The sequence below is a fragment of the Zonotrichia leucophrys genome, chromosome 9 (genome assembly GCF_028769735.1).
Source record: "Zonotrichia leucophrys gambelii isolate GWCS_2022_RI chromosome 9, RI_Zleu_2.0, whole genome shotgun sequence".
Taxonomy (NCBI): Eukaryota; Metazoa; Chordata; class Aves; order Passeriformes; family Passerellidae; genus Zonotrichia; species Zonotrichia leucophrys.
Genome location: NC_088179.1, coordinates 7,943,506 through 8,087,392, shown reverse-complemented (window position 1 = coordinate 8,087,392; position 143,887 = coordinate 7,943,506). Strand labels below are relative to the sequence as shown.

General features: G+C 43.4%; 1 protein-coding gene across 1 annotated transcript; it reads left to right on the top strand.

Moving 5' to 3' along the window:
• Positions 1–33,632: 33,632 nt before the first annotated feature.
• On the top strand, positions 33,633–138,259 carry EPHA4 (EPH receptor A4). Its single transcript, XM_064721609.1, has 18 exons — positions 33,633–33,763; positions 34,689–34,756; positions 39,066–39,729; positions 74,511–74,666; positions 89,751–90,089; positions 110,061–110,185; positions 111,345–111,504; positions 113,411–113,522; positions 118,705–118,763; positions 119,523–119,636; positions 119,818–120,003; positions 123,874–123,935; positions 124,458–124,667; positions 127,171–127,320; positions 129,680–129,873; positions 132,441–132,596; positions 132,881–133,755; positions 135,956–138,259. Exons 1-17 carry the CDS (start codon positions 33,673–33,675, stop codon positions 132,993–132,995), a joined length of 2,961 nt encoding a protein of 986 aa, XP_064577679.1. The 5' UTR covers positions 33,633–33,672; the 3' UTR covers positions 132,996–133,755; positions 135,956–138,259.
• Positions 138,260–143,887: the final 5,628 nt, after the last annotated feature.

The window sequence follows — 143,887 nt, the reverse complement described above, 5'->3', positions numbered from 1 at the left end:
ACTGACCAGAGCCCTGACACAGCTGGACTGGGATTGGTTATTAAGTTGAAACAATTTACCTGGAACCAATCAAAGACGCACCTGTTGGTAGGCAAATTGTAGATCACATTCTAAGCAATCAGATAATTATTGTTTACATTTTTTTCTGAGGCTTCTGAGCTTCTCAGGAGAAAAATCCTGGTGAAAGGATTTTTCAAAAAATATCATGGTGACACCTGTACTCCTGCCACAAGGTGCAGGTTTCCCCAGAACAAGCTCTCGGTGTGGATGTTTGTATCACCAGAGACCCCTTAAATCAGTGTCAGAATACAACAGGAAGAGATTGGTGACATGGTGATCACAGAAAAATACTGAAAGCCTTGGAGCAGAGCTGGAGTGCTCTGGACCAGTCCTTCAGCACCACCAAGAGATTTGTAATAGATGTCCAGAAGAATCCTTGGGATCATCTGAGCCACAGCACTCCATCCTTCATAGCTTTCCTCAAGGCATAGTAACCAGTATATTTTTTTCATGGAAAAGTAGAAACAATGTGACTTTGACTCAGATGTCTGCTGTTTGTTCTTCAGCACTAAAAAAAAGTATGTTTCAGAAATGTGCAGCATTTTCTGCAGGAAGGTGAGTCCCAATTAAAATAACAGTATTTTTAAAGAAAAGGTAATGAGAGTGCTCTCACAGTATAACATTTTGACTTTTCCTTCCTCAACCATTATAAGGAATACAAATATTCATCTGGGACCATTGAAAAATACTATTTATAGAAATAAAATTACTCCATCTCAGTTGACTGAACCAACATCTTAAGTGCTGAAGTACATTTATGCCTACTACATGAGGAAGGGTGTTTTATAGCCTAAAAAAAACACCTTCAAAATTACCACTGTAGAGTTAAACTAAATTTTCCCCCATTTTGCTGTAGTAGGAGGCAGCACACAACTGTGCTGCCCCAAAGCAGACCTGAGAGGTGCCTGGTGCTGGAGGGAAATGTGAAAATTGTGGCCATTTTCATCACCCAGGGGCAGTGGTGTTTTCACAGGTGGGCTCCTGCTGCTGGTTGCTACTGGATGCTGTTGATGGCAGGTGGAGTTTCCCTGTGCTCTGTCAGCCCCCCTGGACTCACTGTGAGTGACCCTTTGCTGCTGAGCTGTGCAGGAAGGTCCCAGCCCTCCCTTCCTTGCTGACATTGGTGCCACTGGCCACAGCACAGCCCTCACTATCACCTCCTTGGCACGATAAATTAAGGAAGGAAAGCAGCTACACAAATAAAAACTCTGTGGTGCTGAGCTGTTATTCCTGAATAAATCATCTGCCAGCCCCAGCCCAATCTGGGCACAGGTCTGAGGGTGCTGAGCTTTGCAGTGGGGCTGGGAGAGCTGTGCAGCTCCCCTGGCTGCTGGGGGAATCTGCAGCGTGGATTGCCAGTCCCTGCTGCAAAGAGCTCCCTCAGAATCATCACAGGGCGAGGCACAAAGCACACAGAGCTCACATCAATCCAGCTGCGCCCTGCCTGGCTGCCTGCTGCTCCTCTCACAGCTGCACTCTCTCTCAGAAGGGTTCTGCTCTTACCTGCTGGAGGAGAGTTCCAGCCGGTCTCACACACCATGTGCATCTCTCTTGGCACTGAGGCTTCCTGAGGAGACGTGCAGAGAGATTTTTGAGAGTGGAAAGGGATTCTCTCCTTTCCCAGAGTGTTTTGGGCTGGGGAAAGTGCTTCTCTGTGCACAGAGAAATTCCAGCTAACCTCACTGTCCATGGGCCACGCTGCTGTGCAAGGTGCATTGCCAATTTTGCCATTGTGCACCCACCCTGCCATGCTGCTCCTGCTCTGTGATGTCTCTGGAAGACACCTCTTGGTAAAGGCAGGATGTGCTGTGCTCTGATTCAGCCAATTTGCCTCCCTGCATGCACCCCTCAGGCCATCCCTGGGGAGGCAGTGTGTGCAAGTCACTGCTCCAGCAGGAGCATTTCCCAATCCATATTTAACAGGCTTTTTGGCAAGTAGGCTCACCTGTGACTTCTGTTGGCTTTGAAGGGATGAATTCATGATGTTCCTTAAAGTTGGATGAGTCTTTGATTCTTTTGGCAAGCATTTTAAGCTCAATATTTTAAAACATTTCTCATGTCATATCATGACCATATTGTAGGAAAACTATGGGGTGAAAGCTGAATCGTGGACTTCCAGCCATGCATTGCTTTATTCAGGAATGTTACTGAGCCTGTGCATAACTGTTCAGCCTTCCAAAAGAGCAAATTTTGTAAGTATGCTTACAGAAAGAAGCTAAAACTAATGTGTGTTTTCCTTTGCAAGTTTGGATATTGGTGACCTCCATTTTCCAAATGAAATCCTTTCTGAATCTTCCACCTGCAGATAATGGTGTACGTTTTCCATGAGTATAACATCTGCTTGGGCTGGTGCTTGTAGTGATCATTTGTTGTTGGTGTCATCACATGTGCCAAACATCAGCATCTTCAGATTCTTATAATCTGTTCTCACAAATGCTCTCAGAATTTGGAGATGCCAAAATCCTTTTGGGTGTTTACCTATTCTTACATTTAAGAGGCTTTTCAAGAAACACCCAACATTCCTGATGTGTTTGTTTGCTTTGAACAGGTACCTATTTTCTAAACACTGGCTGCTACACCATGAAGGATTGGCATGGTTCTCATAGCAATTAAATCATGTTTTTCCAGCTGAGATTAGTTGTCTGCATTTCTGCATCAGAGTGGAAAGCTATATAAAGATAAGCCCTTTCAGACTGGCTGTTGCAGAGTCAGAATAGTGGAATGTGGAGGGGTGTTTAGCCCTGGAGCTGAGGTTTCTGCAGAACCCCAGTGGCACTCAGAGCCTGCCCAGCTCTGTGGCTGTGCTCTAATGTGCTCCCCTGCCCCAGCCATGGATTTGGCCTTGGGATTTGTGTTTGTTTGAGTTGTGTGCTAAGGGAACGTGCAGGGATGTGGGCATTGTTCTGTTGGCATGGAAGTTACCCAGACTTACATATATTTACTTTACTGAACCTATGGGATGAAGTACTTTAAATTGTTAATTTATAATGAGACATAAATTCACTAACATGGTAAAGAACTTACTGCAGAATGATGGACAACTTGTATTAGAATTCCCCTACTAATGCAGTGCAACACTCATTTATTATTATTATATGTCCAAAAGTGCTTTTGGCACAGCTTTGACACACTTTGCTAACAGACATGCAGTCCAAATTTATTGCCAAAGATAGATCCCCAAAGGAATGGCAAACTATCCACACTGTTCCTGTACTGTCAGATACCAGGCTCTGCCAGCTATCCAAACAACTGCAGGCAGGGGGCCAGGGGAAACATATTATAACATATTATAAAACTCTATTTTGACTTGCACCTTTGTTAAAAAAACAGAAGGCTGGATTTTAAAGTAATAATAATAGAAGAAATGCTTTTGAATTGGAGACCTAGTAATCTGAAGGTAATTCAGTGACCCATCAGACTAATCACATATAAAATTCTGCAGTCAGTGCAGGGATGTGAAATGCAAACTCCTACACCTCACCATTAATTTCTCCTTTCCTTTATGATTTAATATTGAGCAATAATGAAATATGTCATCCATAATGGGAGAATTGGATGAAGTGATTTTCCAGTAATTAAAAAAATGTATGGAATCTGGGTCAGTTTTCCAACAAAATAGCCAACATAAATTGATTCAGAGAGAGCCTAATCCATGAAACATATGATTTCAGTTCATTATCTGGTTTCTGCAATGCTGTAGTACCTGAGGATCTTGTTTTCATTATCTAGGCAGGTGGAAAGTGATCCAGATTTATTTTAAAAGGAGAGGGGTACATTGCAGTTTCCCTGTGATGGAAACCATGCTGGACATGATTGAAGAGAGTGTCAAAACTTCAGGAAGTCCAGTGTGCAGGGAGGGGAGAAGCATGTTAAATCTCTTCTCTGGCCCTTCCCTGGAAGGAATTTTCTGAGTTGCTGTGGTGCTCCCTGCCCCTCTCTAGCAGTGATAGGCCAAGTTCTGGCCATGCACTTGGTTTGCTTGAAGCCAACAGAAATATTTTTCTAAGTAACAAGAGTGGTCTCTAGCTGCACTAATTGCACTCATTTTTTTTCCTCTATTCATCCAAAAGACTGCCCTCTGATTTCAGTGAGCATTAGACGTAGATTTTAGAGCTTATTTCTTTTTTACTATGGTAAATTCCTCCTGGTTTCTGAGATGCTTTTCTGGCAGAAAGTCTGCAAGATCATCTAGACTGCATGTAACGCCCTGGTAGGATATTTAAAGTTTGGTGTTTGTTCGTTTTGGGTTTTGAGGTGTTTGAGTTTTTTGTTTTTACTCTTCTTTGTGGTAACAAGAACTATAATCTTATTTGAAGCCAGACAGTTCCCCTGTTCCGCTGTCAGCAATTTCAGCAAAGTAGATTGTGAGATTTTGTTTTTTAAAATTAGGATCTCTTTATTCCTATTTCATTAGAAGAATTACAGATTTGTAATAAAGGATTTGAAATCACCCTAATTTAATGGAAGCTCTTTCGAATATGAATGATAGAACCAGTACATGACTAATCAAATATATTAGTGCACAGAAGGGAGATTGCACAGGCTCATTTGTCTTTTTGTCCGTGTTTTATACTGGCTATATTATACTATTTTTTTCCATTTTCCCTTTACCTTTTTACTGAGCTTCAACTGAACAAATTCACTTTGGGTTCATTATAAGATGGTCCAGGAGTAGATTACACAGTGCTTAATGGATTGTATTTCTGCAAGACCATTTAAAATGCATTTATTAGGGAGGTTAAGTTTATAGAAAATTAATACAAATATCAAAAGATTTGTAGCATTATATATGATTCTAGGCTTTATAATTTTAACAGTTTTGTGTGGAGGTCCACCATCTTTGCAGACCATGCAAGTGATATGTAAGTGAAACAATTGCTGCTTTCTATAGAGCTTTCATGTTGTACTGTTTGCTCAAGATATTTTAAAAATCAAGAAGTCTTATAAAAGTTAATTAGGTCTTTAAAAAAGTGAAGTGTAATCAAAGAGTTTTCATGGCTGGATTTCAGTGCTAGACTACTGCATGATTAAGAGTCACTCCTCTAATTTAGCTATTAGACAATCATTAGCCTGACTACCACGTATTGACTGCTGCACTTAGCTCTGCCATCATACTACAGGAGGGGAAAAAAAATATAACAGCAGAAAGGAATAATTTACTGATGACAGCTCTGCTTAACAGTTCTCAGAGCTGTTTTGGTTTTTAAATCATTTTCCCTTTCACAGTAAAGGCTCACCTTGGCATTTGGGGATGTAAAGGCCTGTGGGTTGTTAGAGCAGACTGTGTGACTGGGGCTGGGTTTCATGCTCTGGATGAGGCCAAATGCTCCCTTTGTATCTCAGGCTCTGAAGTCACTCCAAAGCCAGGCTGTATTTTTATAGGAGGAGAAGGCAGAGTTTTATTCTGCTTCTGAGAACCAGAAAGCTTGAAAGCCATACTTCAGAAACATTTCCCAGCTCCTATTGAAACCCCTGCATGTAACACTTCCTACCTGGAAAGCGGGGCTGATGTTAACGGGGTCTGTCTGGTACTGCAAGGCTGCAAACCCTGGCAGAGGCTGTCTGCAACCTCAGGGTTGGGCAGTGCCTGGCATGGGGGGACCTGATTCCAGCTGGAGCCTCTGAGGACAACAGCAGTAATGTAAAGTAAAAAGTAATATGAAGGCAAATATGCAGGCAAAAAGGAATTTTTGACTTTTTCAAAGGCAAGGGGAAAATCTGTCACCTTCAGGTTTGCTTTCAACAGCAGTGTGGCGGCACAGCCAGCCTGCTCTCCCGAGCTATGGATGCAGAGAGCAGTTCCCTCCTGCCCTCCCTTCCCAGGGACTCTTCATCTGTCTGACTCTTCATCTTCTTCCAAACATCTCCTCCCACCCCATGCACCCCCCTGCACTGGGCAGGAGTGTGCTGTCAGGGAGGAGGCAGAAATCCTTCATCTCCCTCTCTCCCAAGGCTGCTCTGAGCCCATCAAAGCCCCCCTTGCCTGGACACCACAGCACAGGCATGGGCTGGCAGGGGAAGCCTGGGCTCTTCCTGGAGCCAGGGCAGTCCTGGGCAGAGCTCTGCTGCCTTCACATCTCTTGTAACATTTGTGCAAATGAACTGGGCACGGTGATGGACAGCCAAAACCCTGCCTGTTGTCAGTGCAAGAAATGGGTTCCAGTGAAATCTAATCAATGCCTTAATTGAATTTGGGGCAAATTTCTTCCTTCTGAGTTTGTTTTGTCCTGATCAGGCTGTTGGAAGATGAAGCCCTGGGAACAGTGAGTGCTCTGTATCACCTGTGTCAGGGCTGATAGCTGCTGCTAACAGCCAATGCTTCCATTCTTCCTCAGCCTGGCCCCGTGACCACTCTTTGTGCCAGGCTGTTTGTGCTGAAATGGAGCTCATCATACCTAGGATGAGCACAGAAAGCTTTATCATCCACTGCTTCTCTGAGGCTTGTTCTGTGGCTGCACTCAGCAGCACAGTGAATATCATCCATAGTAAGTAGCTAATTTAGCATCTCCTTTCTGAAAATGTGGTAGTGATGAATAATCAGCAAAGATTTAAATGATCAGGAACTTAGATACTTTTTTGAAAGGCTGAAAGATGAAACAGATCTTCTGTTACAATATTCTGTGTATACTATATAATGCTAAGTGCCTATAGTTATATATATATAAGTGACTTATGTTAAAAGATTACAGGAACATTGCTGCAACTTAACCCCATATAATGCATTTTTATTCTCTCTGCAACTAATCTTGAATTATTTTCCTTGTCAGTATGATTGACTGATCCTGATTGAAGAATCTTTTATCATTAGAGAATACCTTTTTGTTTTATAATTTCCTAATTAGCTCTGAATCCTGCTACTCCTCTCTGTAAAGAACTGATGTCTGCGAGACCTAACTGCCCACATAAATGCAGACCCCTCTGAATATTGCCTCACAAAACTTTCTTTTCCATATCAAGAGACATATGTGGCACACAAAAAAGCTAAATGGCTTCAGCTAGGAAAATGATAAGCATAGAAACACTTGTCTCAGATAAAATACCAACCTGCCCAAGCCTCCCTGGCATACACATGCCAGCCTGGGCTGCTGCTGTTGAATGTGTTCTGCTGAGTTTTGGGGGTGATCTACAGATGTTGGGATCCTTGTGAGCAGCATCCCCCCTCCGTGGTTTTCTTGGGAATTCAGTCCTGAGCCTCAGGCTGTGGGTGAGAGCTGCTGGCTGCTACTGGTGCCTATTTTACATCTCAATCCCAAAGCATCTCAGTTCTTTCCCACTTCTACTTCCCTTCAGCTTCCTTGCTTGCTCCAGGGGCTTTTCCCCTTTGGTGGGCAGTTTGCAGCTCAGGAGGGCTGCAGAAAGCAGAAATGGTCACTGTCATGCCATGGGCAGGGGGGCAGAGTGGCTGGTGCCCCAGACCCCTGCCGGGGATGGGGGCAGCTGAGCCCCCTTTCCCCCAGCACAGCTCGGGGCTCCTCTGGCCATGCCACCAATTGGGGCTGCTCCTGGAACGGGGACCTGACCTGCATGAGACTGGAAAATAGCACCAGTCGTGGTTTTCTGAGGCTTTCAGCTCCATAAAGGGTTTAGATCGGCTTTGGACAAGTTTCTGAGCTGAAGCTTTTGTGGGGCATGAATCTTTTTTCTGCTCACGTCAATGGGTTTTGGATCAGGTCTCTGGTTGGGATAGGCTGACGCCTTTGATATATTAGCCTGTTGCTGATTAAATGTATATTTCACCTTTTAATTTTCACTTTTTGGGGTAGCCATCACTCTAATGGAGACCCATTTAGTCATTGCTATAGATCAAACACCAAGCTTGCTCTGTGCTGCTATGGATTTTCCATGGAGCTACCCATAAGAGCCTTGTAGTTATTAAATCCTTTGTTTTGCTGTCAATTAAAGATGGGTAAACATCAGTCAAGGAAGGGTGGGTTGTGGTTTTTTTGGCTTGTTAATTAATCAGTGAGCCCCTTCTCTCTTTCCTCTATGCTTTCCCTCTCCTTTCTGTGCTTTATTTTATATCTGTCCTGGATTCTTTCTAACAGTAGCAGGCAGCTGTACATTGTGGACTTCAGTGCTTTAGCAGCAGCACTGTGTGCCTGATCAGTCACAGCCTCAGCAATTAGAACAGCCCCTGGTACGCATGTCCAAGCAGGAGAGAGAACAGCCCCTATTTCATTTTATTTTATTTTGCAGCACTGCTTTGCACACAGCACACACAATGTCCTTTCACATTAAGAAATGAGTTATGTTTCCTTGATGACTCACTTTCTTATTAGGTTACATTTGGTATAACTGTTTAGGGCTACTTCTAATTATTCATATAATATTGTCTTATGTATGAGGATGGCCCATTTTCCACTAATTTCTCAACCCTTTTTTTTCTTTCTCTAATGGCATATGACCAGCTCCTAACGTAAAAAAGAAAGAAAGGAGGGTGAATAAAAGGATAGGGAAAGAAAAAGAACTCTGCTGTACAACTGAAACGGGTAATTATGCTCCTCTAAGCACATCACTAGAGCCCAGCTGGCACAATTAAAGAAATAGCTGATCAGTTCCAGTTATTGATTCTGCTAACATGTTTGTTCACGGCTGCTTCTTGTCTAATTAGTTTTTTCTGCTTTCTTAGTCTGAAAGCATACCTTTTCAGTCAAATCTGTTTTCAGGCATCAGATAGCAATGCTTTATTTAGACCACTTGCTAGCCATTTATTTTAATGCAACAGTACTTCTGTTCACTTTTTCTTTAACCCTCTGTGGGGCTGGTTCTTTGGGACGGTGTTGAATTTCCTGGAGCATTTTGAGATAGCCTAAAATTTAAGATGAGGCTTCATAATGGTGCAATGAACAAATCTGAAAGCAGGGGTTAGGGGAGCTCTTGGGAGCACCTAAAAACATTAAGATAGCTCTTGCAGGTTGTCAGAAGTTAGTGGCTGTACTTGGCAATTAGGGAAGAATGAATGCTAAGGCCCCGTGCTCACATTCTAACTGTATGGATTGGCAATTTTAACTGCCCAGAGACTCTTCTGTTTACCTGAATCTGGTCCTTTTTTTCTCTCTTTTGAAAAAACAAATCCAATCTAGAAAACAGTACTTTGACAAAATGGTCCTTCTTCACAAAATGGGGACTGGACAAAGCAAAGGGGAGCAGGAACTTGGTGAGAACCAGGTTTTGTAATTTCTGAAGTGCAGATATATAGCTATAAAATGCTTTTTATTTAAAATATGAGTTTTACATAAAAGTGAAGAGAATTGATATATCAAACAAATAATAATTTCCCTCCTGTAAACCTGGATGAAGTGAAAACATTCAGAAATACAGCTTTTTGCCCTGACTCAAACAGCAGCAACAAAAAAGAAGAAATCTTGGACTGTTTTGGAGGACATCAAACCTATTTTCTAACCAGCTCTAGTTCTGGTGTTCCATTGTGCTGCTGAGCAGCTCTCACACTGCACCTCAATCACAAATGCATTTCAGTGCTGGATAAAGATTTATATATTTCAATGAACAGTAAATAGATCATTGCAGTCTGAATAATTTTTATTTTTAAAAACACCAAACAGAAAGGAATATCCTGCAGTCTCCATGACACAATGTATGTGTCTGCACACATGAATGAACACAATAGTCTAAAATGGATAGTGGTAGTCTGACAGATTTAAAGGTGCAGAACATAGGAAAGATGTCATAATTCTCTAACTTAAAAGTGTTGTTCAGGGGGGGATTCCTTCATAAGAGAGAATTGCTTACTGCTTTAATTTGAAGAATTGCAAAATCTGAATTGAGAGAAAAAAAATCCTTTTATGTCTGTTTGAATCATGCTGTTCTTAAGATTTCTTTTTGGGTTATTGGAACTTATAAATACAGGTTGATTTTAACTGCTTTCAGCGCCCAGAGATATATACATATTTTAGATATTGCAGTAGTCCTTGTCTCTGTGATTGACATTATTCTTTCCTGATTTCCCATTTTCCACTAAGGGGGGGAAGCCAAAAAGTATTGAAGCAGTCAGCAGATGAAACCTGTACCCTTCCAATCTGGTTCTCATTCCAGGAGCACACACCACAAATATCCAAAAGTTTTTGACACCTCTTGGCTCTACCACTTCTTTCCTGGCTGAAATATTCTGTGCAGCTTAATCCAGCTCTTGTCCCAGCCTCCCTCCCTCTGCTCCCTGGGATGCTATGCCTTTCCTGACACCTGAGGGCACCTTGCAGGTCCCTTCCTGCAGCACCATGGCTGTCCCAATATAGAAGGGAGGGAGGAAGAGGTGTTGAATGTAGCTGGGCTGGTGCTGGAAGGGCCTGGGGAGGTGCTGCTGCACCCTGGGATGTGCTGCTGAGGGACCTGGGGATGTGGGATCTGCAGAGGGTGGCTGAGCTGGGGACAGGGTGTGGGACAGCTTTACCTACCCCCGGAGACTTGTGATGTTGGGTCTGCCCAGGGTGCAGGTGACTCACACAGAGATGGGCTCGCTCAATGATAGCTGCTTGTGAGTAGCTCGCTTGGGTTTCGGGGTGGCAAACTTAAATTCATTTTGCTTGGTTTTTCTTGCTAGACCATGATGCAAAAGGTACAAGGATTGATCTTTGCTGTTTATAGCTTAGTTTTCATTGTTATTTCATCTTTCCCTTACGGTACGTAATCTCTATCGCGCCAGTGGTGTCTTTTCTATCGCCTATACTAGGACTAGTAAATGCTTTAGTTAGATGTGAGGGAGTAGCTTTGTTATTCCAGCTCATGTCGATTGGGCTAGAGTTATTCCAGGTCATGTCAATGGGAAGGGCCAGCAGAGAGGCCAGGAACAGCCCCCCAGTTAAAGAAGGGGTTTGGGAAGCTGAGGTTCAGCTCCAGCAGTGCCATAGCAGGTAACCTGATTTCACTGTGCCTTGGTTTGCTGTCTGTAACATACAGAAAATAGAGCAAACGTGCCTTCCACTGCCTGGGGGTGTTGTGGGGATGGGAGCTTTGGGGTGCAGGCATGAGAGGGGCAGGATAGCCTGGGGAGCCAGGGAAGAGGGGCTGCCTTTGGCAGGGGTCTCTGGTAGGGCTGGGCTGTGGCTGTGCACGGTGCTCAGCCAGACGTGGGGCTGTCTGACCTGCCTTTATTGAGCCTGCAGCTCATTGTGGTGACGCTTTCTCTTCTGCCTACCATAAAAAAGAGATGTAAATTGGAAGGGTACAGCACTTCTCATAAAAACTCTGTGCATTTATATTTAAACACTGAAGTCACACCACTCCCTATTGAAAAGCCCTCGGCTCCATTGTTGCACATGACTAGCCCAGAAAGAGGCCATTATACTCAGCAAAAATGTATTTTCCTTGCTCATTTTCCTGGAAACAAAACCTCCTGAGCTCTGGTGGCACAAGCCTCACCAAATGGTATTGATAAAGAGGGAGAGATTGCACATGGCACCAAGTCACCGGCTCCGTCTGAGAGGGAAGGAGAAAAGCTCTGAAATATGGCAGCAGATGCCTGGGAGATTGCCTTTGTGGCAGAGCAGAGCAGTTTACCAATAAAGCTCTCTCTGGCTGTTATAGTTGTGTTCAATAGCAATGACAGCTGTCAAGGAGCTCAGGGACTTGCTGGGATGCCTTCAACATTTTAATCACCCCAGCAAAGGCACGGGAAAACTGTTTGTGTTTGGAGCACTGATATTGTCATATGATGTTTAAAAAGAATTGGTAATTATTATTTACCTGAAAATGAGAAGGAGCTTTTAATTGTTGCAATACAGCTCTTGTTTCTGTAAACAGAAAGGACAGATCCTCTCTCATTTTCATTTTGAGCAGTTAATTGGTTAAATACATAGCCCCTTTTACTATCACTCTCTCTATCTTCAGATGGTGAACTATTTTTCCCTGTGAAGCTCAACTGACAGATTTTAATATTCCATTAACTTTACAGTTTTACTATAACATCGCATCTTGAGACACTGGGGCACTTTGATTCAAACTGCAGGAAATTAATTTTCTCTCTTTTATTATACCACCAGTAACTACCTTAAAAAAAGAAACTTTAAAACTCCTGGTGACATGAGTATAATACGTAAAAATGACAGGAAGAATTATGAATTTTATTTCCATAAGAGAAGGAAAAGGGGGGGGGTGTAATTATAGTGCTGAACCATTGTATTCAATCTGAAATTAAGATACTTTTCTAAGACATGAAATTCACATAGTCAAGAAATGATCATGATGGAAATCTTTGCAGTTGAAAGGTATTAACAGTTGTTAACCCCTTTCCTTGCAGCCAAAATGTTTTGACTGAATATCTCTGCAAAAGAGGGGAACAAAAAAATCACAAAATTTGGTGTTGGGAGGACTGAACCTTTAGGTCTTATCTAAAATGACCACAATTCTTCCTGGGAAGGAAAAAAATTGTATCTGCTTGATTTGAATTTTAACTCCCATCTGAATGAGAGTTCAGTTTCTTGGTAATATTCTATTGTGGCAAAAGTTTGAAAATATGTTGAAACATTGGTAGTTCTGGCTGTGTCTTAGATTTTGTTTTATAGGCAAATATAGAATAGATATATGAACATAAAATATTGCTTCATCTATATTAAGCAGGAATATATATTTTAATGTAAGATTATTTATATATTCCTTGAACACAGGCAGAAAATGGTTAAAATTAAAATACTTTCAACTGGAATAGCGCATTGTTCTTCCCATATCAAAAAAAAGTAACCAAAAGGATTAAAATTAAAATGTGCTTTATGCAATTTCCCCAGGCAGCAGAAATGCTGTGAAGTCAAGAGGCTTCCTGGCAGCTTTCCACACTGCTGGCCACACTTATCTCTGCTGCCACACTCCAATCTCGGTCCCCTGCCAAGCCACCCCCATCCCCTGTCCCATGCTGGGAATTCCAGTGGCAATGCCCAGGCACGGCTGCAGTGGGTGCTGCCCCCACAGCTGGACACACAATTTATTTCTAACAATTCAGTGATTAAAATGGCACAAGATGTTTGGGTTTAGGGAAACCAGTCTGGCCAAGCAATGGATGACAAAAGGAAAGTTTCTGAAATGCAGTAACCCATATTACTGGGATCATGGAAAAACATGAATGGGAAGATTTAAAATGCCTTGGTTCTGTTTGCTTTTTAATTTCAGCTCAAATGGGGATTTCCAGGCTCCCATGCCATAGAATTATTTTTAAAATGGAATTACACACATGAAGGTTTCATTCAATTTACCCTAAATTTACACAGAAAGGACTTTCCCATGGAGTGTTGGGTTGGGTTGCGCAAGGCTGGGATGTCTCCACATCATCAAAGACAGCAAGTGCCATAATTGCTGCACAATTTGTGGCTCAGGTTGAGAAGGCATTTCAATTGCAGGGAGGGGGATCCTGCCAGCAGAGAGTTTTGGTTGCAGAGTATTCACTGGTTCTGCTTTAAAATGAGAGTAGCTTGGGGAAGCTTTATTTTTCCACTATAAGGAAGTGAGATTTCTGCTATGTTTTCGGAAGGCAGGAGAAAATATGAGCATAGCTTCTGAGGAGATTCCAAAGAAACACTGTCTCTGTCTTGTTGGAATTAAGACAAAGGGAGACTAAATAATTTGAAGGTTCTGTCTTCTCTTTCTCAAAATAGTAATATCCTAATAATATTGTGTCCTTTTAGCTCTATCCTAATGAAAAGATTGCTCACCATCTTAATTGTTTAATTAATGTTCACCCATAGTTAAAAAAACCAAAGAACATATTTTGCTCGTACTTTTTGTGACACCTAATCCATTAGATTAGGGATGACCTGGGAGTTGTAGCTTCTGTCTGCTATTTTCACACAGCTTTTAGCAAGCAATCCCTGCACCTTTATATCCATGGGTGAAGGATTCGTCATGTGGAGAGGAACCTGTGCAAAGTAAGCAATGTGACACTAATATTCCCTGCTGAGATAACAGCTCCACTTTCACAACAGGATGAGTGGAGAGGTAATTGAGATCTCAGAGAAATTAGTTCCACACACATTGCAGGCAATGACTCTGGCACTGGTAGCTCTATGTTACCATAACAGGGGAGCTTTAGCACAGCTTCCATTTGTTTCATAGGAAGGAAAACAGGGATTTACTGCAGTGCTACAACATAGGAGGATCCTACTGACTGCTTGAGAATTCCACTGAGGTCTGACAGATAAGCATAAGCATTTAGAAACAACTTGCCCAATGAAGCCTTCTGCCCCTAATCTACATGCTTCCCGTGGCTTGAGAAATTCTAGCTTGAAAGTGTTGATTAATCTATATAAATTCTCAGATAGAAGCTGTCATTCACCCTTAACCAGCCCAGTAGCCTCTGTGATGGCTCTGTATTTATTACTGATATGAAATGTTGTCTGTGGGGAGATAAAGGAGAGAAGCAAAGGATTCTTCCATAGCTGTGTCACAACACAGATCTGCTGTCAGGTCTCTGCTGTTCCAGCCAAGCCAGCACAGTGGAGGGGAATGAAAAACGCAACTGTTCCACAGTAAAGAGTTGGTTGTAAGTTTGGGTTGAATTTGGGGGTTGAGACAGTTTTTTAAGTAGCTCTGACCTATCCATGCATTTTCTTTCATAGTTGGAGATTTAGCTACTCTTTCAGCTTAATCCCTGTGAAATGCTGCAGTAAATTCAGGTCATTTTACTATGGTAATTCAGAGCCCTGGAAATGTTACTCCTCTGCTCTGCTTTCATAACTAGTGAAGAACCATCTTTAGGGAAATAGTATTGCATTTTTACTCTCCACCAAAAGTCCAGATCCTGTTGACTTTAAGTGCTAGAGCTGTCACATGCCTGTGTGCCCCCCAAGGAGCTCCTTGCTCAGCACCAGAGCCACCACTGTGCAGGATGCTAACAGGACAGCTATGCTTTCACTATTTTAGTATTAGCAGTTCAAGCACCTGAAAAGATACAAGTATGTTTGTAAATGCCTGTTGTGAGTCTGGTCTGCTGCAGAGGTGCTTTGGGGCACCACAGCTGCAGAGCCTGTCCAGGGCAGTGGGGCTGTGGGACATAGTGTCCCTGCTCCTCCTGGGGCTCCTGCCATGCTGTCCCCTGCCACACTGTCCCCTGCCACTTGCCTGTTGCCATGGAGAGCAGATTTGGACCTGCACACTCATGACTCCTGTGTGGCTCCTCCCTGCCAGGGTAATCTGCTGTCACTGTGGTCATCACAATAACTAGCTTTGCTTTTTTTTCAATATACTTTTCTCTGTACCACAGCTTGTTTTTCAGCTGCCTAGATACACTCTTGGTGTCAGCAGCATGATGTGATGCTGCTCATTTAAACTGGGAGACAAAACCCTGATGTGATGCTGCTCACAACGTTGCTCAGTGCTCCTGTATATTCTGCAAGGTTACTTAGGATACACACAGCACTGCTTCACCTTTTGTCTTTAAAGTGATGTAGGATGAATATCTTTCAAATGGAAAGACAGGCAACTGGAAAAAAAGGGGGAAAAACAAGTAACAAGATCAAAGACATAAATAGAACAAAATATGCACAAGAGATCTCATCTGAGATCAAAGATGTGAACGTAATTACCATGAATAAGACGTGCAGAGCTCACCAGCACAGAATGGTTTGTGCCTGGAGAATTCTGCAGAAATAAACCATTCTGTGGGAAATTGAGTGCTCCACAGAGTGACAAAAGGACATTTATTCTGCACTGGAGGGGGAATAGCAGAAACCCACCATTACAGCAGGGTTGCTCATTGCTGCCTGACCCTGTGCAGGGCTGCAGCCATCGAAGTAGCTCAAAAGAAATCTCTGAACCTTTTATGTTAAAAGATTCTGATCTGGGGCAAAAAAAGCCCCAAATCCCAGGTCTTTAACCCTGGGAGGTGTGTTGTTCTTGGGCAGACATTTTCAAGGGCAAATGAAGTGATTGTGTTACGAGTGCAGTTGGAAGAAAAACAATTGCTTCAGTTAAGCTTAACACATAGAGCAATTTTGCAGAGCATAAATCATTTCTTTTCACTAACCCTGTTTGGTCAGGGATTGTGATTGTATTTTTGATTTTTATGGCTGTTATGTACACGTGTCCACAGGCCCTAACAGAAAATCCTTAGAAATGCAATAAATAAATAAGAGAAGTCTAGAAGAGAGTGTAAGGAAAGTTCAGTGATTGAGCTGAAATTGTAAACTGCTGATTCTTCTTTATGAGCTATATGCTGGTCATAGATACAAGAACATTGTTTGATTTTTAGTGGAGTTGCTAAATAAATGCCACTAAAAATAGAAAAGAAAAAAATCTTTATTTTTCTTTTTCTTATAATGCAGATCTGGACACTGATCAGTCCTTCCTGTATTTCCAGATAAGATGTGCCTTTGCCATGAATATCTGAAACCTGATGAGAACATGGAAAGTCAGAAAGTTTTAGGAGTGAATTTTGGTTTGGTTTTATTTTACCTCTCTCTTTCTGTTGACTTGAAACAGAAATTCAGACACGGGTCTACATATTAGGCTTATTTTCACTGGGGAGAGAGGTCAAAGAGGAAATCCTGATGCTGAGCCTACTGTCAAGGCTTATTTTCACAGAAACTTTGTTAGAACTGTGTTTAGCATGTAGATGATTTCATCAGCAGCCTAGTCCATCTCTGCACAGAAACATCTCCTGTAGGGAACCTGGGAAGCATGTGCAGTCTCTAGAAATGGGCATTTCTGACTGCCTTGTTTTTGGGAAGAGCCCACTGCTGTCCATGGGTTCTGCTGCCTGTGACTTTGAGTCAAACAGTGGGAGTAGAACCATTGTCTGTGTCAGACCTCACGTGGATCTGTGAGCTGCACAGCCTGGGATGGAGATCCTGCTTTTCCATGGTGATGGAATTCCTGTCTCCATTGCAAAATCCCCATCAGCAGCCATGGTGTGGTGCTGTGCCAGCTGATGCCTTTCAAATGGTCATTTCTGCACAATGCACATTTCCTTCTCCCATGACAAAAACAATAAATGTAAAACTGTATAGTTTTCATCAGGCAAAAAATCAGTTTTCTTAGTAAAAAATGTACAGCTTCTCCTATTTTCTTTGGAAGAAGAGGCTCAATTCTGCCTTCAGTTGTATCCCCAAGTTCTTTGTGAAACAGAGGTATTGAGATTGAATTGAGAGAATGCTGTGTCCTTTTGCAGGGGATGTTACTTCACAAAGAGAGCTCTTTCTGTCTTTAGGCCAAAATGATGTATGATGTATTATCTTAAGATCATCAGTTACTGTCAGATTGGAGACTGAGGAGAGTTTATTTTGTGATGTTCATAACTGTTTCTGTTCTCCTGCAAGTCTTTGCTTTGACTTCAGTTCTCTCAGGAATCTGTAAACTTACTCATAATGTGAAATCTTTTTTTTTTTTTTGCTTGGAGGTGTTTCTAGTATTCACATACTCTCAAAATAACAAGTATGCCCATGATTGTGGGAAGCCTGTGGTAGGTGACTCTGCTTGAGAAGGGGATTGGATAAAATTCCCTCCACAAGTCCCTCCCAGTCTCAGTCAGGCTGTGGCTCTCTGTTTGTGACTCCTCAGTCTCTTCATTGGGATTCAGGTGATAGAACAATAGAAACCTCTGTCCTGTTTTATTCTATAAATGTTATCCATTCTACAAAATGGACTTCCCACAGCAATGGCGTTCACAAAATTTGTGTTTTAGTCCAGTATATACAGTTTTTTCTTTAGATAATACTATGGATTTTGGCTCAACTTAGTGCTTAAATGCCAAAGGTAGGCACACAAATAATCTTGAGGAAGTCAAGAGAGGTACTTTTATACTCAATACTTCAGCTTAAGTGCTTGGCTGCATAAAAGCCATCCTGATTTTCACTGAAACAGTACTGAGAAAAGCACATAGCTTGTGCAGCAGAGAGATGGGTGCAGGTCAGTCTCTACCTTTTACACAGCCTTTGAAAGCCTGATGCTTAACTGATTGATGCACAGCTATCTCTCAAAACACAATTTACTGCTTAACAATGAAGTAAACTGGATTTTGGACAAACACCATCTTGCCCAATGACCACATAGTTATTTCAGTTTTCTTTTTTTCTTTTTTGACTGAGCTGTCTAACCTATTTTCTGGGTCAATATAGACAGAAGAGAAGCTCTCCTCCCCATCACCTCACCCTGCTCTGCAAGTATTCTGTCAGCTCAAATAATTTGTTCATACCTGAGAGCTGCTGTAGTTCATGGACTGTGGGCCGCCATCGGGGGATCACAAGGCAGCTTAAAGCAGTATGGCAAAAGAAAGCCATAGATACTCTCTCTAAGTGTATATCCCTGTTTATTTAGTTTTTTTACTCATTACATCCAGGTTGCATTGAATATATCTAAATTATAAGATTAAGATTACCCCAAAGCAGTAAAAAGTAAAAGTTCTGGGACAGTGTGGGCTTGTCCCACCCTTACAAAGGAAATCAAGATGGGGATCACTCACCATTGTCAGGGCACATGGGCTCATCTGCCCTCTTTCAAAAATATTTGTTGTGTTTTCTTGCATTTAAAAAGTTCTACACATCCACAGCATTTGGGCAAATGACACCAATGAGGGCTGGGTTCCAGGACGGAGCAATACAGGTCAGGCCCAGGTGGGTGTCAGGGCTGTCTCTGCTGCACGGGGCCTCCTGTCTGAACAGGCACTGTCACAATGTTCTGATCTGCCCTCTCCCTAAAATCAAACCCTTCCTTGCAGTTCCAGCACTGAAAACAGTTTTACAGTGGGTGTTAAGATGATGCAAACCTCAGTTTAAATGGGACTCAGACCTGGAGTGAGTGTATTGAAGACTATTTGAATTACATTCAGCACTGTTCATGGGTTCTCAGGAGCTGCAGAGCCTGTTAGAAATGAAATGAAGCTTATGGAAAGGGGCTTATGTTTTCTGCTGTGCTGAAAAAGAAATGAAGAGGAAAACATATTTGTGCCTGTTCAAAGGCTGCCCAAGGACAGCTTTCATTCTTTGTGACCCAGTTACATTAAATGCTTTCACAGGAACTCCTCAGATACTTATTAAAAAATAAAAAAAAAAGAAAGAAAAAAAGGAAAACACAGATCAGTGCTTCTGATCTTCACTCTGAGGAAACATCCAGGCTTGGAGCCATTGACAGCTATCTTGCATCCCTTGTTACCTGTGCAAAAATTAAACAAAGCAAGAGATGAGCAGCACTAGATGAGAAATTAACTGTGCCCATGGAACTATTAAATGCCATAGTTTAAGATTTTGTTTTTAAGAAAAAGTGCAATCAGTCATGACTTTGGCCAGAACAAGATGATTTATTGCTCTTACCCTCATTCTCTAGTATTTTCCCCCCCTTTTTGGCACAATGTGAATCCTTTGAGTACTTTGTCTGGTATGACCAGAGCTCCCCAGTCCAGCAGAAAGTTTTCACTGGCTTTTGACAGAAGGTAGGAAATCCTGCATTGTACATACGGGGACAGACAGGAGCTCAATTCCTTCTGAAACTGATGGACCTCAGTGTACCCTGTGGCTTGAATCCTGACTAGGTGTATACAGGAATTGATCCCTCTACAGATATTATTGATAAATGAAGTGTGTTATAGGCTGTGTTACATCCTTCTTAAACCCCAAATTAGCCTGTGCTTTGAGGGACAAAAAACAAAGCTCTTTCTGCTACTTCTTGGTATTGCATGCGATTAATGGTGTTTGCTGCTAATTGAGGAACTCGAAGCTGGAAGGATTTTTTTGGGAGTTGTGGTATATCCCTTTCTATGTGCCAGGGCTTCCAGAAGCGAAAGAGAGTACACAGAGCTCCAGAGAGCACTGGGCAGGAGTACTGCAGGTACACGGTGACAGAAAAAGCCTTCTGTGGACTTGGAGTTCCTTTGGCTATCTTCTTGTCAGTGACTGAAGTAGTTGCAAATATTTTCTTTTTGGTGGTGTTGTTTTCTAATGAAGGAGAAAATACAAATTAATTAAGTCTATTGTAATTGCTTGCTGTGATTTGAAGAAGTTGAGATATTTATCATCCACTATGCTATTTCCCCTGACACTGTGCCCTATAAGATTTGCCAAAATCAAAAAGATTTTTTAAAAATTCAATGTTTTATCAAAACACTGGATTCTTGTGTTTTTCTGTCATATGAATATTGAGTCATTGATATTTTGTGTGTCACACAGAATGGTTGAGATATCAGAGAAAACTAATGATTTGCATAAGCATCCCAGAGGCATTTTTGGCTTCCCGGCATGCAGAAGCTTTAGCCTGTTGTCTTTACACAGAGTCTGCTGTAATGCTGCATGCCAGGGATGATAATTCACTTTGTGAAACATGATCAGAAGAACCTTTATGGAGGTGTGACAGATGCAGCTGTAGCCATCACTTGAAGCTCTTTTCCATAACCTTAAAAATGCGTCTCCTTCTGATTTTCGTTCTTGATGACTTTTTTAGGTATTGTTGAGTTGCAGCTGTCATGGGAAATGAAATTCCTAAGAGAGCAAGGAAATAAAAAGGTTAAAGTGCCCCCAGTCACAGTTTCAGGACTTAATTGGACACTAGCTACTTGGTTAGGAGCATTCCCCCAAAGAATGGCGGAGTTCTTGTGGGCTTCAAACAATGGAGATGCGTGGGTTGATGCCATCTGCAGCCTAGGGCTGGTGGAACAAAAAGATGTTTGAAGAAGAGGGAAATTCTCAGAGATATGGTAGAATGGGACTGATCTGAAAGTAATCAATCATTAGGGTGACATAAATCACAACACACAAGAGCCCAGAGCCAGGAGATGTCAAGCACCGCCCGCGGCGCATCAGTCTCTCTGGCATCATCACTTTTGTGTGCTGTGCCACTGCTCTTTTGTGGCCCATCCATTTTGAGGGGCGCTGACACCCAGGAATGCCGGGCTGCCCCTGGCTGGCTAATGCAGCTTTATGCTTGCGCACCCTAACGTGCACCCAGGGCGCGCTCGCGCCCTGACCCGAGCCAGCCATCGATTGTGAGCCGGGTGCCAAAGCCGCCAGATGTGGCTTGATCTCATAATTACGTTAGCTCTGTCGCTCCAGTGCAGCAGCATCAAAACAATACCAGCCAATCTGGGGCACAAAGAGAGGCTGCAGCTCTCATGTGGTCATCTGGGCCACGCTTGACATTTTTTGCCTAAAGCTCTCAGATGTTAAACTTAATTTCTCTTCCTTGATTATAAGCAAAATGATCTGTGCGTATATATTAAAAAAACATTTATCAGCTGGAAAACAGCAAAAGGCATGGCATAAACTCATATAAATGTTAATGAAAGGCAGACAAAATTGAGCAATAGTATTGTATTCTTTAGGCTTTTATACACTTAAGAGAATCTGGGGGAGGAGGTCAGGACAGGATTGAAGGATAAGCACAAAAAATACTGGTTTGAAATTTACACCAACTCTTCTTATTGTTTAAAACCCTGGTCTGGAAGTCCTGTTAAATGGGACAAGCATTATCCTTCTTTAACTTATTTTGATATTGATCATCAGATCAATGTAAATCATAAATCCTTTTATTTCAATAGAAAGGCTCTATCTTTCTACTGTTGCCCATAAAATAACCCATGAATTTTTGGCTGCCTAGCTCCTTCCAAGAAACTGTACAAAGTGGTAAAACAAAGACTGTAGCGGTTGTCTAATGAGGTCTATTCCTCTGAATTAGGGTGATGCTATTTGTATGGTCTACAGGGCAGCCTGAGCACTGGGCTCCAGGTCCCAGTACAAAAATACTTGAGTGCATAGAACTCAAATTATCCTTCCCTTTGTCACATTGATCTTTAATTTGCTAATGTAGAGCTGAAATACAGCAAGGGTGTTTTCACCCCATTTTTGTCAGCCCTCAGCCCCCCAGCTCACCAATTGCTCCTTTCCTTCCCCTGCTTTCCAGCCCACAGAGCTCCAAGACCTGTGCTTGAGTTGTTCAGCAGTGCTGCTGTACGTGGGGGCAGCAGGGCTCTGCACAGCCCTTTGTAATTTTCTGCTTTTTCAAATAAATATAGCGAGTTCTCATCAGCAGCAACTCTTAAATTAAAGATTTTCCTTCCTCTCAACTGTGAGCCGCAACACATATCTCAGACTAGGCACAAGGAAAATTGTAGCACAGGACAGGGACTATCAGCTAAAAAGATTTTCTAGACAATACAAGTTGGCCTTAGAGTGCCCCACTAATATTCTCCATCTTGCAGTATTTTCATTTCAACTGAGAATACGAAATCATGCCACATATAAGAGAAATTTTATTTCCTGTACTACTGCAGTTTTTTAGCATAATGGCCCATGTAGATCACTGGGCAAATATTACATCCTAAAGTTTCAAATAATTGCCATCTTTACGTTTCATATCTGATCTTTAATAAACATTATTTTACACAGTGCAATTAGGCTTCAGGATGTAAAACTCAGAGTAATCCAGAACCTTGTCACAGAGCTGGGTATTTTCAGGGTGCACTGACATCTAGATTCTGATCTAACTAATGGCACAAATCTGAAGCAATTTCCTAGAAATCAGTACAATTACATCAGCACAATCCCCATAAAACTAGGATGAGAGTCAGACCTTTATTTCTTTTCCAGCCTGCTCCAGAGATACAGTATTTTCCATTTAGTCAACTGAAGAGAACTGTAAAGGTATAGAAAGAAATGATAGAACTAAGTTTTACTATTTAACATATGGGAAACTTGGTTATTATTTTACCATAAGCTTATGTAGGAAAAAGACTGTGCTGCAGTAAAATGGAAAAAATTCACCTCAGGTGCTGTATCATGAAATCCAAGGAAGTGACATCAAAGATCAAACCTGGCCCATTTACTTTTAATCTGTTTTGTTTAAGTATCAGATTTTATGTCTGGAGATTTTCTCTACTCTGTGAATTTTATTCCTTTTTGTAAGCATAAAACTGAATGAGGACCAAAAAGAATTTATTCTGTCGCCTCAATGCCAACATCAGACCCTCGTGTTGGCCCCTGAAATTCTTCAGACAGTTTTGGATGTTGGGTACAGAGCAGCTGCACCCTGGGGTCAGTGTGCACAGCAATTGTGGTGCAGGGTGGTTTTAGCCAAGCAGGAGACAGCTCTGTGTCCATGGGGAGCCCTGGCTCTCCTATTGCCGGAGCGTCACCATCGTATCTTCTGAAAAATCCTCTTTGCCCAGGATTTCTCTCCTGGGAAGCGGAGAAACCTCAGAGAAAAAGGAAAACAATAATACCTCATTTGCTTCTCCTGTGCTTTGCTGCTTTGGAATGTGTTTGGAGATTGTTTATCCAACATGTGAATTATTTTTGCTTATTGGCCAATTACAGCCAAGTTGTGTCCGACTCTGAAGAGAGAGTCACAAGTTTTTGAGTATTATCTTTTAGCCTTCTGTCTGTATCTTTTCTCTATTCTTTAGTGTAGTTTAGTATAGTATTCTTTAATATAATATAATATCATAAAATAATAAATTAGCCTTCTAAGAATATGGAGTCAGATTCATCTTTCCTTCCTGCCACGGGGGACCCAGAAAATATCACACCAGAGAGTACCTGGAGGTTTCTCTGCCATGGGCCAGCCCTCACCCCTGTCCTGGTGCTCTCTGGAGCATTTACCTGGACTTTCAGAAGTTCAGAGGAGTGTGGAAAGTTTGGTACAAATAAGATGTGTATCTGTCATACGAAATTTTGTTCCCAGTCCAAAACTGAAAACTTTTTTTTGTGGGAAGAAGTTAACTGGAACTGATGAAGTTTCTTTTCATGGATTATTTAAGCGGTACAAGATGTTGTTAATTCTAAGTTTCTTCCATGTTATTTGGGAAAGTATGTCTGATTATGTAAATTAAAAGTTGCTGCTTAAAAATATTTTGCTTGAGAGATTGCAAAGGCAACACAGTAAATGAATTAAGATCAGAGTCTTGCTCAAGTGAGAAGATTGCATAAGTAACCACATGTGGTATTGAAAAATACATACTGTTTACAACGTATTCTTGCAAGATCCTTAAATATTTCACTTTGAGGTTTGCTTGATATAAAATATTGCATTTGTTCAAGCTGTCTCACAGGCTGGGACCTAAGCCGATTTGCAGCTACATGCAGATTAAAACCACTCTGCTGTCCCACTGCAATTTTGGATTTAATTTGGTTAGTTTCCGTCTTTTTAAGAGAAACAAGAGAGTTTTCAAACCAACAGGCATTGACTGCTTACCTAATTAAAAATGTATCCATCTGCTGGTGGCTGACTTGTTATTCAAAGCATGCAGATCTAAGTAGGTTGATTTATTTATGAAGACCTTATGACACTGAGAGATATGCACTCAAAAACATGCAAAAATAAATGTGGTTGCAGATGGGTAGACACACACAGATCTTTACGGGGTTCTAAATAACAGATAGAGAGAATTTGGAAAATGTGCTCTAAAGGGAAGATCCTTTTATGTTGCTTTCACGTGTTTAACATTTAGAGCTCAAATAACAGAGCAGCCAGAGAACATGTTGTGAGATAACTCTAGTCTAAATATCCTATAGTGCCTTTTAAGTTGCGACAATTTTTTTTCTGAAAGCTTAGTGTGAGTGATAGACTCTGAAGCAGATGCATTTTAAGCAATGTTTTATTTAGAGAACACTTTAAAGGGAATTTTAATTAAAGGAGAAAAAAAAATCATTAGCACTTACAAACACCATGCATTGAAATCAGGCTAAATGCTGTCTTCTTATATTTGATTTCATTGGTACATTGGTAAACGTCTCCCAAATTAAGTTCCTATGCCCAAGCTTTGGAAACTTCAAGTTCCAATGCATTCATTCTCAATGCTATAAATATTGTTGCAACCCTCAGGTAAATTTTATTCATCAGTTTATGAGCTCCAGGAGCTTCCCAGTGTGACGAAGCCATCAGGTATTTCCAGGTGGGGTGTGGAGCTGCTGCCGTCACACTTCACGTCACCCCTGGTGCAGTTCCACTGCCCTGGGACTTGTGATCTGACACAGAGGGAGTGGTGCCCCAGCTTGCTCAGAGCTCTCTCCGTGAGGCTCTACATGTAGGTTTGCATTTGCCACCTGAGAAGTTTGAGGAGAATGGAGAATGCCGTGTCTGGGGCAGCTCTGGAATGGCTTTATGGCCTCTGGTTCTGTTCACAGCACAGTTTCTGCTGGGTCCTTTTTTTTTTCATTCCATCCACATGCTTGGCAGTGTGTTTATTCAGGTTTTGCACATTTGCATGCCTGTTTGTGTTCATTGGTAAAAAAATGTATCAAAAATAGACTGAAAATATTTCTTTACAGACCACCTTATCATGCTGCTGTCCTCTTAAATTGAAACTGTCTTCCACTAGATGATAAAGTTGCTTTCAGAAGAAATGTGTTTCTTACCAAACCATGCATTGACAATTGTGCTCAGCTTCACTAAAAGATAATTCTCTAATCCCAAGGTCAGTTTAAGCTGATTCCCCTATATATATACTTTCAGATTCCCTTTGAATTGCTTTTATTTCCATGTCAAGACAAGCATGTGGGTTTTCTAGTGCCAACAAATACAGAGACATGGTTTGTATGTAGATTAGCTAAGGAGGATATTAGACTGAGTTGCCTTTTGGTAGGAAGCCATCCTGGCATTTCTTTGAAAAACTCTAGAGATGTTTAAATAATCCTTATACTAACAGATGTCACCACTGGGAATCTGTTTTACTTTTACAGTTCTTTGTTTGAGTATCTTGCTGGCATTTTTTGATATTTTGGAATGGGGTGTGGGTGTGTGTGAAACACAAACAAATCTATATTTTCTTTTACTTGATTTCTCCCAAATATATATTTTGATTAAAGTTTCAGATAGTAATCAAAGGAAGAAAACCCATAAATTTTGCTATGGGTGTTCCTTTTGTGCAGAAGGGAGAGGAGAAAAAAAATGACCAAGAATCCTTTCCTTTAGTTTTCAACACTCTGCAAATGACTGTTTGCTGCTTTCCTGGTCCTGTGCAAGCCCTGGAAATGGGGGACAAGGGATCACAATGGGTCAAGGCAAATAGTTAGTCACACTCTCTCTTAGAATTGAACCCATTGTTCAAGCAAGGCAAGCAAGTTTTCCACTACTAATTTTGGTCTGCATTGGAAACTGTGGCCAGTGTGGTTGTGTGAATAAGGATTAGTAATGGTGGGTGGGCACGGGAGGTAGCTGAAGGGGTGGCATTTTTGTGCCTGTAAAAGCTGTAGTGGTTGCACATTTCTCCTCAAACCTAATATTTTTGCTATTTACCTCAGAATACTGCAAGGTGACTTCATTGGGAAAAAAAATATCACTGGAAATATCAACTGCATACATGACAGCAAAGTCTTACAATTGACTGTCTCAGTAAAACACCAATGAGTAATTTCTGATGGAAATCTGGCCTTAAGGTAGAATTCAGGGAGATGTGTCCCTTATCTTTATTGTTGTTACTGATCTGCTTACAAGAAAATATGCTCAGGGTTTGGGTCTGACTTTCATTAAGGGAATGAGATGGTTACTGCTGAAGGGAAACTCTGAGGGAAATGGGGCACACAAAGAGTGTTTGCAGCAGGAGAAAAATTGTGGTGCCTTTGGTGTAGGGAATAGGAGGAACTGATCTCCATGTCAGAAATGTAAAAATACTTAAAATGAGGTTGATGTCTATGAAAGGTGTAATGCAGGTATAAGACTTGTGAACACATTTTGTTCTAAAGCAGCAGTGATGTTCAGCTCCTTGAGAGTGGATTTGAGGTCTGGTTGTGCTAAAAGCTGTACAAGAATATCTCAGTGCAGGACAAGCGCCAGCAGATGGGCATAAATATAAAGAGAACAAGGAAATACTCTGGCAGCATTGCCCAGCACAACAAACGACCTTATTCTCTGAACTCCTCCAATATCAGTGACAGCACTGAGGAAAATAATGGCTGCCACTTTTCTAATATAAAAGCAAGGGATGTTTGTTTTTTTTTTTTTTTTCAATTGTCCTTGCAGTTTTTCATCTCTGTGCCTACTATTTTGCTTTCATGAAGTTAATCCAGAATTTGCAGTATTCTGCTACAAAATCAGTGCAAACAGTTAGTGGCTCCCTAAAATAGGACAATAGTTTCTTAGCTAATAAACAACCATTCTTCTCTACCTATACATAATCTGAAAACAGGACAGAGAAACACAGGAATGCTTCAGATCCTGAGTAAGCTCACCAATACTTAAAGGCTGGCCAACCTCTAGACCACAAGTTCCACACTTCCTTACAGATGTCACCACAAGGAACTGCACATCTCCAAATTCTTGGCAACGATGGTACAACAGGCACTGGATCCCTACAGATCTCTCTGATTTTGTTTATTTAGCATCACAGTTTTAACGTGGATAATCACATACATCGAGCTTCATAAGTGGCTGCTTCAGATCTCTGCAGAACTTGGAGCAGAGCTCTTCTCCCAGAGGTAAACTCACAAAATTAATCTTTCTCCTGTCCTATGAATGTATCATAGGACAGGAGTATGTACCATAGTTGTTTCTATGACTGCATGCATAGAAAAAACTTTCCACTTTGTGGAACAAAAAGCAATGATTTTTTATTTAATTGTAAAGAAGGACAAAGAGTCTGTCCTCCTATTAAAAACAGCACACATTAAAAAGGAGGAGGAGTTGATATTTTTTCTTACTTTACAGAGTTTTCTCCTATATGGTTGCCAATATTTTGTTCATAATAATGGGTGGACCATCTCAGATAGGATGGTTTAATCTGAGTTAATTAGAATTTACACTCTATTAGAAGTGCCAGAAAGCTTCAGTGCTCTGTAGGGAACCTGTCTCTGATGCAGTTTGATTGGTACCATCATTGCAAAAATAATCTCTGAAAAGATTGCTGTCTCTGAACACAGAATAAAAATGAATTAGTGCTCTGACACTCTATTCTTTTGACAGTTTTACATAAAAGACAATTCAAAGATTTTTGCACAAATATTATCTTTGTTTATACTGAACTTTTACTGGTGCAATTAAAGTAATGCTTTATTTTTTTTAATAATACCTGTAGTAAATTATGGCAGGAAACCTAAAACTCCAGTATGAAAAAAATCTGGGAAACACTTTGTTTTAATTTATATTAATTTTAGATTTATTCTGTTTTCACATGAAGGGCCCAATTCTACCTATATATTAAAGCTTAGTAGGTAAGCTGCTGGTAAAATTCAACTTCAGAACAGGCTGGTGCAGAATCTTAAACTGCGACCCTATTCTTGACAGACAAAATCCAAGCCTGCCTGACTGATTTTTTTTTTTCCCGGTGCAGAAAAATGTGTGGGTGCTTTTAAGGCAGTCTGGATGCAGTTTGCAGTTTCAGCTTTACCTTTCCAATGCAGCCAGGGCTCCTGTGGAGCTGCTGCGGGCGATTCCCGGCGCGCTCTGGCACGGGCTCTGGCTGGCGTTTGTTGCGTTATTAATGGCACACGGAGCCCTTGGGAGGAGGCTGTCCCTGCCTGTCCCCTCTGGCTGGTGGCCCTGGCCCTGCCAGAGCTCTCCTGCCTCTGGCACCGCTCCTGTGCCCGGCTGACATCACCATCCCGCCAATATTTCATTTCTGGAAGCTGAGCCACTCCCAAACGCTCCTGAGTAAGGAGCGCAGCTGCTGAGGACAGGCAGCACAAAAAGGGAGACATTCGAAAGCAGTTTGTAATAATTAAGGTGTCTGTTAACCTCCACAGCTTTAAATAACCTTTCAGTGAAACGTGGGCAGGCACATTCCTCTGCAGGTTGCCAAGCATCTGTGCACTGCAAACAGCCTTACACAGTTATTTGCTCTGGTTTATTGGTCACACTTTCACAGGAAAAACCTGCAGGTCTCTGCTTGCCCCCGGCCTTGCTGAGGGTGAGGGCTGTGGTGAGCGAAGCCGACACCTCTGCTGCAGAGTGGGAGCTTGCACTGCTTACATTTGATCTGCCCATTCAGTGAAAAGCAGTAATACCTGTTCTGACATTTTGCTGCATTTATTTCTCTGCTTCATCCATACTGATTTTATCTTTTGCCAGTGCCCTTTTAGGTTTATTTATTTTAGGAAACATAATCTGCATTGTAAACACTCCTGGATTTGTAAATAGCTTTGCTGATAGGATTTCTTTTCACGGACCTGGTAATGGCATATTATAAATTTTAGACTGACTATGAGATTTGAGTTGTGTTGCCAGGACCAATGTAATAAAAGATATTCCTTCAATTGTCATTAAAATCCTGTTACATTTCACTTACGCTTCTCTAGGTTCCCTTAGCACTGCTGCTTAGAAAAGGCAAAAAATCTATGCATCTGTCTGTCTGTATATTGTCAAGTCACGCCGTGTGCCTCCTCTGAATAAAGACACTGTCACAGGTCCTGTAATCAGCATCAAGGCAGTAATGAATAGGAAAATCTTGTGATGATGATCACGATTAACAAAAGGAAATGTAAATAATCTACAGTGCCTAAAGCTCACTTTTTTTTTGCAGAGTGGATTTGCAAGTGAGCTATAAACCTGATCCTTTTCTTATTGAGGTCAGCAGCAAAACTCCTGCTAATCCCAGCTGAAACAAAATCATTCTGCCAGCTTGATGTTTATAGAAATGCATATTACCTTCATGGAGATGTTCTCCTGCTACAGCTTTTTGTATTACAGCCTGCAACTTCATCTAAAGCAAACATGACCTGAGAAATGAAATCTTACACATATCAAATAAAAAGCTGTTATTCTGAAATAGCTAGCAATAAATTTTCTCAAGTAATCTACTGGCAAATGTTTAATACTCACAGATCCAAAAGAATCAGTGAATCCAGGGAGGGGAAGGCTGGGCACATCTGAGCACTTGTACTGGGAAGGAGCCGGCAGTGACTGGCTGGTGCCAAGCCTGATAAAGGCGCACCTTTGGGGCATTATTTCCTTTGACAATGAGACTCTGTGTGTGACTCTTAACACTTCCTGGGGTTATTTTACCCTCTTTTGCAAATACCCAAGTAGTGTAGAAGTCGCGTGGGAGTGGAGTAAATAGGATTGAATTTTTGTAGGAAAAGGCTTTTCAGAGGTGAATTTTTCCTTCAGGCTGTGGAATTGCATACTAAAGGAAGAGCTTCCTTCCCCCTCCCCGCTTTCTTATTTTTCCTTTTTTTTTTTTCTTTCCCCCTTCTAAATGTAGTGCTGGGCCTCAGGAGGCCCATGAACACACAGAGCTTCCTACTGAGGTTGTCACTTGACTGACAGCAAAAAGCTTCTGGGGAGATGGACGAGCATGAGTAGGTGGACATAGAAAAATGGAGAATGAAAAGATAAAATAAAAATAGAACCAAATGTTCATCCAAAATCACAGCCCTCTCAGGAGCTTAATGTAACTTACAAATGTTGTGTTTGTGATTGGAAAAAGCATAAAACAACTCTGTGTGTATAAGCATACATGTGTGTGAGACATTTGATATCCATTCAGTGTTCTGCTAGAAATTATATTAACTACAGGGATACATCCAAGACAACGCCCTTGTGTCAGTGCCCAATTATTTACACACTAATATATTCCCTCGGTGCTTTAAAATACGAGGAGACCAAATTGTGAGTGAGTAGGAAATGCAGAAATATTTCAGTCCTTACATTTGAAGATGATTTACAGTTTCTCAGAGGGTCTGTGTTTGTGTGTCCATGTGCCTGTTTGTCTGTACCACTCGAGTCCTGATCTCTAAATAATTCGGCTGGGCTTGAGCTCTCTGAAGCAGGCAGGATCAAACATTTAACACACTGTCATAATTATTACAATGTCTGCTGCAAGTGAATACAATCTCACCGAGGAACTGAGACAAATACAAGCTCTGAGACAAATACCAGAGATGCTGGCTGTGCTTTATTGAGCTGCATTAAATTGACCGTTTAAATGGTGTAAACTTGATGATGGTGCAAACATGATTAGTTCCCATCAAAGCCAAATCACTCCTGATAGTGAGTTACAATAACATAAGTTGTCAGGTTGGCAGCCGAGCAGGCTGCTCAGGTAATAGGCGTTTAAGACAAATGTAACAGCTCCAACAGCTGTAACAAAATTTTAAGGAATAAATTTTGATGTCAGATACTTTGTTGAAGGGTGGAGTTATTGGCTGAAGCTGAGAACAGGATTTAGTCCAAGTATCAACGACATCTGTTAAAACCAAGCTGGGCTTTTAGGATTCGTTGAAATGACACAAAGTAAGGAAATTGTGATTATTTTGGCAAGACTTCTTAAAAAAAGCCCCACATACTGGAGGCAAAATATAGTAGTTTTGGTAGGATTGCAAACATTTTATTTTATGACATTTGCAGGCCTTTTTTACATTGTCTGTGTTTATTTTATGTGACATTTTTAATAAATTAAAGTTGCATTAAATTACAGAGAAATTTTAAGGTTTCAAAGCATTTTATATATATTTAATGACGACTGACTCTTCTGGCATTGCCACAGAAATAACTTTAATTAAAAAAAGAAGACGTTTTGATGCTTCACCATTCCCATAAAGTTTATCCTGACTAGTAGTAGATCTGTCAGAGGCATCAAAGATGTGAAAAGAACATTCAGATAGTTTTAATTGAGGACTGCCTATATTTCTGTGTAAATAATAAAAAAGGCACTAAACCTTTTCTTCCTTCTCATTAGGCCAAGAATTCTTGCAGATAATTATAGTCAGGAAGTACAAGTTTTAACAGTTGCATTGACTGTGCTACACTGTTTTCTTATCCCATTATCCAAGCAGCCGCCTTAAAGATTTATTTTCTACGGAAAGAGAAAAACACACCAGCTATCTTTGCAGGGTTATCTTGAAAGTTCTGCCAGTGGGAGCTCCAAAAGAAATGTTCAAGGCTAAGGAAAACAATCTGAGCCTCAGAAATGGGAACCTCATTGTAAATACTGTGTTACCAAACCTTCTTAACAGCAGTTTTAAGAGCCAAAAAAAATGTGTCCTCCCAAGATCTTCACCTGAAATTAAACCGGGTGAAAGATACTCTATGTTTTAAGCAAAAAGTGTCAGTAAGGGCGTGTTTGTAAGTATTATGTTTCAGAGATACTTGGATTTGGGGAAAAGTAGAGCAATTTAAAGAGAAAACAGCAGATTCTGAGCAGGCATGCCTCCCGATGCACAGAATTGTTAGTCAGACTGTAAGCCGCATTCAAAATATTTTTTTAGCTAATCGGGCCTCTAAAGGGCTTCTGTGCGGAAGCTACAGCTAACTCTGGCAAGGATTCGTTTGAGCCCAGACGGAGGAAAAACTCCTCGGAGCGTCTGGGTGCGATTCCCCGAGTGCGGGGCGCTGGGACGGAGCCGGGGGAAGGAGCCGGGTCCCGCACGGAGCGAGGGGAGCGCCGGGCGGGCCGAGAGGGCGCCGCGGGACAAGGGGGCTGCTGTCACCGCCTCCGAACCTCGGGAAACTGAGGCAGCGCCGCCGCGGGAGCCGCGGGCCGGAGCGCGGGGACTCGGAGGCCGAAGAGCGGAGGGATGCGCTGCGGGAACCGCCGATTCTGGAGCTTCCCGAGGCTCAGGCAGCAGTACCGATAGCGGCGGAGGGACGGAGCATCACAGGGAGGGCAGCGGGGGAGCTGCTCCGTTTCCCTCGGTTCCGCAGCGCTGTCCGGGCTGGACAGACAGACACAGACAGGTCCAGGGGCTGCTCTGTGAGTGCGGACTGTTCAAGAAGGTGCTCAGGACACTGACGCTGCCTGACCCACCCAAGGCTTAGCGGGCTTCTAAACTACGCTCTTGTTGTCAAGGCGCGTTTAGAGAGCATTGTTGAAGGAGTCAGGTGTTCGGAGCGTCCAAAGCAGAGCGCGGCTGTGGCTGCTCAGAGCAGGAGCCCGGGGACAGCCTGAGGGCACCAGCCAGCGCCGGTGTCCCCGGGCACGGCTAGGAAGACGTGTTCCGTGTACGAGAGGGATGTGCACAAGCTTGTGCGTCCCGATGGATCTCAGCGTTCACAGGGAACCGCTCCGAGCCCGGCTTTCCCTGCAGCCCGCCCCGCCCCGCCGCTGCCCCGGTGCACAAAAGCGTGAACGACTGGCCCCTTCGCGGTGAGGGCCGGGCCCGGCCTCTGCCGCTCACAATGGCCCGCACTGCCCGTCCCTGCACATCTCTGTCCATCCCTGCCCGTCCCTGCACATCTCTGTCCCCCCCGGTCCGTCCCGGCCCGTCCCTGCCCGGCCCCGGGGAGCCGCTGCAGCGCGAGCCGTTGCTCCCGCCAGGTGGCGCTGTTGCTCAACGGTGGCGCCGGGCCGGGCCGGGCGGGGCGGCGGCAGCTCCTGGGACGCTCCCGGGACGCTCCCGGGACTCGGGGCCGAGGCGGGCTCGGCGCGGGGCAGGTCCGTCTGCGCGCCACGGCCGCGGCTCCCCCGCTGCTCTGCCTCTCCTAACTTTGTCTTTCCGCCTTTTCCATCATCTTTCGGAGTTTGGGCACTGTTGAGGTCGCAGAGCCCCGCGGAGCGCTCACCGGCCGCGGCCGCCCGCTGCCGCCGCCCGCCCGGGGCAGCGCTCCCCTCCCGGCCGGCCCCGCCGGAGCGCCCCGCAGCGCCCGGCCCGGCTCCCCGCGGGGCGGGACGGGGCGGGGCGCGCGGCGCGGAGCGGGCGGCGATTGGCGGCTGCGCCTGACGGACGGGCCGGCCCCGCCCCCTTGGCAATGTCTAGCGCGCGCCGCGCGCCCCATGTAGGCAGTTATTCCGCTGGGATAGCGCGGCCGGAGCGCGGCGGCGGCATGGCCGGGGTCCCGATCTGCGCCCTCCTCCCGCTCCTCGTCGGCGTCTGCGGCGCCGTCACCGGCTCTCGGGTCTATCCCGCCAACGAAGGTGAGCCTTGCCGGCGGCCGGGCTGCGCGTTCTCCCGGCGGGGCGCCGGGGACGAAGTTCGGTGTCCCCGGGCGGGCAGCGGTGCTGTCCCGTCCCGTCCCTTCCCCGCCGCTCCGCTCGCCGCCGGGACGGCGCTGGCTCTGCGCTGCCCCGGCCGCCCGCTGTCCGTCCGGCGGGCGCGGACCTGTCCGAGCGGCGCTGCTGGGGCTGCCCGCGGTGCCGGCACAGGTGTCGCGGGGCGGAGCGGAGCGGCCGCCGCCTGCCCCGCGCGTCCCTCGCGCCGCTTCCCCGGCCGTGCCGGGCCGCCCGGGCTCAGCGCTCCCGCCAGCCGCGCCGGGGCGGCCCCGGATCGGAGGGCGGCTCATGGAACCGGTTCTCCCGGGAGCGCTCGGCGGCTCCGCGCCGGTCCCCGGGGCCCCGGTTCAGCCCGTTCTGCGGGACGCTCCGGCGGCGGCTCCGCGGGAGAAGCCCGCAGCCGTCCCGCGCTGTGGGCGTGCGGCGCCGGTCCCCCGGGAGCCCCTGCCCGGTGTCTCGGTGCCCAGCCGTGCTCCCGGGGTGTCTCGGGATGTACCCGCTGTAAGCCCATCGCTGCTGCGGGCGCTGTCCCGGCGGCGGGAGGCGCGGTGCCCGGCGGCGGGGAGCGCTCCGAGCGGCGCTCCGGTGTCTGCCGCAGGTGTGCCGGGACTCCGCCGCTCCCCTCCGCGCCCCTGAGCGGCTCCAGTGCGCCGGGAAACCAACACGCGGTTCCTCAGTGAGAGTTTCGGAGTGTTTTTGATATTGACGCGTTCGGAAATAACGTTTCGTTTCAAGTGGAAGGTGGATGCGATGTGCTCCGCACATCTGGAAACGTTCAGGTAAACCATTTATTTTAGTATTGCCTTTTGGCAGCTGGAATTTAATCTCTTTTATTTGTACCTTTCTGCAGTTACCTTGCTGGATTCCAGATCAGTTCAGGGCGAACTGGGGTGGATAGCAAGTCCCCTGGAAGGAGGGGTAAGTTTTAAACCGCTGTCTGATCAAAAGGGTAAAGGGGGTGATTAGTAACTTTCAGAGAGTCCTAATGGCTCGATTATTGTTGATTGTGGTGAGGAGGTCAGATTTCTTCCCTGGCTTACCAAGTGAATTACTCTTTGTTGGAGAAACTCTATACTCCCTTTGGATAGTTCTGTCATGGAATAAGTGGAAACCAAAAGGGCAGAAAAGAGGTTTCAGAATTAAGAGATTGGTTGAGGCATGGGTTTAGATGCCTATTTAAAACTGAAATACCAACAAGAAATGTGATCTGCCGACTGAATTGGCATTCTTGACTGCTATTATTTTATCTGTGGACTGTCTCGGCTGGGAGATGTTCAGGGCAATTGCTGTTCTATTTCTGGATGAAGGAGTAGGGATCAATATACACGATGGACCTTTTGTTGTGATGGGACAGTTGTCCTGTTTCAGGGTGTAAACATCGTGTGTTTTGGTTTCTGAACAGATAAACTGCAGCACCCAGTGCTTGACTGTGATTCCTTGGAGTTTCTTTTTATGTTCTTTTACCATTAATTTATTGAACAGAAGGCTGCTTGAATGCACTGCCCAGTGCTGATGTGATGGCGTTAAGAGGTTTATTGCTGGGCTTAGAGTCCCTTTGCTAAGAGAGCTTTAATTTTTGGTGTAGCTCTATATTATTGGATGCTCCTTGCTGTTCCCTCATTTGTGCCCCGACCTACACGGTGCCCAGTGCCTCTCTGGGAAACTCCTTGGAATGTTGGACTCTGGAATTGCTGGGATCTGGAGGAGACTGTACTTCATGGGACTTTCTTTTAATAAGCAATTAGAAAGGCTTTTTCTTTCTTCATATGAACAATTTAAGCAAAAATGCCAGCAATGCGCACTAAACACTAATGTAAAAAAAATAATCCCAAATCCTTTTAATATTAAAGGAGTCAAAGCAGCTTGGAATCCTTAAGCAGAAGTAACTAAGTCAAAGTGTTTGAAAAAAGGAAAATGCTGAAAGATCAGGACCTGTGCACAACAAAGCACTGGATTCTTCAGGAACCTACAAATTTACTTTTTTTGTGTGTGAGTGCGTTCCCACTCGTAATTAGAAGAAGCAGAGCTAAGGAAACAGCAGTGAGCGGAAGGAATCCGAGGCTGCATTGGCTGCTGATGCATTATGCATAAGCTCTGAATAACCATAACACGGGAGAATGGGGGATTGTTTTGCTCCCCCATTGTCGTTCTGGGTGAACTTGACTACAGTGCTGGCTTGTGCTGCGCCTGAGCGCGCTGTGCTGTCCCTGAAACTCGCTTTTTCAGAGAGTGGGGATGTGATTGGCAGGCCTCTGGCAGCGCCCACGGTGCACATTCAGCGCTGATTGCAGGCAATTGCCCTCATCTTTTGACAGCGTGGAAAGGTACAGCTCTATCTCGGGCAGGGTCGGGCTTCCCTGCTCATCCCACAGCCTGCAACGAGACGGGGTCTTTCCGACGCCTCTCCAAAGGATATCTACCCTGTGTATTCAAACAGAACCTAAAATACAAGTTTTAATAAGTCAGCAGTGGAATCAATGATCAGAGGACAGCTGTGTATTATTAATGGCTGTTGGATTCCCCCCTTTCTCCACATGCTTTTTCTGAAAGCGCCGTGCAAGCTTGAGAAGGAGAAATGTGTGCTCTTATTGTGGACGTGACTCGTTTCACTAAACCTACATATGTGTGTTCTATTTTTAAGCCTGTAGTGAAAAATTTAAGAGTACATGGTCTGTTTCTGAGATACAGTGCTTGGAAAGCATTTACTTTACTTCATATGCTGCAGATTTATTTCAAGCAGCAGAAACAAACTCGTTTTTCTTCCTGGGAAGAATTTGTCCTTTAGTGTTTTTTCTTTAACTGTGTATACTTTGTCTATTAAAAATGGTATTTTTCTAGATCTGAACCACACTGTTCCTGGGGTGTGAGGGTTGTGTGGACAAGAAGGGCCGGAGATAAAGATTTAGACATCTAGCAGTGACTAGCCATATAGTAGCCCCAGAGGAATTAATGAATTGCTTTATAAATTTAATTAATGATTTACTCTTGCAATTTACAGTTGAAAAGCAGGTTTTGTGCCCAGAATGTTTTAATCTGCATCATTAAACTGTGGGAAGAGCTGAATTATAAAATTTAATTTCAGCTTGAAAGCAAAAAGTTACATCTTTGACCACATACTTGGAGTCACAAGTCATTTACATTTTGGGCTGGACATTTTGGGCTGTCGTTATTTTCAGCTCTGTCAGGAAGATGCACTTGGGTTTGTTTCATATTTGTGTAAATGGAATAAGAAGCCCAGCTCTGTGCATTTGTGTGTTGGTCAGCAGATGGGTGTGTTGAGAACAGGATCCAAAACTTGCTGAATTCAGTTGCTGTGTCTGTGACCTCAGCGGGCTCGCTATTGAATCCTCCAGCAGCATCCTCCATTGAGTAAATGCACTGAAGGAAATCCCATCAACAAGTATTATTTCCCTCTGCTTCTTCCTTTCTCTTGTACCACACACAATATTGGTAGCATAGGCGATCTGAAGATAAGCAGAATGGAAAGTGATGGATCATAAAGACAACATTGTAACAGTGCACTAGCTCTGTGGTGCTCTAAATTAAACAAGTCTGTCTTCTTACTAACAACATGTTACACTTTACATTGATAGATGGCTTTTTAAGATTTATTTCTTCCCTTTCTCTGGAAAGGAGTGACATGCTGAGTATTGATTTCCTCCCTCCTTCATTTTAATTTGCAGTTATCTCTAGGCAGCAAATAAAATATTATTCTTTCTGCTCCTAGTGACTCATGGTGCTAACTGCTGTCATTCTATAAACGGATTCAGCTAAGCTGGAAGCTTTTTAAGTAAAAATCACTTGCATAAGAGCAATCCTTGTGAGAAGAATGCAGGATATTATACAAGAAGCCCCTTCATCTTAAGAAGGCTTCTGTTTATCAAAGCTATGGCTTCAGTAGTTTTGAAAAGCACTTCTGAGAACTCTCTTTAAAGTTATTACTGTTTTCTAAGGATAATTTTATATGCTTCATTGTATTGCTTGCAAACCTAGTCAGCATATCATTATCTAATATTGTTATAGGGAAGGATAAATTGAATGATATGAATTGAAGTGCTATGGTTCTGCTGTTCTAATTTCCTGGAGAGATTTCTTTTCCTAATGCCCCTGCTTTCCCTTCTCTCCCTGCCAGTAGAGCACTCTGATAAAGTTTCTTCTGTCCATGACAATACTTTGACCAATTTTTTTCAGAGTTGTTGAGTATGTGCTTTCCTTTTCTGAATTCATTATGCTGAACTCCTGCATCTCCTCCTTCCATACCCACCTTGGATTACACATGTTGTTGTTGTTTCATAATCATGTTGCCTGGTTGGCACTTCTGAAGATGCCTGAACTTGATCTGAGGGGTGTAACAATTCTGAGGAATGCTGCTATCCTGATCTTTCAGCACTTTCCCTTTCTGCTAACCCTTTTGGGATTTTGATAGCATGAACTTAGATGTTCCTCCAGAAAAAATTTCCTCCAGAAAATACGTAGTATTTCCTATTTTTTTACCTTCCCGCTAGTAAGAAACTCTGTTTGGATAACAAAGTTATGGTGATGTTGCTGGTGGACTGATGATATTCTCTTTTTACCTGTTTTTCCTTTCTAAGAGCTACCCAAGTTCTTTGTGGACAGCTATTTCTGCCCAGCTCCAAAGCAGAATTTACTGAGTCTCTCTGGGACATTGGTAGCCCAGGAAAGCAGTTGGCAGCTTAGAGAAGTAATAAGAGATGACTTGAGAGTTTTGAAAATAAGCAGTAGTGATGCCTGAAATGAGGATGTCACCCTCTCTGTGTGACTAAGTTGCACTGTGTCACCTGCTGGCTATTCCCAGGTGTGAGGCAGGGTCCATGGGATATCTGCTGCAGAGAAAACACTGCAGGGCAGTGCTGCTCTGTGGGTCTGTGAAGTTCTATGTGTAGCCCTGCTCCAGGCAGTGGTCTGGAGACTGAACTGTTCTGAAATAAACACAGTCAGTCCAGGTGGTCTTTGTGGATTGGTTCAGATGGCCCTTAAAGCACATGCTTGCTCCTCGAGGCATGAGGGATTTGGAATTTTTCTCCTGAGCAGATGCTTCCTTTAATGTCCAAGTAGTTGAAGTCCTGGCTATGGCTTGGTCTGCTGGGTTGTTTTTTGGTCTGTTTATTTGTTTCCCCATAATGGAACAAGTACATGTTGTTTGTTGTGAAGCTCTGTTATTCCTTTTAGCACTGATGTGTTTTTCTGTCCCTTTTCCTCCCTGCAGTGGGAGGAGGTGAGTATCATGGATGAGAAGAACACTCCTATCCGCACCTACCAAGTCTGCAACGTGATGGAGCCCAGTCAGAATAACTGGTTACGAACTGATTGGATTCCCCGAGAGGGGGCTCAGAGGGTTTATATTGAAATCAAGTTCACGCTCAGAGACTGCAACAGCCTGCCAGGTGTCATGGGAACTTGCAAGGAGACTTTCAACCTTTACTACTACGAATCAAACAACGATAAAGAGCGCTTTATTCGCGAGAGCCAGTTTGCCAAGATCGACACCATTGCTGCTGATGAGAGCTTCACCCAGGTGGACATTGGTGACAGGATCATGAAGCTGAACACAGAGATCAGGGATGTGGGACCGCTCAGCAAGAAAGGGTTTTATTTGGCTTTCCAGGATGTTGGTGCCTGCATTGCCTTGGTCTCTGTCCGCGTGTTCTACAAGAAGTGCCCGCTGACGGTTCGGAACCTGGCGCAGTTTCCAGACACCATTACTGGGGCTGACACCTCCTCTCTGGTGGAGGTTCGTGGCTCCTGTGTCAACAACTCGGAAGAGAAGGATGTGCCAAAAATGTACTGTGGGGCAGATGGCGAGTGGCTGGTGCCCATTGGCAACTGCTTGTGCAATGCTGGCTATGAGGAGCGCAACGGAGAATGCCAAGGTAGGATGAGCCATATTGTACTGTTCATTAGGGCTTAGTGGAATGCATAATTGAATCAGAGATGAGAGTAAATGGACTAAAGCCAGCGATTAGCAGCCCTCTGGGATGTGGTGGGACAGAGGGGTTTAATGAAGAAGTCCAACAGCTCCAGGTGGCAAGGCTAAGAATTATATAATGCAAAACAAATGATACTGCTGTAATAGGCAGAAGGTGAAACACATTTTCTAGCAGACGCCTAAATTTGATTTGGCTCGTGATAGTCACCAAAATGTGGATGACTGCAAAGCAGTGCAGTTGAGCTACCATTGTTTGAAGAGAGAAATCTTTCAAGGGAACTCTGTTAAACACGAGAAATTCTGGCAAAGTTGACTTTGGATAATGCAGTAGGTTAAGAACCAGTCTGGGAGGCAGGACAGGAGTTTTAGCTGGATTACTTTCCCACTTTAGGAAGTGGAAATCTTTGGTGTTTTACTTGTCGCAAATTTTTAGCACTAAATACCCTTTGATATTTGACACTGCTGCCTTTGTTAAATATTTTCATTTCTCAGAGAGTCTCTATTGTCAGTTAAATAATAGAGGTGCTAGGATACTCTTAGAAATGCTAAAAGTCTCCACCCCACCCTCCCACACACACACACACTATCCTGTGTGCTGCAGAATTAGGGATTAAAGTTTGTATAAAAGAGAGATTCGCCTAAAAGAAAAACCTTCAATAGCGATATTCTCTTCGCCTTCCTTTTCTGGATAAAGAAGCTGTAGAAGGTTAGGGAAGGAGAGAAGACAGTTTATAAATAAAATATCTTTAGCCTCTGCTTTGAAAGTCTTGCTCATGTAAGCATAAATTAAGATCAAACTTAAATGGTTTTTTGCACAGGTCAGTGAGCTTAATTTTGCTGGGTGCTGAATTGAAGGTGCTTAGCTCCTTCAGGGATTTGGAGCCATGTTTTTAGAGAATGTTCTTTGGAGTTGCTGCATCTTCTTGGTGTTTTTTACTAGAGCATTTTTATCATCTTGAGACTGAGAACAAGTTAGCAAAGCAAGTAACTGGCTGGTTTTGTGATGGATTCCTGAGAGAATGGTGTCTTTTTAATGTCCTACTTGATTTCTTTTAAATAGTAATTTTACAGTCAATATGAAGCTCGTTATTATGCATTGAAATTATATTTTGGTAGGAAAGAACTGCTATGTGTGAACTTCAGCCTTTATTTCCTGAGTTTTTGCTCTATGAGAGAAGCCTAATGGGGCATAGTGGCAACAAAACTGCCATGGGCTGAATTTACAGAGGACTGAAAGATGAGCTGCACCATGACAGGCCATCCTGTCTGGGGTGAAATGCCGTTTTTTCTTGTTGGTTTTTCCATCCTGTGAGATGGAAACTCAAAAGCCTGTTTGTCACCCAGTATGTGAACCTGTGGCTGTGGCACTGCCTGGGTGCTGCTGGGGGAGCCATTGGTGGCTGGGGAGATGCTGTTAATCTCTCACAGCTCAATAACTTCTGATCAAAGCTTCCTGACACCTTACCAGCCTGGGCTGTGAGGGGAGGAAGTGAAGTGGGGAAGCATTTATGGGTTTATTGCACAGAGATGATTCCACCTTTTCCCAAAGCCTATTAGGTCAGTACTGGGTCACTCTGACTGAGACAGATCTTCCATTTTTCAGTGTCAGTGGCCCAGATGTGGTGAGCTAATTGTCCAACAAATCTTGTGTTGTTTGGGGGAAATCTCTTGAGGTTTTGCTGATGGGCAGTGGTTATGGGGACATGCTTTTTAAGTTCATTTTTGTACTGTTGGACTAGAACTTGGGGATGATTGCCAGCTTATCTAAAGGCTCTCAGCTGCATCTGGGGACGTTTGGGCTCAGGAAACCCAATTCTCCATTTCCCAATTAAAAGGGAGATCAGGTGATGCCATATTGACAAAGGTGTTAGAAATGTTCTGTCTCTTGGGCTCTCCAGAGTGAAGTTGGCCTGTGCTCGTCATTTTGAGAGCGTTCCAGCCAGCACATAATTGAAAGTGCTGAACTCATTTCATCAGCTGTTACTTGTGGTTTCCTTTTCTCACACTTGCCATTCTCCAGCCAGAACAGTTAACTGGGAAGCTCCTCCTGATGAATTCATGAAGCTCACCAGAACTGTGCAGCTTCTCTCCAGTTTCCAGTGAGGCTGTTAAAGCACTTTGGCCTTTGACACTACTGAATGAGGTTTCCCCTTTTCTTTCCACTCTTAAGTTAATCGTTGAGCTAATGTTCTGCTCTGACAGGTTTTTGGAGGGGAGGAGGAGGATGAAGTGAGGAGGATTCCTGTGGTTTTGATACAGAGGACAGGGGGCAGGGGAAGGGACTTTGAGTTTGGGAAAGGCTGTGAAAGGGCGCTGGTCTGGGACGGGAGCTGTGAGCAGGTTCCACCCCAATTGTTTTTCAATAGGTTGACTGTGGCAGGACAAATACAAGGAAAGGTCAGAGGTTGTCCGTTTCCTCATCCATCTTCCCCTGTGATGCTAGGGTCAGAGTGAGGATTGATTAAGATCTTAAATGTTTAACAAAAGCTCAGTGGGCAGGAATAGTTTGGGCCAGTGGCCTGGGGCTTTGCACTTGTTGGGAGATGCCCAGTCTGTGCTGGAGCTCCTGGTCCTCCCCTGGGAGCTGCTCCCTGCACACAGGGCTGGGACAGACCAGCTGGCCTTTGGGTTGTCCTGCAAGCTGCTTCAAGTTCACTCGCCCTCCCAATTTTTAAAATACTTCATTTTCCTTGAGATTCTTTTGCCTAATTTCTGATGTGTGTGTGGGAAGCATAATGGAAAGCCTTTTCACATCTAAAGTTCTTGTAGTGGGAGTTAATGACTTTCTGACCTCAAATGGGATTTTTAAAAAATTGTGTTGGTGGTATGGAGGTGTTTGAATATGATGACAAAAAGCTGTCCTTTCTCTGACTGCTTTTTTATCCCAGTTAATTTTATTGATGATGATTTTCTATCCATAAGTGTGTGTTTATGTATATATGCAAAAACCTGGAACAGGAAGGAAAAGGAGCTAAGTACTAAATCCATATTTATTTGGGAAGCTTCACAGGTGTGTCATGGCACTAGTTCTGCAAAATTGGTCCTGATGTGTAAAAGTTTTAGGTGAGCTCTGATTCTTTGCTTGCAAATGAACTTGTAGCTGTGAATTAGGTGCCAAAATAAATTCCAATTTGCTGTTTCTACTACTGTTTATTCTCCCTCAAATGTTCTGTGTTAGTGGCTGTCCATTTAGGAGAATATGAATGTGGAATATTGTTGATGGAAGATGACTATCCCAAATAGTGGAATAGACATCTCAAGACTAAAGCAATTAGTGCTTTAGGGCAAAGCTGAGACATAAATTTAAACTTCACTTGTAGACATCATTGTTATGTAAATTGTTTTGTTACACATTAATAAAATGTGGTTTGGATTTAGTTACGATTTCCTTATGATAAAACACATATCTTTCTAACTCAAAGGAGGAGGGGGGAAAACAAGCAGGAAGGGAGAAAAGACAGATTAAAGAAGCAATAGACTGTAGCCATCTGTGATGATTTTGATGCTGTGAAATTACAAATCTCAATTTTAGACCTGCCATTTAGTATAAATATGTGAGACAGTTGAGATTTTTACTGTGATATTGTAAAGGTTATGAGAGCCAACAGCTTTGTCTTCATCTACACTTGCTTTTTCTGAGTTGTGAATTGGCCAATTGGCAGAAAATCCAGTGTCATTTAAAATATGGCTCAGTCCTGGTTTCATATCACTGCTGTTTTTAGAATTTTCCTTCGAACTTTGATAAGAGCATCCCTAAGAAGTAATAATTTGAATGATAAGATTCTTTTAATCTTGGAGGCTTTGAAGAGTGGCTGTGATCATTGAAAGCAGCAGTTCAGTTTGCATCAGAAGTGTACAGTCTAATTATATGTTTTTCTGTGATAAGATTCTTGGATGGTGGGTTTTTTAAGGGTGGGGAAGCAATGTAATTTGTGTGTGCTTTCCCATTTTAGTCAAAATAGCACTGATGTACAGTCTGTCTGCACAAAAGGGTGATCAGAAGGGTGACTAAGACTGTGCAGATTTGAGATTTCAGGAGGATTTTTTTTCAGGTTGATTATTTTTGGCAGGGGAGAAAATGCACAGACTCAACATGTTAGGTTTTAAAAGGAGCCGAGAAGACGGAAGCTCCAGGCGGGGCCTGGGAGCGATACTGAAACACAGTCTGTCTGAACCAAATTTAGTTGGTTCTCTCTGCTGATTTGGTTATGGTATGTTCTCATGTAGCTCAATAGATCTTCCAAGGGTTACTCCCTCTGTGAGTTTCTTGTACCACCTGGTGCACTTCAAAATCAGCATTTAAATGTTATTGCAGGAGCTCTGCTGCTTTTCTCTGCCTGGCCTCCTCCGAAGTCAAGTTGCAGTTTTCAAACAATTGTCCCTTCATGTATTGCTTGGAGAAAAGGAAGCAATCACAGCTTTTGAATTTCTGACAAGATTTCTGCTAGTGTTGCACAGGGTAGCAATATCTGGTCCTTATTCTGTGTGTTACTGGTGAAAAGCTCAATCCTCACAACCAAAGCCAGATGGGCTTTGTGGTGGTAATGAAATTCATGGTAGGTCTGGGTAGTCTTTTGTGGGACTTCCAGCCCATCTTCTGGTTTGTGTGTTCTTTTAGGATAAAAAAAAAGGCAACCCAAAACTTTCCAGACAACTCATCCAGTGTGTGATGGGTTCAGTATTTAGATCTTGGCTGGGTAAGGGTTATTATCTGTCTAATAATATGCTCCACTGAGCTTGGTCTTTATTGTGCTTGTGAGTAGTGATTAAAGAAATGCTCAGCAGTACTCTAAGGTCTTTTGAGACTGCATCAAAAAGCCCCCCAAACTTGTGAGATAAATATCTTATCTGGTTTCCTCCCATTATGTGACATCCTTTTCATATGTTGCAGGGAGCAGGTGAGGTCACAGAGTTTTGTGAATCAGAGACAATTAACACTCCCATGACTAAATGGCCATTTTATGAATATTCAGAGCCTGCTTCACCTCCCTGGGAAGCAAACATGTTGGTTCCCTTCTCCTTCCTCCTGCTGGAGACTAGGGAAGCTCTCCCTGTGAATGGGGATTGGCAGCTGTCGGCCCCTTTGCCTTTTGCATGCAGCAAATTCCTCATTTCCATCATTTGTATACACCCTCATGCAAAGCAGCACACCCACTTCCCCATTTCACAAAGGAGATAAGAGCTTCCTTTGGAAACGCCAGCCAGAATCTTCTTCTGTTTATGCAGAGCTCAAAAGATTTGGATTTTATGCAAATGAATCCTGGTTTGATTTTTTTTTTTTTGATCTCTTTGTTTAAGAGACGGTGTGGTATTTGCTCAGTGTGCTCCTCATGTCTTGCCCATGGCTGGCTGTCCCTCTCACCCCTGCGCAGCTCCCTTGCAGCTGGTGTGTGTGACAGTGCTGTGTCACAGCCTGACCACCTCCCAGGCCATGGCTGGGTGTGCAAGAGCCTCTCCCCGTGCCTGGAGGGGCTGCAGGCCCTTGGGTGTCCTCTCTCTGCTCCAGATGTTCACCAGTGGTCACCAAGCCCTCCTGGAGCTGCAGCCTCAGCTGGGAGGTGATGAGGTGGGAGGTGGGATTCCCTCTGGGCTGCAAGTGAGCGCTTAAGGCATGAAAAAGCAATATTATATTTGACATTTCCTATGCTTTGGGCCAAGTACCTGCTCAGGCCTGGGCTAGGGCTCTTTCCTTTGCTGGGCTGGCCTTGGCCCATGGTTATAGCGTGGTGGAAAGGGGCTTCCAGCACTTGGGTAAGTAAACATGCACAAATGCTCTGCTGTCTTTATTTATTGAATGAAAATAATCTGTGAGAAAAGTTCTGCTTTCTTAAGCCTCATGATTATACAAGAACCCATATTTTATTTTATTTTTGGTTTTAGTGGCTTTCTTTTCTTTTTAACTTTCCTTTATTTCAACTTTACTTAAAATTGCCTTTGGCTTGAAATAAAGCTGAGGCTCATTAAATGCTCCCAAAACACAGGCTTGTTCAGAATGGATTTGTTGAAAGGTTTATTGATATAAGTTAGAACACATGCTGCATGAATGTACTGTATTTCTTTAAAGGACTGGTTTTCATTTTGTGTCTTTATAAATCAGTGGTATGAAATTGGGACCCCGATCATGTTGGAGCTACATCCTATAAGAAACCAGAAGGAAAAACATGGTTGTGGGGGGTTTTCATTTTTGTTGGATGTCCAATTAGTGTTTAACTTGAAGGTAATTTCACAGGGGTAGTAAACTGCTCAGTGTGAAACCTGGTGGCATAATTAAATGGAGGAAAAGCTCTTTAAAACAACAAAGGAACGTGCAAAAACTTTACTTTTGTCCCAACAGTCACCCAGAAGGGGAGGTCATGCTGTTCAAAGTACAATATGGATGGGCTATTAAGGTTTGGAGGGGGAAAAAAAGCAAAAAAAACGCTATGCTATACAGTTGGTATTTGCTTTGGCTCATTTAATCATGGATGCCTGGAAAAAAACCCATTTACTGGTCTGCTTTTTATACTTCCCTTAGATGGGTGTGTGTAAACCTCTCTAACGTTGAGTTGATCTGTACAAACCCAGTGAAAGAGGTGTGCTGGAAACGGGCTTTGTATTCACTGGGGGCCAGCTCAGGCTGGGACAGGCAGCAGTTTGAGCAGCCTGGGCAAAGGCAGGTCCTGGGCAGGAGCAGGAGGAGGAGGAGGATGAAGGATGCTCCCGAGCTGCAGCAGCCAGAGGATGGAGGCATGAAGCCTGGATAACTTTCCCAGAGGCACACAGGATGTCTGTGACTGAGATAAGACCCCAGTGAAGGCTGAATGTAGATGAAGGTGCAGATAGCTTCTGCCCCTTCTCACTTGTCAGAAGTTTTTGCTCACCTTTTCCTAACGAGGGACCCATCTTGCACATCCTTAAAACATCATTTGAGCTAAGGCAATCAATACCTATTGCTTCTGCTTGTATGTGTGAAAGCTTTGTACAGCCACACTACAAAGCTGCAGTACAGTGTCTTAATTACCCAGATAATCCTGTTTGCTTGTATTTTTAAACTATGGAGCGCTGGGTAATTATTCAATTCTTAATAGAAGGCAAATGGCAATGTAAACAATAATTAGGATGTTAGACTAATGTGCTTCAAAGCAAATTGGATTTTTTTTTCATACTGTTCAGCATGAAGTCCCATAAAGCTGACAATTTAGTGGCAAGGAAGCAAGTTCCATTTTGCTTGTATTTTCTGGTGTTATCTCCTCGTGCCTTGTTTCTGTGAATGAGTTTGCTGTGATGCTGCTGCCTGCTCCAGAGAAAAGGCCAGGCTGATAGTCAGTTCTCCCCATTTGCCTGTTCTCTCTGCAGCTTTTTGTCTCCTGCAGCCAGGGCTTAGAGGTCAGCAGCATCCCAAATTCCCTCCTTTGCCAGGGCATCTGAGTGTGGAGGGGCACAGCTGGTGCTGCTGCTGTAGCTGGCACTGGGCTCAGTGTGTTGGGACTGTCCTGGGCAGGGTCCAGAGGAGAGGGAGCACGCTGAGCTTGGTGACTGAAGCTCTTCCTGCATTTGGAAATTAAAATGTATTTCAAGGGAAAATCAAGTTTTTGGCTCTTCAGTCTTTGCAAACAGGGTAATACACTGTGTGTCAGAACTACAGCTCGTTATCTCCCTTAGCTTGGAGAGCACTCCTGGTTTTCATAGCTCATATCAGGTTTTCCTAGGAGCATGATGCAAGCCGCAAACATAGATGCAAAGCACTGAATTGATTTCTGTTCTGCCTGCAAAACTTGTGCAATGTAACATATTTCAGTACTTGCCCAGATCTTTAATTAAGCCCTGCTATTTTATCCATTCCTCACTTTGCATTTAGCCCGTGATTGAAAGGCCAGTGTTGGTAGCAAAGGCGTCAGTCAATAACGCTGCTGCTTCCCGAAATACTTCAATAATGTCTCTGGCACACCGAGGGTTTTGTCTGGCCTTCCTTGTGTGTTCCCAGCAGCCTGAAGGGTTTGAACAATTGCCTTTATTCTCCCCATTATCAATGCTAAGAAAGGCCAAAATGTTCTCCAGTGTTGATGCTGAATTACAGAAATTGAATTGCAGAAATTTAATTTTAAATACATTTTATTCTTCTCCTAAGAAGTGCATGTGTGGGGGAATCAATGGAACACTTCCAGAGGTTATGGCTGAATATTTTTGATACAAATACAGGCTATCTTTATATTAAAGTGCACTTAGAGGGCATGGATTTTCTTATTTTAAATCCCAGAGGGTTTCTGCCAGGCCACATTTTAATAACCCTAATTAACAAGTCTGTCTTTCCATACATCAAACATCTCTGTCTGGGGAGCTGAAGAATACCTGCGAGTTCTTCTGCGAATTTGGGGCTTGAATTCATTTGTTTCCAGTTTAAGTTTTTCTGCTGCTGAAAAAGACATCGCTGCTTTGAAAACAGTTTCCTTTTGAAGTGTCCAGCCTGGCAATGACTGAGCAGCCACTGGGCAAATTAGCATGTTAAAAGGAGCGGATCAATACTTTCTCTTCTCCTGATCTCTGCTGGGGCTGGGTCTTGGCAGCCCCTGCTCGGGGTCTGGCCAGCTGCACCCCAGCATTTTGGGGGAGCCGTCAATAGCGGCATGGGTTGTGTCAAGCTGAGACTGCTTGATCTGGTGCCCAGGCTCTTTCAAGGATGGTGATTTGAAAATGGATTTGAGGGAATTGATAGCTTTGGGAAGATCAGACAGCTTGTGTAATTATAAACAGGATTAGAAGGAAAGTGGAGGGAGAAATAGGAGATCAATCGTAGGGCACAAGTTGGCTGAACTCCTCTTTTGATGCTTGAGTTTTGTTGTACTTAGCTGCTGTGTGTAGAAGGTTTCTTTGGGCTTTTTGAAGAGGCAAGTAAACACCAATTAAAACAAGGGAATGTGGGCAGTCCCTCCTGTTTCACAGCGGTGCTTGGAGGCAGTGGCTGCTGGAGAAGTGCAGCAGGAGATGCTCAGGTGCAGCTGTGTTTGCCACCAAGCTGCAGAAGGTGGTTCTGGCTTCCCCAGAACCTGTGAGCCCCAGCCTGTGTGCAGCCCTCACACCTGCAGGGCACCCTCTGGAGCTGGTGTGGGCTGCTCCCTCCTGTCCTTGGCTCTCTCTGCCAGACTCTGCTCACCTCCCTCCCTGGGCCTTGGCAGAGCCCAGGTCTGCTCCCTGAGGAGACACAGCCCCTGCCTTGGGAGTGGGGCAGCACTGGGGGCTCCTCCTCTGTCCACCACGGTTAAAACAAAAAGATGACTGCAGTAATCCAAATGGCTCTGGAGCTGTTCTGAAATGGAGACTATTTCTTGAGAGGCATCCTGCAGTCTCACTCACCAGAGGTACCAGAAGATAGCAGAGTTCTCTTGCTGTTTCTTTTTAGTGGCTTCAGAATTTGCATCTTGCACATCTGCCAGCCTTCCCTTAATCTCTGAAGTACCCTAACACAGTTATTAGGTTGACACATTTTGTCCACTCGTAATTAGTTCTTGGATGTCCTCATTTATTTTTGTGGTGATCAGTAGTGTCCAGGGTAGAGCTAATAAGACAGCTGAAATCAGGACCAGGTCCCTGTGTGCACTCCACCTGCTCATTAATCAAGGAGTCTGCAGTTAATGAGTGTAATTTCCAGGTAATATTTAATCTTAGAGTAGCAATAGTTACACTTAATGTGAAAGAACTTTTTTTGTGGTTTGTTGCTGCAGTCATTCCCATGGCACGTTCCCATTCCTTCTGCTGCTCCCAGGTGCTGCTCTGTCAGGCTGGCCCAAATTTGGACTACTTCCAAAAATCCATACAAGGTGAAATACTGGATCCAAGTGTTTAGGCTGGACATGACATTTCAGTGGGTGCTAGTGCAGCACACATGCCTACAGAACTGGCTGATAATGTAGAGTTTTGTCATGCTTTGAGGTTCAAAGGCCTCTCTACGTGGGGAAGAAAGTTGAAAGCAATCAGCTAAAGGGGTGAAGTCAGCATGTATAACTGAAGGTGCATCACTAATTACCTGCAAGACTGTTTCCATCCTTTTCATCTGAATCTACCCCAGTGCAGATCCTTTATCCATTTAGTTGATTCACCTTAAAGTTCTCCGTGGCTCTTTGAAGACGTGCTCTTGGTGCCCAGTTTTAATGTGCCCAGAATTAATGCACTGGGTAACCTTGAATTCAACACACCCAATAGCTTGGGAAAGTGAGCTCAAAGGGTTGTGGGCACTGTGAAAGCACCCATTTGTAGCTTTAGGATTCTTTAATTTGGGAGAGAAGAGAGAGCAAAATCCACCTCCAGTCACAGCAGCAGAAGGGGAAGGAGCACGGCCACAGCTCTGCCAAGGACAGTGGCTCCAGAGAGGGGCAGGAGCCCTTGTCCACCTTGCAGGAGCAGCCCTGGCTGGGACAGAGGCTGGTGGAGATGCACTCTGGGCTGGTCCAGCACTGCAGGGACCTGCCCTTGTCTTAACAGGAGTGGAGCAGTCCCAAGAGCAGTATGTGGCCTTATTATCTCATCTCCTTCCCATTAGGCTGCGCTGAGGCGGTGACTCTGCAGTGTTTTTATTCAAGATGATCTGTAATTGGGGTATGAGAGCGTGCAAAAGGAGATCCCCACCCTCTTTCCTGTTTGGCTGGGCATTGGTTTGTCTGTTTGTGCAACCAGAGGACCCTGCTGCTCTAACTTGTGCTGAGCTTTTAGCAGCTCCCAGCTCACTGTGGGGATATGGGGGAAAGGGTTCTGCCTACCGTGCTCCTCTGCTTCTTTAAAGGTTGCCACTAACTCCTCTTTCTTGTGGCTGTGTGTTTAGCTAGCCTTTTGCAGTAATGCTAATGTGACCTCTCTATACACCTGTATTAAAGTTTGAGTCAAAAATGTAGCATAGCAAAGGAGAGACATTTTTCCGTGGGATTGTTGAGCTCTTTGAGAATGCCGAATGACAAAGTTAACTCTTGTGCAAACATTGCCTTTTATTTGACTTTGTAGTTTGCCCTTTGAAATACAAACATATTTGTGTCAATCAGCAAGTCTCCTTTCCGGAGTTCTGGTTGACCCTGTGGAAAGAAATGTGACTGTGCAATTATTAAAGGTGAGGCCTTCCCTTTAACAAATGCTGAGTAATTGCTATTCACTCCTTTCTGTGCCTGTGCCATAAATGACAGTGAACTGCCCTTCAGCCTGGCTAAATAACAAGGAAGATACTTGTTTGCAAGGAATAATGCTTCAGAAATTTGCAATGTGTCAGAAGTGTTGTGTCACAGGGACTTGTGGGGAGGAAAAAAGTTGTCTGTCTCAGCTTAGAGTGCAAGAACCTTAGTTGGGCTTTAAAATGCAATTAGGTCAAATACTATATCTATGTCACTCAGAGCTATTAGGGGTTGTCAGAGTATAGAAGAGGGCAGAATTTGCCCATTATAAAAAAATTATGAAGTGTATATGGAGGTGTGATGCTCTGATAATTTACCTATAACTCTTTATGATTAAAAGGATGAAAGCTCCTCCTCTCCCCTGCCAGAGTGTTGGCAGGAATTGGAAAAAGGCTCCTAATGTTTCCAAGGAGTATTTCCACAGTCTGGGAACTTGGACCTGCTTGGTGCCACTGCTCTGATTTGATTTTGTCCAGGGAAGTTGTCAGCCAGATAGTGAGGCTATGGATGAGTTGTGCCACTGAAATAGAAAGTTAGACCTCATTACTATTTTTGGAAAATAGCCCCTGTCCTCTGCCAGGTATTTTCTTCTTGCTGTTTTTTATCTAAAAACCTTCAGAAGAGCCACAAGTATGGCATAAATTCAAATTTATTAATCATTATTGATGCTTTATAGAGGTCCTATTGACGTGGCCCAGTGTTGATTTGACATTTACCTTCTTTCTGTATTAGATTCTGACTTCTATCTCTTCAGTCAGTCTGTGATTTCTCAAAATTAATTGTTTATTGCTCTGAGTTCAGCATCATGAGGCTTGGCTTTCAATAACAAATAAGTCCTCCTGGTAAGGTAAGGGGAGATAAATTTTTGAGAGCACTTCTCAAAGAGATTTTTCAGAAAGTAATAGATTCTGTTTTACCTATTCACATCAACAAGCTTATTTTGGCCTTACTCCAGAAGCAAATAATTGAAACACTACGCATTGGCTTTCTAAGTAGTCCAGAGCTTGATTGATGGATTTGTAGCCCTTAAGCAGGCTTAAGAGACTAAGGCATCCCTTCTGCCTATGGTAGGGCTTACTATCCAGCTCACTTTTAGTAGTTCAAAGGTTGGAGTTGCTTAAAATTGAAGATATTCTTGAAATGTCTCTCACCTTTATTCTTTAACCAGAGGTGCACAGAATTTGGCTGTAAAGAGCTGATAAACAGGGCAAGAAAAAAATGAGTGTAAATTGCAAAACCAAAAGATTAGGCCAGGCCCAAGGGGAAAAAAAAAAATTACTGAGATCTGTAGTGCCAGTGCAGATTGCCCAGGAATGTGGGGGAATCTCAGTGTCAGATGATTTTCAGAATAAGTTAGACATCCAGTAGCATGGTTTAACTACATGTTCTCCTCTGTGGGGCTGGGAATAGGCTGACTGAGATCACTTCTACCTGTGTCTCTTGTGGAAAGTGCTCCTGTACAGTTGCTATGGGGTCACCATTGCCTTACAGGTGAAAAGCAGCTCTTGAGGTCTGACCTAGAAAGAGAGATTTGATCATACTGTCTCCTGGCTCCTTTCCCTCAAGAGAAACTTTTTCAGTCTGAAGAGGTCTCTTGGCTACTAGAGCTCTTGTTGTGCTGTTCAGCTTTCCAGTTTAACCAGCTCCTTCCAGCTAAAAAGAACCTTCTTGAGGTGTCTTGGATAACCCTCTGTGTGTGTTCCGGTCCTTCATGGAGCCAGAGGGATCCTGGACAGGCCTGGCTTTTCCAGTGAATCATGGCCCTAAATAAGAGATTCACAGCTTCATTTTCCTGTCCTTACTATCCCCTCTGAGCATCTGAGCTGTGGTCATGATAGAGAATGTCAGGGATGCTGTGGAGCAGCCATGGAGAGCTCTGCCTGGCTCACCTGGAAAGAGGAGCAGAAGTGCTGCTGCTGCCTGGCTCCTTGCTCTGCTCTCCTCACTCTGGAGCCTCCTGGGCACTCAGAGCAGCCCAGAGTAGATGTGTGCACCAGAAATGCTGCTGCACTCCTTGCTTTGTGGCTCTGCGCTGGATTTTGGCTGGATTTTGCATTCCCTCCTGTGGGATACTTGGCAGATGTATCTCAGCCTGTTGAAGGATGCTCCCCTTCTGGCAAAGGAAGCCTTCTCTTTGCATCCAGGTTGGTTTTAATGTGGAGGAGTACATGTGCTCACTTACAAGTTGAATAAACAAGTAACTGCTGAGGAGATATTGTCTGCTCAGGTGCAGCCCTATATCTGTTAGGATGTGGGGAAGGGATATTAAAATTGTTTATGAGGTCAGAGCTATAGTGAGTCTTGCAGAACCTTTGAGTTATGATATCATTACCTGAGCTGCAGGAACCAAGAAATAAAACCTTTTACAGTGAAATGTGAGGAGTGCTTATGATTTTGAAGCATAGAGAGGCAGAAAAATGTGCATTATGTCCTAGTACTTTTCTTTGTTTGGGTTTTTTGGTGGTTATTTTTGTTTTGTTGGTTTTGTTTTGGTTTTGTTTGTTTTATTGTAGGGGTTTATTTTTGCTTACTGGTGACAAACATAGAATAGATACAGCATTTGCTAATGTTTGTGGTAGAGAAATGCTCTTTTCACTAGTTAATTTCTTTTACTGGGTCATGCTAGGAAAAATGTTTCTTCCTAAAAGGAATAAATCATTCAAGTTTATGTAAATAAACATGCTATTATGTATCTACATGGTACCTGCACTGTTTGAAGTCCAATCACTTGTTTTCATTTTCCATGCTGTGTTTCCTGTCCTTTCTGTGAACAGGTTTTTTTCTGCCCTGGAGTAGGAGCCATTATGACATTCTTGCCATATGAAAAGTTGCACCTAAAACATTGACGGAATAGAGCAGAGGTTGCTGAAGCAACATTGAATAAGCTGATTATCCCCAAAGAGATGACAGCAGCTAGCAGCTTACCTCTGTTATGAGACTCACTAGCTGTTGTTCAAGGACTGAAAGCAGTTGATGCTCTACAGGTAGTGATCTATCAAAACATATTTTGACAATTTTTGTATTGACCTGCCTAGATACTTGTCTCATAAATCACTTTGGTGGAATTGCATAACTTCATAATAGTGTTGTTTATCTACAGAGCAAGCAAGAAAGAAAAAGCTGTGAACAAGAGAGGGGAAAATGTAGGTGTAAAAGCTGAATGAATGTGGGCTATCAAACAAAGATGTGCTGGGGACAGCAGGAAAGGCAGCAGAGATTGTCCAGGGAGAAACTGAGGGACAACTGCCACGCACTAAACCAGTATTTAGCAAAGGTAGCTTTCGGTTTCTCTAGAAAGTGGATTTTGTGGTCCTGCTGGTCTGCTGTTATGTCAGTGACTTGCATCAAAACTTCCTCAAGTCAGAACATCTGTTGCGGCCAATGGAAAGATTCCTCTTGACTTTTATGTGCTTTGGATCAGGCCCAAAATGCAAATAGTTTTTCTCTCATCCTTTGAAGTCTTTAACATTTCATGGGCTCCCTTATGTTATTGGTAATTTGCACCAGAGGTATTTTGCATGCAAATGAAATTTTGGCAGTAACAATGACTGCATTGGTGAATATGCATGTAGGTGTATCAGTAAAGCAGATTTTACTTTTCCATGTATCAAACTAAAAATTTCTTTGTAACACTGAGTTGTTCACAGTATCTACAGCTGCAATCAAATGTATTGACAAATGCACGTAAAACACTGTATAAAACTGTCAAAGTACATTTTGATACATCTGTATAGAGCCAATTGATTTTTCCTTTTTTTGTGGCTTGTGCACGTTAATACATGTTTTCTATATGAAACTGGCATTTGTCACTAACTTCACAAAGCACTGTGGATGTCATAAATTTGAATACTGTAATTGAACCTGAATTTACTATGGATTTATTTAGCAGATCAAAGAGTAGCTTCAACCTACTACACTAATTTTGTTTGCTAGTATAAACTCCTGAGCTTAGGGAAGTGCCAGAGAAGGCCTGCTCCTTTGAATTATGTGAATGTGAGCAAATCACCGGGTTTCTAGTTTTTAATAAAATTGGAAGTGCATTTTTTAGTTGAGGGCTCATGCTGATTTTAGTGTAAACATTCTGGCATTTCTTAGAGTCATAAAAACCATTGTAGCGGTCTCATGGGTGAGTGCAATACCAATGCAATAAAATATGACAAGTTACAGTGCCACTGTTTACCTTCTATTAGGAGCTCGCTTTCTCACATGAGGTGGGTGCTTTGCTCCCCAGTGAGCCTTGTCTGAAAAACACTGAGCCCTAATGAGGGCAGCATCTTCTCACCGTGTCTTGTCACCCACCCTGGCCACTGGGATGCTCTTCCCCATTTCAAAGTCGTCCTGTCTTGCTTGGTTTGGTCTGCTCCTGAGCCAGCCTTTGTGCCGGAGCCCTGCCTTGCAGAGCAGTGCTGCTAAGCCCAGCAGGCTGAGCGGAGCTCTGGCCCTGGGGCTCAGCCCCTCCTGCTCCCTGCAGCAGCAGCTGGCCCTACCTGTCCTGGCTGCTCTTCAAGGGCACCGCCAGCCAGGGCCTGCCAGGAGAAAGGGCAAAAACAATTTGTGTTTCTAATTGCTCTAAGATATGATTACCAGCATCTTTCCACAGAGAAAAAAAAAAAAAAATATGTCTGCTAAATGGGGTATTGCAGGAAGGGCTTGTCAGTGCTGTTGCTGTTGGGAGATTACCGTGTGTGACTGGAAATGTGGAGAGTTAGTCACTCTCCTTGTACCCCAGGCTGTTATTTAAAGCTCTTGCTGGGAATGCCATTGCAACAGGGAGGGAGTAGCAGGAATTTCAGGGCTGGGGTCAGCAGTGATGTTTGCCTAGCAGAGAGAGAGGATGTGTCAGCTGAGCAGGGGTGGCAGTGCCCAGAGCCCTCACCTGAGCTGCAGGGATGGTGCTCGCAGCAGGGCTTGGCTCTGGGAGCTTCTCCCTGTTTCAGTGCATTTTTTGTGTAAGAAAGAAGCACATAAATAATCAGAACCTGAACAGAGTCTTTTGTAGAATTGTAGGTGATTACCCAGCTCATAAAAAACACCAGTTGCCAAAAATACTTGTCAGTGCGAAGTCTTTAAAGGAAAGAAGGGTCTTTCTGGTCCTCTGTGTTTAATTTTGTGTGGATTTAGCCAAGTTTTGTTTTGAGAAAGAGGAAAGGCCATGTAAGGGTGCCCTAAGGAAGCATAAAGGGAGACAGCATTGCAAGTCACAGTATGTCACTGGTGGCTTTGCTGGGACAAAGTAACTGTGGCAAACTGATGTACTGGAACTGCTGAGGACAGCAAGGGTTTGACTAACTCTGGTTGTGATGCAGTAATGCTGATGGGAAGGGAAGGAGTGGGGCTATGGACAGGCTTTGCTAAAGAGTGGGTCTGGAGGAGCTTTAAGCCAAGCCTTTCCCACGGGCTGCTCTCAGCCTGGAGCACCCAAGCCTTGCTGAGTCAGCCCCTGCAGGGCAGGCACAGAGGGCTCAGTGGCCCTGGGGAGCCAGGGCCAGCCTGCACACTGCAGAGGCAGCCCGGGGCTGCCCCATTCCATCCTGGAGCTCCTTGAGCAATCCCAGCTTCAGAGGGCACGGCTCTGATGCCTCCAGCTCCCTGTGCTGCAGGGTGGTGCCCCAGCCAGGCTCCACTTTCCCTCCTCAGCCTTCCTCAGGGCACAGCCTCGGGAATGGCTGCAGGAGGGGTGCAGTGGCATCCATGCAAATCCTCACTGCTTTGAGCTCCTCTGCCCCAACCCAGGCTGGGGAGGTTCGTGCTGCATGGACTGTTCCATTTGGTTAAACATGCTGCTTGTGTTTTCTGCAGGCAGGTGGTGCCCCAAATTATTATGTAGTATGGATTCTTTAATATCATTAATTTGAGGGTTAACTTTGATATGAGCTGCATAAGCAGGGACTAAGAGTTGCTTCATTCCTGGCAGAGCCTTGGTGATAGCCCCTACCAGTATCTATCTAGTTAATTTTTGAACTCTCTTACTCCATTCAAAGTTAAAAGCTGATCCCAAACTGCTGATGACATCTACCACCTAAAACTGGGTGGTTAAATCTCAACCCATCAGCTTTGGTGGTTCTGGGGCCCCGCTCAAGTCATACTGTGATGCCCAAGCATGCTTGAAATTCACCTCACAAATGTGCTGTTGTGTTCCTGGTTCACTGCCACCCCTCCAAAGATTCAGCAAGTGACAGTGGGTGCAGTGAGAGCTGGGCTCTCTCCGAATGAGCATTCCAAAATAAGTGTGAGGTATTGCCCAATTAATGTACTCTGCATTACCCAAGACCATGAACAGCCTCTTTTGTGAGGACCAAAGTTGTCTTTATAAAGAAATAATACAAAGATGTGTTTAAATATGCATGGAATGTGTATTGGTTATTTGAAACACTAAAGAAGCCTTGTTATGTGGGAGACCAGGGACAGTTGTTTTATTGTATTGAGTTTCAACATCTCTGAAACTTTTCAGCTGGGTTCTAGTCTAGAATGAGAATGTTCTCTTGAGGCTGAATCACATTGAGTTGTAAGCAGTATTCTATTGGCAGTGCAGAGGGCAGGATGCAAAGAGGAGTGTTGTCCACCCAGTAATGAGACAGGTTTAAAATGCAGAAATTAGGGGTTTACATGGTGTTTGTTCCCTTCTGCAGTTTGGGGTGGGGATGACTTGGGTAGTTTAATTTTTTTTTTTTAACCCACTGGAGAATCCTTCCAGGCTTTTTCTCACTGCCAGGAGGGATGTGCTTTGCCTCTAGGATGTGAGTGACAGTGCTCACTTAATTGTCTGTGGAGGGTGGGATTGATGAAGCAGCACACAGGGTGCAGACAGTGCAGTGCTGATAGCTGGCCTCTGGCAAGCCAAACCCAGGCATCCTGTGGAGCACAGATCTGCTTTCTTGTGAGGCTTCTCAGTGCATGGCCCTTGGCCCTGCTTCTCCTGCCTTCCAGCTTTTCTATCTGTGAAACCCCACTGACAGAGGATGAGAATTTCAATTTGCTGTTTAATTTTATGGTGATATCAGGGTGAGGAGACTCAGGCCATGCATTATGAGGGCGGTTTTATGAGAGCAGTGATCAGGCTTTGAGTCATTACATCTACTTTACACTTTGGATTTTAATTGCTTTATGGAGCTTGTTAATTTTTGTTTAGTTTGCTTGTAGCTTATGAGACGTAGTTGTCTTTATCAAAAACTTCCACCAGCTCTTTCATCACTAATTCTCCATGGTACCACAGTTCTTAGAAGCATGCAGGCAGGATTTTATCCCACGTGGCTATTACATTGTGGCTTCAAAAATACCATTGTGTTTTATTTTGGCTTGTTTTCCTCTCTCAGTTGCTAGGAACAGATATAACACTCAGAACAGTGTGAGTAATAATCAGAACTTCTTAGATATCAACTAATGTGGGAGATAAAACTACCCAGGTGACATATTTCTAAGTGCAAGCAGTAGTAAAGCCATATGAGAAGTCATTACCTTCACATTTTTTTAAATCATTTGTTGAGATGTATGTTGCTGTTTATTTAAAATACCCTTAGTACAAAGCTCCTGGGAATACCAGTGAGAATGTGGTTTGCAAGTCTCTCTGTGCAGGGGTTTCCATGGGCAGCTGTTCTTTGACCTTGCCCTACATGAGGAGTTTCAGGCTTTCATTTTTGGATTACCGACCATCCTCTCTCAGTATCACGCATTCACCTTAGCTTTCTCAAAATGCAATGGCAAATCAGATTGCATTAATGGAAAATGCCTGGCCTAGAAAACAGCTTTTACTGCTGACAGAATGGGCTGATGAAATCTGGGCTGGTAAGGTATGCTATTTTTGACTCTGAAAAGTAGCATTTTCTGAAGGTTTGCTGAATGCAGTAATGTGATTTCATGTTCGTCTTTGTTAGTTATCTCTAGCTGCTGGTGATGGTAATGGATGTTAATGTTCAACATTTAATCAGCTAAGGTATGTGTCTGTCTGCTTTTCTTTCTCGAAATTTGCAGGGATTGTTATCAGCTCCGTGTGTTTTCTAAGAATCAAAAGCAGCTCAGAGAAGATGAACAGAGGTCTGCTAAATCTATTTTAGAAGCCCATAAGTACAAATGAATGATTATGTGAAAAAAATTAGTTCTTCCCTCTGACTAAAGAGGTGCTTGCAGTAACTGTTGGCTTGCACTGTCTTCCTCCAACCTTTCCATGGCCATTTAGTGAGGTCTGGTTCAGACAAATTCCCACAATCTCTAGGTTTTATTCCCTGCTGAGGCTGGAATATTTGGATGTCTGTTCAGACACAGAGTTTACTTTCTAATTAGCACATCAAGTGCTTTTTTTTCCCTCGTTGTTTTTTTCTTTTTCCTTTTTTGAAGGCCACAACCTCTTGTCCCAATGCAGGCAGGTGAAATTTCACGGGGACTTCATCATGGCTCATACCTCAAGCATCCGGACACGCCTTTGTGATTGTCATTCATATCCGCCTGCCATTGCCTCTGGCATTTGCTGAGTTCACGTTTCCATGTGATTTACTGCAGAACAGTTTGTTTAACGAGTTTCTAACACACACTGACAGGGAAGTCCCCCTCAAGAAGCTGATCTAATGATAGCCTTCATCTTTGCTTTCTTCAGGTAGAAGCTAAAAAAGCAATCTGTTGGTACCCGTGATTTAGACTTTGTGCTTAGGGTGAATTCCTGAAACTTGGAAACTTTGCCCTTGAATCTGTGAGTGCTCTGAATTGCAAATGCTCTTTGTCATGGGTTCTGTGTGCGCAACAAGGCGGGGAGCTCTGAGGCAGCCCTGTGCTCCCCAGTTGCAGAATTTCATGTGCAATTGGGTTATGAGTCAGCAGCAGCTCTCTGTGAGTGTTCAGGTAACCACTGAGGTGTCTGGATGCTGAGGCTGCTCCTTGACAGCATTTCTGGGAAACCTTTTAATATCCCAGAGCAGCTGCTCTGTCTTTTGGCCTTGGCTTCTTTGGTGCATGCCTGAATAAAGTCACTAAGTGTTTGCAATACCAAGATCCATTTAATGTTGGAAAAAGTGATTCATATGGGTCTTATAAAAGATTGCTTATCTCTCATGATGGGTTGGGCACAACTGCAAAAATAGCCCTACGTGTCTCATTCACAAAACCTAAGCAAATGCATTGGAATAAAATATAGCAAAAATCCTCTCTTCCCCAGTTGGTTGCTGATCTCATGTATTTGGGGCTCTGCCTGGCACAGTGCAGATTTACTGATCCATTAGTGGCTGCTGTTTGGCTGCACCTCCACATAGGAAAATTATGTCTAGAAAATAAACTTGGCACATCAGACACGCCATAACTAAATCATTGCAGCCAGCACATTTCCTCCTGTTCTGCTTAACTGCCTCGAGTTTTGATTATGTACAAATTTAATGGTTTGGTTCTGCTGGAAAATCTGGGGTTTGTTTATTTAAATTTATATTTCTTAATGAATGCATGCAAGAGAAAGCGCTAAGTAATTACAAGTGAGGAACATGGAAAACTGCTATGCTGAGCTGAGCATTAGTTTCTGAAAGTACAGGCCCTCCTTTTTAATAGTCTAATAAAAATTTTGGTAAACGAGTGACAAAGTGCTTGCAAATTCAAGCTGATGGTGGTCCCTGGAGGACTCCTTGCTGGAACAACCTAACAAATCTTCTGGGAATTTTGTTTTGGTGATTAGAAGCAGAGTGCAAGTAACCCTTCCGTGGGGTGGGCACAGGGGAAAAGGCTCTGGTGGCCATAGGTGGATGCTGGGGCTGCTCTAGAGTAGTATCCATCTGTAGTTGTAAGGTACCTCTCTGTATGAAACTTGACAGTCAGAGGAGCACCAGGAAGACAATGAAATTTTCAAGGTATTTCTATTTTGGGAAGACCCTACTGGTAGTTGACAGAGGGAGAGAGCAAAATGGGGAAAAAAATCCATTTCTGCTTCAGGTCTTCTGTCTTGGCTGAAGGTGGGAGTGGAGGTTACTCTGTGTGACTTTGGGATCTCTTGAAAAGTGAGAAATATATGCTGGAAACAGATTGTCCTGCATACCCAATCAAATTTGTTTAACTTCTGTAAGATCACCATGTCAAGCGCATTTTGAAACCTCGCTCTCCTAAGCTATCTTATATAAAATTCGGATGTTGGTGATAGCATTTTGTTAGTTGTTGAGGCAAAATTAAGCCTTGATATGGTTTAGTGAGAGCAGATAAGGTGGTGCTCATAAGAGCTGATATCTTATCATAGCAGGAAGAGCACAGGGTGATCAGGGCAGGTGTGAGTCACATGCCAGCGCCAGCATTGCCACCACTTCTCTTGGCTGCAGTAAATTCTTGTGGCCTGGACTCAAGTCAGTGGTGCTTTTGGCCATTTCTAATTAGCTCCATGGATACCATAATTAATTTCTTTATTATGTTGCATTAATTTAAGTATTGTGTATATATTTGAATATATGACTCTATCGTGTCAACCACGGGGGCCTCCAAGCCGAAATGGAATGTTATTGTTGAGTTTATTTGCCAGTAGTTTTGTTGGATACAGATGCTTTTCCAGATTAAGAAGCAGAATTGTGTTTGTTTTGTCACTTTCTCCTAATTAGCAGCTGTATGACATCCAGCAGGAATTTGAAGGGAAACTTTCCTTCTTGTGCGTCATCATTGCTGGAGTGAAGGCTCTCTGGGCTGGGCTGTGTCCTGACCTGGATCCCAGCCTGGGGACTGTGTGTGCTCTCTGGGTACCTGCTCTGGTGACCAGGGCTGCAGGAGGCTTGGGGCAACCTGACAAAGCCCCATTGGGGATGGGGTTGGCATCCTGGGATCCGTATGGAGAGAGGGAAGAAAACCCCTTGGGAGCATTAGTGACATTAGCCAGTCACCTGAGAAGGCTTCATTTGCTTTAGCAGTTGGCTCAGCTGTGGGCTCATTCCTCATGCTGGAGCTGGTCTCAAAACTGTGTTATCCTGCCATGGTTTGTGCCTCCTGCAGTGCCCAGAGTGTGAGCTCCATTCCCACCGGAGCAACAGGCTCCTCCACCGTGCAGGCTTTCAGCCACGGTGGCTTTGCTCTGGTGCAGGTAGATTCACACTCCAGATGCTTCCCCTGGAGCAAGTCAGAGGGCCCTGCCAGCCTCTTGTAATTCATCATTTCTGCTGCTCACTGGTGTGTCTGCTGAGAGCCTCCCTGGAGCTGCCTGGCAATTGCTAAGCTGGGACAGGAGAGACCTATCACAGCTATTTTTGGTCATGCCTGGCATTGGCTTTGTTCCCTCAGGACTTTATTTAATTTACCTTCTCATCAAAAGGGAGACTTTCTGCAGGACCCTTGAAGAGTTCTTAAGGAATTCATTAAATGTCTGCCTCCATAAAAACCCCTACTTTAAAGTTTTACCAGGTGATATGTCCATTGCAAAACTGGGCCAAATCCTGTGCTCCTGGAGCAGCAGCTGTGCTGTAAATCTCTGTGTTGCCTGGACCTGGAAGATGGATGGGCAGAGCTCTGATTTAAAGATGCCATACATCTTATGAATTCAGGATAATAGAGAACTTAAGAACTGACTCCAGCTCAAATTGTGAGTCTTCTTGTCCAGAACTCCCAGCAGCCACCCATAAAGCTGGTCTCTCTTCGGCTGTTCTTTTTCTGAACCTCTTGCTTGCTGGGGCTGTGACAGCAGGTCTTCCAACCAGCCTCTGTACATCAAGTGCCTTCCCCTCACTGTGCAGGGATGTGTGAGGATGAAAAGCCTTGGGGAAGACATCTGCTCTGTGCTGGTGAACCAGAGTGGTGGAAAGCATTCTGAATGCACCTGAATGGGGTCAGCAGTGAGAGCTGCTCTCCTTCTGGGTTGGTGCCGTGCCACTCCTGGGCATGTCCTTCAGAATGTCGTTACACACACCTTCACAGGGGCTCTGCTGTGCTGGTGTTTCTGTTGGTGACCTAACAGACTCTACTTCAGAGCTATTTTCTCCTGAGCTAATTCCCTGTCTTGCTTTTATTTATTGGTGATAAAAGACTATCACAGATAAATAGGCATGTTCTCACTTGACTCGATAACTTACACGGCATTGCTGAAGGTGATTTACAATTTATACATGGAAAGGATTTGCTGATCTCATTAATAACTTTCCAAACATCTAGATAAACACGCTATTGCTCTGAATCAAATGAGCATGAAACAGCCAAGGTATTCACCTGCAAGGGCTTCTGGCACTCTGCTCTTTCCCAGACAACAGAAGTTTGACAAAAGAATGTGGGAACTGCCAAAACGCGTTTCTCCTCACAGCCACCCAATCACCCTAAGGTGGGAGATTTCAGCTATTCTTGCTAAATTATTCTTCTCTGTTGGAAGGCTTGTTGACAGGAGAAGATTCCCAGCTCTTTGATTTTTAAATCAGGGCTGTATTTCACATCTCTGAGACTGTGGCCCATGCAGGCATTTTGCTGCATCCTCTTAAATGTCCCACCAAAGCCTGAGATGCAAGAGAGCAGCTAAACAATCTCTACAAGCTTCCTCCGTCAGGGCTGTAAAAGGAGAGCTGAGACAGCCCTGGGTATTCCCTGCTGAGTAAGGCTGTTGCCATGATTTGTTTCATCAGAAATAATCACCTCCTCTTGTTTTATGGGCATCTTGTTATCTGCAGATCTCCAAGTGCTCTATTGCTTAATTAAACCTCACAACAGCTTTTAGGTGTATGTATTGTGAATCTTATTGCCATTTCCTGAGTGCATAAACTGAGGCAGGGATATTGAAGCATACAATTTGGGTGTCTGTGTAGTTACCCTTTTCAATTTAGGGGGCCCAAAGGAGCAGCCCTGCTTCCTCTGCTCCCTGCTTCTTTCATGCCATCAACTCCTGTGGGAGGGTTATCCATAAAAAAGCAATCTCCCATGATCTGTAGGGAGTCGAGCTGGAAGTTAGTGAGCAGAAGGTGAGGCCAGACCCATTGGGAGGAAAAGGAATGATTTTTCCTCTCTAAGACAGTGATACACAGTGTTGTGTCCATGAATGCCAGAGGCAGGCCAGGCAAGCTGTTCTCAGCCTCTGGCAGAGCCAGGAATTACAGCTGTCTTGGTCTCCATGTAGCTGTGAGATTGCCCCTTGTTGAGAAGCTTCGGGCTGTGAGGGAGAACAAGTGAACAGCTTCCAGATGGCTCCTGGCATGTTTGGGGGTTTGTAGGTTTGCCCAGTGAGGGGCAAATCTCCTGTCCTGGAGATACTCGGGAGTGGTGTGGATACAATCCTGAGTAATGTGCTCCACAGAACCCTGCTTGAGCAGAGGTTGGAGCAGAGAACATCCAGTGGTCCCTTCCAACCTTACCCGTTCTGTGAAACTTCAGCTTGATGTACACATCTAGGAGAGAGTTGGGGTGAAAAAAGGCATCTAGGGAAATCCTGGATGGTTTGAGTCTTCTTCCTCTTTCAGAACCTCTTTGGTAGCAAGTGCCACCTTTAAGCGAGGGTGCAGCTGCATGTGCCTCAAGTCCAACACTTCTGAAAAGGTGGGATCTGTGTAGAACAGAGAAACATGCAGCTTGAGCAGATTTAGGGAGAAAAGGACAAACAATTGGGCTGCTGTTTTGCTCTTGCTGTTGAGCTTTGTGCTACATTTTGCATTGGTAATGAACTAAAAGTGCTCTGTGTGCTCCAAACAGCAAAGGGCAAAGAAGAGAGAAGCAACTCATCATTGTATGACCCTCTCTAAAGTGTCGTGGGTAATCAAGTGTGAAGTACTTAATGGATCTTGATTTGCATGCCACTATTTTGATTGATGTACTACTTAGTAGAGGTTTGATACTTTTTTACAGTGGTGTTGATGGGAGTCTCTCAGAAGCAAAGGTATTTAAAAGATGTGTAGATGTGGCACCTAGGGACGTGGCTTGGTGGTGGACTTGGCAGTGCGGAGTTAGCAGTTGGATTCGGTTATTTCCCTAACTAAATGACTCTGTAAGCACCTTGTCTATTTTCTTTAGTGCTGGGGAGAGCCAAAGCAGTGGTTTTTTGAAGTCATTGTGTTCCCATCATCTTTGTTAAACAGTCAAAAATAGTGCAGAGTTGTTATCTTGCATAGACCCTGATCTCACCAGAACTGTCTATATTTAGGCATCTTCCAAAACCTTTGTGTCAAGCAATTCTCTGGGGAGACCAAAATAGCTTTTTTTTTTGTTGTTTATATATAATGTTGTACAGCCATCTAGAGAGGATGTGATGATTAAACCATATTAAGACATCTTGCTATAGCTCTGGAGACAGGAGCTTTAATTGTGTTCCAGGCTGCTCACAGTTAAAGCCAGCATAAAAAAAGCCCAGAAAACCAGTGTAGTTTTTAGTTTGCTGCCATGACGTGGCTCCATCACACTCATGATACAAGTTCAAACAGTAGCAGAAAACATTGCAGCTATGCTGGGTTCTGCTGCGGAGTGAAATTCCCCTTGCACAAAAGAAACAGCACTAAAGGATTGAAGGGCAGCATCAATCCTCAAATTCTTCACGATAGACAATTTGTTAAGGGGTATTAATGTAATAATTATTTCAGCCAGCTTGCAATGTCTCAATAGCCTGTATAAAATACAATCACCTTTAAAATAGCGGGGAAGAACATGTTAGGTGCTCTATAATACATTACAAGTACAATCTTTGCCAAGTCCAGGACCCTGAGCTGATGCTTGTGTTAGGAGCAAACAGACATTTTAAACAGGAATGTCAGAGCTCTGTGGTGGGCCTTTCTGTCTTAAAGTGCTCAAGCTGATGCTGTGCTCTATCACAGGCTTATCTAACTTTGGAGGTTTAATTGCCTTTCTACAGAGCTGTTAAGATTTAGGAGATGAGAGATAATCCCAGGCTGGCTGGACAGTGCTTTTGAGATACAGATCTCTGTTCTCATCAGTGCTTTTACACCACTGGGGAGAGAGGCTTGTAAGCAGGTCTCCCTGACAAGAGGATTAGGGCTTGTTAATGTGGAGATTCAGGCCAATTAATCAGCTTTCACTGGAGTATATCATAAAACTTCAGTAGGGATTTTTTTCCTCCCTGTAAAATGCAGTTGCTAAAGAACAAAAATCGCGATTTTTTGTTTTGTTTTTTTTAATAAAAAACCCCCACCTTATTATCTTAGGTTTGCCTGAAAATCTGTCAGTTTCGTCATTCTCGTCGTGCTGCTTCTGTTCAAGGGAATCCATCAACTTGTTTTTCTAATTGAGTAATTATTTGAAACTGATTAGTTGACTCATCCCTTAAATCTCACAGCTTGTCGAAAGGTGATTAAACTTCCAAAGTTAGATGAAGTCTGTGATAGAGCAGAGTGACAGCCTGAGCACTCTGAGGAGCAGAACATCGAACCCTTGGCTCAGGGCAGCGTTTCAGAGATGCCCTCGGCTCTTGGGTCAGTGCTGGTGCTCTCTGCTCCCAAAAAGGACACGGCTGCTCCTGAGCAGAGGCGCTCTGTCCTACCAGGGCATCTGTTCAGTGTTCAAATACTTTTTAAAAGTAAACATGCAAAACAGTGCCCTGCCAAGTCCCCAGTTCAGCAGCACATTCTGCTTCCTTAAAGCACTGAAATGTGGAGCTGTGTGTGCTTTCAGTGCTCTGCTGCCTGCAAGGAGGGGACAGGTCCCTGTGCCACTGCGCGGGCACAGCAGTGTCCCCAGTGCTTCCTGCTGGTGGCCGTCGGCCGCTTCGCTTGCGCTGCCAGTGCTGGCAAATATCTTCCTGTAGAGAGCAGAGCAGGTTGGGATTTTCACTTCTCCTGCAAAGTGCTGACTTCTCACTGAGAAAGGCTGGGTTTTTTTTGTGGTTATTTTCAGTCACAAATTTTTTCACCTAGTCCTTGAATTTTTAGCTTTCTATTTTTATGTCAGACAAAAGCCCAATAAAGCAAGTGTTCTGTCCAGGGGCTGATTTTCCTTGGTGAGCTTTTCCAGCTGTTCTCCCGTCTGGTGCAGGGCTGGGAGCTTTGTGTGCTGGTGGGGTTGACAGAGCTGACGTGAGATCAGGGTGCTGTCAAAGACCAGGAGTGAGCATGATGTGAGAAATGTCAAGCTTATCCCCATCTACTCCCCCAGCTACCACAGCTGTAGCAGAGAAAAGGGTTGCATAGATAAGCTATTATTATTAATACATAGAAACGTGAGATTTTCAAATTCCTATGTTTTTAAGAAGAGGTTTTTTTAGCAGTTATGATCTATCAGCTACGTAGCAAAGTTCAGAATAATTCTTAATTTTTAAGAATCAAAGCTAATTTTTCATTTTTAAGTTTTCTGTGTACGTCCCTATTAAACTTAATATATGAATTGCATATGTATTTATTTTTTTGGTTTATGATTTTGACTGTCTAGTGTCTTTAGAAAAAGGGGACCAATGAAAGATTTAAGTGATCTGACTGATAGACAAATTTAAGCTTTTCAATTGATTGCATTATCAGCGTAATTATATTTCTTTTGCATGAGGTGCAAGTTGATTTGTAATATTTCTGTAGAAGACAAAGGCAGTATGTTTCTCTGTGTGAAACACAGGAGAAGTGATGCTGCTTAGGAGTGGCACTCCAAACCCACAAGCCCTGTCCCTGCAGAGAGAATTGTGCAGTGCCCAAGTGCATGGCAAAAACATCTGGCAATTGGCTCTGAAAGCTGTGCAAAGAAAATGATACCCAGATGAACAGGACCTCCTTGGCTGGGATTAATAGGCCATTCTGGTTCTTGTGTCATACACCTGGGAGTTTTGTTAGTGCCTGCAGCTCTCTCTCTTGAACAGATTGCTGCGTCAGATGTCCAGTCCTGTTGTGCTTGTGCCCTTTCCTCAGCTGGAGACTTCATTTTTTGTGGTTTGTTTCCCTGGATTTCATGTATATTAAAAAAAAATTAAAGCTCTGGGATTCAGGTCAGAAGATTTTGGCTTGTTCAGGAATTTTATCAGGAGGGCAGTGAAGAAGCCCACACGGGTGGTGGGGTTTAGAGGACAAGCTGCTGCAAGCACAGGCACAGCAGCTGCAGAAGGCCGAGGTGGATGGGCAGGGAGCCCTTGGCACAGCTCAGACACACAGGAGAAGCACCCAGGAGGATTCTGGAGTCCAGCCATTGCCTGAGGATGCAGAGGAGGTGTTGGGAAAGCCAAAGCCAGGCTGGAGTTTGTCTGGTGTGGGATATGAAGGACACCCAGAACACCTGCTCCTGCAGGCACAATAAGGAAGGCTGAGGAAAGCACGGTCCCAGGGCTCAGTGGGGAGGAGACCTAGTGACCAAGGACATGGCAGAGGTACTGAATGCCTTTCTGCCTTGGCTTTCACTGGCAGTGTTGGCCCTGCAGGTCCACCAGAGGCTGTCAAAGTGCAGTGTCACAGGGGAGGACTGAGCACAGAGGAATTTAAGTGAGGTGGGCCTGATGGGATGTGCCTGATGGTGCAGCAGGCTTTGGCTGAGGGCAGTGCACTGCCATTCCCTGCTGTCTTTGACAGGCTGTGGCAATGGAATGGGCACCTTGCAGTGAGTGCCTCATCTCTTTCCCTCCTGAGGATTCAGTGGGAGACCTTGGGTGGTGATGGTGGCTTGTTTCCACACCAAAGATCACTCCAGCTCCTCACTTCTTAAACTGAAGTAGGCAACTGACTTTCTAACCTCCCAAGAGCCGAATAAAAATCTGGCCACCTGTCTCTCCATGGGTGCACAATCAGGCAAGGCACTCTTAGATTTGCCAAAGGTGTTTGAGTTCTGTTGTGACTGGCATCATGGGATCAGTCCCCAGCCTTAAATCAGCAAACCACAGCACTAGCACTAGTTACAGACCTGTAGCTAAGGAAAAAATAACCAAAGAAATTTAATTATTTTTTTAATGATTGTTCAGATTAGGTATGTGAAAAGCTCCTCCACTTGGTTTATGCTGCAGCTTTGCAAAGGGGGTGTCAGTGCTTAACCTGCTAGGGTATCTGCATGTACAGGTCCAGTGGCTTGGACACTCAGAGTTTGGATTTCAAATCATACAAATTAATGTTCCAAGGTCCCTTTATTTTTGTTTTGAACTTCCTGAGTTTTTACCCAATCATGGAGTAAAAGTGCTCTGCAGTCAAACAGTCTAGACTCTTCCCCAGTGGGATTTTTGTGTTTCCTTGTGCCACTCATGCATCGAAAATACATGCTTAGTGTGTAGAAATACTGGTTTTCTCATCAGAGATACCAGCTAAAGATGGGGAGCTCCTTTTTATGTGTAGCAATAGTACAGTCATTATTAACAGGAGGCAAAGATCTTACAGTGTGAACATCAAAGGAATCTGACGTTATTTGGAAAGAGCATTTGGTATATCACATCACATTCTACAACTTGACTTTTAAGAAATGCTCAAGAGAAAGCTTTTTTTTTTTTTTTCCCCTCCTGCTTGGCTTCTAAGGATCTTTATTTATCACCCTCAGGGGCATTACAGTGAGTAATTAGATTGGACCAGGAGAATGACTTAATTTTACAAGAAACTCATTAATTCATCCTATTTTAAATCTTCTCATTTCACCCCAAACCCAATTATGCTTGTAGTGGCAATGATCTGGAAAGGCATTGTCTCGTAGGTATCAGGGGCCCACTGGGACCACTGGGGTATTCATGTTGGGGAGACAAGGGTGACTCCCTTTCTTTGACTTTTAGGTCAAAAGACCTGGTTGCTGGGACAGCTTGACAATTAGAAAACCCTGATGAGCATTTGGAAGAAAAACAGCTGTACAATAACAGAGGGGTTCATGGTGCGGGGCAGAAAGCTCATCAAAAGAGACTATCCAAACAATTGAGTTCTATAATTAACACACAAAAATCTGTTCAGAAATGGTAATAACAGTAAAAGTAAGCTTAGAAGATGTTGCCTTCTTATGTGGCAGATGTAGTTTTGTTACGATGAGAGAGAGAAAATCCATCCTCTTAAAGTCTAAGAACAACATTCAAGGGGAAAAGTAAAAGTAACTTTTTGTTCCTGAGGGTGCAGTTAAAACGTGAGCTCAAAATATTTCCAGGCAGAAGAGCTGTAGGAAAAGTAACCAGTGATGAAACACATCAAATGTGCTATCAAAGTATTTTTTCAAGTCTTTAAACACAAATTTCTTTTCTCACTGAAATGTATAAACGTGACATTGAAATATCTCTTATTAAATGATATGCCTTGTCCTTCATTTCACCAAGAGTACTATTTTGGAGCCTTTCTTTAAAGTTGGCTACAATCATTGACTTAAAAGTAGTTTTCTCTCCTCTGTTGTGTGCAGAGAGAGATTTGGTTCAAAACTGCTTCTCAAGGAATTTTCAAGTTTTCTTGGTATGTAGCTAACATATTTTTCTGCTTCAAGAAAAGGAACTGGAATGCATAGCTTCTGACAGCTGAGCTGATTGCACAGGTTTTAGCAGCATTGCTTACTTGCCTGTGATAATAAATGTTCTTGGGGGTACAGAGGGCTCCTTTTGGGCAGGAGGGTGCAGCAGGAGCACGGTTTGGTTGTGCTCCTGTCCTTGTGTGGAGGGCTCAGCCTTTGGCACAGGGATCTCACGCCCACGGCTCTGCAGCCAGCGCTGCTGGCCTGTGCAGGACTGCAGCCCGCAGGATGAGCACTTCACAACATCTCTGTCACATTTGCTTCTAATATCAGTTTATTGACTTAACTAGATTTACTTGAATAAAACCACGTTTCTGTGCTTGTTTTTCTCTCTAGTCACTTTATTAGGTCCTAATCAGAAATCAGTATTTTCTTGGTTGCAATCCTCTTCAGCAGAGGCAGAGGCTTCAAGGAGGATTTCTGATTTCTGCTCCCTTGGTCCCTGGTGTCCAGGGCTGTGCCAGAGCTCCTACCCAGCAGCTTTCAGCTCAGGGCTGGCCCCCTTGGGTATTCCCATCCCACCACTGCTCAGATCCCAGCCAGGCTCAGGGACGTCTCCCATCACTGCCTCCAGCACTGCCAGAGCCTCTGCCTGGGGCTCCCTGAGATGCTTTTAGGATGTGCACTGCATTTTTTAGTTTAGGAATTTGTCAGCAAAGAGGTTGGGATTATTTTTTTATCCAACCCTTTACGAACATTACACCATTTAAATTTTTTTTTAAAGGGCTGTTAGGTGTGCCAAGCCTTTTCCTAACTCGGAAGGAATTACTGCCATTTCCACAAGGATAAAGGAACAATTTAAGAGCAAGTACTGGGGAATATTTTTTTTAAACAACTCTAGATTTGAAAGAATAATTTTCTTAAATATTTCCCCTGCCCCCAATAAAAAACCCCAACAATATAGCTTATTTAAAAATAGTTAAAACCAATTTAATGCAAGTATTTTGTTGTAGCAGTGTTTAAAAAGAATGTGATTAGAGCCCCATCCACTATGAGATGAGTTTTTAAATTCTGAAATTGCTGCCTGAAATTTTCTAGTCAAAAATTGAGCATTTGGAGAAACCAAGCAAGCAGACTTTGCAGCCCACACACGTATTCTTTCTCTTTTTTTGAGGAATCTTTAAGTCTGAAAATCAGGTTTTGATGTGAAAACAGAGTTGGAAAAACAGCTTGAGAAAATTTACAGCTAGATTTGACTGAAGTTCCATAATTCTTCAGAGTAATTTTTGAAGTTTTGACATGCATCACTTGGATATATTTGGAAAAAAGAAGGAAAAAGGCATTTAATAATGACCAGCATTGTTTGCCAGATCTTGTCTTGCTTTAAGAGAAATAGAAATCAAATAGATGTTAGTATTTTAACTCAAAGACATCAGCATGATTATTTCAAGCTGATGTCCATTTAAATTAATGTGATTTGTTCTGAGGAAAAACTGTGAAGTGAAAATATTTTTGTTTGAGAATTTCCCTTGAATGTGGTGCAGCTGATTGTAACCGTGTTACACTTGGGGGCGACCTGAATGTGAGAAAAAATTTTTTTCTCTTTCAAAATACAAAAAGAAACCTCACAGAAAGAACTAATTAAGGCAAAGCTAAGAAATTGAACTCAAAGTTTGCACTGCACATGTGAACTAATCTTTTCACAAAGGCATCTTTCGAAAACTGTGTAAGAACCCCATTCATGCTGGGTCTCACCCAGCAAATCCTTCCTAGAAAAGCAGCTGCGTGAAGATTTGTCATGAGCAAGCAATAAAGACTTCCAGGGAATGAGTTCTGTACAGGCTTCTTGTTTGCCTACTAAATCATTACCCTTCAAAAAAAAGTCCATCTGTAGTTGTAATAGGTGTGTCAGCAGCACTTCATGCTAAGAACAGCTTTTACAGGATTAGGTTGGAGTTTTTAAGTGGCGCTACCATGGAGCTCTTGGGGGCAAAAGAACTCCTGGTTTAATGCAGCACATGCTCTAATGCCCTTTTATGTCTGTTGTGAAATGTGGTGAATCTCTGAGCACACTAAAATGAAGAAAACTGTCTTCAGGAGTAGTTGATTTTTTGAAGCAAAATGGCTGTGTGCGCTTTAGGAGCAGCCAGTGTGTTTGGAGAGCTTTCTTCAGGTCTTGAAATATTAATGATCTTGGCTTAATATAGTAGAAAACAAAATACAGTGCATGAAACGAGGGGAAAAAAATCCTTGAGTTACAGAGTGTTGACCTTGCAGTACCCAGTGAATACATCTATTCCCTTTTGGACCATGGAGTAGGAAAAGATAGGGAGGAATGGTCACAAAAATCTTTACCTGTGATATTTTCTTGTCTTTCTAGAAGTGTGTTATAGCCCAAATAGGATTTTCAGCCTTGAGCTAAATTGTTGAAGTATTTTAATACCGCAAATATGCTAAAGATAGCTCACTGTTTAATTATTTCTGTGGTTTGTGATGTTCATATTAAGAGTAATATGAGTTTACATGTTTAGTGTTGAAACTGTGAATGATAGAAAGAATTTTGTGGATAAAGGCTGTCAGCTTGGTTTCCTCTTGTATTCTGTTTTTCAATGCCTTGTCTTTATATGTGGCAGCAAGATGCTTCCTGTGGGTGTCTCTCCTGGTCATACACAGACTTAGGAATATTTCTCATCTGAGCTGTGACAGTGAAAACCAGGAGTAATATCTAAGACCAGAATCTGCCACTTGAGTGCTGCTGTTGTTAAGCCCAGAACACATAGTGATATAACAACTTGCTCACCAGATAGTGCAAATCATATGTTAAAAAAAAGAAGGGTTATTTTGTTTGTTTGTTTGTTTGTTTTGCTGGGCAATTCCAATCCCAGGCAGAATAAACTGTTTTCCAGGAGTTGCCTTTGCATTCTGATGGTGCCTGGCAGACGTGGTGGGTTTGAATTTGTGTTCAGGGACCAAAATCGTTCCTTACATGGGGCAGGCTGGGTTTAACCCCTGCAGTTCTCCCTGCCAGAGCTGTAGCTGCTGCTTTTAATGGAAACCCCAAGGCTGTTTGAAGCATGGCCAAAACACACCTTGCAAGTCGAACCTTATCTAATGCCACGATGCATGTGAGCTCTGTAAATCCATCACTTGGGCAATGTGTTTTCCCAGGCTCCTCTGGTCCTGTGGCAGCCCCAGCGAGTGTCACCAGGCTGATCCCCCAGCGCTCTCACATGTGGCACATCGTAAAGTCAGGACTTGTTAAGGACATTTCATAAATGGCTTTGGCTAATAAGAATGAAGTAACTTGCTCTTTTATAAACGTGTTACTAATATCCCTCTATATTTCCCACTGGAGGGCTTCATAAGAGAAGCAGGGAAAGAGTGAGGGGGTCTAAGGGAAGGTTGAAACGGCAAGAGTGAGCCCTGGCTGTGAGGCGGCTTATGCCCTCCCAACAGGAGCCTGTGTGTAGCAGGGGAACTCTAAAGGTAGTGTAGGTGATAAATGACAAGATGTGGGAGTGAGTCACACAATAAATACTGGGAACAGCCTTTCTTTTTTACTGGTTTGGGTGCCTGGGAATTTTCTGTCTTCTCTGCAGTGCTAAAAGCCAGTGGTGGTGATGGTGGGCTTTTTTCTCTAGCCAAGGGAGACATTTCTAGGATGACATACCTGTTAGCCACCATGAAAATGTGTTATTAATGATGCTAATGAGTTTTTTCCAAGTGATGTAAAAGTAGCTTTTATGAAGCTGAAGTCACCAAAAGCTTGCCAGCTGCACGTGGGCCCGGGTGGCAGTGGCGCAGCTACTGCTGTGCCCCAGCTTCGAGCAGGAGAGAGCATTGCTGCTCTCCTCCCCTGGGGAGAAAGAGTCAAATGAATTCTGCCTTGCCAGGAGGGAGATGTGCCATTTCCGGGCATGTTGGGTTCCTGTCTCACTCGCTCTTAAAAATTGGCAGTGTCTGACTGTCAGCTGCCATTCCTTAAGTGGTCATAGAATAAACCAATTGCACCCCTTTTGTCACGCTCTGTGTGTGTGGGGTGCAGGTGGACATGGGTTAAGCCACATGCAACTCCACAGTAAGCACAAAGAGGCAGCTGATTTTCTGGCAGTGTCAACAGAAGAGTACAATTTTTTTATTTTTTTGCCATCTCTAAGCCAGCTTTTAAAATGGCTCCTTGTTGGAATTAGAAATCAGTATCCCCTGACGTAGGACTACTCATTAAGAGTGTGATGATTGTTAATTCTTCACCTGGGGCTAAGAGGACATCATTAGATCTCTTTGAAATGTCTCCTGCCTTGATTTTGAATGAGTAAGCTAGCAATTTATGATCACAGCCCGGGCCAGTAACACTCTCCCTTCCTGTTCCTCCATCCAGCTTGCAAAATCGGATACTACAAGGCTCTCTCGACAGACGCTGCCTGTGCCAAGTGCCCTCCCCACAGCTACTCCATCTGGGAAGGCTCCACGTCCTGCACCTGCGATCGCGGCTTCTTCCGAGCCGAAAGCGACGCTGCCTCCATGCCCTGCACCCGTGAGTTGGTCTTTGAGCAATCTCTGCCCCTTTTATCACCTCTTCTCTGTGCCTCTAAAACGTGCTCTGCTCCTGACAGCAGCATTCAGTGGCTCTCATGGCCCTTTGCTGATGCACTTCGCATTTTGGTCACACTTCTGAGTGACAGTGTTAGTTCTCAGCCTCTATTCCTAATGGTGGCATGGCTGTGCTGACCCTTGTATAAATAAATCAGAAGACACAGTTACAAAAGAGGGACTTGCACACCTTAGTAACACAGGTAGAAATAAAATACAGGCCTCAGTTCCAGTCTGAGCACCTGGCCAGTAGAGCGTATCACCTTAAATATGAATATTTTTAGAAATTGTGAAAGCTTTCCTTGTAATTGTATGACCTCAGGTAAACAGGTAATATTTATAATCTCATTATATTTCTAATTTGCTTGAAATATAGCTGGTGACCCTTAGGAACCCAAGTGTTCATCTGAAAGGGTGGCAATAATAAATCTTAAACTTTAATGAAACTCCCAATGCATGGTTTATTTTTTCCTGTGTAGGTAAATAAATCATGTGCAGCAAATGGAATTTGCTCTAGTTCCACCAAAATACCTTCATCAGGGAAAAGGAGAGAAGCATTGAGCACAGTCAGGGTTGCTAGATAAACTCCTTGTCCTATGTGTTGGTTAATGGCTCATGCTGTTGAAGACCTGGGATTCCAGGCATGTTCTGGTGTTAAATTGTGATCCTCTTGTTCCTTGGTTTTCACTTTCTTAGGAGCAGAGCAGTTTGAAACAATAAGTGAAAGGGCTGTATGTTACCAGGGGGGATATCCATGTGTGGCATTCTCTGAAAACTATTGGAAGTGTTTCCAGATTTTTGGAGTTCAGCTGTATATTTATGTAGAGAGAGAGTGTGTGTGTGTCTGAGTGAGGAAAGGCCGAGATATTTCTTTTGTAACATTTTAATATATTGAGAATTAATTTTGTGAGAGATGACTCACATTTATTTAAACCTTAATTTCTCCCTTACAAGGCAGAAACAGAGCATGTCCATAACTAAGTTAGCACTCATCCCTTCCCCACACTCCCTTGATTCCAGCTGTTCTCCAGTGATTTCCTTCTTTTCAGCCGTGAGTTCTGCTGGGTGGTGGTTGAGGAGGCCAGGCCATAGCCAAGAGCAGCTGCTTTTGCTTAGTAGGAAGCAGAGTGGTGCATGTATCCCTTGCCAAGTATTGACTGGGAATGGAGTCTAACTGCATTGTGAAACCTTGTCTAAATGGGCAAGAACATGCTTTCTATAATATAATTTACACTACTAGATCTAAAACGTGACCAGTTTGATAGAGAAAATGTCTTTCTGCAACAACAAAACTATTGTGTAAAATGTACACCCTGAATAACATGATACCAACAAAAGGTTTTCAAAGCCTTGGTCCCTGTGAAGGATAGCTTGACCAAATTGAAATCAAATTAGTAATCAACTGGTTGAATTTAAATAGGCATGTGAAGTTAGGGAAGTATGAGGAGAGAGCAAAACATTTCCAGATGGGGAAATTGTAAGCAAATGATCTGTATGTTTGCTGGTGTTATTGCAAAATGTACCCCTGCAAGCTCAGCCCTTTTTTGTCAAGTCTTGGGCCCGCTGCAGCCACTCCTCGCCATTCCTGTCTTGGCAGGTCAGACAAAGCTGAAGTTCCTGATCTTGGTGTTTTACCCCAAAAATACAGAGAGGAAAGGAGAAAAGGCAAAGGCTGTGGTGGTGCTGGCCTCAGTCTTCATCTCTGCAGCGGCCTGGGAGGGCTCTGCAGGCAGAGGCAAGCCAACACCACAATCCTATGGACAGCTGCTCTTGGAAAACAGGCCTGTCTCTGGAGGTCCTGGTTCATAGCTTTGCATTCTCCTGTAGCTGAGGAGCTTGTTTTTCTGTGATCCAAGGGGAAGGATGCCCCAGGAGCTGTTTCTGAGCTGGCCTGGGGGCAGATGTGCCCCCCAGCCCTGCTGTGCCCCTCTCTGAGCCCTGCCTTAGCTGTGCTGGGAGGGACCTGCTGTGCAGGGCTCTGGGCACTCTTCCCTTGCCATGCTGCCCCTCTGAGTGGCTTCTGCCCATGTATCCCAGGCATGGGACAGCATTCAGAGCTGCCAAAGGAAGACCCTTCAGAAGAGGGTCCCCGTTTGTCTGACTTTCCTTACAAGACATGTAGACAGAAGGGAGCATAAACATCAAAGGCGCTTTCAGGTGGATTCAGACTGTAATCAGTTCTTACCAGTTGGTTAAACCAGGTGACAAACCCAATTCCCTTGTGCTGACAGCCATAATAATCAGGCACCTTCTTTGTTCATTATGCTCTCTTTAACTCTGGTATTCTCATTCAGGCCTGCATTTAGTAATCGCTCAGTGTGACGGCACACTAATGAAGAAATAAAACAGTATCTGAGATCCATTCTTCTAGCAAAAAGATAGACTCTGCTCCACTGGCTTGTAAAATCAGGTTTCTGTTCACTTGGAGAACTATTAGACCAGGTGAATAAAAGTAACATTGGATAATTTGGAAAGAACACCTGGAATGGACTGTGGATTGATCCCTTCTTTATTATTCCTAAACACTTTTTAAGATGAAGAACTTCAGCCTTCTTAAGATGTGTTTTTGTAAAGCTTTGACCCTTGGCTATTGATTTCCTTTAGTAGTAAACTGGCTGGCCTTGTCATTTATCTTGCCTTCTAGGTTGGGGGAGGAAGGCTGTTAGGACTTTCCATTAGCCTGATTGTGCCAGTGGATGAAAGGGAATTAGAGAATTTCCCTTCCTTTTCCTTTCTTGCAATTCCCATGATAAGTAACAAAAGCAGTAGCTACTTCCTGGTGTGCTGGCCAGGAGAGGTGCTCCAGAGTTTTACCCTTCCATAACGCTTCTCTCTGACATTGCTGTCCCTTTCTGAGCTGTGAAAACTGTGTCTCACCTCAGGTAAGACAGGCATCAAGCTCCTAAACAAGTTACTCAAACTCTGGTTTTAGTAATCTGCTCTATTTCAGCTCTGCCAGAGTGAGTAACAATGTCTGGTGTAAAGTTTGTGCAGGTAAGAGCAGAATGTAGCAGTGAGGGTGTAGGGAGGGCAGAGTGGGCTGTGTCAAAGGCAGGCAAGACCCTGACATACACGTGTTTACTGGTGCATTTTTCCCTTCAAACTTGCCCTCTGGGGATAATCAACAAAAATAATCACCACCGAGGGGCAGAGCCAGCCTGGATCTGCTGCTTTGGCCAAACTTGGCAATTCAGACTCTGAGCTCTGAAGCACTATTGGCTTGTCAGCTGTGTGCTTTGGGCATGGAGATGGGATGATGGACTTGTAGTACACCTGAGCTCAAACCATTGGAAGCACCTTTCCCTTTTGGAAGCAAAAGTAATGTCCAGGCAACTCTACAGGCCTTCATTATATTCCAGTACTTGCAGAGAGGAAGGGTCTTTCATAAGGTTAGCAATGTAAAGGAGAATAAATTGCCTCACTCACATATGAATCCATGAGGCAGGAAAACAAATCAGTCTCAGTCATGGCCCTTGTCCCTGAACTCCCTGCTCTGTAAGGAGATACCCTGTGAATTGCAGCCTGGTGCGGGCAGGTGCCGTTCCCACCCAAATTAATGGGCGTTGCTCCTGCATCCCCACCATTAATGAGTTGGGTTCTCTAACTCTTAACAAACAATGCTCACATTATGAGCCAGAATGGGACGGTTTTGTATTGTTTATGTTGTCTGTTCAATTCAAATTATTAATGATTTTTAATTGGCGGCCCTTTACAAAAGAGAGATTACCATCATGGACTGTCCAGCTTGAAATCTGCCTCAGTAAATGACCCTGAATAATTTAGTCAGTTGTGTCACCCAAACAGAGACTGATGGATTGATTGATATTTTTCATGGCCTGAAATATTTCAAAAACGGTTGCATTTTAGACAGTTTATAGTTTAAGTTTATAGTGGAGAAGCTTGGAGGTAATAAGAGCAGATGTAGTGAGATGCAAGAGAAGAGTGCCTGCTTTAAAAGGACCTTCTCCAGTCTAGGTTATCAAGAAACTGAATAGCCTGACTTCAAACAGCAAACATCACTTACTTGTCTTTACATTCCCCTCTTCTAATTGAATTTAGTGCACTGCTGTATTTCCTTCAGAAAGTATATTGTTTTTAAATTACCATTTCAGTGCTATTACTCAAGGCTCCTGCTTCTAATGCTTTCTGACAGTTATCAGCATAATGAACCATAATGAAATGATGAGCAATCTACAGTGGAAACTCAATGTGAATTCCACTAGAGCTGTGTGACTGTGTTGTTAAAATTTGAATGCACATTAAAATAACACTGTCCTTATTTGTTTCCAAGGTCAAGGCTTAAAAAAAGGTTTCAAAGGTCTAAACACTTCAATTTTGTTAATGTTGCAGTGTAATATATACCCTTAACTTAATCTTGTGTTACATTTAACATATCTCAGAGATAAATATTTGACCTGCATTTTCAAAAAAGAGTGAATTTACCTACCTAATAACTGTGGCTGCAAATGAGTAATTACGTAGGAGCTGATTATTTGAGCACATGCTTATAATGATTTCTTAAACTATAAACAATATAAATAAGCAAATGTGTTCTTTTTCCTTCAACTGAACTTGTTCCTTTTCTAAGTTTCCAGTCAGATATGGATTATCACCACTGTGGCTGGATACACCACACAGTTGTGCTGGCTACTGCATTTTAGGTGGCTTTGCACTGGCTTTGCCACACTTCCACATTTGTGCTGGCACTACTGCAGTTCTCTGCTGTTGGAGCCTGTTCTCTGTAGTATGAAGTATATGCCAGCAGAGCCTCTGATCTTCAGAATTAAAATTTATGACATAATAACTCTTCCACTTCTTTATATATATGCACCTTCAGTAAATGATTTTGTTCTTAAAATGTCCTGTGATTATGTAAATAGTACATCAGAATGCCTTTTAAGCTGTAGCACAGCAGTTACAAGAGCAGAGGGAACAGTGGGTAGGCTGTAAGGAGAGAATGATTTTTCTTCTCCACGTAGGCTGGGAAAATGGACCATCCATCCCTGCATTGCTGCCAGACTGAGAGAAAGGGATTGTGAGTGATGGGAATCTCAAAGGAGAAAGCTGTCTCCCCTTGTGTGTGGTGATGGGCTGAAGGAATTGAATAAGAAGGGGAGTGGTTATGGCTTGAGAAGAGACGGGAGTAATTTGACAGTGTGTGTTTATAATCAGTAGACTTGAAATCATCACTCCTTTAAATACAGCAACTGTTTATTAGCTGTCTTCTGATTTTCTGGCCAGAGCCTTAAATTAACAGAGACATTTACTCAATTAAATGGGGGCTTTGATTTGGTTAGTCAGGACCTAGTTCTGTAGAGTTGTTGAAGTAAATTAGAGGGCAAACAGCATAAGAAATTCAGCAGTTGGGCCAATTACAGAACAGCTTATTTTTCTGGTTGGATTTCTTTCCTGTCAGACTGTCAGATAACTTTCTGGTTTCCGCAGTGGAATTCTTTTTATCTCGAAAGAGTGAGTGAACACAGGTGGCATTGTCTGCAGCACAGTGCATTAGAGTAGCTGTGATAACATGGCTTAGCATACGTGACAATGCAAAATGATCTTATATGGCAGCTCTTGGAAGGGAAGCCTAGAGCCCAAAGGAGTGGTACCTGCGAGCATCAGTTTCCCCACACCTCTGCCAGTGGTAACTGGACCTCTTTGCTTAACTTCTTTAGCCTTTTTAGGAGAGGAACCATTAATTGGATTGTTCTCTGGGTGAAAGGAACAAAGTCTATTGTGAAGCTGGTAACTGGGTTACTTCTGGCGAGTAAATAGGAAATCGTACATTCCAGTGAAATGGGCATTTTGTCACTGGCGCTGCTCCAGCATCCCTGGCTTGGCAGGACTCCCACTGAAGTCAAAGGAATCTTGCCAAAGTAAATAAATGAAGAATTGTTTACCAAATCATTTGCCTTATTATAACCCAGTTGTAAAGCTGACTGTGCAGAGAGGAGAGAGGGTGGAAATGGAGCAGATTACTGGTATTTTAAGTGACTGCTGCATCTTGCGGCCTGTTGGCTTTGGTCTCACCAGTTGTAAAACACATAATCTATGATGATAAATGGTCAGGAATAGCCAGGCAGGCAAGAAGTGAGGGCTGTCCAAGCTGCCTTTGCTTGTGTAAATTAGCCCACAACAATAGGGGACCTGTCCACAACTGCTGAAAGAGCAATTAGTGGCAGCAACACACACAACTGTCTGAGGAAAGTGTGGGCTTTATTTGCAAGCTTAAATGTACAGGACCCAGGTATTTACTCTGTGTTAGAACTTTTCTTTCGGATGGTTAGAGATCAACAACAAAGGCATATCTGAAGGGCATCACAGCTCACATGCTGAAACTCCATTGACAGTTCCACTGCTGTACAGGTTCAATAAAGCCTTATGAGATGGAAAGAGGAGGCCAAAGTGCTTCCTCTTGAACACTGTGCCTGGCATGGCTTTGCCAGACATTTTAGTCAGTGAACTTTAAGGTGTTTAAAGACATTGATTATTTAATAATTACTTTCTATGCATCCTCTCTGCACATAGTAGAGAAATACTCTCTATTTCATGCTCATCCCTGTCCCCAGTGAGATGATTCTAGGATCATGATGAAATTAAAGAGCATTGATTAGAGTTGTTAAAGGCCATCCATACAGTACCAGTGGGGTGAGGCCTTGCTGAGAGAGCAGCAGTGTGACCCCGAGGATGAGGCTGGCAACACGACCAGCAGCCTTAGTGAGCCCTAGTGCTGCCTCTCTGTGCCTGAGCCAGCCCTTTCAAAGGGCTGATGTACCTCCAGATATGCTCCAAACATCTATGGAAGTGTTCATTCTATGGATCCTTTTATTTTTTGTACACCTCTTTATTTGGTCTCTTTATTCTTGCTGCGTTAGACACAAAAGCTGCCTCTCAGATCTTGTACAGCAGATGTGCTAAACTTTTCCCTGCTTCTGACAGAGCATTTCTAGTCAGGTTTTCTTGCCATTAGGCAGTCGGATGCTTGCTCCCAGGTGCCTGCTGCTCCTTTAACTTATCAAAGACTTTGCTGCTCCTCTGTAGTGCAGCCAAGGCCAAGCTGCCGATTCAAAACAGGCCAGTTCATCCTGGGCTCCTTTTAAACCACGGTGTGTCATAGCAACCTTCCCTGTTGTATGAATCTTGTTTATTATGTAGCAAATTAGCTCAAGATTTCTGAATGCCCCGAGTTGCCTTTGAAATCAGGGCAGATGAAGAGGGTCAGCGTCCCTGGAGCAGGCTCATAAAGAGGATCCTTTTGTAAGTCCTGGGCCAAAGCCCATTGAGGCCTGCTGGTCTGCCTGATTGACTTTGATTAGCAAACACCCATGGCTGGCACACAGCTGCATTGAACAGTGGTTTTGCAGGGCTTTCACAGTTTTAGGGTGAAGCTAGAAAACTTCAAACTGTACTGTATTAAAATCTTTAATTTTAATACAGTATTTTAATATTTTTTTGTTTGTTAAAATAATTTTGAAGCTGTATCAAGCTAAAGTCTGCTTTTTCTGCCTCAAAAAAGAAGAGATATTTTCTTCAAGGAGAGTGCGGGAATGGTTAAAGAAGATTAAAGTCTTTTCTACATGCTTGAGGTTTTCTGATGTCTGGTGGGAATTGCCAATGAAGCTTCCTTCTGATTTCACACTGTCAGGCGAATGCAGGCTGAATGCAGTGTGACAACCCACTTGAAAATAATTATCCACTGCCCTGGCTGCAGAGACATCCGTTACCTGCTGCAGAAATGTGCTTTTACACACGTGCCCAAGCAGATGGAGTAAAGTATTTTTTTAATAATTTTCTCCTTCCAGGGCTCAAAAGTTTAATCATGCTAGTTACTTAGTCACATACATATCTTTAGAAAGCATTTCTGTTTTAAAGGAGGTACATTTTAAATGCACTGATCTGGTGACTGACAGGATGCTCCTAACAAAGGCTTGCCTTCTTGAGGGTATATGTTTGAAATATCTCCATTAGCACTTCCATGGAGAGTGTGGGTTTCAGTTTGCATTTTTAATAGATCTCCTCCCACAGCCAGATCTTTCAAGGTAATAAATCTTAACTATAACAGAGGCTAGTAGTAAATAGATGTGGTTACAGTCCTAATACTGATAATATCAGTTCAGTCCTTAATGGGTAATGCTGCTGCCAGAATAATTCACTACCACTGTTGATGGCTGAAGACTAAGCTGGCATACAAAAAGGAGCTCCTGAAGGAGCCCTCTGCCAGGCTGTGACAGAAACGTGCAGACAGGCAGCTATTTGTGGCCAAGAGAGCTTTATTTTGGGTGTCACCAGAGTGGGTTTCTTAGAAGTGCCAAATTCACTTTAAAGGAATTAATTGTCAGAAAGAACCCTGTGCTGAAGTGCCTTTTGGTTTGTTTTGTGGTGTTTTTGTTTCTCAACACAAGAAAATAGTATATCAGGGCTACTTGTGTCTGATACAACTGGCCAAACCAAAGCCCTGAACTTTATCTTCAGTCCTGTGACCATGGGACCTCTGAGAAAAGCAAAGAGGAATTTTTTTACTCGTGTCTACCTTTGGTGAATGAAAGTTGTTTGCCCAAAATTTGGAGCTGCTAGTTGTCTAGAGTGGGATTCTGGAATCCTGTCACCCTGGGTCAGCAGAGAACCAAGCTGCAAGGTCTTTGTTTTTTTCTTCTCATTTTATGGGGTAACAAGGTCACTTGGGAGCTGTTTGGCTGGGAATCATTTCTTTCTCATCTCCGTTCTCTGTGCTTTAATCCACGCCTCCTAACCATACACTGTTGCTGAACTAAATTAACTGGTTTGGTGAAGACAGTATTCTTGATGTCAAACAAGTCTGTCTGGTCTCCTTGTAGAAAACTGTAATTGAATTTACCGCATACACCCACAGAGACTTTTAGAGAAACACCTTGCTGGGCAGATCAGTAATAAAAAAGGAAGATGTAAAACCAGGGATATTAAAACCTCTGTCATAACCATTTAAATACAGTTCCCCAGCACAGTGCCCTTACAAGTCTACTTTCAGATCCCAGGGTTAGTTTTCAGGGATATTTTTTGGTTGCATGGATCTGTCGGCTTTACAGCTGTAGGGAGGAAGGGAGGACAGACTTGGTTGGAGTCTCCCAGCACAACCAACCTACCTGCCTGTCTGTCTGTGTCCCTGGAGCCCCTCCAGCTTCAGGAGCCCAGCTACAGCATGTCCTTTGCCATGGCTTTGGTTGGGTTTGTGGTGTATGGCATTTGTCAGGGGAAGAGCTCTCTCCTCCCCACTTGTGCCTCTGGTGGTGCTGCACTTGCAGTCCTGGCCTGCCCTGGTTTAGACCCTGTCCTTGGGCACACTGCAGTCCTGGGCTCTGTGCTTTCCTCGTGGTGTGCATGAAGGGCTGGGCACACTGATCCCTCAAGGCAGCAGGAATATTCACTCAGTTGTAGCTAATCCCCTTTGTGCTATCTTTCTTTGAAACCATTCATTGCATTGGGGTAGACATTCTTTCTCCTTGGCAGAATGGCTTTGCCAAATTTGTGGGGCTGAGCCTCCTACATTTGTGCTGCTGTTCTTTGGGGACAGGAGGAAAGGGGCTTTGGGATAACGTTCTCACTGGATGGCATCCGAACAACAGTCAAACAACCTGGTGATGTTTGACTCAACTATCTCTGATGCCCCTTATTCTTTAGGGCAGCTGATTTAAATGGAAAATACTGTACTGCTTGCAAATGAACAGCTTACTGTGGTGTTATTATGGCCAGTGTTAGTCTGCAGCCTGGTTTGCTTGCCAGCTGTGTCCCCCTGCCATCTGCACCCCACAGGTGCTGCTGCAGTCCTGGAGAGTGAGTTCATTACTGGATCTTCACTGTGGAAGCTCTCTGTGAGTCACTGCAGAGCTTGGACCAGGCTTGATACCTGGTGTGCATCATCAAAGCTCCTTAAGTGTGCCCACAGAGACCTGTAATCCACAGACAGCTGGCACCCAGGGATCCCCTGTGGTCTGGAAGGAAGGAAGGAGACAGTCAGGTGTTGGTATGTGCCCCTGTCATGGATTTCACCAGGTCCTTGTCAGTTGTACAGGCGTGTGTGGGAGGCTTCTGGCTGGAGAGAGACTTGGGTGTAGGAAGGGAAGGAGAGAAATGTTGATAAATGAAAAGTTAAAATACTGCCTGAAGTTGTAGAAAGAGTGCTAAAATACATCAGTCTTTTTAATACAAGTAGTGCTTATGCTATTAACACCTTAAAAACTCTTGTTTTGCCGAATGTTTGTTTGACAATAGGGTGTGTTGTCCTTAAGACAGACATCTCTCTATCTGTGGATGAAAGACAGATAGCTGGAATGGCTATAGCCTATTGCAGCAAGAGAAAGCCAAACAATCTGCATTGCCCAATATATTTAAGGAAATCGAATAGGAGGGTTGAGGAAGATGGCAAGATTAGCTTGATGAGGATTATTTGTTGCTAAACAGACTTTGCAGTGTTTCCCTCAGCCCTGACACACACAATGAGCTGCTCCACCCAGGGCCTTCCCATTTGCTTCATGGCTCACTTGATTTTGATGGTTTTATTGTGAAGCAAGATTTATGGAGCCCCAGGAAGGAATAAAATTGAAAACTTCCGTTCCCTGTGTTCCCACAGAGGAGCCCCCCTGCCCATTCAGGGTGCTGGTTAAAGGGGCTGGAGAAGGATCCGGCTTTCAGCCCTATGATCAAACCGTGTCCCCTTTGCAGTCACTGGTGTGAGAAGACTGAGTGGCTCTGCAGATCCACCCTCAGATTCTGTTGCCCTGTGCAGGGAAAACAACAGCTCCTGCCTTCCTAACATCATAAAATTAATTTTAAAATTAATCGGTTTTCAGAATTAAAATGTTTAGATTTAATTTTGATTTCCTGTAGGAACTGTCGCATTTTCAAACTGTTCCAGGCAGTGTGGCAGCATTAACTCCACTTTTCCACAGTTCCAAATAGCCCATGCAATAGCAAGCTTCCATTGGCAGGAGATTGATGAAAAATGCTGCAGATCGTGGGACTTGTGACAAAATTACAGATGGTGGTGGTGATTCAGAAGCCCAGGTCCTTGTCTCTCTCATCTGCCCCGTAGATAGATTTTTCTGCCAGAGGACACAGGTTTGTGTGAGGGTGATGGTCTGGCTGTCAGGATGCTGTTCCCTGTGGGATCCTGCTAGCTGGGTTCATCCAGGTACTGTCCTGCCCTTGCAGCCTGCCCTGGCCCTGAAAGGGTTTGTCTCATCTATGGGCAGAGGCTCTGTTGTCAGAAACAAAGCAAATCCTGATCACCATTGAAGGAGCAGACCCGCCCTGTGTTTCAACATCTGAAACCAGGCCCATCAATCTGAAGCTATCCCCGCTCCCTGTGCCAACAGCTCCATTGATGACTATCCTCCAGGAAGAAAAGAAATTGCTTTTCCCCTCACTGTAATTTCAGCCCACCATTTGGAGACTCCCCCACATCTTCCTTTTCATGCTGGAGGTGGTGCACTCATCTCTGTGACCTGCAAGCATCTGCTTCCCTGGTTTTCCACTTCACTGCATCTCTGTTTAGACACTGCAGTGCCCTGTCCCACATACTAATTACTGACTTTTTGCTTCTGAGGAGCTTGATTCATTCTGGCACATTTTCCCATGTGAAACTGGACTTAGAGCCTTGGAAAATATCTTAATGGACACCAGACTAAGTCTGAGTTTAACCCCAAACTGGCTGCTGTATCTGAGCTAAGAGGCACATCTTTCAGACCGCAGCTGTGGTAGTGTGAACCCTCCCGCCATGGGGGTCTTTGCTTCAGGAATACCCTCATGAAATGGGGATATTTTTGGCCCTGGCAGAGCTGGTGCTGCCTGGGGAAGGAGGTGTTTGCACTGGCACCACCTCATCTCAGCCCCCTGGCTGTGCTCCGAGTGGATGCTCTCCTGTGTGTGGCTGCAGTGAGTGAATGCTCTGTTAGAAAAGCCTTTTGCTGTTCCTCTCTATCAGGCTCTTGGTGTTTCCCACAGGAGCAGTTTCTGTTCAGGGCTTGCTGCTGCCAGGTCCTGAGCAGTCTGTGGGAGGACACACGGCCTCAGCTCCCAGAGCCTCTGGCTGCTGCTCTGTGCAGGGCAGACCTTCACTGTATACAGTATGCACCTGGGCCTGCAGCCCGCTGAGGCTGCTGTTGGTTTTCCCATTCCCGTGACAGTGCAGAGGCACAGGTGTTGTTACCTTGTGCACCTGCCTGCCCTGAAGAGAGCCCAGGTGTGAGGCAGTTTGGGGAAGTCCTGGATAGAGAGTTTGGTTCAGTCCCTGCTCAGCAGCTCCTGTGCTGCCGCTTGAGTTCACGATTTCAGGAGTGCCTTCCACCTCACTGCACTCAGTTTATTTTTGAAAAAGAAGCTCATGTATTTGCAGGCTAAGCAGACACCACTTTCTCGTACCCAGGGGAGCTGGCAAAGCCAGCTTTCGAGGGAAGGAGAGCTGCTTATGGGACAGAGGCATTGGGCTTGGGACATGGGACGGTTTTGACCACTGCCCAGATGTGCAAAGCATGTCTTGTGTGCCCTTGTCTCACCACATCTCTCTCTGCCTCCATTTCCACATGATGAATAGAGATTAAAACCAGTTTCTTTCCTTTTTCTGTCTTTTCTGGTTTTTGGATCAGTAAATGTCTCTTACTGTGTTCAGTAACTGATCTTTGGGTAAAAGGGTTTTGTCCTTAGGAGTCCAAAATGCTGCCAGTGCATAAATAAAAGCCACGAATGGCAGCCTGGTGGTGCAGCAGGCAGGAGGGCTCCCTGGCTCAGGGGCTGGACTCTGCTCTCTCTTCTTGCAGCAATTCTACCTCTCAAGCCCGATTAACTCAGAGACTGTTTCAAAGGTTTGGCAAGAAGGGAGGATTTCCCTCCTTTCGAAATAAATATATTAATTTTGTATTTTTGAGGTAAACACAGACAAACAATCCCTGTTTAGCTACTGCTGCAATAGAGACCTTTCATTTGGGTACCAAAGGCCCATTTGAGCTTTATGTCATTTAAGACTCTTAAGCTAGCTACCTCTCTCAAAATTAAAGTCCTGTCTCCTGTTGAGCATGTGTTATATCAGGTGGCTTCAAATACAGACCTGAGGAGGTGATGCAGCCCTCAAAACCTTGTCCTATGCAGCCTGTTCAGGCCTCAGGCTTCCTTTGAGATGAGCCTGATAAATTGAGGAGGGAGCCACAATTAATCTTCCCCATAGTCATCCCTTAACAGTTTAACCTTTTTGCTGTTACACTTGATGAGTCACTTTGTAATTTCAGTAGAATTTCACATTTTCAATGTATTTAGTTCCCGTCTTACCACAATTACTGTTTTTGTACCTTTGGCATATGAGAAATTATGACTTATTTATTTATACACTTAATGGAAACTGTTGGTGCTGGCTAATTCTTTTTTGCCAGGTTCATAGTTTCATAATGTTTGACAAATTTGCCAGACCTTTCTCCTTTCCTTTCTCCTTTCCTTTCTCCTTTCTCCTTTCCTTCTTCTCATGCAAGGAGATCTAGTTGAACTTCTTTTGAATTGCAAACCATCAAATGCATTTTGATGAAATCTAAGAAGCTTTCATAAGCTTTCCTGTGTCTTGAATTTGTGACTTTACAAAATTATTTCCAGCATTTTTCTGCTAATAATATTTGTATGTAAAGCTCTGACTATCAGTAGTTAGTAAGCAGAGCTATTTTTACTGTGTTCTGGTTTGGATTGATACATTTTGCAATCTTCATTCTCATTCTCTCTCATTTCTGTTTGATGCAGTGCTTACCTGCAGCCCTGTCCCAAAGCCCTGTGTGTGTCAGAGTCCCTGTGTGCTCTGCCCCAGAGCAGGCTGCCTGATGATGGTCAGGGAAGCTTTTTGGGATGGATGAAATACCCGTCTCTTTCATGGCTTCACTCTGAATCATCCGCCTTAAATTTAAGGGTACAAAAAGTGTGTCTCAACTGTATTGAAATTAGATTAAGAGTTGCAGGATTAGCTCTTCTGCATTTTCAATTTGCCTGTGGGTTTGAGGCCCGTGGGGATTTAAGCACATCAATAGGATTTGTGCCCGTGTGTTGGTCGGTGCAGGGCAGAGCAGGGCAGGGAGAGGTGCTGCAGGTGCAGGAGGGTTTCTGCCTCTGGGCTCTGCCCAGCCTGCCTTGGGCTCTGCTCTGATCCCATAGTCCCTGTGTTGGAACCAGTTGGGAGCTCTCTGGCAGCATGTTTATTAAGTCTCCCATCCCTGTGGTGGAAAAGTTGACCTTGTGTCTCAAATCCAGCCTCATTGCCAAGCTTGCTGTCTGGTCTCTTGTTTCTGACCAGGTTTCTTTTGTCAGCCCTTCCTTCAGATGCTGGCCATATTTTCCTCTTCAATTCTTTCACTTTCTCCAGCACTGCCCTGTTGTAAACTTTATTTCCCATCCTTCAAAGCCTTAGTTCTGTGTCTGGCTTCCTGCTCAAATCTCCATTCTGCATGCTGAAGTGTCATGTTCAGGTCCCTGCTTGATGGGCTTCGGTGTTCACTGAATGTGATTTGACATCAACTTGTCTGGAAAATATTGCACTTATATTTTTCAAAAAAAGAAACCAGGAGATATTTCTATAATAATTTCAGTAAGAGTCTGCCTGTAGGTAATGAGGGACTTTGAAAATCTCAAGTGAAGCAGAAGTTTGTGCATTTGATGTTTTGCTTAGGAGATCACAGAAAAAAAAAATGAGTGTAAGATATATAAATTTAACATTTTTCATAACAAGTATAAACAGTGAAAGGGGAAAAAAGTCCCACTCCTGTTTAATTGCAATACTGAGCTTTCAGGCTCATTTAGAGCTGGAAAATACTGTTAGCTCATCAGATAAAGAGATCAGAGTTTGACTTATCAGCTATTTTTTTTGCCTTCATAATGAACATAGAGAAGTAAAATTCTGCTTGGTCTCAACTGTCCTGAACTTGAATGGGAGTTGCACAGCATCTGGGATGTGCAACTCTGATGTCTCTGTGTAGGCTTTGTTGTTTTTTTTTTTCCCTTAACTAAAAATATGTGGACTTTGTCTTTTTAGGCCCTCCGTCTGCTCCCCAGCACCTGATTTCCAATGTCAATGAGACCTCAGTGAACCTGGAGTGGAGTCCCCCCCAGAACAAGGGTGGCCGGGAGGACATCTCCTACAATGTGGTGTGCAAGCGCTGCGGGGCGGGCGAGCCGAGCCGCTGCCGCTCCTGTGGCAGTGGGGTGCACTTCAGCCCCCAGCAGAACGGCCTGAAAACCACCAAAGTCTCCATCACTGACCTCCTGGCACACACCAACTACACCTTTGAAGTCTGGGCAGTGAATGGAGTGTCCAAGCAAAACCCCAGCCAGGACCAGGCTGTGTCGGTCACTGTGACAACTAACCAAGCAGGTAGGAACATAAACAGCAATGCCCTTCCTGTCTCTGCTGCCTGTTTTTTAGGAAAGCTGTGATTTCCATTACATTTAGCACTAGCAAATGAATGAGAGGAGCCCTAAGATGTGTAACTGGGTCAAGCCCTTATTTTCTGGTGATTTATATGGATACTTTAAATGCTTCAGAGGCAGGGAGAGAGGAGGCTTTGGGTGCTGTGTCTGTGCTGCAGCACGCGGGCAGGATGCTGGGAGGCATTCTGCAGAACAACAAAGCTGCCCTGATCCCCCCTGGCCCCCAAACAGCTCTGCTGTCACACCCTGTACAGGGACACAAGGATGTCCTTGGTGTCTGCAGAGGGCAAAATACATGCCTGGGGAGCACAGGGTTGTGCTCCTGCCCTCCTTGAAAAAGGGCTGTGTAAGATTCAATGAGCGGAACGAGTGGGCGCCCGCTCGCCTGCCTGCTCCCTCTCCTCTCCTGGAAAGTCAATTAGATTCTGTCCCCTTGTTAAATAAATACCTCCTTAACCTGCTGCTGACAATGTTTCGATTGATCAGAGCTGGCATTGCTGTAGAAATCCTATATGAGCTTTCAACTTCATGCTGACTGATTTTTGCCTTTCATTCATCTGGGAGAGCGAAATACTATTTCTGTGTCTACGAGATTATTTCAGATACCCTGGGCAGCTCTGCTTTTTTAGTACCCCATGCTTGACCTAGTAAGGGCAAAGGCTGCAGCAGCAGATTGCTGTTTTGTTTTGATGCTAATTTGTTTGATCTTTTTCTTTAATTCCGTGAAAACATTTCTTAGTTTGCAGCCAGCTCTGGTTTAACGCACAGGGTTCCAGTTGAATTTTTAATTTAATGCACAAAATTATATACATTTGAATATGACACTCTTCTAAATGCAAATGAGATCTCCAGACTGTCAGACTGGCTACAAGACCGTCAAACCTGTTATCTGATGGCTCAGAGTGCTGATTGCCTTCAGGTCCCACAGATGTTGCAGGCATTCAGCACCTCGGAGCGTAGCTCACAGGGTATCATTTATTACGGGGCTTACGGTGTATGAGACAGTATTGATATTGCATATTTTGATAGGACCAGACCATATAAATATTTTGAATTCTGTTTCCTAGTAGGTGTGTGTGAAAAATAGGTAGGCATAGTCTGAATGTGCAGATTTTAGCTGTAGTCCAGGGCATGTCAGTATTACCAGTGAGAGATACATTCAATTTTGCAGTGACAGTTACAAGCGAAATTGTCAAGTCCGTGCTGAAGCGCCTTTGAAAATCTGGTCCAGTGTTTTTTGTTCTTCATATACAGTTGACAGCATCCCTTTTAAATTATGATTCAAAAATTCAAACCACCACTTTGCCTAGTGAAAAGAAGACTAATAGAGAGCAGGGGCTATTAGGGAGTCTTGGGAGAAAGCCGTGGGAGAGTGCTGTCATACGCTCTACGAAAAGAGAAGGTTGAGAACAGCAGCAGGGACAGTGTTTTTGTGCTGTGAATGCCTAGCAAAGAGAGTATTTCTGACTGATTTTGGCATGTGTAAGGATTAGTGGATGCATATATGCATGAATAAGTGAGCGGGATCCATCTACCGTGTGAAAATTCTACCATCTTATGCTTTTATATGCAAACCAAAATCTGATTGAATATGCAAATAAGAATTGATTTTGTTTATTATCCATGAGTAGTATTCTTCCCATCAGGAAATTTGTATTTTTGCCAACGTTTCCAATTTTGAGACATGCCCAGTTTATCAAATGCGTCAGAGGGACAGAGAAAATTATACTGGTATAAATGAAAATTAACTCCAAGGTGCACTGTTCTCCTGTTCTTCATACAACTTTGTGGTTTCTGCTGCATAGAAGATCTAAGTAGAAATGTGTGGCCTAAACCTACAGATCCCAGCTGAGATAAATAGCCTTCCATATGCAAATTGTCCCATTGATTTTGGTGAAACTGCTCGCTTGAGTAAAGGTTTGTAAAGTTAGACCCTTGGGTTTTACAAGTACTCATCTGTTTAATCATTGTAAATGTGTGTCTGGGGTGCATTAAAATCCTTGTGCCACTAATTTTCTTTCACTATATTTCATTATAAAGAAATCATGTCATGATGGTGCGCTGCCACAGGCTTGGTTTTCATCTTGCACCTTTCTTACACTAATGTAAAGCTGCCTCGGTTTCTTTAAGGCAATTCTAAATTCAGATTAGAGCCAAGCTCCTCCCTTAATAGCATTTCCAATAAAATGCTCTTTTACTAATAAAAATGAAGCCACCAATACAAAAAATTTTTAAATTTCTTCATTGGTTGTGCTCTCTATGCTTGTGCTTGATAGGAAAAAATAATGTTGTCAGTATGGGGAGTTTTTAATAATTCTTTACATATGAGCAGTGCTTTTGAGTTGCCTTCTGGAGAATTTGCTAGAAGTTTTTGCAAGAGGTGCTTCTCTGAGTTAAATTCAGTAAAAATGTTGAGTATGCAAGAGACCAGGGAATTCTTCCTTATAGCAACTTCACCTTTCAAATTTTCTTCAGTATAATGTGAAGAAAATAGGCAGGAATTTTCCAAGCAGTTTTTGATCAGTGAGGATCAGGAATCTGAGTGTCTGTGTATTTCCTTGCTGTGGTGCCAGCCCCTGTGGAAGGTGTGCATTTGGAGACAGGCAGAAAGCAATGAGAAATCACTTGTGGTATATTTGGCACAAAATTGATGGAATGCATTGCAGTGACATAAAAGGTGCAGTTGAAAAGCACAGGTGGGTTTTTGTTTGCTTTTGTCGTTTTACTCCTGAGGTAATGAAATGAGGCAGTTTGCTTTCCACTCTTCATTTAGAAACTCTCTTTTCAGTTTCCAATACTATAGAAAAGTGTTTAAATGAGAATAAAATTTGCCATTCACTGTAGGATCAAAAATAGTTTGAAAAAGTGTTTTTCTGCTTCTTTGGAAAAGGTATTGGTTATTATAGCTTGCTTATTTTTTCCAAAAAAAAAGCTAAATTTCAGGCTTTGAAGCAAGTAAAAATTTCTATCTCCTCTGAAGTTAAATATTTCAGTGTTGTGACTTTTTAAGAATTTTGGATTAATTCAGCTCATTGTTCTGCATGTTTAGTATAATTTTTTTTTTTCTTTTGAGTTGGGAACCATTACTCTTTTCCCCTGTGAGATTAAAAAAATAGAAAAAGCAAGGATGGAACGCTGAGTGGCTGAAACTTGAAGCAAATGTCTTCAGCACAATGAGTACTGCAAATGCTAGTATTGGGGGTCTCACCACTGACAGTAGTGGCTTTTGGGCTTTCAGTTTTCAATGAAACGAAATCAGCACTCTGCCCATCTTTAAAAATTTGTGAAATTATTTGTGGAAGAGATGCAGGCCAGCAATTCTCATGTGATGCTGCTAGGAGAAGCTAATTTCAATAAGGAACTCTCAGACTGTTGACTGAGTAGCTCAGAAATCTCTGGGCTTCTTGGTTTTTGTTTTTTTTTTTTTTTTTGCTAAGGTTAATGCTGCGAAGCTGTTCAAAATTAAAAGAAAAGCTCTCAATAAAGAGATCTTGTTCACAGCATGCAGGAAGCTTGTGTGGTTTTCTTTTGAAGATGCCTTAACAGTTGATATTTTTATTAAGGATTAGAGAGCTGAGCTGTTTGTGTCTCCAGCCTGAGAGGCAGGTTCCCTGCTCAGTCCCTCTGGGGGCAGTGCCACAGGGACAAGGTTTTTGCATGGGTGCTGAAGGCATTCCCTAGGCAGGGGAGTGATGTGAGGGGCAGAGCCTACACTGGCTTAAATGAGATTTAAAATCCAAACTTATTTTCCTGCTTGCTTGGCTCCCTTTGTTCTGTTTGCATTTTGTGAGGGATGGGTGTCCTGCTCTCTCCTTTGCTTGTAGGAGTTGAAGCAGTTGATATTTCTGAATAAACAAACTGCCTGGTGATTTGTTACCTTGTTAGGTTACCTTGGGCTCTGTGTTTCCTTAAGTGGATCAGCAGAGCTGGATGGATGCAGGATGTGCCAATTAGGATGAAAATACAGTGTATATAAATAAACTCACTTCTTCTCCCCTTGCATCACCCTGGATGTTTTCAAGCTGCCTGTGCTCAGGATCAAGAAATGATCTTTCTGGAGAATATCTCTGTCCTGGTTTTGCTGCTGCTGTTGTCAGTGCTCTGCCCAGCCCCTGTGTGTGTGCATGCAGTCTTTCCAGGCAGGAGCTAAAATGGGTCACAGTGCCACCAGGATTTCAGCACCCCCAAAAAGATCCATGGGAATTGGGTATTCTTTTGGGACAGGCTGCACTCGTGGTGAGCCCAGAATACTGACTTTCAGGGCAGGGAAGGGAAATGTCAGCTGTTACTCAGTTTTATTTAGCCTTTAGGTTTGTTTGTTGTTTATGTTCTTAATTCCTTTTAAGGGAAAAAAAAAGGAAAAAATTAAAAGGAAAAAAGGAAAAATTAAAAGGAAAAAACCCCCAAACCTGAAAGATCCCAGTCCTTTGAGGATGATGGTATTTTAAGTCAGAAATGGCAGGGGTAAGGAGGAAGGAATTGGGAGTTATGACTCATAAGTTCTACTGGACTTTTTGGTTGGGGAATATATATTCCCATTTTACATTTTGGTGGGTCTGCTTTGAAAGCCCACGTTTCCTTTCAAATGCTGATTAGCATTCCTCACGTGTTGTACAGAGCAGCACAGAAAATGCATATAAGGTCTTACATTATGCCAGTGTGGTTTAGCCTGTGCTGAGCTACATTTGCAGTCAGTAAAAATTCATGGACATACATTGCCCTTGGTCAGTGTGCACTCCTCGTGTCAAAAAAATAATAGTTGCTCAGGCAGATCAAAAGCAATGCATGCCAAAGCCAGGAAAGCTAAGGATTTTAGTATTTTCTTTTCAATGCGCTATTTTCCTGGGTATTTATAACTTACCTATAAAGAATTGCTCTGTAGTGAAACATCAAAAGACATTGTTAAGTAGATTTCAGTCACAGAGCTTTCTTTAGGTGACTGCATGAACACCCTTAAACTACTGCTGGAAAATAAAGTTAACTGTTACTCTGAAGGCTGATCAATCCATCTGATTCTCTAAGCTCCCTTATGTTCTTTGAGTATAATCCTGGTTTCAATACAAGTGATAGTAAATAATTTTTGTTTGCTGAGAGTGAACATAACATTTTTTTGATTTTATATGTGGTGATATTTATGTGCATATTAAGAATCTTATCGATAGGGAGGTGCTGAAGTAAGTTAATTTTGATTTTAAAAATTGCAAGGTCTGTAGTCTTCAGACTGCTAGTTTTATGCTCAGCTCTTGCAAAAAATGTTCCTTTTTTAATGCAGTCCTGGTGAAGAGCTGTTTATTGTTGTGTTGAAACATAATTTTTGAAGGGCTGTATAACCCCAAGGAAGACTTCATCTTCAAATTGCTGGCAAAGGAGCCCTGTGTATGTGAAGACAGAATTCATCATGCACTCGTGTCACGGTTTCACAGACCTTATGAAATAGTGTAAGCTGGCAAAATCAGTCATTTTCTGTGCTGGCATCCCCGTTCCCTGGTGCCTGTGGGGCTGTGGGGATGTTCATGTGCATCAGCTCTCCAGCCCGGCCCTGCTGAGTTCCTGGGGGCGATGTGGGGACGGGGCTGTGCTGTGGGGTTTGTGGAGGGCAGGATTGAGGTGCTGGGCCAGGCTGTTCCTCAGGAGTCTCTGCACCTCTGGAAGGGTGTTGAGGTGACATCCAGCTTGATGGCCCACGGGGAGAGGTGCAGGAGGGTGAGTGAGTCTGTGTCACTGCCCAACAGAGGAGCGAGGAGTGCTCCAGATGTGGGCACAGCTGGTCTGCCTGTAGCCTTCACAGGCATCCAAGAGTCAATTTAGTTCTTTATTTTTATTCTAAGTACTTGCTACCAGCACAGTCCCACCCTTTCCAGTTACTTGTTCCCTGCAGCCAAAGGATACAAATAGCCTGTTCCAGTGGTCCTTTTTCAGGCACACAAACCCGTGAGGAAACTCATGCACGTAGCTGGGTGTGTATAAACAGTCACAGCACCCTGGCCACCCAGTTCCCAACAAACCTGATTTAAAATAATCTCTTGGCAAACATCTGGATGTGTGCCAGCTGTCCAGAGCATGGGAAGTGTGTGTGATACTACTGGCTGCATTCTTTTTTTCTGTACAATGTCAGGGTAATGGGAAAAGGGAGCTGCAAAGGGGTGCTCTTACTTTGCTTTAAGGTGTTTGTACTAAGGATGATAGACCAGCAAATTATTCCCCAAATGGAACTATGTCAAGCCTGAATTCAGTAGGAAAGAAAATAAAAAGTAAGCATGGACTTGGAAAAGGGATGATCCATAAGCATGACATTCTGAGTGATTTCTTACAGCATCTTGCAGAATTCCAGGGTAATTATATGCAACTTTCTCATTTCAAATCTAGATCAGAGGGGTTTCTAAGGCTTCATGTTTTTCTGCTAGATATGAGCAGCAATCCCCCCTGCAGATTGTTCAAGCAGGAGGGCTGGGACAAGCTGCCTGCTGTTGTTGGGTTTTATGTGTCCTGGTCAGTGAGGTGACCTGCCAGCACGTGCAGGACAGCCTTCGCTTCACCTGCCTTTTCTTCCTCTGCTTTGGCTTTCAAAGGGATTTGTGTTTTGGCTTTGGGCATCTGAAGATTTACATTGAATGAGTTACTGCAAAGACTCCTGCAGCAAACCCAATGGTGTATTTTGGGAAACCACAGATCTTTCAAATATTAATGCAGTGGGAGATCCAGAAAGAAAAGTGATCCTTGTGCTAGAAATTTGGGAATTGTGTGGAACTTAACAGTGGGGGAAATACTTTTCAATGGGCAAATTTCAGCACTGAGCATGAGATTTCTCAGGGACTTGAAGTTGTCATGTGTTGACTGCTTCAGGTTTCTTATGCTGCACGTTTAATTACGTGTGTAAGTTTAAGTGTCTGAGTAAGGAGCTTCTCCAAGCTGGCAGATGCAAGTGGGAGTTTCTTCTTAACAACTCTGTGTTCTTGCAGAGACTTTAACTGATGGTCTGTAATAAATGTGTAGTTGTAGGCATACGTGCTCCCGTCTTAAAAACAAAACTGGGAAAACTATTGTTGAGAAGGATTAAATTATTATTTTAAGGTAACTGCAGCATTCCACAAAGAAATAATAATTAAAATAACAACTGCCTGCTTTCTGGCAAAGCTGTCTGCACCACCCATTTCCATGAATTTGTATTCAAGGTGGGGGATACAAGTCTTGGTCGGAAGGAAAAAAAAAAGTGCTTTATAAAGATCCTTAGTAAATAACCAGCTTCAGGGTTCAGTGAACAGCTTAGACGAGCTGCATGTCAGATGCAGCAAGATGTAATTGCAGCATTTAAATAAAACTTTAGTCACATTTTTTAAAGGATCTCATGGTTTGCTATAGAAAATGGAAGTTAGTTACATGCCCTCCTAGGGAAAGAGATGCTTAATTTCAGCATTGGGTAGTGTTGATCATATTTAAGTCATAGAAATTTACTTCAAAGAGGAATAAAATTCTGGTCTCAGTGATGTTGGTACAGATGAATAGTTACCAAACTGACAGAGATGGAGATGTGGTCCTGCAGCTTTTATTTGCCCTGGACTATTTAACTGTGCTCACTTTCCCTGGCAGCAAACTGACATTTCCCATTCATGGAGCTTGACGATCGATGTGAGCGCTTCCCTTAAATAACTGGCACAGAAATATTTTTATATGGAAGCAGAATTTGCCCAAGAATATTTGTGGCTGCTAAATGTTTAGATGGGCTTCTAAATTCTCTAGTTGTTTTTGCAGCTGACTAAATAAATTGGAAAGCAGCCAGAGAGACAGCAGAGTCCAGTCTGTAGTTCAGCCACAATAAAAGGCCTCGGAGAACTTTATCAAAGCTTCCATTAACCCCCTGCTGATGTCCTCAAACAGGATTTTTTTGAGAGAGTAGAAACACAAAAGCTAGGCTGCACAACTGCCCCTGTGTGTCCATTCACAGTTTTTAAATCCACACAGTTACTAATTAAAATGCCATGCAGAGTAGCACAAATAAACATCACTAGTCCCCGAAGCCCAAAAGTTTCTGCATTGGCTCATAGTTGGGAGGGCAGGATGCTGAACTGACCCCAAAGGGTGGGTGAAGCAGCCATTCTGGTTCAGATGTTCTGTCCTTGTGAAATGTGTGTCAAGTCCATCCATATGCATGAAATCCCACTCCCAGAATGCCATCCCAAGGCAGCCAGTTATATTTTATTTATGTGTTGCATAGCGCTGTGCTAAACCGTGAGGGCTAAATAGAGCTGTGGCATGCCTGCTGGCTCCCTATAATCATGTTTGCCAGCTTCTGGTGGACATCAAAATGCTGAGCACACGAGTGAATACTGCTTCTTTCATTGAGAAATGTCACTTCAGATTTAGCCCCACGTGTGAACTGGTGTGCAGGCAGCGCTTTATTATCGTGGCAGGGCTCCAGTGGGCTTCCCCTCCCCAACAAAGTGGGAGCCTCTCTCTGCATCCACTTGAAGGATTTCATGGCATCTCCTTAGATTAAGGTAATCTGTCTTCATTACTAAATTCAAGAACCAGAGCCCCAGAACTTGGAGTGCACTCTGAGAATGGATTCAGGGTCCCTGAAAACTGTGTTTTGGAAACTGCTGATAACAAAAGTTGACCGTGGTTTTGTATTTACTATTTTAAATGCAGTCAAAAGAGGTGTAGGAAGCTCAAGCATTTGTACTGTATTCCTGCGGTCATTTGTATTTCAGACCATCCCTTATGGAAAAATCCTACTGTTAATTTGAAAGGAAATGATAGCTTTTGTCTCAGCCTTCTGAACTGTTCCTGCAGAGTTTATTAGGACTTTTATCCCTGCTATCGAATTCTATCACCTAGTCTTAAAAAGACAATTGACTGATGCTGATTTTTTTATTAAATTCTTCTACTGCTCCATAAAATATCTTTGGTTTTGTCTGTATTAAAATCCATTCAAAGTATCCATGGATTATTACAGTCAGAAAAACCCTTAAGCTGTAATGTGCTTTGGATATAAATGCCTTCCAATTCCACAGATTACCAAAGGCTAAAAGGAAAGCACTGAAATTTTTAATTAGCTTTTTATTATTTTTAATTTTCTATGTTGCCGTTAAGTGGTCTTATCGAGAGATAATAGAACAAGACAGTTTTGACTGAGCAAAATAGGAAAGTATAGTGGGCTGGAAGAGGTGTCTGGTATATGAATTGAGTTTTGTGTGCTGTCCCATTTATTTTAGCAAACAAATAAAGGCATGATCTGGAGACAGCCCGCTACAAGGGCTCCCTGGGAAGATTGTGCTTGTCTCGGTAACAGACTGCGTTCTTTAAATCTGTCCTCTGAATCAGCCCCAATTTATCTTCCCAGCATAAAAGGGAATGCAGATGGAGTAGCCACAGCCTCCCTTATAGTTTATCAGGATATTGTGCATGCACATAAATAAGGCAGAAAGTGACTGGAATGTGTAAGTGGCTGGGTGTTAAATGCTGTGTTTTCCAAGCTCACTGGGCGCTCGGGGATGGAGCAGCCAAGGGAGCCCTGGAGGAGCTGCAGGGGTTTGTGGCTCTCCAGAAAGGGGGTGCAGGCCCAGTGGTGCCTTGGAAAGAGGTCAGTCACTGTCATCCTGGCTGCTGGAATATGGGACTGGAAATGAAGGTCCAAACTCAGGATACTGAGTCTGACTGCTGCACAAGTTATTGTTTTCATGGGCTTTTATTTGCCCAGACTGTAGCTCAGTATTCTTCCAGGACATAAATCTGGCTGGTCTTTGTACAGGTCAACATCCTCATAACCTCACAAGGTTAATATTTTTTCAAATCTTTATTTATTTATTTTTTTGTATTGAAATTTTTCAGACTTTGTAATTGCACTCACATTGCACAGGAAACCAATTATTCTTTGGAGTGTTTTACACTGAGGCAACCACCTTTAATATTTAATTGCTGATTCCACTTGGGGTTTTTCCAATTGACACAATTTTAAAACAAATAACGCACTGGTTTTCAGTATCCAGCATAAAACCAAAATAATGAAACCCCTTTATAAGTTTAATTATGTGCCACCTATGATGTAATTGGCTACTGACATCATGAACTAAGATTTTAATTTTAAGGTTTATGTGTTTCAGGAAGCTTAGGACTCTTCCCCAGTTTGTACCTCATCACTTTTTTTTTTTTAATGAATGGCAAACATAGGTAATTTTGCTTTTTGTAGCAACACTGTGTGCAGAGTTTTTTCTCTCTCATTGGGTCTATTAATGATTTTTAATTTCCTGAACAAATCTGCCCGTTGTGGGTGAAGGAAAGGGGGTTTAATTCAGTTCCAGTGAAAGGACCTGGTGGGAGAGCTCCAAGTGTGAGTTAAGTGTGCTGTAGTCTGATTCTCTGTGGTACTTTCCAACAGCACAGAGTATCTTTGTTCCCTGGAGAAGAGACACTTTGGTGGGGGAGTATATCAGAGTGTTTTGCAGCATCCTGCAAGAATGAGGATCTCAAGTGCTGTCAGAGCAGTGTTCTTCACAAAGTGCTGCTAACCTGAGCCCAGAAAACCCAAACCTTGATTCAATCACAAGCGTTTCTCCACAGCACAGATATGGTATCATGTCAAATCCATCTAACCTTTGTACAGAAGGTACTTCACTGGAGTTCCAGCTGAATGCTCTGAATATCAACTATAATTAAAATGTATAGCTTGTTCAACTGAAATGTAAATACATAAATGCAAACCTTCTGCACCAGCCTCCTCTGTGTGATGGAGCTGAAATTAAATATGGCTGATGTTCCTTACCTTTGGTGGCTTTGGAACAATTTATGCACTCAAGTTGTAAGATTTGAATTGTGATTCTTGTTGAGTGAATCCTGGGTTGGGGTTCTGTTGGGTGCTGCAGGCTCAGGAGGGCATGGCTCAGGCCCAGCCTGCAGTGGCTGTTGGAGCTGTGGATCACAGTGGGAGTAAAATGTTTATAATTTTATTACTTTTTCTTCCCCCAAGAATCTTGCCATTTCTGACTTTAGATGATTGATCCAAGAAACCCAAATGGCAAAGTCTAAGTCTCTGCTATTACTGCAGCACTTCAGAAACCAGGATGAGGCAATGTGGCCAAATCTATTTATTAAAATAGCGAATGCTGCTTTAGCAGAATGAGTCATGCCATTTATTTATTTATTTATTTTGTTTGGAAGACACTTCAGTATTTCCAAAGCATCTAAGTGGCAAATAGGGCAGAGGCTTCTGTTTGTCTGGATTTTAAAAAGGCTTTTAAGCAGCACTTTTTACAAAATCTAATATTCTTAATGCTGAAGGTAAGTGACAAAGGATGTTACTTAGCACATGTATATACATCATCTAGACATCCTTGTTTCAAGTAAATAAGAAGTAACTGTGTGAGAACCAGGGAGAGCAACGATAGGAGATGCCTTGGGTGCCAAATCACACATTTGCCCCATAATGGATTAAGCTTTATGCCATAACTGTTAGGGTAACCACATACTCAGGTGACTTGGTGGAAAGTATAAGAAAGGAGCAGGGAGCAGAAATGAGGCTTTCTGTTAACAGATACAGACAAGGGGCATCAGGTGAGAGCTGCCCTATGCCCTGTGAGACAAAGGGCTGCCCCTTTGGGCTATTACAACAGCAGAATCAGTATTCTTATGTTCTATGGATTATTGGAACGCTGTTGTAAGAGGTTTGAAAGCTGTGCACAACAAGTGGTTTGCAGGGCACAGATACAGTGCAGTTATTTCATTGGTTCTGTGCAATTTAGGAACAGCTCTTCCCCTCTTGTGCGTTGACTCATGATGTGTGTGCAAACTGTGTCTTAACTGTGGGCAGGAGGATGGCACAGTGAAGGAGGAGCAGCTGGATGGTTGTTTGACTTGAGAAAGGGCTTAGAGAATGGGATGGGGTTCTCATTTCAGGGTAGCTGGTGTTTCTGTAAGTGTAGCTTTGATTTCCTGGTGGAAGGGGCAGAGGGGAGTGGAGTTTGTTTAGAAAAGGCAGCTCAGCAGATCCTCCTCCTGTGCAAGGATGAAAGACAGGCTATTTCTGGGCAGGAATTAACTCTGGTGGCTACTTCTGGCTTCCTGGGAGGAGCAGCAGGGCACGTGGGTGAGGCAGAGCTGCCCTGAGGGAAAGATGCTAAGTGGAGCATTTTGCTCCAGACTACTTATTTTGAGCTGTTGGGGAATGCTCCATTTCCAACTTTATTATGTGCCTTAATAGCTGGGGGTTATTGTCTCTAATCCCTCCTGTCAGCTCCCCCAGAGCCACTGTCCTCAGGGGGGCTGTACATTGTGTCACGCCAGCAGGGGTTTCTGGTGGTCTCTGCTTGCTTGGACCAGCATCTGAGAAGTAAGAGGATGATTCCAGCACGTTCTTCCGCAAGTGTCCCACCCAAATTCAGGTCCTGGAGTCCCTAAGTGTCACATCTAAGTGTGACAGCTCTGGATCACAGCAGTCTCTCTTTGTCTGGACTGCCTGGCTCATTTTTTCTGCTTCTCTCAAGCCAGTATAATGCAGTGGAGCATCAGTGTTGGCTTCTTTAGGCTACAAAATTTATTGCTGTTTATACTGGGTCAGATTCCAGGCTCAACCAGAGGGAAGAATAAGTGCAGCGTGACTTGCTTTGTGACCAGCGGCTCCAAACCTGCTCGGGTCAGACAGCTGCTGACTAATTATCCATCTTAACAAATTACTTATAGCTCTAGAGTTTCTAGAGCAACTCACAGCTCAAAGTATGTTCACCCTTCCATGTTAATCATTCTAGCATTTAGAAATGTTTTGGTGCTGGGGTTTTTAAGTGATTGTGATGTTCAGATAGATTTTTATAAATTGCCTTCCAACTGAAAGGCTTGTTTTCCTGTTTATTTTAAACTGGCATTGGTGCATACAGGAAATACACGGTATTCTGCCATGTTTCTGTTGGCAACTATTAAGTTATCCTTGTCAGAACATGCCAACAAGTTTTCTTAGCAAGCGAGCAGAAAGAAAGCAAGCAGTTTTCAGATGAAACAGACCCCATGCTTGAGTTGTAATACAAATCTTTTGCTAAATGCTATGTAGATTCTATAATCTTTTGGTTTAAGGCAATCTTTGAGATTGTAGGTTGCAGATTCAGATCTTTGGAGTAATTCCAGACCTGCATTGCATAAGCTGACATCATTATTTGGCCTTCAAAATTGGAAGAGCCAGTACCTGAAACTAATGGATTGCTGTCAAGAGCTGTGGCACTCTTTGTTCCCCAGAACGAGCCATCTCCTGGGCTTGCAAAAATCTTCTTCATCCTCTCTTCATTTCTGGTGTAAACCATGGGGAACTCTGGTCACATCTCAATTCCTGTAATAGTTTTCAGCTAAATTAGAGGAGTTCTGGTATGTTGAAGTAGTCTGTGCTAAGAGTGACACAGAACTGGATGTGCAGCCCAGAAAATCCACAGGCTCTTTGTGGATGCTCAGCAGCCCCTGCTAGTCTCCAAAAAATGAAGCTGGACTTAGGTAGTAAAAGTACAGCACTCTAATAATCCTCAACTACTACTATTTGTTGCTGCTGAGAGCCTGGGTTTTCCTTCAAGCTTTTGATTTGATGCAAGTCAGAGCCAGCTTTTGTGGTTTGGCAAGATTTGCAGCACAGGTTCTTTAGGGAGAGGCAAGAAATGAAAACTTTAAAACAGAGGAAATGTTTAAAACATAATAATACTGTGTTAACAGTCTTTAAAATCTCATTTTCTAGCCCCTTTCTTTATGAACACGTCATTACAAACAACTGATGTGAGCTGGTCCCTAGGTTTGAGGGCCTGTCACTTGTTTTCCTCAGAGGGCTGTGACTGGGTTGCAGAGCCTGGGAAGCAAGGGAAGATCCCTTGTGCCTGTTATTTTGGGATGAAGGTGTCCTGTGAGAATATCCTGTGGCCAAGCTGGTGCTTTCCCTCAGCAGTAAATGAAGGAGGGAAAGTTCAGCTCAGCAGCATTAGGGCTGGTTAAAGGGATTGGGAGAAGCAGGCCAAGCTCAGCTGTCACACTGCTTCTCCCTTCGCTAGCTGGGATTTTGGTGTGTGGGTGGATAACCTGGGGCACTTTACTCCACAGGAGGAGATTTAAAGCCTTTGCTTTAAACACTAAAAGCGTGAAAATGCTGCCCTGAATGTTGGCTGTCTCTCTCCCCAGGCTGGGAGGTGTTCCTCGCCCGTCGTCATTCCTGGGGGAAGGAGAGGCAGACGGTGGGAAGACAGAGGACTCGGGAATGTCTTGGGAAGCTTCCAGTGGCTTGTTTGAGCAATCAGGCCTCCAGATCCTTGTCCAAGTCCTAACCTGGCCCAATCATCACTAGCACAAATGTTTGCTCCACTTTTACAGAGGGAATAATGAAAAAAGCCCCAAATATGCATGTGGTTAGTTTGTAAAGCGCAGAGGCAGCCCACAGACTCTGGCAGGTCCCTGGGAGAAGGCGTAGCTGTCATGCTGACAGTGAGGAATGGGAATGCCAGACTCCAGCTTGGCTCCTCAGACGTGCACAGACATCTAATCTGGGAGTGCACATCGCCTCACACATGTGCAGGAGCCTTTGCTGTGTTATCCTGATGAGCATACATGCCTTGTACATATGCTTTGCATATGTTTGGAACTGTGGTCATGCTAAAATATTTTCTGGTCCCAGTGAGGCCACATCTGGAGTGCTGTGTCCAGTTTTGGGGTCCTCAGCAAAAAAAATGAAAAGGAGTGACTGGAGAGAGTGCAGTGGATGCCACAAAGATGATGAGGGGTCTGGAGTATTTCTCTTATGAGCAGAGACTGTGGGGTCTGGGCCTGGTTAGTCTGGAGGAGACTGAGGAGATCTCATTAATGCAATAATGAGATCTCAAAGGGGTGCCAAGAGCATGGTGCCAGACTCTTTTCAGTGGTGCCCAGTGATGGGACAAGGAGCAAAGGCCAGAAACTAAAACATAAGCAGTTCCTCAGCATGAGGAAGAACAGCACTGGAACAGCCACCTAGGGAGGTCATGGAGTCTCCCCTTCTGGAGGCATTCCAAACCCATTTGGATTAATTTCTGTGTGACCTGCCCAGGTGACCCTGCCTTGGCAGGGGATTGGACTGGATGATCTCCAGAGGTCCCTTCCAACCCTAACAATGCTGGGATTCTATGAAAGAGAACTGCTTTCTTTTTAATTTATTCTGATAAATATGTTTTAGTTCTATGTAAAACTATGTAAATAGTTCTATGTAACTAAAGAGGGTTGGACATTTCTCTCTTCTCTAGATTTGAAGTCAGTGTGACAGCTAGTCAAATAAGATGCCCTCTTACGTGCATGAAATTATCAGAATCTGGTCCAGAGCATGGGCCTTTAAAAATTATTAAAACTGCATTTGATTCTTTGTGCTATATATAATTTTTCTGCTGTGAGATTATTTACTAATATAATTTACAAAATCTCATGTGAACGCCGACAGTGTTACAAGGTAAATAGTCAAAGAGAAAACCTGAAATGTGCCAGGTTCCCTTAAATGTGTTGTGTCCTAATCAAGAGAAGATTTTTTAAAATGAAAGACCTTTCATTTTCTTGCTTTGTTTTCTAAAAGGATTTTTCTTCAGTGTTAGATTCTCAGAAATATTTTCTTTTTTTTTCTTTTTTTTTTAAGTAATTAATAATGGAGCAGGCTTTTAGTATCTACCCTGGAAGGTAAAAACCCTTAATCACAGTAACATCATTAGTGCTTTCAAGCATTTAATTTTGCTGCTTGACAAAGCGCATAGCCATTGATAAGAACAAATAAGTGTTGTGTGCAATTGAGGGAATAAAGAAAAGCATGAAAACCCCTAAGCTTCAAGTAATTAAATTTAAATATGTTATTTGAATTTAGCTGAGATAATGTACAAACTGTGGGTATATTTTTCAGTCAGTGAAAGACCCCTTGAGTAAACATGATCCATTTAAATTCAAATCATGGGGAGTGGAAAGTAAACCCCGCTGTGGGTAAGAAGGCATCTTCAATAAAACACTGGGCATTGTGTATCTTTGATATCTGAGTACTCATGTGCTGTAGTTTTATAAAGGGCTGTTTTCACTCATGGATGCCTACATGCCAGAGACTTTATTGCATCTATTTATTTCCTGTTTTTTTCCTCTTTCCATTCCACCCCCCCCCCCCCCCCCCTTAATTTGAACCAGTAATGAAAAACTGACACTCTGCTTCTGCCATCCTTTAAAGTGCCTCGAAAGTGCTACAATTCAGCACTGGCTAGCCTTGGGACATGGCTTTATGGCATTTGGGTGAAGTTTTTGTAGTACATCTGTGCTCTTTCTCTCTCTGTAGGCCGCAAGCTCAGAGCTGAGGTAATAAAACTACTAGTAGGTGTTTAATGGCAGGTTATTGAGGAAGTAGATGAAAGAAAATTGCAACATTCACATCAGTAGGGAGCAGGGTTTTTAAGGGAGAGGAACTGCTGAGCTTTGAACTCAGGAAAGTTACACTTGGTGCTTTTGTTCAAGGGGAGACCCCTTTTTAGACACCAAAATACCTCATTTTGTGAAATGGGCTGTTCTGGTAGAATTGGTGCTTGGTATGTGCAGTCTGTGCACGTGTGGCAGAAAGCTGGCTGTTGTAAGCAGTGATGATTGAGAAACAAGTCATTGCTTACTGCTCCTTTCCAAACATAAAGGAGCAGGGTGGAGAAAAGTGCAAAAGGTGAAGGAAAAAGTGTTCTCCCATAAGTTTCATGGGATCTTACTCTGAGCACCTTAATTGTGAACATTATTCTTTTTGGTCAAGCTGTCCTCAATGTGTTTTATGTAGGAATGTATGCGTCTAATGAACACTTAGCCCACGCACATAGGAGAGAGTATTCTGTCTTTTATTCTGCTTGTGATCAAAGCATCATTTTACAACCTGTTACATGTTTATCTTCACATCATCCCCAAGAGGCAATTTAAAGGCAAAAGGCAGAAGAACAAAGAATGTAAATATTTTGCACAAGCTCACTCAGAAGGCTGTGTCTTCTGCCTGGAGTGCCATATTGAGCTGGCAGTGCTGACATATTCTTTGTCCTCGACTATATTGGCCAGACTCTTATGTCCTTTGGTAATACATGTGCAAGGAGAAACTGGTGCTCTTCCAGGAGTCCAATCTTTCAGGTCAGATGGTGGATCCTGAAAAATAAGGGGGAAAAGTAAACCTGATTTGTAGGGCTACTTGCAGAAATAAAAGGGAATTGGTAACTGAGGATTATATGCAGTGGGATAACTGTAGTACCTTGTGGGTACTGGGTCCAGCTCCTCAAGGTCTTCAGAGTTTCAGCTCACCATGCTATTGCACAGACCACTGTAGGTCTGTGCTGCAGGGATGGATGTCACTCCTGAAGAGTTTCTTGCAGTTCTGTAGTTGGACTTTGGCATTCTTAGGACTTCTGTATAGCTATGGAGAGGCAGGATGTGCAGGCAATACAAAGTTATGAACAAATGGCTCATCTGCAGAATCCAGGACAAAAGAAGATACTGAAAGTTAAGGAGGATGAATTTGCATATAAAGGGCAGGAAGGAAAAAATATGGCCATTCTTAAAAGTGGAAGGAGTAATGAAGGAATTGATGTACAGGTCCTTTTTGTGTCCTGGAAGGCAGGAGCCTGTTGCTTATTCCAGTATGGTGTAGTGCCTAAGATCAGCTGTCCATTTTTTGTGAGAAGTGAGAAAGCACTTGTTAAGCTATATAAAGCTGAGAGTCTTTCACTGGAAGGCTTAGTTAATATAAATTCTTCTGCTGCAAATAGCCATTTTACAGAGAAGAAATGTGTTTTCATACAGCACTTACCAGCCCAATATTGAAGGACTCACTAAATTCCAATATAGATGCTTGCTGAAATGAAATGGCAAACCAAGGAGGTTAAAGAGAGGATAAAGGAAAGAAAGGGAACTTTCTCTCTACAGTTCTTGAGGTCAGAGCAGCATAAGTGATGGATTCTCAGCAAAAAGAATTGCTTGTCTGCCCTGCATGAGGCAGCGATTAACTAAGCAGATTTCTCTCCGCTTGGTTTATCAGTAATGGCTTGTGCGTGTGTGTTTTAGGGTAACAAATCTGATTTCTAATTTATTAGCTGAGCAGTATTCTTATTGCAGAGGGGAATTAAAGAAAGGTTTGATTCTCTCCTGAGGAAGTGTGAGGTTATTAAGCAGGTTTGCAGTCGTGCCACAGATATAATTTGATGGAGCACACCTGGATCCTCCCTGTTGGCTGTGTGTTTATAGTCTCCTCTGTCATTCAGTATTTGCCTTTGCCTGTGAGAGACAGACAAGGAAAAAAGAGATAAAGGTTTGGAGGCATTTCTAACAGAGATGCCAAACTGTCAAATAGTAAATCGGGAAGCAGCTCCCTGATGGTTTCACATCAAGAGGAGACACCCTTTTGTGACTGCAGCACCTACCGGTTATTTTCACTTCCATCAGAACTGTCTGATATGGTCAAGTAGGTTTGAGGCTTTCAACATTCAATTTTCCTTTCATTTATAGTGACTGTTTTATTTATTTGCCTTTCTTGGTAGTTTTCAAGGATATCTCTTTCAAGGATACTTTTAACTTTATAACATTTTCATGGATCGTCATTCCAAAGTTAAAGGTAGAAAAAGAAACAAAAAGAAAGGGAAGTGGGGGAAAAAGAGCAGCTACGGCATCAGGGGACAAAAGAAGAAATATATTCAATTTAGGAAGACCTCTAATCTCTGGTTATACAGGACAGCTTTGTTAGATAAGATTAAAAATTTCATGAATGTCCCTTTTTTATCCCTGGAGACTCCACCATTTATACCAGCTATTGTCAGCATCAAAAGAGCTTGATAACAGCTGGCTAGAGATGTGACCACACAGCAACACAACAGCAAGGAAGGGGCAGCCGGGTTCATAAATCTTCAGAAAGCCCGTTCCCCAGCACGGCCATGAATCTGCTGCTATCACAGGCAAAGGGAGAAGGCATTGTCCTCCAGCCAGTCAGAAACCTGAACTTCAGCATTAGCAGGGGCTTTTTAGGCAGTGCACGGTGCACAAAGAGATGTTTTCCATTATCTTCTTCATTGCAGCCTTTATTACTGACACAGATACAGTTTAAAGGGTCTTGGAGTTTAGCTTGTTGCTAGGTAGAGTATTTCCAAAAATGCTGCAGCCCTTACTCGTGGTGGTGCAATCCTGCTCTTTCTGTTCATGGCATCAGTGCAGCACCACATGGGACAGGGTCAGGAGATGCCATTTTGGCACACACTGGACCAGTCTCTGGTATCTTTTGGCTGGGAAGGAGCTACCAAAGCCAGAATCTGGCCCTTGGCCATTTTCCAGGGACTGCTCACAGATTTGGGTGTAAGCAGGGCAAGTTATTAGGCACAAATCAGCTCAGATTGTTGAAATACAAGTTTCCTGGTTTTAATGGGAGGGCCCAAATTCATATGTATTCAGCTTCACTCTGGCCTTACTAAATTCAGTGGCAATATTTTCTCAGCTTTAGAGAAAACAAGGTTGGAACCTCAGGAACTTAATAGTTCCTTTGAAGTAAATAGCTAATGGAATAACATCAGTTAATTTTAGGAGATGGAAGAAGAGAGTGACTGTGGACCAAAATGACACAGGACAAAAATAAGAGATCCTTTTAGTACCACAATCTCTTATGAAAGTTTTACTGGGCAGCATGAACATTGCAGTGCTTAGACAACTGTGTTGTTACTTCAAAACCCACCTATCTAGTACTGTCCAGCATCCAAACCCAATCTTTCTTAGAGATGATTAAATGTCATTTTGGTAGAGAAAACAGGAAAAATCTTTGTTTCTAATTTCCCCTCACCCTCACCCCCCAAGAAAAACACGGTTTCGGAAAGTGCTCATGTTGTGAAAGTTCCAACTAAAAATACATGTTCCTCATGAAAACTAAGTGATTGCTTATAATGTTTCTTTGTTTTTTGTTTTTTCCTCCTGGCAGCTCCATCCCCGATTGCATTGATCCAGGCTAAGGAGATAACAAGGCACAGTGTTGCCTTGGCTTGGCTGGAACCTGACAGGCCAAATGGAGTCATCCTGGAGTATGAGGTCAAATACTATGAAAAGGTACTGCTCAGAAATGGACAAGCCAGGAGTTCCCTTTGGGCTTGGGCACAGCTTTTTTATTTCATTCCACTGTGGTTTATTTCCAGATAGGATTCCATCATTTGAAACGAAATAGATTCAGTTTAATAAAATCCAATTAAGGATTTCATGCACTTGAATGGTTGCTTGAAAGAGTAAGATTCATAGGCTGTTCCTGCTGTACAGTATGAATTTATTTTGTTATTTCTTTCCTACCTAGAAACTGAGCTTTTATAGCAATCACATTTATAATGAGAGTCAATAGTGTTGGGCAGAAGTGAGACATTAGCTTTCCTTCATAGACAGAAGTATAATAATGAAGTATATAACAGAGTCATAATAATAAGATCTGTTTGCCGACAGCTTCTGCTTGGAGTGATAGCATGGACTGGCTGGCTTTTAATAGAGAATAAGGAGAGAAAATTAGATTCTTCATACTTTCCAAGTTGAGGGAGATGTTATTCCTTCAAATAACTTCTCAAGTAGGGAATTATGAAAAGAGCTATTTTCTTTGAAGGGTCTCTGCAAAAATGAACAATTACCTGCTCTTGCTTGTGTGTGCTGTCTCTCACATGCACACGAATACTTCTAATTTTTTTATTAAAAAAATTCACTTACTTGCTTTCCACATACATTAAAAGGCCTTGCTTTGCAGGGAAACTAGATTATTACATTTTCTGATAGATTTTCCAGCCAAAAATAGAATGATTTTTAATAATGGACTTTCTGGAAGATATTTTCTAAGTCTTTTTTAAAATATTTTTATCCTTTTTTTATATGGCTTCTGGCTGGTAGGAAGAAAAGGAAAGTGCCAGCATGTGTGAGTAAAACGTGCTTGTTCATCAAGAGGATCCTATTTGAATGCTTGGCCGTTTTCCAAGGGTTTTCACTGTGTGACTTCTTAAATAATCAGTGATATATGAGCATCATGCGTACTGCCTCATCCTCCTTTTTTGGCTTGCTCAGAGCCCTGTGCAGCACACGGTGCATGGGGGATTGAGCAAGGCCAGCAGCAGGAGCCCTCAGGGTGTATTTTGAGAATTCCATTGCTGTTACTCATCTTTGATCAGACAGTTTTGGCAAGGCAGCGGGGTTCCAGGTTCACAGCTTCACTCCATCACGCCGTGCTCTGCCTTGGCAGGACCAGAACGAGCGCAGCTATCGCATCGTGAAAACGGCCTCCAGGAACACCGACATCAAAGGGCTCAACCCCCTGACCTCCTATGTGTTCCACGTCAGGGCCAGGACAGCAGCAGGCTATGGAGACTTCAGTGGGCCCTTCGAGTTCACCACCAACACAGGTAAAGGCCTCCCCAGCCCGTCCCTCTGCTGCTCCTCCTGCAGAGAGTGCTGATACAATGGGCTGTGTGTGGGGAGTTTCATGTTGGATGCTTGTGTGATAGATGAGTAATGCCATGATTGACTCACAATTAATAGTCAAATATCATGTACATAGGTTAAGAAAAATTTTATAGATTTACAGTTATGTTGTATCCCTGGCATGGTTATCAAGGGACAAGCTGGAGTTGGGACATCTGGCTTGTTACTATCCAATCAGGATTTGAAGAAGATGTCTCCACCACTAGACAGCAAAGAAGGGGTTGATGGACAGAACTTTGGGAGAGGTTAAAGGGTTAAAAAGGGAAACCTCAATTGTGAGGGGACTGAGCACATGGCGGGGAAAATCTTTTGCTCCTGGTGCTGTAACCTTTCCTCTTTATTCAGTCTTCTGTTGTATTTTTTATAAGGTGTAATAAACCTTCCTAAACTATGAAAAGGTGTAATAAACCTTCCTAAACTATGAAAACTAGCTATTTCTCACACTTGAACTGTGGTGTGTGTGCTCTGGGATCATGTTCCTGCATGGCCACATGGCTGTTGGTGATGGCATGATGCTGGCCCAAGACATCTGTTTGGATATGCTACATTATTGTATTTGCAGGGACCCCCATGGCAGGGAGGAATGGTGAATCTGACTCCATGCTCTCAGAGGGCTAATTTATTATTTTTTGATACTATATTATATTAAAGAATACTAAACTAAACTATACTAAAGAATACAAAAAGGATACTTACAGAATGCTAAAAAATAATGAAAACTCCTGACTCTCTCCAGAGTCCTGACACAGCTTGGCTCTGATTGGCCAATGAGTGAAAACAACTCACAGCAGAATCCAAGGAAACAATCACCTGTGGGTAAACAGTCTCCAAACACATTCCACATGTGAGCAAAACACAGGAGAAGCAAATGAGATAGTAGTTTTCCTTTTTCTCTGAGGTTTCTCAACATCCTAGGAGTAAAATCCTGGGTGAAGAGATTTTTCCAGAGAATGTGAATGCCACACTGTATTGTAGATTCTAGCAGTGACAGTGCTTCTCTGTGGTATAGGGAAAGAGGCACCCCATAAACACTTGGAAGCCATTGATGCTTGAGAGATTTTGTTTTCTGAAAAGCAGACATTTGCATGTTTCTGGAATATCTTATTTCAAGGAGAATAGAGCCCTGTTACTCCCCTTTACAAGCTATTGACACAGATCAGTCAGGTGTCCTACATCAGCACCCATACTTGCACTTTTCTTTAGACAGTTATATAAAGACAAGAATGTTCAAACTATGTTGTCAAAGGCTTTTTACTTTGCTCAAGGAAACATGCAGATTTAGCCCCCAAAATGTTTGCTTTTCAGTAGCAGAAAGGCACTGTGACCAAACCTATTTTATTTTGGACATAGAGGTCTCCTTAAATCAAGTTAAGGTCATGCCAGTTAGTGGCAATATCATTCAGGATGTTAACAACTGAAAACAATCCATCAGGAAGAGAGTAGGCGTTTTAAAATTACTCTCCTACTCTGGAGTGATCATCTGGCCCCCCTGAAAGAAAAAGGAGGAGGAAAGAAGTGTGGAAAGCAATTAGAAAGGAAAAAAAATTAGCCATTATACCCTCTGAGCAGCACTGGAGGGGAGAAGGAGAGGGAGTCCTTGTGCCTGGTGAACTGAAGTTCCCCAAATAATTATCAAACATCATGTCTTCAGCTCATTAGCAGTTGGAAAAATTGTGTCAAATGACTGTATAATAAAGGCCTGAAAGTAGATGTGAGTGCTACTCTAAACTGCCTTCATAAGCTAGAAGGCTCATTGAGCTCATTGAGTGCTACCTAGGTTGATTTTTTAAAGTTGTCTGACACAAATGCTCCCTTTTCTGTTTTCAGTTCCTTCCCCCATCATTGGCGATGGTACCAATCCCACAGTGCTTCTTGTTTCAGTGGCTGGCAGTGTTGTTCTAGTGGTCATTCTCATTGCAGCCTTTGTCATCAGCAGGAGGTAAGAACTTAAGCTTCTCTCTCCCTCTCTCTCTTTCATCAGGCAGCTTTTTGTCTCCTCCAAACAAAGCTGAATTCTTTGATTAGCATCATAAACAGTACATTTGCATTACAAGCCTTCTCCCTGTGTAGCTTTGATCTTCTCGGAGGTTAGTACCAAGCAGCATGTGATGTAATGGCAATAGTTCCAGCTCTATTTGCCCTTCAAATGCAAAGTTGATTCCAATAACTGGCATTGAGAAGCAAGCCAGCTAGAGATTTGTGGTTAGTGTAATTTGAAGTTAAGTTTAATGGGTATGGGTACAGTAGATTTTCTTGGACTGACTCCTGTTAGACAGGAATAAACAACGGCAGTTTTGTTAACTAAGCCATCAGAGTGCTATGCCGGTGATTTTTGTGCTAGTCTGTGAGTCTGTACTAGTCCTCCCTCTGTGAAGGGGTATGGCTGTAAAATGGGAGCCACAGTCATTCAGCATCAGATGCAGTAACACAGCAGAACTGGATCGATGGGTGTTTCATCAATGCAGCACCATAATCTTCACCAAGTGCTTGTTCATTCTCCCAAATTCAACCCAGGCATCAGGAATAATCCTGTGAGTGGGAGGACAGTGTAGCAGAAACACAGTGTGAGTGTTTCTGTCTTCATCTTTGTGTTCAATCTCATTTAAAAAGATCAGCATGATCTTGCTTCAGTGTAATTTTGAGATAAAACTGCTTGTATCATTACTGCATCTGAAGCCTGGGATCTCAATGATGCACATTTTGTCAATCTCTGTTGGTCAGTTTAATGGCATCAGCTGTAAATGCACTCAAACTCCACTTCATTTGCTCTCTTTAAATTGTCCTGGGGAGCAGTTAAGTGACTGTGATTGTAATATCTGGAAAGTAGACATGCATTGTGATCACTTTCTGTGGGTGTTCAACTCAAAGCCTCCATACTGGCAAGAGGAAAGAAGAGCAGAACATATGAAAATGTGGTGTGGAGAGACAGATTTATTAAAAGCCATTGCAACAGAAAAAAGCACCACTGAGCTTGATGACTTAATCTCCTCTTGCTTTTATTGATCACTTTATTATTTAAGGTAGGATTGATAGCAGGATACATTGGATTTCTAATTATGAGTCGCCACCTTGGAGAATTGAGCCTGTCGAGCTGCTTTGAGATGATTCCTTCCCCTTCTCCCCCCATAAAAAAATGTCTCTTCCCAAGGCTGATAAACACTGCTTGGTGATTGGCCCTCAATGGATCACTCTTTAGAAAATGAACTGTCAACCCCTTGCCCTCGTATTGATTCTCGTTAGGATCGGCCATAAAGCTGTCAGAGGAGAGGCTGCCTGGAGCCAGGTGCTGACAGACCTGCTGGGCTCAGACAGCTCTGCCCAGGGCTGTCTGCTCACTGATCTCTGCCCAGGCTGTGCAGGCACACAAAGGCACCTCAGAGCAGGTGGCAGCAGGGACAACAGCCACTCCAGGCACTGGTGGCAGTGGGGATAAAACATCCTGGTGGCCATGGGCTCAGGGATGTCCCCTGGCTCTGCCTGGTCCAGGCACTGGTGGCAGTGGGGATAAAACATCGTGGTGGCCATGGGCTCGGGGATGTCCCCTGGCTCTGCCCTGGCCTCTCTCAGAGGGGCCATGGAAGGGGAAGGACAGAGCAAGATGAATGAAATACTAGGACAGTGAAACTACTCTGTGCATACTAATGGTGCCTTGCTAATTAATAGCCCTTAATACACAGCTCTCCAGTAGCTGGAAGTAGCTCTCAATAAACAGAATCTACTTTAACATTCACTGTTGCTCTAATGATTTTAACCACCATCACAATGTCATTTAGAGGTGTGGACTTTGGGGATATTTCACGATGTTCCTATGCCAGCAGAAGTTAATAGCAAAATAATTATACTTTGTTACAAAATTACTTCAGATGAGAATAAGCTTTTCTGTCCAGAGAGTCCCCATGAGAAGGTTTTGTAATCTAACCATGACCTGAAAGTCATATTTGTACAATCAAGCCTGTGCTTTGGCCTGCAGACATGGCCTCTGTGCATCCATGAGCCAGTGTGGGCGCAGGGCATATGCTGTGGGTGCCCGCTTTTGAGCGCTGGGTTATTACTGATAATTTAGCCTCATGCTTTTTTCAAGACATTGTTCAAATCCCAAAATTCATCTTTGCAGCAGAATTAGTCCAAGGACTTTGCCTTGAGGCAGCTCAGGCTGTTTGGCTCTGTCCTGCTATGCAAGAAGCAATCTGCCTAATGTTCCTGTAAACTTCCCGAGGTCTAGATGGGGACAGCCATGGAGCAGTGGGCAGGGCAGGGCGTGGGTGCTCCTAAACCCCACTCTGAAGGAATGCTGAGCGAAATTGCAGCACCTCAAAATGAGTTGTAAAGGATTTGGGGAAGTGTAAAACAGAGAGACACCTTCTAAAAGGGTTTGTGTGTAGTAAGATGGTCTGACCAAATCCTCTGATCATCTCAAAGTTTCTGTCTGAAATTCTCCCAGCTGATAGATGGATTTATCTTTGCTCTGCTGGCACATTTGCTCGCCTTTTCCCCGTGGTGTTGGGGCAGGTTCTCTGCCAGCCTGGAGCCCCCCATCCCCTCTTTGTGTGGGAACAGGAGGTGGGAGCAGGGTCCTGGCAACCAGGTCCTGCTGTTTCACCTCAGTGCCTGCTAATTTCCCCGCTGTTAACTCCTCTTCATCACCAGCCCCACCTGTAGCTCTGCCTGTCTCTGACCCCTGCAGCTCCTGAAAGCTCCTGTGTTCTTTTCCTGAATGCCGGTCCTTAATCAGCACTGCCCAAATCCCCGTAATTAGGGGGCTCGGATCCGTGACAAAGGCTCCCTTCTGCCCCTCAGGTGAGCTGCCCCAGAGGCTGGGGCTCCGGGCTGCTCTCCAGGACAATGGCACACAGCAGTGTCCTGCCCAAAGCCAGGCAGGAGAGGTCAGCAGGTGACACACCGAGAGGTGGAAGTAGGTAGTTAGTTTAGAAGGTATTATTTAAACTTAATAAGCTACAATTACATTGCTTGAACAGTAATCCCTTTGTTTCCTTTTGCTTTTTGCTGCCTTTGAGTTTTAGTGGCGGAAGGTTATTTTTTAATCTGTCGTGAGGGTGCTTGTACTTTTTAAAAATAAGATAAAGAGAATTTTTTTCATACTTAAAATGCTTTCATGCAAAGTCTGTTTGCATTTTGTATTTCCCATCTGTGCCTGAACATTAATAAAATTGATTTGAAGGATCCTGATTAAAATGCAGAATCTTCTTTTTCCCTTTATTTTCCTTTTTTCTGAGAGAAGTTGTACAATACCCAAAACCATCTCTGCAGTCCCCTTAGCTGGCCTGGCCTTGGGTGATATTTGTGCTCTCTCTTCCTTCTTAGTTCTGTTGCTGGGGGCAGAACATCATCCCATTATTTCACTCAGCTCTGTTATACCAGTGCTGTAAGTTCTGGGGCAAATAAACTGTTTAAGAAGATGTTTGGATCCAATATGGGTTTCAATAATTCTCTTTTTGTGATTGAAGCCATTTGTGTGTCAAAAGAAGAAGCTCCTACTGGTTTGTGGTTGGATGTGTACCTGCTTTTCCTGTCTGAACACAAGTCCTGCCAATGTTGGGAGCTGTGACCCTTGGTTTAAAGATCTGGCTGTTGTCACATGTCAAACAGGGCTTTTTTCCTTCTGTTTGATGGTTAATTTGTATTTTTTTATTCTTGGCATAGTGTGCTGTATGACCCAGCCCGAGGGCTGCAAGGGGAAGGGCTGGGGATGGGCTCCCAGCTGGCAGCAGTGGGAGCTGCCATTCCCCACAGGCAGCTGCAGAGTGGGATGTGAGATGCTTCTTGCTGAGGGGCAGAGGGGTTTTGCTGACAGGAGAGGTATGGTAGGACTCAGGGAGATTTGCTGAAAGTGAGGCTCTCAGTTGTGTCTTTTCTTCCTGTTACCTGTGAGGTTTTTGACCCCTTTCAGCTCACATCTTACAGGTTTTTGTTGTACCTGCTCTCATTTTCCTCTTCTCATTCACCATTTTCAGCCTGTTAGTTAACCCAGTGTCACCCTGGTGTCCCTGGCAGGCCTGGCTGTCCCCTGCCCCACTCGAGGCAGCAGCTGGACATTGCTGGCAGTGCCACTCTCCCCTCCTGCTCTCCAGGCTCGGTTTCTCCTTCTGCCTTCCCTCTTCTCTCCACCTCAGCCTCTTGCCAGTCAGCTCTCCTGGGTCTGACTGGGAAATTTGGATTTCCTGGGAACAGGCAAACTGAGACTAAGCAACAGTAAACCCTTCTCTCCATCAGTGTCTGCTCTGTGCTTGGTTCTGAACACTCAAGGAAGGGTGGGTAAAAGCCCAAATAACTTCTCTGCATCTACATACCACTGGATGCTGGGCAACTTCAAATTCCTACACATTTGGCTGAGCAGAGTCCTCAATATCCTCCCTAATGGACTAACTTCTTCTATCAGCTTTTTGTAGCGCTCCTTGTCCATTGAAGCTGAAAGCTGAACTAATTAAATGCATAACTAGATTACAGTATCACAGGTGTAGGTGTAGAAGTAGTAATCTATAGAATTAAAATACTCTGCTATGCTATTGCCTCCAGCTCAGAGAGTCAGTAGAGGAGTTCTGCCATCAGGAGTTCTTCAGCCCCTTCAATTAAGCAGTGATTAAAAGAATAAGCAAAATCCTTGGGATCTTAATTTTTGATGGTCAGGGTTGGTGGTTCTTCCTTTTTTTTTCTGCTGAGATCCTGATTTCTGTGTTAAGAGACTTGTTTCCAGTTTTAAATTTGCAGTTAAATAAGTGTATTGATGTTGGCATTTGCCTAATGATGTTTGAAAGTCAATCTACCAAAACACCTCCGTTGTAGCATTTCAATCCCTGTGTGGTAGGGATAAAAAGCAATTTGGGCCCTCAATTGCGAAAGTAAGTTTGAAGAAAAAGTGGCTGAAGCACAAACTTTTTTTCCCCTTTCTTTAAGCGCTGAGATACAAATAGATTTGTGCTTCCTTTGATGCTCTGTTGATGCCGGTAACACGCAGGGGAGTGTGAGGATCCTGCTGCCCTGGCTGTGTGTTGTGTCATGGCTGTGGCAGGTGCCAGCAGCTCGAGTCTCGGCAGGTCAGGACAGCTGGGCTTGTTCAGAGCAAGATCCCCTTTGCACTCACATGCTGTGCTTTGTCCCGACAGGCGCAGTAAGTACAGCAAGGCCAAGCAGGAGGCAGATGAGGAGAAGCACCTGAACCAAGGTAAAAGGCGCTGGTGCTTGTGGGGTTTGGTTTGGGTTGTGAGACATGGCTCATGTTCTGGTGCTCAGGAAATAAGGGATTGCATTCCTCTAGAGGAGAACAAGTTTCTGTTTTCCCTTCCTGCTTCAAAGTTTATTTACTCTAGTAACAGGGACAATAGAAGTGTCTGGGTAAAATGTTTGGAGGGTACAGAGAAGGGTTTATCAAGTTTTTCCATTGTTCCTTGTCATTGAAAGATACCTGTTCTTAGCCACTTGATTTCTAGGCAAGGTTTTTCCCCACAGCACTCTGCTAAAGCAGTTTCTGAATGGGCCAGAGGCAATCCTGCAGGAAAGGCAGTGTGAACTTTGCTGCCTTTTTTCCAGCACTGAATCCTATTGTTACTTCCACGCACCAAACCCAGGACCCGAGCTCAGAATTTCCTGGCTCCCATAGGAAAAAGGGATTTAGTGTTTTAGTCTCACAGGTCCCTGACAGGTTATGCTAGTGATGGCAGTGATTTGTGAAGCTCATTAATTGGCAAAAGCCTCATTCCTTACATCAATAATGGGAAATATTAAATGTTTACACTTTAAAATATTGTACTGGGGGGGAAAAATACTTAAGTCCTTCCTTCCTTATCAGTCATTCCTGGCTTACAGTACATTTTTATTGTACACTCTCTTTGCTGTTGTATATCATTAAGGCTTCAATCTCATATGTTCTGTGTTCAGCAGCATGTAGATCAGTGACTTCAAATAAAACATTTCTGCCTTGCAGGTGTTAGAACATATGTGGATCCTTTTACATATGAGGATCCAAACCAAGCTGTGAGGGAATTTGCCAAAGAAATTGATGCCTCCTGCATAAAGATTGAAAAAGTTATTGGTGTGGGTAAGTGCCAGAACTTTTGCATTCTTTTCCCGTAAATACACTTTTAAATTTGATTTTAGGGAATGTGTGATCCTATGATTTTTTTATGACAGTTCTCCCAAATGTACTGAAATAACAGTTTGACAACACAAGTGCATGCTTCAGGCTCCTGACCATGGATTCTTGTGCCTTTTTCTTCAAGGGGAATTTGGTGAAGTGTGCAGTGGACGTCTCAAAGTGCCAGGAAAAAGAGAGATCTGTGTTGCTATCAAGACTCTAAAGGCTGGTTACACTGATAAACAAAGGAGAGACTTTCTGAGTGAGGCCAGTATCATGGGACAATTTGACCACCCCAATATCATCCACTTGGAAGGTGTAGTTACTAAATGTAAGTAGGTCATTTTCATGACAAGTCCAATTTAGAAGTCACTGAGAAATTAAGTCTGTATGGTGTGCGCTGGCTTTTTTTTTTTCCTTCTTACCCTCTTTCCTGTAAAATGACAGATGGAACAGATCCACTGATAGCTAATAGGAGGAAATCAGTGCAGGACAAGTCATTAATCTTGTTGTCAGCTATAAATGGGTTTACGGTTTCAACTGATATTCTATCTGTAGGCAGCTTGTACAAGATTTTGTACAGGGAATTAATACTGCAGGGGTTGGCTTTTTTTTATCCCTTCTTGCTATGCCAAGCAGGCATCTTTCACATCTTTGCTAGACTGAGATGATTGTTACAGGATAGGCAAAAGCAGATGGTGAGCGAAGAATTCAAAATGATGGGGGAAAAATACCAAAACAAAACTACACAGTCATATGTTTGAAGTACAAAGCACAGATGTAAGGAGCAAGCCTTTGAAACGAAGCAAGCTATTTTAGTGTGAAACTTGCTTATTTGTTTTCTCTGATTTACAGGTGTGCTAATTTCACTCTGCAGAATTTACCTGGATGATTTTTTGTTTGCTTTGTTTGGGGTTTTTTAAGCCTGACTGTGCTTTAGAGAGTGACAGTGCTGGCTGGGTGTTGTCTGTAGGCTAGGGCTACAAATGCAGCTGTGGGACACCAGTGCTTGGGTGTGACCTGACAAGGTGCCACTCCATGGTGCCGGTATTGTCTGTGCCCAGCTGCCCTGGGTAGCATGGTGGCAAAGCCTGGCTCTCATTGCTAATCCTAAAATACTCTTTGGGTCTTGGGGCTCATGCTCAGGGTGGCATAGAAAGCAGGCAGTGATCTTGTGAGCTGCTGTCAGAGTGGACTTTGTGAAGCTCACCTTCTGCAGCCTGAGGAATATGAATGCAGGGTATTAACAGTGGAAGCAATTAAAATTTGAGATGGATGAAAAGTTAAAAAGTAAAATATCACTAGAAGAACAAAGTACCTCTCATAAAAGGTTATCAAAACCATCAGTTCCACTGTAAAACTCTGTCCCTCTTGAATGTCAGTGAGAGCTGATACTTATTCTGCCACTTTTGTTTCTGGAAATCTTACCCCTGCTCATTTGTGTTGCTGTCTCCTGGCCTGCCTTCTCTCAACAGTAGAAAATGGCTCATACAGTGTGTGGCAGTTTGCTTTTAAAGGCAAAGAGCAGTTTGGACTAATTTTGGCCATCCTTTACTGAGAGCCTCGCTCAAAACTAAAATTAACATACTCACCTCTGTTTAAATTTGGAAGGTCTGAGTGTCTCTCTCTGTGATTGTTACAACAAAGGGAATGTGATCAGACCACAGTGTTTGCCTCAGACAGTGATTCTTTTAGCACCTCAGTAAAAGAAAGACAACAGGGGAATCTTTGTGTTGCAATCCCACTGGAAGCCCCTGAGCTGCTGCAGCTCCAGCACTTAAAAATGGCCGTAGGCATTTGCATAATGCAGTTGTCAGTGAATTAAAATGATTGGGAATTTTCACCCAGGGAGGAGGTGGCGGGGTGACCTGGCAGTGCCCCGTTCCTGGCTCCCAGTAAGTGATGCTCCAGCAGCAACACGGCTCCGTTACTGCCAGCTGCACTCCTGGGGAAACAGGGCCACTTAAGAGCACATTTATCTCCATTTCTCCATAGGTTTGCTGAATGCTGTGATAAATGGATGCATTTAATAAACTGAAAATTAAAATGTGAGATAAATAGTGGTATAGATGGGGGTTGAGAGAGGCAGCAAAAAACCATGAATAAATTATTGGCTGCTAGTCAAGTACTTTAATAATTGACTCGCTGATGGTAACTTCTCCCTCGTCTCTCTATCCCCCCTCCCCTGCTAAAGAAGTGTCTGAGTAATGAAATTACATGTTAATGCACTGAAAGAGTCTTCCTTTTTTCCCTTCTACGTTGACATAGTATCTTTTGATTGAAGAAGGTTAATTAATACTCATTTAGCTCTATTTGTTCAGTGGAAGGGTGGTCGTCGCACTTGCAAAGCATAAATGAAACAGTGCCATATGCAGATTTGGTTGAAGTTTTTCCTCTCTCTAGCAAAGAATGCTTTCAAAGGTGAATTAGAGGGAGGATGATGTTTAATCACATCCTTTTACTTAAGGATGTGCTCAGCCAAGGTCACTCAGCCCTTCATCCAGAGCAGTTTGCTTTATGCAATACCATTGCTTCTCTGCAACATTCAGTAATGGCATTTCCCAGGTGTGCTGGCTTGCTTGGGACCAAACCAGTAATAATTTGGATACCAGCAGGGAAGGAAAGTAAAAGCAGGAGTAGTAAAAGGCCTGTAAAGGGTAGGTTGGGACCGGAAAGGTGAAATAAGTAATGATGAGTGAAATAAGTTGTGTACTGCACATAGATGTTGGCCTAAGTGAAATGTGGTAAAATGTTCCTACAGTCAGTCCCTATAGCATATGGTTTTCTAATTAAAAAAAGGTTACTTCAGAACCAGAAATCCCTGACAAATGAAGAGAAAAGAATCTTGGTGAAAGATGCACTGAGGTAGAAACTATTAGGGGAATGTTAAATGCTGCAACATTTCACGGTAGGGTAATTTTTAGAGATGGTTGTTCTGGAGCAGATCCTTGCTGGTGACAGAAGCAAGGAAAAATTAAGTAGTTCTGATACCTCTCATGCCAAGATGCAGTTGAGCTATCTACAGTCTGGGTGACCTGGCCTTTGAAGCCTTCCTTCCCTATGATGTTCCCTTCTTCAGACCTGCTCCAAGAAGTAAAAGCTGAGTTTCTCTGGGACACTATCATTTATTTAGAAAAAAACCTGTAGTTCCTGTAGGTAAAGCATAAGAGAGAAGAAGGTTTGCTATTCCAGACAGCACTGATTGTCAGGTGCTCACCTTAAAGTGCTCATCTTGGGACTGGGCTTTTACCATTCAACGTTTGATGAGTTACTTCTGTACTTCTGCCATTGCTCTTTTGAGATCTTATCAGACCTATTTCTACAAATACCTGTATGTCAAATATCAGTAGGATTTAACTCCATGAAATAATTAGTGTTCCTTGCATGCACCTAAGTGTTCTCAGTTTCAGCACTGTGTGATCTTTATAAAACTCTGAAAGGCAACATCAAGCATTATTTGTTTGTTTTAGGCAGGAGAGTGCCTAGAAAGCACGCCCCTGTCAGTAACATTGCATTTCTCCTCAGGTTGCCCAGCTTGGCCCCTGTTGCAGCATGGGGAGCTGGGTGCTGCTGAGCTCTGTGCCCCCTGTGTGACACTGGGCTCTGAATCATTTTGCCCCTGGCTGACTTCAGGAGGCAAATGGCTTTGGCTCATTTATAAATAACGAGAGAAACACAGAATACAAGTTCAGGACAGTGAAGGTTGAAAGGAACAGCCTGCATTTTTCATTCTTGAATCCAGTTGTCTTGGAATACTTTGTAGCTTCTGGCAGCTTCCAACTTGCCTAAAGCATTGATCTTCCAAAAAAGACAGAAAGACCAAAGCATTCACGAATTCCATTTTCTGCTCTGCAAACAATATGTAATACTAAAGATTTTTGTCAGGTTTGGACAGATCTTTGTTTCTTAGTTCTCAATTATCAATTCACATATTCCTTAGGGAACAGGAGCCACTTTAGTTAAAGACCTTGTCAATGAATCAACCAAAGGGTTAACCTTCCAAATGGGCCCATTAAATGTTTCTGTCCTGTAATATTTCATCTCTTGCTTCCCACAGCTGAGGCATAAGCTTGGTGCATTTCAAATTAAATTAGATTGTGTAAGCCAGGTGTCTTGGCAGTAAAATCATGTGCAAGCCATTTTTATCCCATTAACATTGGTGTTCATCAAGGAATTGTGTTTTTCTTTCTGCACACTCTAGGTAAGCCAGTAATGATCATAACTGAGTACATGGAGAATGGCTCCTTGGATGCCTTCCTCAGGGTAGGTGATTTCTTCAAAAGCTAAGGAGATTTTATACTGGGAAACATCTTTTTCTTTCTCTTTTTCTTTTTCTTACTGAAATTTGCACAGTTTTAAAGAAATTATGTTTGTACTTGGGAAATTCTGTTTTCTGGTGTTGCTTTTATCGAAAACCAGAATTAATATAAAGTGGAAGAATATAAAATAAATTAATTTTTAAAATAGCAGGATTTTAAATAATCCATGTTTAATGTGAACAGTTCTGACTTGCTCCATTTTTGAAAGCATTGCAGTGATGTAGACTCATTAAAATCAGATTCATTGCAAACAGAATACTGCATCACTGAAAGCTGTGACAGAACCTCTGGGTTTTTGCTTTACTGGTGAATTATAGACCCTGGTGAGGGGAGCGAGGAAATAACATTGCATTTTATTGGAGAGAAGATGGGAATCCGCAGCTCTGCTCTTTGCCAATTTCAGCAGTGGCAATAATGTAGCTTTTAGCTTAATGCTCCGTGCTTTTGCTCCTTTCCCCATATGCAGAAGAACGATGGCAGGTTCACAGTCATCCAGCTGGTGGGGATGCTGCGTGGCATTGGCTCGGGGATGAAGTACCTGTCTGACATGAGCTACGTGCACCGCGACCTCGCCGCTCGCAACATCCTGGTCAACAGCAACCTGGTCTGCAAAGTCTCTGACTTCGGCATGTCCCGCGTGCTGGAGGATGACCCTGAGGCAGCTTACACCACACGGGTAAGGAGGGAAGGAAAATGGCCATGTTGTCGTGCCTGCATGTTGGTTTTGTCTGACTGTGTGGGAGGTGTCAGTGGTTTGTTTTAAAATAGTCTCAGTCACAAGTGAAAACCTAAATCACAGCCTAAAAGTAAACATTGGCCCAGGCTCCACAGCTCCTATAAATTGATGTGCTGTAGCTGCTACAGCAGTGGCCACAGCAGTATTTCTTTCTGAGGATGTGACCCATGTATTCCTCTTGTTCCTTCATCATGATGCAGCACGTGACAGGAATCTGGTGCCAGAAATTAGGGCCTAGACTTCTGCTCCTTCTGATATCTACAAACAGGGTTTCCACGTGGCTGCTCATACTCATGTTTGATACAGAAGGTGTAGACACCCCACAAAAAAATTAAAAAGATGCACCCACTTTTGCCCATGACAAACCCAGTCATAAATTTGACCTAATTATTTGGACTGGGAAAAGTGTTAGACCTGCATTCCCATTCTTTGTTTCTTTCTCATTTTATCTATATTTCAGCATCCCACTCTTAGGTAATTTTGCTAAAGCCATTTTAATATGCTGCACAAGGAATAAGGCTAATGCAAGTATTCTGGCCACAAAACAACATCCCAGCCATTACCAGCCTTTGTACCAATACCTCTGATATCAACATGCTCCTAAAGAGAAAAATTTGGTTTATAAAGTCTCCTTTTTTAATTGCTTCTTTTCTTCGTTTTTAAATATCTGCCATTCTCCATCTGTTCTCCCTAGTGCTGAGTTTGTTTGCAGCACTCAGATCTTGCTGTTTAATCCCAACACTCATCCTTCAATGCATTCACAGCTCATTACAGGGAAGGATAGACTCCTGTAACATTAAATGCTGGCCAGCCTTGATTTCTCTCACTCATAAGGGTGGCAAGTGGAAGAAGCAGAAGCAGAGGTTTGAAAATCTGTGTTCAGGGAAATCAGAGTTTAGACAAGCACACAAGAGCAAGACAGAAATAACTGAAAAGCTTCTCTTTGAATTTAGCATGTGAAGATATGGTATTGTTGGCTCTCAGAGTAAACTAGAGAGAGTCAATGACATTTGCTTTACAGTCATTGTCTTCATTTGGTATCAGTAATGAAGGATCAGGGATATTTGGATTAACTCCACTGTGCTCAAGCAGCTAAATATAAAGAGCTTATTGACAATTTTTAGAGTGACAACCATGTATAAACAATGTCAGTGCATCTGTGTCTGAAAGGAGGAATAAAGCTTTTGCATAACCAGAGAGGCTGTGATTGAATGCAATTTTTTAAAGCAACGTTTTTAAAGAAAATGATGTGTTCTGCTCCTGTTAGTAACTCATTAAAGAGAGAGCATCTTGTAGTCACCAAGGCACATATTGCCACAACTTGACTCACAAAGGGCCTGATGCAAGGGCTGAAGCAGCCAGGGGAAGGACCCCTTTTGATTTGCCTTGGCTTGGAACCAGTCCATATTAAACACTTGAGAGATATAGTAGAACAATATACTATTAAGTATGCACACATTGCACTCGCTTATGGATAAAAGCTATCTAGGAGATGGCTGGGAAAAAAACTACCAAAATAAACTTAATCAAAGAAGCATAAAAGCAAATGAAAAAAAAAATCCAAAAACATTTGTTCAGCTTAAGTCATTCCCCAGATGGAACTGCAGGAAACCAAAAGCTCAATTAAAAACACCTTGCATATTAGCATAAACAAAAGGAGAAATCTCTGGCCTGGGATCACTCAGCTAAGGAAAAATCAGATAAACAGGATGGAGTGAGTTCCTTTTTAAACAGTGTAGGACCTCAGTGGCCCAAATCAAATGGCCAAGTGTTTTTATTTGTTTTAAAAAACGTATTATAAGAAGAGGCAGATTTCTCCAGCAGGTATTAAAAGCAGCCTTGTACCCTGGTTTGGTGTTGAACTTGTCCTCCAGGGTCTGGGAGAGCCCAGAGGCTTGCTTGCCTTCTCACATCTCTGGTAGGAGTTGGGCTATTGCCCATGGGAAACACCACTGTATTCATAAATCTTCCCAGTTTATCCTCTCTTTATTTTACCTTTTTAAAAAGCAAAATGTTTATAATGCCATTTTTCTGAAACAGGCCAAACAGGTCAGACAAGCAAGCAAGGAAATAGTAATTAACAGCATGCACTCATTTGTTTTGTCAACTAAATCTCTAATATATACTTTGTAAAACCCCTGGCTTGTTCTCAGGCTTCAGCATAGCCCTGAGCAGATATCTCTTGGAGGGCTGATAAAAATACATTTAACAATTTACTGGTTCTCCTCCTGGTGACTGAAGCAAGCAGATGGGCAGCATTGCCTCCTGGTTGGATCTGACAGTTTTATGGCGAGCAGGAGAGAAAGCGGCTGCGTTTTTCAGAAGGGTTCTGGAGCTGTACACAAAAACCATGTGATTTTTGTACTTTGAATACACAGAACAGTGTCAGCCACACACAGCACTGCATTGGCTCACCAGCCTGTGGTTCTTTCCCTGGTGGCAGGGCGGCAAGATCCCCATCAGGTGGACAGCGCCCGAGGCCATCGCCTACCGCAAGTTCACCTCGGCCAGCGACGTCTGGAGCTACGGCATCGTCATGTGGGAGGTGATGTCCTATGGGGAGAGGCCCTACTGGGACATGTCCAACCAAGATGTGAGTGTCCTGCTGAGCTCCCCCTGCCTGTCCCTCCCCATGCCTTCATCTTGTCCTTAGAAATCTGCTGATGTCTTTCTGTGGCAGTTGCTATGTAGCTATAAGATGGTTATTCCAGGTTTTTAAAAGGACACCATGGTGGTAGACTCCTGTTTTCTGAGGGAACCTCTCTGGAACTAAAGTTCCTCGAGTACTTCAAACTTTATTTAAGCTCACAGAATTAGAGATTCTCAAGTTAGGGTCTATACACAAGGGCTTATTTGGTTTGGTCTTTTAAATGTAAAAAAATAGCAATTATAGAAAAATGGAGGAAAGGGAAACTAATATATGTAAACTGTCAAATCATAATACTGTCAAGAGAAGGAAGATTTGAATGTTCATATTATATCTTGATTTTACTGAATATCTTTGAGAGAAAAACAAATTTGATTTGGCTTCCTATTGGTAGTTAATTCTTGAAGCTCCACTATGCTTATAAGTCTTCCAGGGGATTTTATTTCTTGTAGGATATCTAAATCAACACATAGGAAATCCAGTTCTGATTATCAGTCAGAGCATCTTTGTGACAATGGCATAGCTGCCCCCTGAGGCCATTAAAAAGCAGCTTTTGTAAATGACCATTCTTAAATTATGCATGTCCTGTTTAACCATACCATCTGGACTACTTCAGTGTGATCCAAGAGGGACTGTGCACAATGGCTGCTGTTCCAGAAGAGTATTTAATAATAATGCTAATAAGAGCTTTTGCTAATAGAATTTTTATTAAATGGGAAAAAAAATCCCACTGAAAATGAGGCCTAGATTATCCATAATTCTTTTCCCAGGGGATTTACAAGCAAGTAAAGGAAGAAGAAAATGGTAATCTGAATATACAGCCATGGGAGTGGTTAAAGCACTTTACAAGTCATCTGCTTTCTTCTGTAGAGCTGAACGTTTTCAAAGAGTGTCTAGATGTGGATGGCATTTAATCTAAATGGGAGATATAATTTTAATTTCCTTCTGATGTGAAATGTCTCTTCTGGCACCCAATCTTGCCTTCCTTTTGCTAACAGGAAGTCATCAAGACTTAGCAAGAAAATAAAACACCAGATGTGTCTTGGTTATATCAGGCATGTCTGCACAGCACAGTGGAGCTCCCTGCAACAAACAGCTGCTTTTATTAGAGCTGTTTATGTTAGGCTGGTGTTCACTGAGACTGCACTGCTAGACCATGTTGAAAAGCTGGCTTGAACAAGACAGGGAGAGCCAATATTAATGTCTGTGCACACTCTTACAGAACACAGCATAGACATGCCTTTTTTCTTCCTTAATGATGGCAAGGGCAGTTCCTCTCACAACAAAGCAGGAGGGGATTTCAAATTATACTCAGTGTCTGTTGAATCAAGAGAAATCAAAAGTATCTTCATACTTCCTGGAGGAGTGAGAGCCACTTTATTTGTGGTCACTGAATAGCTGCTAATAATGCAAGCATATCGCTCACCTTGTCCTCCCAGTGGATTTTAGCCACTAATTGGACAAGTCCAGAAGGAGAGAATTTAGTGCAACTCAGTCTCTGAGCACTCCTGATCTCTAGTCTCATGGTGAGTCCTGCCAGCAGTGTCATATTGATTAATTCAGATCTGAAGGCTCCTGGGTCATGTCCCTGTCATGTCAGAATTGAGTTCTGGTTTTGTCCCATTCTCCTGAGAGAGCTAAGAAGCCATTAGAGCCTCTGGAGTGCTTTTTAGAGGGTTTGAAGTGATTTCAGTCTGAGTTTCTCTGGGTTCTGTTAAATATGAAATACCTAAGATGTGTTGGACTTTTGTAAAGCTGCATAAAAGGGTTCCCATCTCTGCATTTCTTGGCTCAGAGCATACAGCAGTGAGGGAACAGGTTCTCTGCAAGGCCTCTCTTGCTGACAGAGATGAGCTAGCCCAGGAGGACAGGGAGAGGGAGTGATCTGTTGTACCTTAAAATTTATGGGGAAAATACAGTCTCAACGTACTGCACCCGAAACTGGCTGATTAATAAAGACTTGCTGTAGAGCTGTTGCTTCTCCAGCCCTCTGTCCAACGAGGCTAGTTGCTTATTTCTAACCAGGGGTCTTCTGTCATCCCTGTATCCCATGTGCTATTTTGTGACAAATTGCCCTGCTGTATCTGATGTCTTCTCTGGGTACACTTTCAGTTTTGAGTTGCTGAGGAGAAATGACAGTTCTGAGACCACCAGCTGTCTGAGTCCGAGTGCAATTTTCCACGTTGTATCGCTTAACTGGGAATTTGTCACTGTAGTCTGGACAGCCCTAGGATAAACCTACTCTGCTGGTGGACTGAGCAGGGTGTGATGTTCTCCAATGTCTCCCTGATTGTGCCGTTTGCAGGTGATCAAGGCCATCGAGGAGGGGTACCGGCTGCCCCCGCCCATGGACTGCCCCATTGCGCTGCACCAGCTGATGCTGGACTGCTGGCAGAAGGAGCGCAGCGACCGGCCCAAGTTCGGCCAGATCGTCAACATGCTGGACAAGCTCATCCGCAACCCCAACAGCCTCAAGAGGACAGGCAGCGAGAGCTCCAGGTCAGCCCTGCTCTGGGACAGACCAGGGGACACAGGGGAGGTGACAGGCAGGGTGCAGGTGGCACAGATGGAGGGCAGGTGGCACACACATGGTGTGCAAGTGACATACATGGTGTGCATGTGGCACATGGGTGCAGGTGACAAGCACGGAGTGCAGGTGACAGGCAGAGTGCAGGTGGCACGCACAGTGCAGGTGGCACACACATGGAGTGCAGGTGGCACACGCGAAGTGCAGGTGGCACCCAGCTCCCAGGGCCAGCCTGCACAGCAGCCGCTGCTCTGCGTGGGTGAGCACAGGGCTCTGCTGGCTCTCTGTGGCCCCCAGGGCACCCAGGCTCAGCCCTGCCAGCAGGAAAAGGGAGTGAGCAGAGCTGTGCTGGATCACACCAATGCTGAGAGAGTTCCCAGCACAGCCTTAAGCACGTCCTGACACAGGCAAGCTCTGCTGAAAAGCCGTTTGTTGCTTCTTTCCCCTTCTTCCCCCAGTGAAAGGGCTGGAGTGGGTAGGGTCACCTCAGTCAGTGCAGCTAACAGGAGTGATGTGGTTTTCTGCAGGAAAAGCACATCATCAAGTTTTATAAACCCTAAGATTTGTGTAGGATTTGCAAATGAGCGTTGCAGCATTACAGCCAACGCCTCGCGGGCATTGGGAAGGTGTGGATTAATTTTTATGTGAATTTGAATTTAATTTTGTGGAAAGCCAGTTTCATGTCTCCACCGATCCCGCATTACATTTGTTTTGTTTGCTAAGCATGGTGTACCTGGTACGTGCAAGAGAAGTGCAGCAGGAAGGAAAACTCCCAGAGTCGTAGGGTGAAACCAAAATAGCTTTGTTGGGACAGATCAGCAGTTTGTGTAAGCTGGTGAAACACTGCTGAAGTAATAGGAGCTTTACTGATCTCTACCAGCTCTGGTCCATTTTTTCCAAATGTCTCTGCTTTGTCAGGTAGATTTGCTTACAGCAAATGTGGGAAAAAAGTTTAAAAGAAACAAGGAAGATAAGAGGAAAATGTTCTTTAGTAGGAGGAAGGTACAAAAATATGCATTAGACAATGCAAAATTAAGTTTCTTGAATCAGTGGGGGAGTAACAGATTCTGTCTCAGCCTCCAGCAGAACAAGATCCTTTTTTTGAGCTTGTATGTCCCTTTGTGGGTCTTGCTTACAATGTATGTCACCAGAAGAGGGATCATTAACCCTGTGAGGCCACTATCACCACCTCTTCCAGATTGCCCTAATCGCACTGGGAACCTGGCAAAAATGTATCCTGCCTCGAGGCTTAAATAATTTACGTGGTGAGAATCACAGTATGATCTGCTGTGCTACTTTGGTTGAAGAATCACAGTATGAACGCCTCCATTTTTGCTTTCTTTTCAATTTACAGGTGGTCTTTGAAAATACATAGGTTTTCCAACAGTTAATAACCTCTTCAAGGTCATTGTCTGTGTATGTAAGCTAACAGCCTATTCAAGGTCATTTCACATTCATGGCTGTTTATAATTTTTTTTTTTGTCTTCAGAGTAGGAATTTCAAATATGCGTATAACATTATTAATATATGACTTTATACATACAGCATAATTATATATAGATCGGTTATCATCATTGGTCTTGTGTTAGATAATGCAGTAAAAGAGTTGAACCAAGTAGTGCCAGAGTGTACTCAATGCCTCAGGCAAGACCTAACCGTGCTTTTGCACACCTAGTCTTTGATGATGTGCATTTTCAAATAAATTGCTAAATGATAATTGTTTTGATTAGATAGATAACACTAATTTATAGTGCTTTAATGAAACTGTGACTTATGATATACATGAAATAGTAAATGCAATATTAATAAGAGAAGAAAATGTTGTAAAAATAATTATTGGCGAAAGTGTGCTAGGCAAAATGAGAAGCACATTCCACGGTGCAAACAAAGATCAAAGCTGGTGTGATTCTCGCCACTCCTGGCACGCACTCGGTCAGGAATGGATTGATTAAAGAGGGGATTAACTCCCTGGTGTCCTGAGTTTGATTGAATGCACTGAGCAGACCTGGCTAGAAACAGGAGTTATCTGAACCTGCCCAGAGTTTTGCCCTCCAAACCAGTCTGGCAGGGTATGAGCTCCCAGTTCTTTGCACATACTTCAGCAGTGTTTCTATAGCTGCTGAGCTAAGTCTGACACATGCAGGGCTGGCAAGGTCTGGCATTGCTGCCCATGAGATACAGACCCAACAGGCCAAATGCCTTCCAGCATTGCCACCTTCTTTGTTTCATGGAGTAAAAGCATTTTCTGTGAGCTTGGTTATTTCTGAGATGGAAATCATAAGCTGTATTGTGGTTCAAATTAGATCTCAAACCAAAAATAGAAACCTCAGGTGAAATTAATTCTTAGCAAAAACTGGCCCATTCCTTTGCATCTTGTTCAGTTTAGATCTGAGTTGATGTGCAGAGTTTCTTTGGGCAGAGCCTCTTGCCCTTGCTTTCCCTCATCATTGAGGTTAATTGTTGCAGAGACCAAACTTGAGTTTGTGGTTTGTGATCCAGCTGACACCATTTCTCTGTCCTTTCACTGTTTGGCATCCAGACCTAGCACAGCCCTGCTGGATCCCAGCTCTCCCGAGTTCTCGGCGGTTGTTTCTGTCAGTGACTGGCTCCAAGCCATGAAAATGGAGCGATACAAGGATAACTTCACAGCTGCTGGCTATACCACCCTAGAGGCTGTGGTGCATATGAACCAGGAGTAAGTACTCAGAGATATAGCAAAAAAACTGGTAAATCTGGATTTAATCAGCCTCTCTTGCTTTGTGCTGCATATCATTACACTCATTAAAGGAATGGAATGCCTTTCATTTGGATGGAGGATAACTTTAAAATGCCTCCACAATGCCTCCACTTATTTAATTAAACATTTCTGTACATCTGCTTTTGCTAATGCTGCTTGTGGTTGACTCTTAATATTTTTCTCTGCATCTCAGCATCTGATCCACCACTCTGAGCCCCTTGTTGTTCTCTTGCCTTCCACAGGGACCTGGCCAGGATTGGGATCACGGCCCTGGCGCACCAGAACAAGATCCTGAGCAGCGTCCAAGCGATGCGCACCCAAATGCAACAGATGCACGGCAGGATGGTTCCCGTCTGAGCCAGCACTGAATAAACTCAAAACTCTTGAAATTAGTTTACCTCATCCATGCACTTTAATTGAAGAACTGCACTTTTTTTACTTCGTCTCCTCGCCCGTGGAAATCACGATCTGCAGCGTTGCTTGATGTACAGATTGCGGAAGCCGAGCGTGTGTGTTGGGAGGGGGCCTCCAGAAATGACGAGCCGTCCTTTGAAACCAGACCTGGAACAAATGGTTTCTTGGAACATGCTTCTCTGTTGATCAATGATATGTAAAATACATGTATCTATATAAATATAAAGTCACATTCAAGTTTTGATGATATGTTTGCTGCCAGATACTGTGCTTAAAAACAACAGCATTACTTTCCTTCTCCCTGTGACCTGTAGGATTACAACCATAGTGTTTTATTTGTGGGTGAAACCACCGTTGTGTATCTTTCACTGGAATGAAGAATCTGCCCTAGGATATTCTTTGCAGACTTGATGCATCACTAACACCTTGCAAAAACCTCAGTGAGAATATCATGTGGCTGATCAGTGCCTGCCAATTAGTGATCTACCCATTTATGGGCTTGAGACGTGAAGTGACCCACCTTGTGGATTACTGGGCCAAACTGGACTTCTGGGGAGGTTCTTGGCTGTTGTGCCATGCTGAAGCCTGCCATTGAAAGGCTTTTGTGACCATCTTGCCAGTAGTCAGCTGTGACAATCGTGGCTGTGGAGCTTTCAGACTTCTTTTCTCTTTCAAGAAACTTACTCCCTTTGCCTCACGGAAGGTCAGTGGAAGTACTGTGTCCAACATATTCATGGTGCTTTATTTTGTAAGCTGTGCTAGGATTTCACCACTGTTGGGGAAAAATAAAAACTGCTGTGGTATGTGTTGTTTGGGGTTCCTAACTGGTTTGTAAGAATCTGTGCTGGTTTCCCAGACTAATTGCTGAGCCTTTCCCATTGTTTGCTCTATTTGATGGCAGTGAAAATTGCACTATCTCAAATTGCTCTCAAGCTGTTGCCTGGTAGGGTGTGCAGACAAGGTGTAGGAGTGTCTTGGGGCTCAGCTCAGTGCTGAAAGCTTGACCTCAATTCACACTGAGAGCCCTTATGCTGTGGTTGGAAAAGCTCAACATGAATGGATGCCACAATGTAAAGTACAAATAGTCATAAAGGCACTGAGAAGAACCAAAGACTTTTCCTACATTCTCATGAACAGCAGTAAAAGCAGTATTTGGGTTGGGTTTTAGAAAGATCTGTTTCAGTTGTGGTGTCAGTGGTTTTATGGGAAAGGGAGCAGATAAAAATGGGATGCAGCCTTGCAGGTTTTGTGCAGTTTGGGTGTCAGGCAGGGTAACAGCTCGTGCACCGTGATCCTGTTGGATCAGTTGTGGGAACCAAGCTCTGCTTTGAAAGCCAGCCCTGTAGGGTGGGTATCTGGGATTATCAGGGCAGCTGTGGGTGTGTGAGTGCCAGGTGCAGACTGCACAGCTGGGGCCTGACACCCCTCTGCAGGTATGGCCAGCAAGAGGGAGCGTGGAAAAGCTGCCCTCTGCCTCCTCCAGGGAATAGATGGGAGTTGGGTGACTGAAAGCATGCCCTGGCTTGCCAGGTGGAGGAGACTGCTATGCAATGTGGTTGTCCTCAGCAGGTCACACAGGATAAATCTTCATCCAGTAAAGCTCTGAACACACTGAGGCTTGAATTTATTTGTCATGAAGCTTTTATTACTCTTTTTGAACAGAGTATGTAAGTTAGATTCTTTAAAGTCCTTCTGAGGACCAAAGTGATGAGATGACCTTAGAAAAAAGATGGGCCACTTATTCTGTGCTGAGCAGGAGGAGGATTTTCATGACATGTCCTTTAGAACTGACATTGCATTTCAGCTGTGCCAGGCGCAATGTCAGAAAGGTGAGATTTATCGTTTAATGGCACTAAGACTGGTTCTTTAGTCTATAATATTTTGGTCCTATTCCACACCTGACAGCAAATTCAGAAATGATTTAGTGGCTTTATAGGTCAAACTTTTTTAATAATTGAGTTTATCCTAAATCCAAAACAGTTCACTCAGTTGGACAAATCACACAGACTGTATTGTCACTCACATCACTTTTTTTGTCACTTTTAACAATAACTTGCTGATTTTAACCACTAACTCTCCCTCACTCTCAACTCTCTCAGAGAACAACTTGTTCTGAATATGAGATGCTAAATTTGGATCCTGTCAAGTCATGACAGCTCAGTATAAACTGTTCTGCAGTATTACTTATAAAAGCTTTTCCATTTCAAGAAATTTAAGATTTCTTTTAAAAAATCTATTTAAACCAGCATGTTTTAATGTCACTTTGCCAGGCAACATAAGAAGTAGTTACTCATCTTAAAGACCTGACATTTGTACTTTCAGCAGGAAAAATTCTTCTGCCTCGCAAGTGCAGAGATACTTGAAGTTTCCTTGCTGTAAATCTGTTGCGTTCTGTTGAGATCATCTTTTTTATCTAAAACCAAAATACACCCAATTTTCTGGCCAGTTTGTTAAATTGCTGTCTCGGAGTCTAGTAGTGGTAATTCAAAACAGTGCAATATTTTCCACACAAAATGGAAAACTGTGTCCCTATAGAATGAAAACTGTGAAGGCAGCTCAGATGCTGGGTTTTCAGCACTGCCACTGGTGGCTGTGTTTCCTGTGAGATAAAATATGGCCAAGGAGGGGCATCCACTGGAATGTGATTTTAGCTTGAAGAGAGCAGATGGAGGGAAAAAAAAGGTGGTCCATGTCAGTATAGATAGAAAGATAGACTGGTTGATTACATATCTGTATGTAAGGTATGCCATGGAAACAAGACTTTGGAATAGTGTGAGGGAAGGGAGAAGGATAGGGAAGGCAAAGGGTTCCCACCCTTTGAGCATTGCCATTTGGGCAGGTTTGGGTGTCTATCTTGGAGCATGTGGTTTAATACATTTAATTTGGGTTCTCTTTTTGTGCAGGGAAATGGATTTTGCTTTCACAGCCTCGTAGCCCGTCCTGTTGATCACATGGACCCTGGAGGAACACAGAGCAGACATGAAGCCTTCTGGACCCACAGTTGCGTCTTCCATCGCACTGATTCTGGAAAACACATGCTGAACAGTCATCAGTCCCTGAAGAGAGTGTGACTTATACTTTCTCTTTTTTTTTTCCTGGGCCACCCACTCCGTTGTTTTTCTCCACTGAGCGATAACTGACTCGTTAAGACTCAGCACCCAGTTGTCACTTGAGGAATGTAGTGTCTCAGAGCCCTGCAGACTTCTGGATTTTGTTTTTCCTCCTCTTCTGCTTTCTCTGCTTACCTTTGGTTTTATTTATATATTTTGTTGTTGTCTCTCCTCATTCCCCTGGCTGTCACCGCTGCATCCCGGACGAATGAAGGTGACAGAGCACTACACATCTTACCATGGACGCCAGGCCAGGTGCCACAGCAAAGAACTGTGAGCTGCCTGTGTACATTGCTGAAGTGACATTTTACACTAAAGGTGCCATTGCAGTGATATAAATATATTTTTTTCCTTGAATGGATAATGGATTATTATCTCCTGCAAAAGGTGCGTACGTGTGCTTGTGTGCGTGTGTCGGCGTGCAAGTCACCTCCTGTGTAGAACTGCCTGTGAACGTGCCCCAAACACCTCTGTCCTGTGAGTCCAGGCTGGTAGCTCATGTCTGAAATGATAGCAAGAACACACACATTAAGAAAGTGTTGAAATTTCTGTATCTGTAAGTGTATTTTTTAGCTGCCACACTAACGTTGTTGAGTAGTTCAGCAGCCTGAAACGGGCAGTTTCAAGTTATTTTTGGAGTAATGGATGCAGGATTTAAAGGGTGCTAAAGGTTCTTGTTAAGTGTTGTTTATTTGTACTAGTGCCCTGCTCATGACCAAGAACAACCAGATTCTCAGTGGCAAGGTGGTGGAGGCAACACCTGCATCTCCATCCACTGGCAATCCTGAACTGAATTCTTACGTAGCCTTTTTTATCTTCAAAAATAGGATTTTAAAGACTTGTTGAATGCTAGCAAATATATGCAGTTCTTCCATTCACAGAAGCACCTTGCTCTGTGTGCAACGTAATAATCAGAACACTTCCCTGGTTCCCAGCACAGACAAGGAACAAAAATGCAACAAGACCTGTAAAGTTAACAGTTAGCAAGAGTTGTGCAGTGTGTCCTGTTCCTTGTGCAGTTGAAGGGCAGTTGAAGAGCAGCAGAAGACAGACACTCCATGGCCCAGGGAGCAGTGCTGCAGTGTGTTGGCACTGCCTAGGAGAGCTTGCAGTGTTTGGGGAACTCACCCTGGTGTGCTGTGGGGCAGCTGGAGAGGAGCTGAGCGCCTGCACCCAGGGACACAGGGCCACAGCAGCGGGCAGGGGACAGGTGCCCATGCTGCCCACGTGGGCCAGGGGCTCTCAGGCACTTGTGGGGCAGCCTGGGCACTCAGCCCTGCCCAGAGCTGTGACCTGGTGGCCTGAGGCTGCTCCTGTTCCCTCTTTCCCCCCTCGCTGACCCTCCGTGGTAATTCCTGCTCTGGAGGAGGAGCAGCAGGGCTGGCAGGGGAGTGAGGGCAGCTGGGCATGGTGGGCACCAGGATGTGCCAGCTGTGCCTGGCAGAGGTGGCCACCACAGAGAGGATGGGCCACCACAGGCTGCTCCAGACACTGCTGCCCTCGGGGACAGGCCAGCTTGTCCCCCACCACGAGTGTGTTCAATTGTCCTGCTCACACACCAATGGTTGATGTTTGTCCGGGTTTCTTGCTGTGCTAATTTTGTGATGGATCTTATGTATTAAAAATATATATGTATAAAATACAAAAAAAAAAAAAAGCTGGTAAGTAACCAGTAAACAGGACTTAAAAAGCAGTATTTTTCTTTTATGTGACATTTTCATAACCAGAAAAAAAAAATCTGAAATACTAATCAGACAAATAAAAAGAGAGTGCATTTATTTTTTTGTATCACTGCAAGTATGTTGGAATATGCAAGGACTGTGTAAATTAGAATGTATGAGGCATATTATAATTTAGTTCATACTGAAAAAATCTAACAGCATTTCTTGGTTCGTGCATTTGAACGATCTCTGGGTTAGATATATAGATTTTTCTATTTTGTTTTAATTTGTAATTTTTTTCTCCCTCCGTGAATTTTAGGTACACATAACTTATGTCATTTATTTATGGTCTTTTATACCTAGTTTGTAAAATTGTAAAATAGCAAACAATGCAAACATTTGCATTTGAAAATAATAAAGTAGTTGCTGTACAAACCTGAAATGGACTATTTTCAATTATTGCATGTTGCTTTTAATTTAGAGTTTATGCAAACAGATACAGATGGAGAATTCAGAGTAACAATCCTGTTGTTTGCCCCAGAGGGGTTTGTTCTCTTCAGCAGATTTCAGATTGCCTTGCTTCTGTCCTGAGCCGTGGTGTTTGTGATGTGGGAGGGGTGCTGCAACCAGGCTGCTTGGAAATAACACCAATGATCCTTCCTTGGAGACCACGTGCTATCCATGGGAAAAATCTACAGGGCCATAATTTTTGCTATTCATGAGTGGAATTGGCTGGGGATGGTGTCCCCCCCTGCTCCCCAGCTGGACCTTGCCTAAGGTCAGGTGTCCTTGGCAGAACTCCTGCAGTTATCCCCGTGTCCTTTGGGCCAGGCTGTCGCCCCTCCTGTGCAGCCATGGCCTTGCTGCTGTTACTGCCCACACTGCTCTGCTCAGGGGCTGCCTTTGCCTGTGCCAGGGGACTTGTGTTGGACACTCAAAAATGCAGAGGAACAGTTTCCATGAGGAGGCTCCCAGCCAGGAACCAAGAGCATGGATGTTGTGCAAAGGATGTATTTAACTACCCAAATTACACATGTGCACCATTCATGGCAGGCAAAGAAACAATGGTGGCTTGTAAGGAAAATTTTCCTTAAGATTTTGAGCTATTTGAGGAAGACTTTGAACCAAACGAATTGGGAATTAATTTGGTTTGTTAATGAATGATTAACAAACCAAATGATTTGTTAATCAAATCCAGTGATATCAGCAGAGCAGCACTGTGCAGTGCTGGTGCCCAAAAGCCCTGCTGCCAGCACTGGGTGGGTGTGATTTAAAAGCAAGTTCACCTCAGTAGCTGGGTGAGGAGGGCAGCCAGCTGGGCACCTCAGAGGTGCCTCTGAGGATTCAGCAGTTGGGTACTGAGGGAGATGTTTCATGGCTGGAGAAACAGATTCCATTTCTCACACACAAAGATGTTTCATTGTGAAATGAAAGAAGAACCTTTAAATCTTTTTTAAGAAACTGCTTTTTCAAAATGTCCATTGAGGTTTCAGCACTTGGGTCCTTCTCCTCCTTTTGCTGATTCTCTGCTCTTTCCCCTTTTAGCTCCCAAATCTAAGAAATCATCCTCTAGAAACTTTTTACTCCAATTCTTTAATTTACTTCCAAGTATATGGATTTTACTGAAAGATTTCCTTGCCAAAAAGACATTTTTTTCTCTCCCTGCTACTCATTCTTCCCACATATTTATACAGTAGCATGAGGGAAGTGAATCTATTTCCACATAAAGCCTATATATTTGCATTTCATTCATGGTGAACATCCCTATCCTTGAGCTGAGCATGGAGTAGTGCAAAAAACAGATGTGGGGCCACTGTAGACACGTCAGGAAAAACAAAATGTTTTCTGACAATTGCAAAGCAAAAAAGAAAAAGGCTTGTTATGCTCTAAATCAGCAACATGATTAAAACTAGAGCTAGGTTTGAGGCCTTGACCTCAGTTATTTTACCCTTTCTCTTGAAGGGAAGTACCCTTGGGCCATTGGCTGATCCTCTATTGAATGGGTTACAGACCCCTGACACACCTTATTTCTGGCAGTCGCCCTGAACATAATTCTTTGTTTATAGGAGCCTCCAAGAAAGTTATATGAATATGTAGACTTTTAAAAGTAAAATTAAAACCTAAAGCATTTCATTCCTACCAGTTGAGTAAAATGTGTTCTCCATGGGTAGATGGAGAGAGTAGCCACAGGAATATGCTATGTTAACTTGCTTTCATACATAGACATGTATTTATATATATATGGGTCAATTATATCCCAGTAATCTGCTGTGGATTACTAGCCTTTAACCAGACCAAGAAAGATTATATAAATCCTTGTTTTTATAGTTCTCTTGAACTTATTCATTATCCTCTTCTATACAATCTTGTAATTAATTAAATGGTCTGAGGCATTTTGAGACATTCATTTTTTGAAGACTGTTTTTAAAATGAAAAAAACCCACTGAACAGCAGAACAAAGCCATCATGAGGAACCCAGCTCCCCTCCAGTTTCTGCCGAGGTAACCAGCCTCCCCCAGGGTCAATAAGCATTTATAGGTGTGGGTTGGTGCCTACTGCCAGTTTTTAATGATGCTGCTTGGCAGAGGGGTGCAGCAGCTCAGGTAATGAGCTCCCACTTCCCACTTGGATTTTCAGCCTTGCACTAAGTATCCTGCTGGTGGAATTACCTAAACTGCACTCTAAACACCTTGGGGAGGGACTTTTCAGAAGCCAACCATGACGGAAAGAAGCCACGTGAATTCAGAGGGGCTGGAGACCTGTGTGGGAGGCCCTGCTGTGCTGCCCCGGTGCCTCTCATGCTCTGGATCATGCCCTGAAATCCATGCCCTGAGCCAGCCTTGGAGAGAGCTGCCTCCTCCCTCCTGCCTCCCCTGCTCTGCATCAGCCCTTTCTCACATGACAATGTCCCTGGGATGGTGAAACTGTGTCCTGCCTCCTCTCCCAGGCACCAAGGTCTGACAGGGTCTGAGCAGGTCCAAAGTGCCACAGGGACCCCAGGAGGTGGCTCTGAGCTCACTGCAGGGCTGGGATGAGATCCCTCACTCAGGAACAACATCAGAGTTTGGGCTGCTCAGCAGCTCAGGGTGGACCAGTCTATCTGTTCTGGAAATGCACATAGCACTGGGCATTGGAGGTGCCAGTTTTCAGCAGGTTTAAATCCAAAAGCTCTTTAAGGATTCTAGCCTCAAGTTTTCAGAATGCTGTGGGGGCCTGTGCCCTCTCAGTGCCACGTGCCAGTGTAGTCACCTGCAAACTGAACATGTGAGAATTCAGCACAGGAGTCCCCAGGCAGTGCCTGGTTCACCTGCTGAGCACATTAAGCTGTGTCTGAGACCTTACCCAGCCAGCAGATTCACAATGGGTAACAAGCATAAAAGACCATTTACTTCCACCTTTTTGGAAAATTGTAAAAATTATGTTCGAAAAAAGTGCTTCTAAAAAAAGGGTTAAATTTGAATGTTGATATTCTTCCACAGTTACAGAGGCTGCTGGGTTGATTGAAGCAGCAGAAATGAATGGCCTAGGAAAGGTGACACTGACAATTAAGGAAATAAGGATAAATGAGTTGATCTGAGCCAGGAGGTGGTATGAACTGATTTCACTGGGAGTGCCCTGACTTGCATAATCTCAAAGATCTAGTCCTTATCTATGTGCCACATGAAACTTGGGTAATTCTGTTTGTATATTTCACCAGAAAATATATTTTCAATTGTGGTTTGACAATGACTCAAGCAGTGATAGCACATTTAGGCTGGTCTTTTTGTCTGTTGATTTTTTTTTTTTTATGTTGCCATTACTCATACAAATATTTGAAGTACTTGTTGAACAATACAAAATAATGGTATCCAACAACAGACAGGAGGGTTTCCGTGGAGTCGTGCAGCTCCTGGCTTTTCAGCTTCTGTTTTCAGGTTTGATGGCAGAGGGGTTTTATTTGCCCAAATGGTTGGGATTGCAGCATGACATCCTCAGAGACCATTTTTGTCATTTTTGCAGACTCTCCCAGTGCTCCACTGTGCTCCATCTGCCTGCAGGAGCCCTGGGAATGGCAGAGCCAGGATTAGCAGCCCTCAATAAGCTGCCTGTTGTGTTCTCAGCAACACCAGCAGGGCAGGGCTGGTTCAGTGTTGGAGGTTCACCCACACTGATGCTGTCCCACACCGTGTCCCTGCAGGGTGGCTCTGGGGAAGGCAGGCAGCAGAGCCCGAGCAGTGGCAGCTGCTGAGCATTTACAGGCAGCAGCTCCACTCTTCCTGTGCCCAGAGACACTGCTCTCTTTAGTGTGGGTTCAAAAAGTGATGTCTGTAAGCTTTTCCACAGATGCTGCTTCACATTGCACCTGCCTTTGTCTTCACACCAGGCTGCACCCTGTTAGGAGCCACTTTTGACTTAGGCAGAGTTTTGGAAATTATTAGTTTTGGAGCCAGTTTATCACCCTGAACAGGTGGAAGAGATCATCAACAATTTTTAATCAGCTTTGAAAGTGGATGTAGTTGATCCAAGAACAAAAAAGCATTCACCAAGTACTAAATCCAATCAACCGTGGGTGACTGATTACTTTTAGCTTTCTTAATTGATTGACTGTGGCAGTTCTATGAAGGAGCTATTCTGAAACCCAAGGAAATCCACACAAGTGTTTCAATTCTTGGAATAACTTGTAAGTGATGTGTTAAACCTGTGTTTGTCTTCAACAGCACTGTGTGTTATAAGCCAAATATACAGATGGTTGTGCAAGAGCTCTGCTGGAATAATGGGTAGGTTTTTCCTCTTGCTTATTAGTAACAAGTTAAATGGTGGAAGGCATAGGTTTATGGATCCTTTGAAAAAGGTTTGAGGAGTTTTTCCCAGTTAAAAGCTCCTGGGAGATGCCTAGTAGCATCTAGCAATGGAATTTTCAAACAGAGGCTCCTTTCACCACAGCAAAGTAGCACAAAATCTACCTGCATCTGTCAGTGTGTAAGTGAAATTGCCTTTTACACACACATGTGCAGGAGAGGAGCTGTGTTCAGGCTGGCTGGGGTGGTGCAGCTCTGAGCACTGTGCTCAGCTCCTCGGTGTCCCTGGGGCAGAGCTGCCCTGCTGAGGACAGGCTGGACTCTGCACTGGCACACAGAGTGGGCACACTGCTCTGAGGATGGGGCCTGAGCTCACTGTGCATGGCCTTACCTGTCCCAGGGCTGCCCTTAGGACAAGATTCATGCAGGCTTTGTAACACCAGTGTTGGATTTTTCCTGGTATTTCACCTCACTGACAGCTACTTTTACTCACAGAACTGAGAAGGAACCTGTCAAGTCCTGAAGTGTGACTTTCCCAGCAATGTGTTCTAGGGCAAATCATTAATGTCATTATTCTTTTGTTTTCAACACAGTGAGACAACTCCAGCTGGCAGTGAATGTGCATAATACACAGGGATGCCTTTGGTATGATACAGAGCAGCCTGTTAGAAGGTGACTCAGACCCAAATAAAGGTACCAGCCCTCATTGAGCAGGGCTCAGTCATCACCCTCAGCTCTCAGACCTGTCTGCTGATGGGTTGGGACCAAGGCTGTTGTGGGTTGATTGAGAGCTTTTCTAAAAATTCTTCTGAACCTGGGAATTCTACTCTGTAGTCTAACAATCAGAATCACTGGGAACAATCACCTTCCCTGTAAAGCACAGATTTATTCCTGGGTCAAGCTCATTTTATTAATAACAGGAAGAAATTCCTTGGGAGTACTTTAATAAAAATTTTTAAAAAAAAATTATCTTGTCATAAAACAATCAAGTCACATCAATATGTTCCTGAGCTTGGCTTGAGAGTTGGGGTGGGACTGTTGATGTATTAAAATGAAAGAAATTCAGTTGGCAAAATTCTTTCTCTGGGGCCACTTTTTACCTGTGAATAGGGGTAGTTTGGTTAAGGAAAAAGACAAATACACTCCTGACATTGGATTGTTTTGCTACCCTGACTTTCAGCTGCATTATTTTTGCTTCCATCTGTGGATAATACAACAGGTTTTATTCAACATGCCCTTTTCAAGGTGTATAAAATCAGCAGTGGTCAACATGCATCTAGCCTTTG

Bases quoted from the DNA above. Each gene is read 5' to 3' on its own strand.
- EPHA4 (XM_064721609.1), top strand. From the start codon at position 33,673: ATGGCCGGGGTCCCGATCTGCGCCCTCCTCCCGCTCCTCGTCGGCGTC. The intron at 110,186-111,344 runs GTACTGCTCAGA...CTGCCTTGGCAG, and splicing joins AGGTCAAATACTATGAAAAG to GACCAGAACGAGCGCAGCTA. The intron at 119,637-119,817 runs GTAAGTGCCAGA...TTTTTCTTCAAG, and splicing joins TGAAAAAGTTATTGGTGTGG to GGGAATTTGGTGAAGTGTGC.